General features: G+C 38.8%; 6 protein-coding genes across 24 annotated transcripts in view; 4 read left to right on the top strand and 2 right to left on the bottom strand.

The window, feature by feature from the left end:
* Positions 1 to 3,986: 3,986 nt before the first annotated feature.
* Positions 3,987 to 23,097, top strand: tulp4b (TUB like protein 4b; the record flags this gene model as incomplete). Its single annotated transcript, XM_079832333.1, has 15 exons — positions 3,987 to 4,007; positions 5,447 to 5,716; positions 6,735 to 6,863; positions 9,565 to 9,726; positions 9,886 to 10,066; positions 12,180 to 12,287; positions 12,801 to 12,967; positions 13,869 to 14,093; positions 14,177 to 14,411; positions 16,501 to 16,645; positions 16,871 to 17,012; positions 17,247 to 17,340; positions 17,446 to 17,589; positions 17,699 to 21,180; positions 21,373 to 23,097. The coding sequence occupies 15 exons, from the start codon at positions 3,987 to 3,989 to the stop codon at positions 21,487 to 21,489; spliced, it is 5,622 nt and encodes a 1,873-aa protein (XP_079688459.1). The 3' UTR covers positions 21,490 to 23,097.
* A 2,205-nt stretch (positions 23,098 to 25,302) lies between these two features.
* slc18b1 (solute carrier family 18 member B1) lies at positions 25,303 to 39,278 on the top strand. The gene is made up of 14 exons (XM_079832369.1): positions 25,303 to 25,417; positions 25,585 to 25,724; positions 25,846 to 25,941; positions 26,031 to 26,104; positions 26,233 to 26,380; positions 26,636 to 26,792; positions 26,970 to 27,106; positions 28,141 to 28,242; positions 30,830 to 30,921; positions 31,422 to 31,517; positions 37,639 to 37,713; positions 37,807 to 37,900; positions 37,982 to 38,028; positions 38,181 to 39,278. Exons 1-14 carry the CDS (start codon positions 25,396 to 25,398, stop codon positions 38,275 to 38,277), a joined length of 1,377 nt encoding a protein of 458 aa, XP_079688495.1. The 5' UTR covers positions 25,303 to 25,395; the 3' UTR covers positions 38,278 to 39,278.
* On the bottom strand, positions 39,257 to 62,917 carry ahi1 (Abelson helper integration site 1). Its single transcript, XM_079832336.1, has 27 exons — positions 62,796 to 62,917; positions 61,669 to 61,718; positions 61,440 to 61,564; positions 60,797 to 61,326; positions 58,898 to 59,013; positions 56,992 to 57,166; positions 54,890 to 55,082; positions 54,708 to 54,803; positions 54,380 to 54,565; positions 54,141 to 54,293; positions 53,495 to 53,627; positions 52,074 to 52,197; positions 51,730 to 51,959; positions 51,539 to 51,645; positions 49,713 to 49,831; positions 49,265 to 49,395; positions 48,284 to 48,424; positions 47,702 to 47,892; positions 47,558 to 47,600; positions 47,398 to 47,429; positions 44,706 to 44,820; positions 43,173 to 43,231; positions 42,327 to 42,389; positions 42,067 to 42,229; positions 40,823 to 40,911; positions 40,641 to 40,720; positions 39,257 to 39,778 (listed from the first exon to the last, which is right to left on the bottom strand). The coding sequence occupies exons 2-27, from the start codon at positions 61,676 to 61,678 to the stop codon at positions 39,616 to 39,618; spliced, it is 3,567 nt and encodes a 1,188-aa protein (XP_079688462.1). The 5' UTR covers positions 61,679 to 61,718; positions 62,796 to 62,917; the 3' UTR covers positions 39,257 to 39,615.
* Positions 62,918 to 71,455: 8,538 nt separating this feature from the next.
* Positions 71,456 to 85,862, top strand: LOC307135759 (NACHT, LRR and PYD domains-containing protein 3-like; the record flags this gene model as incomplete). Its single annotated transcript, XM_079832399.1, has 6 exons — positions 71,456 to 71,565; positions 77,999 to 79,870; positions 81,692 to 81,862; positions 84,100 to 84,261; positions 85,070 to 85,116; positions 85,327 to 85,862. The coding sequence occupies exons 1-6, from the start codon at positions 71,498 to 71,500 to the stop codon at positions 85,860 to 85,862; spliced, it is 2,856 nt and encodes a 951-aa protein (XP_079688525.1). The 5' UTR covers positions 71,456 to 71,497.
* Positions 85,863 to 111,631: 25,769 nt separating this feature from the next.
* Positions 111,632 to 113,829, bottom strand: lft2 (lefty2; the record flags this gene model as incomplete). The annotated part of the gene is made up of 4 exons (XM_079832628.1): positions 111,632 to 111,959; positions 112,070 to 112,321; positions 112,437 to 112,680; positions 113,565 to 113,829. 4 exons carry the CDS (start codon positions 113,827 to 113,829, stop codon positions 111,632 to 111,634), a joined length of 1,089 nt encoding a protein of 362 aa, XP_079688754.1.
* A 6,066-nt stretch (positions 113,830 to 119,895) lies between these two features.
* The window catches only part of cdc42bpaa (CDC42 binding protein kinase alpha (DMPK-like) a), a 104,745-nt gene continuing 102,744 nt past the window's right edge, over positions 119,896 to 121,896 (top strand). For all 19 annotated transcript variants that reach the window (XM_079832315.1, XM_079832314.1, XM_079832312.1 and 16 more), the window contains exon 1: positions 119,896 to 121,032. In XM_079832315.1, the coding sequence (XP_079688441.1) occupies positions 120,855 to 121,032 (178 nt within the window). In that variant the 5' untranslated portion in view covers positions 119,896 to 120,854. The remainder of the gene's footprint in view (positions 121,033 to 121,896) is intronic.

The following is a 121,896-nucleotide window of genomic DNA, read 5'->3' as shown; positions in this document are numbered from 1 at the left end:
CGGACATATGACCCAGAAGCGATTTGTTTACGAGCAGAGGAAGACGCGCGTGTCTAAGCTGTTGGATTCTACATTGATCGTGCTTTAGGTCTCGGCGTAATGCTCAAAATGGGGCTTAAGTGTGTATTTCATGGATTCCCGAACGCCGGCGCTACGTCATATTCTCGCGCATGCGTCGTGGAGGCACACACGGAAGTCGAGAACAAGTTGGATAAAGGTGTTATTTAGATTTTTTTTTGCGCACAAAAACTATTGTCGTCGCATCGTAAAATTATTGTAGAGCCACTGTGGTGAGATAGACTTTGTAACGACGTTTTAAGTGCCTTTCATGGATCTTGGAAGTGTCAATGTACTGAATGCCAATGGAGGCCTGTCTGAAGCCTTTCTCAGCCATCAGCTTTCAACTAAAATATCTTCATTTGTGTTCCGAATATGAACGGAGGTCTTACGGGTGTCCAACGACATGAAGGTGAGTAATTCATGACAGAATTTTCATTTTTGGGTGAACTAACCCTTTAAAGACGATTGCAGGCAGTGAAGGAGCATTTCATTGGTTGGGCTATTAAACCAATACGCCTTTTCATTGAACGATTCGATATATCTGTCTTGAAGTCAGCCTGTAGGCCTACATATTATTTGTGAACCAACTGAACATTATCACATTTTTGTTGTTGAAAACATCTTGATGATAGTCATGTCCAGAATTTGAGCATATTGAAGTCGATCTGTTGTATGCAGAGCTGCCAACTCTCACGCATTGGCCGTGAGACACACGCATTTGATTGGTTTCACACGCTCACACGCCACACCCCCCATTTCTCACGCTGAAGTGCCAACCCGGTCTGTCAAATGCCTGAAAGATGAGTTTATCTATATATCTATATCTACATGTTGAGTCGATCATGCTTTCGGTGAGGGGGTTCAAGATAAATGGGCAAATAAATACGGTGTTGCGCGACCTAAAGCTACATTCTGTTTTGGGTTCTGACGAGAACGAGCCTGTAATGAGCGAAGTGGAGCGCTGTGACGCTCAGAGGTGCGTTTCCCCAAAGTGTCGTTCGCTAACTATGGTCACAAGTTCCGTCATTATAAGCATAGTTAAACGAGTCGTGTTTCCCGAAACCATAGTTCCAACGAACGTTCGCAAACAGCATCGCAAAGTTGATTTGCATACATTTTGTTCTTGCACTGATGTTAAATTTGTAGCCATTTTGCACTTGGGCAGCCAGTTTGAGATATAGGCTATATTTGAGTATTGTGTGTAATGATTCTGACAGTTTTTTCCATTGAAATGACTGGGGAAAAGTGTCCCAATAACCCTGAATGCCTATACTCTTTGAAATTATAATTACATTGCATTATGAAGCTTGAAACCCCAAATATTATAACATTCTTCATGAACAATTATTCAGTTAGGCTATTTGTAACAATCTCATTGTAAAAAAGAAGAAGAAAAAGAAACATGGTTTCAATGTAGCCAGCTACTTTTTGATAGTAACTTAGTGTAGCTATTTTCAAAAGGGTAGCTTGAATATAACTTAACTACTCAAAGTAGTTTTTACTACAACACTGTTTTTTTAGATCAGCCACAGCAAAAAAGAACCACACAACAGACAGAAGAGCAACAGACAGGACAGACAGTTATTTTCCTTTTTCTTCCCTGTAAAAGTATGCAGTAGGTTGATGTATAATCAATTTGTTCTATTTAGACAAAACCATGCCTCTACATAGTGCTTTAAAATTGTGTGTGTGTGTGTGTGTGTGTGTGTGTGTGTGTGTGTGTGTGTGTGTGTGTGTCTATAGGATATACTGTATACAAAGCGTCATATAGATGCATTTTGTCTTAATAGAAATAATTAATTATCAACCTTATCTATCAAAGGCAAAAAAGAAATCAACAACAAAAACCAATACTACCCCATTCAAATGCTGATGCAGAGAGTGTTTTCTGTGATGTGTGTGTAGCTATTTCATTTATATATATATATATATAGCTATTATTATAATATTATTATTTATTTTATTTTTTGTTGAAATTTTTACTTTGTTCGCGGCAAAATTTTGGTTGGCCCCACCAAATCTAACTCTAAGTTTTTTTGAAAAGTTGGCAGCTCTGTGTATGTCATTTGTGCGTATTTAGGTCGTGAACGTGTCTGTGTTTTAACGAGTCGTTTGCTTAATGATTCAATGACTCGTTCAAAACACGTTTCGCCATACTGAACAAACGGGTGCTGTATCCATAGCAACTTTATTGGAGATTTTTTAAACAGGTTTTATAGAAAATGAACGAGGAACACTGGTAAAAAGAGGAGTCAGAGAGTAAAATGACCAAAATAACTTGAAAAGGGATCGCATATAATCACAGACAGCGTTTTGCAATTGTAGGCTATTCTAGTAGCGTGCTTTAATTGCAAAGTCTTTGAAATTTGTGCTTTATTTTCTCAGGGAAACTTAATATTATTCGCAAATCACTGAATGTGTATGACAGAATAAGAATGAAGATAGGTGATTTATATCAGTGTGGTTTGCTTGCGCACCACATTTGTTGTACTTTCTGGATGGGGCTGGCAGTCATGTGATGCAAAGCACCATTCCGTCAGAGCGCGGGTTGCCTTCGCACGCCGAAAAATCCCCCATTCGGGGGTTCTTTTGCACCAATGCACTGCCTCTAACTGCATGACTTTAATGTGCTTTGGGGTGAAATCCAGCATGAGCATCTGGCAACCATTTAGACGCATTGAGAGCGAGTTGGTAGAGGTGAGTTTGCTGATAGAAATGAATGCAAAATGTGTATTTTATTACTCGAATGAATTATGTTCTTTTTGGTTCACATTGTTCTCATTTGATGTCTTTGGAATGTCACAATAATAGTCAACGTTGTATCCTTGATGGTTGTGTAATTATAGCACGAGTGTAGGTGGCAACCATAGTTGATGGATTTATTCTAAACTGCACCCAGCTTAATTACCTGACACAATTCCTATATTAAACAGATGTGTGAAACTGAGCCAGTTATGATCTGAAAGCCCTATATGGTTATTTTATATATATATATTGATTCCATAGCATTTTAACAGTGAGATTATGTTGTAAACGAAATGTCATATTAATAAGCCTGGGAGAAACGCACGAGGTGAATATGAATATTTCTTTTTGAAAGGAGAATAAATGCAGTTATGAAGTCTTAGGCTGGGTGTCATTAAAATTCAGCCATCATCACATCCCTGTTGCCATGACGCCTGCGAGCTGCCTCATCCTTAGTTGTGCATGATTTTTTTGTATGTTTTTTGCGCGTTTGCTCGCCTTTTTGTACAGATGCTTCGATGCATGATTTCTGTTGCGTTTTTCTTAGTATAAAGCATGAATTGCAGGGGCTTTAAACATCCTGTGACGTAAGGGGGGACCAATGTCAACTCAAGTGTGGGTGCAGACAGAGAAATGAAATGTCTTTAAATCATTCTGCATGCAGCGCTTGTCTCATGGTCTTGCTCTTCAATCTGCAAATGATATAATCTGTTTCAGTGTGATATGCTTTATTCTTTCTCAATATATGTGTGTGTGTGTGTGTGTGTGTGTGTGTGTGTGTGTGTGTGTGTGTGTGTGTGTGTGTGTGTGTGTGTGTGTGTGTGTGTGTGTGTGTGTGTGTGTGTGTGTGTGTGTGTGTGTGTGTGTGTGTGTGTGTTTTCTCTTTGCATAGAAATCCTGGAATACCAAAGGCTGAAAACTTGTTTTGTAGCCTATAATAAAGATAAACTGCAATAGGCCTTGATGTGATTTAGTTATAATTTGCATCATTTTGTTGAGTAGAAATAGAATAAATTGGATTCCTCATGATGTGCATTAGTCACAGACTATAATGGCCTGATTTCAGTCACATTCTTTCTTAAGACACATCTGCAGTTAAGCATTCTCAGGTTGTACTGCACATTTTTTTGAATAAGCAAGCAAAATGGAGCACTCCTTCAAAGACGGAATTCGGACTAATAATGTCCAGGGACTATGAAGAGGTGAGTACTTTCAAATACAAATACAGTAGTCAGTTGTCACATTCCACCTGAAACTATATTATGAACAAAAATGTTCTTATTCTTTTAGTTATTATGTATGTTTATGCAGTTTTATTGTATTAATTGAGAACCTACATGGAATGTCTGTACCTTTAAAAATGTATTTGTCCCTCCGCTGGGTTATTTAAAGGTAAAGTGTGTCATTTCTGTGCCTTTAGTATTACTAATTTGAATAGCAAAAATTATGAAAATTATTTCCAAACTGGCTGGTAATTTTCAAATCAATCTATTAATGTCTTACATTTCTCTTTGCATGTTAAAATATTTTTTTAAGTGAACTGCAGAAACCTAAAGACCTATTTACAATGTTGACCAGTTACAGCATTTTCCCTATTTAACCTAAAATAAATATTACACACACTACCGGTCAAAAGTTATTGTTTTTGTAAGTTTCTTAATATCACCAAGACTGCATGTATTTGATAAAAAAAAATAAAAACAGTAATACTGTGAAATATTATACAACTGGTTTCAGTTTTAATTTATTGTCTTCGGTGTCACATGATCTTTCAGAAATCATTCAAAGATCATTTCTTATTATCAATGATGGAAACAGTTTTAGCTGCTTATCTTATTTTTATTTTATTTGTTTAAAATCATGATACAGTGCCATTCAAAAGTTTAAGTAAGATTTTCATAAAAGACATTTATGAAATTAATAAATATTACAAAAAAGTTATATTTATAATAAAATCTTTTACTCTTTTTACTCTATTCATCAAAGAATCCTGAAAAAAAAAATCACAGTTTCCACCAAAATATTAAGCAGCAACTGTGTTTAAAGGGATAGTTCACACATCATTTATTCACCCTCAAGTTGTTCCAAACTTGTATGAATTTCTTTGTTCTGCTGAATGCAAAGAAGATATTTGGAAGAATATGAGGAACTAAACAGTTGATGGACCCCCTTGACTTCCATAGTAGGGAAAAAAAAATATGATGTAAGGCAATGGGGTCCATCAACTGTTTGGTTACCGACATTCTTCAAAATATCTTCTTTTGTTTTCAGTTTTTTGTGAACTATCCCTTTAACGTTGTTTCTTGAGCAGCAAATCATCATATTAGAATGATTTCTGAAGGATCATGTGACACTGAAGACTGGAGTGCTGAAAATTCAGCTTTGCATCACAGGAATAAATTACGTTTTAAAATATATTACAACTGAAACCAGTTAATTTAAATTGTAATACTATTTCACAGTATTACTGTATTTTTTGAACCATAATGTTTCCAAACTTTTGACTGATACTCAATAATATTGCCTTGCTTAACAACCCATATAATGTAGTATGAGTGACCATTAAAAATGACATCTCATATTTTACAAGTGTTTTAAATAAAAGTATAAATATTAACTCCGTCTCCCTCTACACCTGTAGCCTGGTCAGTCTGTAGGGATGTTGGCTGCGGTGGAACATGGTCCGGTCCTCTGCAGTGACTCCAACATCCTCTGCCTCTCATGGAAAGGGCGAGTTCCCAAGAGTGAGAAGGAAAAGCCGGTGTGCAGGAGGCGCTACTATGAGGAGGGCTGGCTGGCTACTGGGAACGCCAGGGGTGTTGTGGGCGTGACGTTCACGTCTAGTCACTGTAGAAGGGACAGAAATACCCCACAAAGAATCAACTTCAATTTACGGGGTCATAACAGTGAGGTGGGAGTTTGCCTCTCCTGTAGATTTTTGTTTTGCCAATATCTCTCTTTTGGTTTAAATGTTTGAATTGTGAGCTTTAAAGAGTACTGTTTTTCACTTTAAACCTAAGGAAATAAAGGACAAAAATTGTGAAATTTACTGTAAACAAAAAAAAAAACGTTGCCAGAACTTTACCTTAAAAAATACGGTAGCAGCATTTTACATTTTTATTTCTTTTTTTTTTGTTGCCATAAATCTATATTTCATTAACTGAAATAGTGTTAATATATCAAATTACTAAAAATCTGTTTTTACCCTTGACAACCACCTTAAAAGCCACATGATGACACAAGTAGCTTTTCCACAAGCTGAGGTAAATACTAATGTATAGAAAGTGCACACAGTGACATGCACACAAATACAAAACACTATCGTGGTAACACCAAAATAATGCAAAAAAAAAAAAAAACATTAACCAAAACATGAGATAGAACAAACAAAATGTATGTATTAACTGATAAGAAGAAAATATCAATGTGTGCTGTCACACTTAATTCTGGGAATGTCAATTTATGTTTTTTTCCCCCCTGTAAATTATAAAACAACCTTCTTTTCCACTTCCAAAAACTGTACTCTTTACAGTATTTTACTGAAAAGTCCCAATAGATCTTTTACAGCTTTTCACCGCATAGAGTAAGGGAATCTGCATTTAAGCAATTAACAGGTAGCATTTTTACAGTCTTTTATCTTCAAAATTACGATAGTTTACAGTGTATATTTTGATAAATAAAAAATTTATGTACCCTCAAATGAGGTGAAAGATCCAGTCAAATTAGTGGACTAGAAAATATGTTTTATTTAATGAAAATTGAGCTCACTTGACCATCTGAATACTACTTATTGATCTCATTAACTATCATGCATGTTTATTCTTAAAAAATTATTTGAATAATAATAAAAACGAAATTTTCCTTCCTATGCACAAGTATCATGCTTTCTTTCTCCTAGAATTTCATTCCCATTATGCTGTTCTGTACAGGTTGTCCTTGTTAGGTGGAATGAACCGTTTCAGAAGCTTGCGACGTGTGACATGGAGGGAGGGATATTTGTGTGGATCCAGTATGAAGGAAGATGGTCTGTGGAGCTGGTGAATGACAGAGGTGCTCAGGTATGTTCGTATATATTTACTGCTTATTTTTCATCTGCATGCAGAGTGCAAATATGTTTTTTTTAGTGCTGGCCAATCGATTATTGTCACATGCCTGTCAGTTTGTGTTGTCGTTCTGTTTCCTTGTCACATGTTCCTTTGTTCCAGTTTCCCGCCACTCGTCTGTCTCCATGGTCACCGTCATTATGAGTTCAGCTGTTTCAGTTGTGTGTATTCATCTTGTTGGTGTTCCCTATTTAATTTCTCCTGTTTCCTTCAGTCTTGGTCCGGTCTCGTCTATGTATAGAGTGTGTTGCTAACTTACCTGTATTAGAATCCTTATCATTAAATTTCGTTTGAGAATTGTATCAGCCCGTCTTCGTCTTTCTGCCTGCACACACCCGTGACACATATATTATGTAAACACAAACTTTTATTTTGGATGCGATTAATCGCGATTAATGAATGTCCAGCACTGGGGTTTTTTTATGATACAAGATTTATTAACTTGCTAATATGTTTTGATTAAAAAATGCATTAATATGCACTGTAAACTCAAATAAGTTGGCTAAACGAAAATTGAGGCCTAACATTTTTTTAAGTTAAGAAATGTAAAGTTGCAGAACTTGCAGATTTTTATTAAGTAATCATACATTTTAATTGTTCCAAATTTAAAATGTATGTGTAGGTAGAAGAAAGCTCTGTCTAGGCTCTGCACCAGAACGGTTTGTGTTTGATGAAAAAGAGATTAAATGTAGCTGCAATAAACTCTATAGTAATCTGTAGAACTGTATCAATGACTATTATTCTGTTGCGCGGAGCTGAGTAAGAACTGATGACAGCACGGCTTGATCTTTGGTTGACCAATCAGCGGAAAGAGGCATTGCATTTCCGCCCCTTGCGGAGATCGAATATTCAAGCTGTTTATCCATTTTGGTTTTATAGTTTTTCCATTTGGCAGATTAGAACAAAATGTGATGAAAATTACTGAAAATTTTTTCAGTTTTGAGAACTCAAAAGAAAAAGAACGTTCTAAATACTCATAGGGCCCTTTCATACTCCCAGTGCAATGCGATGCCAGGCACAACGCAAGTGTTTTTTGCTAGTTTAAGCCCGACAGCGTTATCATTTTCATGTCCAGCGCCACGTTGTTTAAAAAGCACTCACACCCATCTGTTCGCCCCATGTTCGCTGGTCTGAAAACGAGGTGTGTTCAGGCGCATTGTTGGCGTGTTGCTATTTTGAGGCAACTGAAAACCACTGCGCCATTGACCAACAAAAACCTGGTCTTAAAGGATTAGTTCACCCAAAAATGAAAATTCTGTCATTAATTACTTACCCTCATGTCGTTCGACACCCGTAAGACCTTCGTTCATCTCTGGAACACAAATGAAGATATTTTCGTTGAAATCCGATGGCTCAGAAAGGCCTCCATTGGCAAAATGGTCTTTACACTCTCAAGACCCATAAAAGGTACTAAAGACGTCGTTACAAAGTCCATCTCACTACAGTGGTTCTACAGTAACTTTATGAAGCGACGAGAATATTTTTTGTGTGCAAAAAAAACCGAAATAACGACTTATATAGTGCTGACCAATTTCAAAACACGGCATCATGAAGCTTCGAAGCGTTATGAATCAGCGAGTCGAATCATGATTCGGATCACGTGTCAAACCGCCAAACTGCTGAATCGACTCGTTGATTCATAACGCTTCAAAGTTTTTTTTTGCGCACAAAAACTATTCTCGTCGCTTCATAAAGTTATTGTAAAACCACTGTAGTGAGATGGACTTTGTAACGTCTTTAGTACCTTTTATGGGTCTTGAGAGTGTAAAGTGCATTGTGCCAATGGAGGCCTTCCTGAGCCATCGGATTTCAACGAAAATATCTTCATTTGTGTTCCGAAGATGAACGGAGGTCTTACGGGTGTCGAACGACATGAGGGTAAGTAATTAATGACAGAATTTTCATTTTTGGGTGAACTAACTTACTGCTTATTACACACACAGGGATGCGCAGCAGCACACAAACATATACATTTTAAATATTAAAATAAAAGGATTCCTCTCTGGAGAAACGTTCAGTTTTTCCGCTCGCAAATTCAGCCATGTAAATAGCAAATCCGCCATGGTGTAAGCACAACTGGCTTTTAAAGGGAATGGGAGATGAGACTCTGATTGGTTTATAGCACAATACGCCCAAAACACACCAATAACTCGTTAAGAGACTAGGTACAACCCTTTTGGACCATGTGCATGGCGCGGCAACCGTTTTTTTCCGTTGTTAAACTTAGCAAAAGTGGATTCGGACACGCACTAAGTTCACCTGCGCCATGCGCTTCAGACCATGCGCTCAGATCGAAAAAATAGGGCCCTACTCAAATCAATTCAATATTTTGAGCGTTAGGGTTAACAGTGTGCTTGTACGTACATCAAAAGGCCAACTAAGAAACAATGTAAATGAAAAGTATGGTATAATAATTCAATTAATTGCTATTATTTTCTTATTTTCCATGCGTTTGTCTGATGTCATTCATCATTGGGGTGCAGATGTCCATAATTACTCATAGTAAATGCATAAATATATTATGTTTCAAAGGGGATTATTATATTTTGCGTCTTTAAATGAAACTCCTGCTTATTAAAAATGCTAATAATTTTGCAATAGAATAAAAAAAAAAACTAACATGAACTGTCTAATGAACTAGTGGTTTGTTGTGTAGGTGAGTGACTTCACCTGGTCACATGATGGTACACAGGCCTTAATCGCCTACAGGGATGGTTTTGTCCTGGTGGGCTCAGTGAGTGGTCAGAGACACTGGTCGTCTGAGATCAATTTGGAGAGCCAGATCACCTGTGGAATCTGGACCCCTGATGACCAGCAGGTAACTTTTTGGTTTGGCATCATCAAACTGAGGGAAAAGGTCTAAAGCGCATTTGTTGTCAACAAGTTGTTTGCGAAAGATTAAATGACTTGGACCGATTCCCTTGGACTGATGCCTGATTTCCCTAATTTGGTGTTTGCATTCATTTAATCTCCCTAGGTGCTCTTTGGAACAGCAGACGGGCAAGTCATAGTGATGGACTGCCACGGCCGTATGCTTGCCCATGTTCTGCTGCATGAGTCAGATGGCATAGTCAGCATGTCCTGGAACTGCCCGAACTTCCTGGTGGAGGACAGCACTGAGAGCGATACAGACTCTGATGACTCTACTCCAGCTCAAGGTACATTATACTCTTAAATAAAGCTTCTTCCATGTTTCTAAGATGGTATCAAGAACCATTTTCACTGTATAATGTTCATGAGTTTCTTAGAGATTACATTAGGTTTTTATATTAAAGGGTTAGTTCACCCAAAAATTCTGTCATTAATTACTTACCCTAATGTCGTTCGACACCCGTAAGACCTTTGTTCATCTTCGGAACAAAAAATGAAGATATTTTAGTTGAAATCCGATGGCTCAGAAAGTCCTCCATTGGCAGCAATGTAATTTGCACTCACAAGACCCATAAAAGGTACTAAAGACGTCGTCACAAAGTCCATCTCACTACAGTGGTTCTAAAATAATTTTATGAAGCGACGAGAATAGTTTTTGTGCGCAAAAACAAAATAACGACTTTATTCAAGTGCTTGTCTTCCGTCTAGGCCTCAGACGTGAACTCACGAAGCACCACGACGCATGCGCGAGAATAGAACTGGCGTTCAGACACATGATCCGGAAGCAAGGAGCTTTGTTTACAAGCAGAGGAAGACGCGCCGTATCTAAGCTGTTGAATTCTACATTGATCGTGCTTTAGGTCTTGGCGTAGTGCTCAAAATGGTGCTAAAGTGTGCATTTCCTGGATGCCTGAACGCCGGCGCTACGTCATATCCCCGCACATGCGTTGTGGTGCTTCGTGAGTTCACGTCTGAGGCCTAGACGGAGGACAAGCACTTGTTGTATAAAGTCGTTATTTTATTTTTTGCACACAAAAACTATTTTCGTCGCTTCATAAAATTATTGTAGAACCACTGTAGTGAGATGGACTTTGTAACGACGTCTTTAGTACCTTTTATGGGCCTTGTAAGTGCAAATTACATTGCTGCCAATGGAGGCCTTTCTGAGCCATCGGATTTCAACAAAAATATCTTAATTTGTGTTCCGAAGATCTTACGGGTGTGGAACGACATGAGGGTAAGTAATTAATGACAGAATTTTCATGTTTGGGTGAACTAACCCTTTAATGAAAGATAGTGAAGCCTTCCTTGGTTTTTCCAAATACCGTTTGGTTTTCTGAATGACCATATATTTAACATAAAATCCTACTTTCAAACATTTTAAAGGTAGGGGAGCGTGGGGCACAACCTAACGCGGGGTTACTTGTAACACCCATCGTTTAAAACTTTCCACACATGCCAGGATGACGAAACTTAGTGTATTTACTAGTTGCCGTATCAACATTATTTTGATAAAAAAATTGCGCCAAAATTAAAAAAAAAAATTCTTTGGAAGATATCACTGAACATTTATTTAACCATAGCAAAAGTAAATTTTTCATCTCTGTTTTTTTGTGTTTATTTAAAATAAGACAAATCTGATTTTATTTTAATCTTATATCTGTTGTTTAACAGTTGAGATCGTTCGTTAATACTGATCTAACCAGCAGAAGACACGATTAAATCACCGTGGTTAAATCACAGTTGAGCGGGCGGGGCATGTTGTCACACTGCGTTACAATGAGCCCCTATTAGAAATATGTTACTATATTCTATACTTTTATAAGTTATTGTGAGAAACCATGAGAAATGAGTGAATAATGACTAAAAGTCAATGTTAAGAAATTATTAATTATTATTATGTTTTTAATTATGCTGTATTTAGCGATGTGTTTGTTGTCAAAAAAATTTTTTTAAAATGCCATTATTTTATTTTAAAAAGTTAATAACTGTATTTTATTGACATAATATTTTAGTTTGTCATGGATATTTTTTGGATTATATCAGGAAACATTTTAAACTGTCATTTGGTCATGTTACAATGCGCCCCTCACATGTTACAATGTACCTCACCTATGGGGCATGTTGTCACATTTCACTTCCATTCTTTCGGGGTAAATCAAGAAAAAAGTATACGCTGTATTAATGAAACAAAACCACATAATTGTACTAGACATGTGTGCAATTAATGTGGGAAAAAATAAATACCCAAGTGGATTTACACAAATGGAGACAGTCAAAAAGCGTTAGGTTGTGCCCCACTCTCCCCTATAGAAAATGTACATTTTTAAGGATGACTGCAAGACAGTGATGTGTATTTGACTTTTTAAATGTTATTAACTGTAAACATTTCCTTTCAAGTGCAAAATCTCAAACCACTGCTCACGGTCAGCTTCATATCGGGAGACATTAGTCTGATGAACAACTATGATGACCTTTCACCTAACATTATACGCTCAGGACTGAAAGGTAAAACACTGCTGTTCTTGTTTATGAATTACTAAGTATGTGACATAATAGAACTATAACAGAATATTAAAGTTATTTTTAAACATCTATGACATTTACAGTAAATTCACCTATAATGGAGGTTTAGCAGGCGGGACGTATACAGTTAAATGCTTGCAATAACTAAAATAATAAAAATGCATAAATCATCATTTTAAAGTACAGTGTACAGTGTAATTCTACCGCTACAGTGTATTTCAGTAAAACTGACGCAAAATGGTCCTTTCAGCCATGCAATGCAGTGGTTCTCAAACCTGTCCTCGAGTACCACCAGCCCTGCACATTTTGTGTCTCCCTCACACCTGATTCAATTCATGAGCTCGTTAGCAAAGACTGCAAGACCTGAAATGGGTCAGATATAGGGAGATGTACAAAATGTGCAGGGCTGGTGGTACTCCAGGACAGGTTTGAGAACCACTGATGTAATGGCACATCATGAATGTTGATCTGACTGGACAGACGTTTGTTTTTCAGATGTGGAGGTACAGTGGTGCTCTCAGGGAGACCTGCTGGCAGTGGCCGGGATGGAGAGACACGGCCTACCCGCTGACTCAGCCTGTGCCTCCTTAATGAGGAACGCCCTTGTCAAGTTTTACAATGTCCAAGGGGAACATATATACACTTTAGAAACTCCAGCCCAAGTGAGCTGTGACCAGCCATCAGACAATTTGAGCATATATACACAACCATTCAAAAGTTTTTTTTAAGTTTCTTCTACTCACCAAGGCTGCATTTATTTGATAAAAAATACAGTAAAAACAGCAAATATTGTGTTTTACGATTCAAAGGAACGGTTTTCTATTTTAATATTTAAAATGTCATTTATTCCTGTGATGCAAAGCAGCCATTACTCCAGTTTTCAGTGTCACATGATCAGTTCACATGATCAGCTCAGTTATCATCAATTATTATTGGTACTCCATTATTAATATTGGTTATATTGGTATATTATTGGTATATTGGTAATATTATTACCAATGTTGAAAACAGTTTTTTCTTCTTAATATTTTTGTAAAATCCATGATACATTTAAAAAAAAAAGATTTTTTTGATGAATAGAAAGTTCAACAGAACAGCATTTATTTGAAATAGAAATATTTTGTTATATTTTAAATAGTCTTTAATGTCAAACTTTTGAAGGTAGTTCATCAAGATTTTCACAAAAATATTTAGCAGGAAACTGTTTTTAACATTGATATAAAACAAATATTTATTGAGCAGAATGATTTCTGAAGGATCATGTGACACTGAAGACTGGAGTAATGATGCTGAAAATTCAGCTTTACCATCACATGAATAATTGATATCTTAAAAAATTATATATTTAAGATAAAACACTTATATTCACTATTTATATGTGCCTTGTTATGTGTATATTTGTTTGTACAAACAGTATGTCAATGCATGCAGATACTTAGACAAATGGTTATCGACTGCTTTTCGCCCAACACAATTTCAAAATAATTTTTAATCTCATATTAATGTTTGCATAAATTATACAGTACATTAACTATATATAATCTAAATATCTGTTGGTTTTAGAGGCCCATCACCACTATTTGCTGGGGTCACAGAGACTCGCGGCTGTTTCTGGCCTGTGGACCAGCCCTGTATGTAGTGCGTGTTGAGCACCGAGTGGCCAGCCTGCAGCTTCTGTGTCAGCAGGGCATTGCCAGTGCTCTTAAAGAGGAGAGAGATGTGGGGAAACTGAACATGCCTTCACTCCTCTGTTCCTACGTTACCACTGCATTCATTCCAACTATAAAGGTACAGAAGCAGCAAGTGAAGTTTTCACAGTTTGATGTATGCTAAATATCTGCATTAATGCATAATGTTTTTCATATCACAAGCCCCCAATTCCTGATCCGAACAACATTAGAGACTTTGTGAGCTATCCCACAGGAGGGAATGAACGGCTGCACTGCACTATGAAACGTTCAGAGGAGAACCCAGAGGCAGGAGGCCCCTGTTACACCCTCTATCTGGAACACCTGGGAGGTCTGGTGCCTATTCTCAAGGGCCGTCGCATTAGCAAACTGCGACCAGAGTTTGTCATTATGGACCCAAAAATGGATGGTAAAGCAGGTATTTATGAACTATTGCTGATCATGTACACTTTAAAGTGCCTATATTATGCTTATTTTAAGTTCAAAATGTAATTTTTGGGGTCAGCGAGAATACATTTACATGATTTAAAGTTTAAAAAATACATTATTTTTCTCATACTGCCCACAACCCATTACATGTTGGACGAGAATTCAATTAAAACTACAAACACGAATAAAAAGTGTGAAAAAAACCAAACAAAAAAAAAAAACATGGCGGGTGTGCGAGTTCAGAAAGTTACAGTTAAGTAGAGAGGTTTAGATAAAGGGTGCAATGTAACACCCCTCACCTTAATCGGGTTTCATCTCCCAAGGCTTCATGAGCAGTTGTAAACAGTATCATATCTGTTGTAACTATGGCTTCGCTATTTGAAGTCCATACAATGGGCCCTATTTTAACGATCGAAGCAGTGGTCCAAAAGGGTTGTATCCAGTCTCTTAATGAGTCATGGGTGTGTTTTGGGAATAACGTGCACTAAACCAATCAGAGTCTCATCTCCCATTCCCTTTAAAAGCCAGTTGCACTTGTACCACGGCAGATTGCTATTTACATTGTGGAATATAGACGTCCTCAACCTGACGACTCAATTTAAATACATGTGTGGATTGCCACGATTGGTTAAATAAGTAGCCAATTTCATTCATCATTACTGCACTTAGGTAATTCTGATACATGCAACGACTATCCATTATGACAAGTAGGCATTTTTATCTTTATGTACACAATAATAATCTTTTACATTGTAATACTTTTATTTTTTATATTTGGCATGTTTGTGTGCTGCTGCGCGTCCCTGTGTGTGTAATCAGCAGATTGTACGCGCGTTGTGTACCCGCCTATAGGCGCATATTACTAACGCGTCCTTTAAAGGGTTAGTTCACCCAAAAATGAAAATTCTGTCATTAATTACTTACCCTCATGTTGTTCGACACCCGTAAGACCTCCGTTCATCTTCGGAACAGAAATGAAGATATTTTAGTGTAAATCTGATGGCTCTGAAAGGCCTCCATTGGCACAATGGCACTTTACACTCTCAAGACCCTTAAAAGGTACTAAAGACGTCGTTACAAAGTCCATCTCACTACAGTAGTTCTAAAATAACTTTATAAATCGGCGAGAATAGTTTTTGTGCGCAAAAAAACCCTACATAACGACTTACATAGTGATGACGATTTCAAAACACGGCATCATGAAGCTTCGAAGCATTATGAATCAATGAGCCGAATGATGATTCGGATCGCGTGTCAAACCGCCAAACTGCTGAAATTTGGCGATTCAAACCGCTGATTCGACTCGCTGATTCATAACGCTTCGAAGCTTCATGATGGCGTGTTTTGAAATCGTCATGACTATGTAAGTCGTTATTTAGGTTTTTTTTGCGCAAAAAAAATATTCTCGCCGATTTATAAAGTTATTTTAGAACTACTGTAGTGGGATGGACTTTGTAACGACGTCTTTAGTACCTTTTAAGGGTCTTGAGAGTGTAAAGTGCCATTGTGCCAATGGAGGCCTTTCAGAGCCATCAGATTTCAACTAAAATATCTTCATTTCTGTTCCGAAGATGAACGGAGGTCTTACAGGTGTCGAACGACATGAGGGTAAGTAATTAATGACAGAATTTTCATTTTTGGGTGAACTAACCCTTTAAGTAACACAAAACATACTGAGCTATTGACTTTGGACCAGGTTTCAGTTGGTCAATGGCACAGTCTATTTCAGTTGCCTCAAAATAGCGGCTCATTTGCTATTTAAACAACGTGGTGCAGGACGTGAAAATGATAACCGGGCTGAAACTAGCAAAACACATGCCAGGTGTATGATAGGGCCCAATGCAAGTTTTTTTTTTCTGTTGGAGAGATTAACTCCTTTGGCATGTACTTTGTGCACTGTAACTTTTCAGATTGTTTACATGCACAAACAGCTATACACATTAAAGGACAGGTCAAATAAAAAAAAAGCATAATAGGTGACCTTTAAACCCACATCCTTGTTAAGCATAAGTGTAAATGCATTTGTTTTTGTCTTGATTGTTGATTTCAGACATCTTTAATTGAATCTTGTCTTTCAGATGAGGTCTGTGTAAATGGCATGATCTCCTATATGACTGACAGCTGTAACTGCTCAGACTCCAGTGATATCGAGTTGAGCGATGAGTGGGTTGGGCGAAAGTCACCAAAACTTTCCAGGGGAAACAGGTCTCCAAAGCTTCCTAGGTACTCTAAACATATAAGGTACTGTTGAATATAAAATTCACACAATATTACAGGGTGCCTGAAACTTAACAGAAATGTTTGTTCCATCACATCCTTTACAAAACACAATACAGAACTAAACAAAACAATATTTACTAAACAAATCAACGACTTTTGACTTTATGATAAATCCAATAATATATTTGATTTAATTGTCTTTTGTTTCATATTTGTTTTTATGTCTAGAATTAATATGGAATCAAGAAAGTCTCCCAAACTTTCCCAGACATCTCAAGAAATGTCTAGGTCTCCTAGATTACCAAAGAAGCCTCCAGTTCGGTCTCCAAGTCTTACTCGAAGGGAATTTTCAGTTGATGGCTTTAGTGAGGTACTTAAGATCTTATTTTCAAGTTCATTTTGGTAATTATTTTATATTAATCTATTTGCCTAGAATTGATAGGAAAAGTGTTTGCATTTATTGCCTGTCTACTGGTCACTGCTACGCATTTGTAACATATTCAGCAACCATGACCTCAGTAGATACCTTATTTTCTAAGAAATGACAGTAAACTGACTGTGACCTTGAATATTTTCTATAACTTTCACTCAATTTGCTTTGCAGCATAATTACTTAGCCCAGGTCACCTCTAACATCTGGGGAACAAAATTTAAGATTGTGGGCCTAGCTTCCTTTTTGCCAGCTAACTTAGGAGCAGGTACGGCAGATATTTATACAAATGAAAACTTTCACATAATTATTTTAAAGAATAATCCTAATGGTTTTTTTTATATGTTTTGACTAATGATGCATGATGTCACAGTTATTTATAAAACTAGTTTGCTGCACCTACAACCTCGTCAGATGACCATCTATTTGCCGGAGGTGCGTAAAATTTCCTTGGACTTCATGAGTCTCCCAGTCTTCAATCCCAATGTGTTCAGTGAAGATGAAGATGATTTACCTGGTAAGAATCAGTGGAAATTTGTGTACATTTTATCCCTGTATAGCTTGACTAAAACAACAAGTAAATGAAATTAAGAAATTCATCTCAAGATGTTCTTGCTTATTTCTAGTCATGGGACCTTCTGGAGTGTCAGCCGACAATCCTTCTTGCACAGTTAATATTCCCATTGCTCCAATTCACAGCCCTGCGCAAGCCATGTCACCTACACAGAGTATAGGCCTTGTCCAGTCTCTCCTAGCCAATCAGAATATTCAGCTTGATGTCCTCACCAATCCCACAGCTACTGCGGCAGCGGCAGCTGCAGCCGCAGCAGCAACAGCAGCAGCAGCTAATACAACAGTGTCAGAGCATAGTCAGGACACCGTGACCGCACAGTACACTGTGCCGACCAGATACTCTAACCCTGGACAGGTGATATTCAGCGGACTGGAAATGAGTAACATCCTGAGTGGAACCCTTCCTCCTCCTCCACATCATCTGCCCCAACAACCCCACCAACAACGTCAGCAACAACAGCAACAACAAGACCATCAACCATCAAAGCATCAACAGCAATTACAACCACAGCAGCATCATCTGAAATTGCAACATCAGTCACAACAGCTGCATCAACAGTCATTGCAGCAGCAACACATGCAGAATCAGCAGCAATTGCAAACACAGCAGCATCAACAACAACTTCAACAGCAGCATCAGCAACAGTTGCAACAGCAGCATCAACAACAGCTGCAACAACAGCATCAACATCAGCTGCAACAGCAGCATCAACAACAGCTGCAACAGCAGCATCAACAACTACAACAGCAGCATCAACAGCAGTTGCAACAACATCAGCAGCAATTGCATCAGCAGCAACTGCAACAACAGCAACTGCAACAGCAGCAGCAACAAATTCAGCAGCAAGTGCAGCAGCATCAACAACAAATCCATCAACAGCATCAACAACAAATTCATCAACAGCATCAACAACAATTCCAACAGCAGCAGCACCAGTTGCAGCTGCAGCATGAGCAAATGCAACAGCAGCAACAACAGATGCAACAACAGCAGCAGCAAATTCGACAGCAAATTCTGGAGATGAGGCAGCAGCAGCAACAGCTTCAACAGCAACATCAACAAATACAGATGCAGCATCAACAAATGCAAAGACAGCATCAGCAAATGCAACAGCAACTCAAAATGCAAATGACCCTCCAGCCTCCACCTTCAGGGTATGCTACTCTGTCCCTCCATCAGTTACAGCTGATGCCTCAACTTCCTCATCCAGACCAGCCACCAGATGGACAAGTGCTTCCTCTGAAGGTTCCCTCGCGACCACAGTCATTCATTGAAACCGACACTCTTGAGATCCAGATGCGCAAGGTAAACCCTCCACCACCATACCCAGGTACAGTGGTATCTGCTGCAGCCGCCGTACCCACTACGGCGCCTCCAGGTCTTCTTGTTAGCAATGAGAATGGCACTACGCTTACAACAGATCCATGTTTAACTAAGGACGAATTCTCTCTTCATCCAATTGGGCTCCAGTATCCAACTCCATTAGGCTACGAAAGAATCACCACGTTTGACAGCAGCGGAAATGTCGAAGAGGTGTGTCGCCCAAGGAGACGCCTGTTAAGGAATCAAAATTCCTATGGGATTCAAGGAATGGGCAGCTCCGCCACATTGAAAGTAACTTCATCTGAGAACAAGAAAGTCCAGTTGCCGTACAGCTCAGCAACTCTGAGTCGCCTCTCAGTGCCTAGATATTCTATACCAAGCGGAGACCCACCACCATATCCAGACACATCCAACCAGATGAACACAATCAGAAGTCCTACACAGAGGATTGACAGCAGTTTGATTCATGCCACTTTACGTCGAGATCGAAGGGAACTGACCCTCAAGGTTTCTCAAATGGTGGACACAGTGAGGACTCTACCAACAAAATCCAAAATGAACGGTTCCCTTACTCTCTCCTATCAGCCAAGGTTACCCACGGCTTTGTATACGTGCACTCAGTGTAGCAGTAATAGCAGCAGCACTAGTGTAAGTGTCACCGGTGGTGGCACCAACAGCAGTGGAATTGCTGGAGGAACTGTGGTGAGGCAAGACTTCCCACCTGGCAAAGGGACCCAACACAGCACTATAATTGTGCACTCCAAAAGTTCTTCACCATTAGCTTCCCAGTCCTCCTATAACCTCCTGAGTCCCATTGACAACAGTAGAGACAGAACTGTCTATGTGAACTCTGCCTTTACAGAAGACGAGACACTAAGTCAGCAGTGCCATCTTGAAAAGTCAGTACGGCATTTAACACTAGGGGATGTCAATTTAACAGTCAAACGACCTCCGCCTTACCAATGGGACTCTCCTGCAGCAGAACAACTCTGGATACCTCAAGAGCAAAATTTATTGCCTGGACCTCCAGGACCACCTCATAAGCCACCACCATTTATACTTAGCCAACCACAGCACTTAGACATGACCCGGCTCCCTTTTGTCCTTTCATCAAAGCCTTCCCCCAGTCCCAGTTCTATGACCCTTCCTTCAGCCTATCAGCTATCCCTTTCACCCTTCCCAACAATGGTAGGTCATGGTGGACCTCAACTACAGCCTTTGCAGAGTCCTGCACAACCATGTGGCCCCAATGACATGGTAACATCTAGCAGCTTCAGCCAACCAGACCCAACCTTAGTCCTACCCCCAGGTTATCCCACTAATTTGACCAATCTAGGTTGTTGCACTCTGCCACCCATGTACCCCGGGACTAGCTCCTGCAACAACCTTCAACTGCATCCAATGAGCTTGCATCCTTGGAGCACATATAGCACTTGTCCTCCCATGCCAGACCATTCTGCCACACTGCCCAATAAGACCCATCAGGCCCTGGAGAAGCCGGTTCTCTCTCCGCCTCCACCACCTCCACCTCCCCCACCACCTCCTCCTCCACCTCCTCTCCCTCCCCCTCCCCCACCCGTTGAACTCCTGAACCATCAGAGCACCTCCGAGGTGGTCGCAGAATCTGGGGATAGCTTTCAGGATCAGTCCTCTCTCAATGAGAGTCCACAAGGAGCAGAGAGGTTCAGCAAAAAGGGGCGTAAGAGGCTTGACAGTAGGGCAGAAGAGGCCAATATGTCCGGAGTCTCTGAAGGGAAATCCAAAAAAGAAAGTCGCACACTCTCTGACTTCAATTCCCTGATCTCCAGCCCAAGGCTTGGCAACAGGGAAAAGAAGAAGCCTAAAGGACAGAAAGAGCCATTGAACAAAGCCAAGAAACTGAGTAGGACCTCAAATGAGTTTCAGGACAGCTCAGAGAGTGAGCCTGAACTCTTCATTAGTGGTGACGAGTTGATGAACCAAAGCCAGAGCAGCAAGAAAGGATGGAAGAGCAAACGGAACATGCGCATGGCAAATGAACTCGAGGAAATCAAGTGCAGAAAAGCTAATGAGAGAGAGGATCGTAGTCTTGGCAGCCAAGGCTTCGTTTATGTCATGGCCAACAAGCAGCCATTGTGGAACGAAGCCACCCAGGTTTACCAGCTTGACTTTGGAGGACGGGTGACACAGGAGTCAGCCAAAAACTTTCAGATTGAGCTTGATGGACGTCAGGTAAGCAATTTTATTTCTTTATTTATGGATGGGAAAACAGCATTTTTGCTCTTCTGTTTCGTGACGCTAGGGGTAAAGACATTACACACTTTAGCTTTAAAAAACAAGCTCCATACATAATAATCAATACTTTTCGAGTAACAAACATGTACCCTACATCTAATCAATTTTTTTTCTGTTAAACTGTTACAGGTAATGCAGTTTGGCAGAATCGATGGCAATGCATACATCCTGGATTTTCAGTATCCATTCTCAGCGGTACAGGCATTTGCTGTGGCCTTGGCCAATGTCACTCAGAGACTTAAATAGAAAACCTCTCCAGCAATCTTGTCCATGAGAACAGATGGACTGAAAAATAGATTATTGTTAACTGCAGATTGTGAGAAATGTTACTCTCTCTGCTGCCATGATGTCTGTGCAGTGCCGGTTAGTAGCCGAGAGATCTGGTCACTCTCAGGCAGAACGTACACGAGACGTACACAGGTGGTCTGACAATAGATTTAGTGCTGTAAAGTACCTTTTTGTTAACAGAGGTACAAGCTGATTTACGTTTCCACCTGAAAGGTGGTACACATCTGGAAAAAAAAAAGTTACGTATTTATATATTGATGGAATATTATTTCATTCATGAATTCAATTTTATTGTTTTTTTTTTTTCATGTATAATGGTGTGATTTAAATGTAAAGGTAATTACTCATATCTAAGATGGATGTTAGGTTATGGGCTTTCTTTCTTTTTTCCCTTGATATCCCCACTTCCTTTTTGTTTATTCCAGAGATTTTTTCGTGCCAAATTAATATTTCCTATATATAATCCTTGTAAAGTGATGGTTTTTAACTACTGTTTGTGGTCAGTAACTCAATGAAATATAGAGAGGATAAAAACTGTTTGAATATTCATCCCATGACTCACTTCCATGAAGTGAAAACAGAGGTAATATATATTCCAATTATAATCATATTTTCCAAGTTGTGCCATAATGAATGCATTTTTATGGTTTCACTTTGTTCTTCACAAAATGTCTTAGTTATATTGCATTATTTGCACACTGTTTTTGCAGTAATCTCAGTAATGTCCTTTTTGAAGAAATCCTTGCTTTTAAATGTTTAACAGTAAGTAACAGAAATCAAAGTTTGAACATTTTTTAATTAGTTTCAAATATATAAAATTATCATTGTCATGCAAGTGACATGACGAAAAAGTGCTGTAGTTAGATGTACTTAAAAATTTTACTTATATTGTTCATGACACTTTAGCACGAACTATATAGTATGCATTAATTTAGCCAAAAATGTCTTATATCGATATATAAATCAAATTTAAAACACTGTATATTATGCAATGAATGGAATCTAAATGAAATTGAAAGCTGATATGTAGTTTTTGCATTCCTAAGTTAAAAAGTCAACCTCAATTGCTTAGTTTGGTTTATGTGGAGGGACATCTTTTATTGTATTTAGGTTAATTGGTTTAATATTTATTTTTCTGTATTAATATTTAATATTCTGCATCCTATTTAATATTTCTTACACCAAATCAGCTAATTGGTTTGTCTGTCGTTGCTTAGTTTCTGACGTTTTCCAGTAATTTCATCCGTTTTAATGACATTTTGGTTGTAAGCCAAACAGTGGTTCAGAGTGAGGTAGTGTTGATATGGTTGACGTTTTAAGCACTTCTTGATTATTCTTGATGTTGTATGCTTTGATGATTTGCAGTTGCAGTTATTTCTAGCCACTTTGTACTGGGAGATTCAGGCCCAGTTTAAATAATGTGGAATGTGAGGCTTTAACTGTGCTTTATTGCTAAATTATACGTACATTTACAAAATGTAATTCAAGGGTGTCTTGAAAAAGCATTAGAATGTGTGTGTGCAGAGTAGGCTTTAAGTCACAAAATAAAATCAAACTAGTTTGATGAAAATTGTGTTGATTATTTATAATGTGAAATCATCTCACTTGAACATATTTGTATTAACACTTTCATTAAGAATTATGGTGCATGTTGCTGGAATTATGGTGCATGTTGGACTGCATATATTAGTATCATTTACATCCGCCAACCAAATCAAAGATTACTATAATGTTTTTATTTTGTTCAGTGTCAGTTTAGGGAGCCCTACCTATAAACGGTAAGTCAACAGCCAGGTTTGGAACTGCAGTGCAACCGGCTAAATGCTTTTTTGACCTTGTGAGTTCAGACCTAATTTCAAAGTGATAAAATTGAGACCTGGTCTCCCCTATAACAAAAATGATAGATTAATCAAACATAACCTGAAGTAAAATGTGTGAAATCATCTGATGAAAGTAGGGGAGAGTGTGGACAGTTGCAACATTGCTTATTCCTTCAATCAGAAATGATCTAGAGCAGTGGTTCTCCTAGTGGTACTCAGGCTGCCTCTAGTGGTACACAGAGGAATCACTAAATAAATTAATGTTAAAACACATACATTTTAATTTAATCTTTATTTGAGTAAAGTTTTTTTTTCACATTTAAGTACAGTACAGTTTTAATTTAACTTTACAACACATTTTAATTTAATCATTTTTTAATTATTGTATTTACCTGTAGGCTATGTAAGCACAGTGCAGTGTTAATGTACAAACTGTATTTACAATGTTAAAGTGGCTGACAACAATAACTATTCCTATTATGAATAAACTACCACGTTTTTGAACTGTGCAGAGCTGTAGCTGAATAGTTAGGCCTACTGCGCTACTGTATTTTAATGTTGGTCATTATGGTGGTACTTGGTATAAAAAGTTTGAGAACCACTGAGCTAGAGTGATGATACTCATACTAGATATGCTCATTTAGCCCCTTTACCTTTCTGGGAGAAAGCAGCCACATGTGACCATTCCTTCTGCAACAAAGTAAAACAATTCATGCTCAGTTTTTGTTATACACTGCCTAAACTGTTTGCGTGAAGCATAGCCTATACAGTTACATCATTTTAATCAGTGTTTTCTTAGCTTCTAAAAGGCATATCTACCATGTGTCAGGCTATTGTGTCAAGCTAGCATAGCAAGTTTTATCATGACGGTCAGTGCACATGCTGTTGCAACTGTCTCCTATGACAAAATTAATGTAGTTCTAAGCTATAACCAGTATTGTGTAAGTTACTCTAAAAAGTAATGAATTACTCACCACTAATTACATCTTTCTATAGTTAGAAGGTATATCCCTTTTTAAGTAGGCTAAATACTGTCAGACTAGGCCACAGTGTAGGTAATTAACCAAAACATGGTTGTCACTTGTTACTTGAAAATAGTTTTTTTTTTCACCCCTTTTAGTCATACAGTTCATTTAACTTAGTGTACAAATAATAATAAACAAATTGCAAAATGATGTTGGGTGAAATTATTTTTATTACATTTTAATGAATGTTGCAACCGTCCCCTCGTATGGGGTCGGTTGCAACATTTGACTTTGTCTATTCAAGTATTCATTTTATGTATATTATCATGTGTAGGCTACGCATGTTACAGCGGTGTGGGTGGGTGGGTAGCCGACAAGTTTGGGTTTAAAATATTTTGGCTTTCCAATAAAAACAGTCTCTGCGAAACTGAAGAAAATGATAAAAGTGTCAACAGTTTCCACGCTCCCCTACGCTTATGCAAATTATTTTACTGCACTGACCTCTAGATGGCGCAATGGATTAGATTAATGTTCGCATAGCGTCTGATTCAAGTTAGCGAATCGGTTCCTGTCAATGATGAACCAGTTCTGCAATCCGACTCACTGATTGTCCCCATTATTTGGGATTTCTTTCTCTTTTTGAAAAAAATATTTTGTTTTGTTTTCATTAATAAGATATTTAAATTATATTATGTTTATTGTTCGAATTTTGTGTATTGTTTGATTGTTATTGATGCTATAATTAAAGCTGTTGAGTCGACGACAAACGTCAAATTAGGATAATTCAGCAGAAAAAGAACGTGTATTATCATAACAAATATTTATATGGGAAATTACAGAGGACCCATGACTCTAAAAAATGTTTTATAATGTTCTTTAACGAATAATAGTGTCAATAATTTCCCATATATTGTTCCTCACCTCACAGGGATCCGCATTTGGCGAATCGGTTACACCAACTCATTGAAAAGAATCGGTTCAAAAGAACAATTCTTTTAAGAATCGGACATTATCTCTGTTGAGTTTCCCAGCTGACAGGTTGCACGCGGTAGTATTATACGATCTCAGAAACTTGGACAATGGATATCGATGAAGATAGAGGTATGTGCAGTTAATATATGTATTTGATTAATTGTTGTTGGGTGATAAAACATTTAGTGGATCTTAAAGGAATTGTTTAACTCTTTTAGCATGTTTGTTCATTACCATTCTCGTTCTCGAGCAGTTTACAGTGTTTACTGCTCAATGAATGCATGTAAACTTTATAGCTTTAGGGGATTCTTCACCACCAGAGCCTCCAGCCACTAAAATGTCCAGACAACAGATATTAACACTTATTGCAATGGCCTCCATAAACTTCAGTTCAATGATCTGCTATTCCATTCTGGGACCATTTTTCCCAAATGAGGTACATTGATTGTATTTTATATAATATGAAATTGTTTATGTACTGTGCTCAGGGCATTTAACGTTTTAAAGCATAGTATATGCTATAGTAGGATATAATGTTTGCATGTTTCATTTTCTAGGCAAAGAAGAAAGGTGTCAGTCAAGCTATGATTGGTTTAATATTCGGAATCTATGCGTTATGCACTTTGGTGGGCTCTTTGATACTTGGTAAATATGTAAGTTAATAATTATTTCAGAAGATAATATTCAACGGCTTTCCATAATGGATCACACACTATATCAGTGCATTTGACCTCTGTTTCAGATTGTCCAGATAGGAGCCAAGTTTATGATTGTGGCAGGGTTGTTCATATCGAGCGTATGTACTGTACTTTTCGGGTGAGTATATCTGTGATGCTTTTGTCTTTTTGTCCATGTCTATTAGCTTTTAGTCTTTTTAGTAGATACACATATTCAAAATACACAGTCCTCGTACTCATAGGTGTGTAAATTTGTTTGTTCTGCAGGTTTCTTGACCAAGTGTCTGATGGTACAGTTTTCATCGTGCTCTGTTTTATCACACGGTGCATAAATGCAATTGGCTTTTCTGCTGCCGTTACGTCGTCTTTTGCAGTTTCAGCAAAAGTTTTCCCCGACAACATAGCAACTGTTTTGGTGAGCTGTGGTCAGTGCTTGTTTTCTGTGCAGTAATAGTGTTTTGGAGTAAACTGACAAAGGAGGCACTATTGCTCACGTCACAAAGATGTGCTGTTCCTCAAGAGAATCATCATTAGATTCATTATTCAGTCTGGTGGTTGTTTAGATTCTCACGGTCGAGGCATATACACAATGACAATGGCATTCTTATGTTTTTAATAGATGTATTACAGTGAAGCAGAAGTTGAAATCATGAATGTCTTGTTTTCACAGGGCTTCATGGAGATTTTTACAGGGCTTGGCCTGATATTGGGCCCTCCGTTGGGTGGTTGGCTGTATCAGTCATTCGGATATGAAATCCCATTCGTTTTCATGGGATGTCTCCTGCTTGCGACAGTGCCCCTCAATATGTGGATTTTACCCAGCTTTGGTTAGTGCGGATTTCGTACTGGTTAAATATCACATGATTTTAATAATTTAATTTGAAGCCTATTCCATTTAGCGTTCTCCGACTTTTGTCACAAGGATGTGCCACGTGTCTGCTTTTGTTATTGTTTACCCTCCAGCCATAGAGATAGACATGTCTGTTTATCTCATTCTTATATAGACGCTGTTCCTTCCCAGAATTCCTTCCTCAGATTGTGTACCAGAATAAAGATCCTTCTCATCTGCTTTGTGGTGTTCACAATGAGTTCAGGACTTGGCTTCCTGGATGCAACACTGTCCATATTTGCCATTGAAAAGGTTAATCTTTAGAAAGTACATTTCTATCTATCTATCTATCTATCTATCTATCTATCTATCTATCTATCTATCTATCTATCTATCTATCTATCTATCTATCTATCTATCTATCTATCTATCTATCTATCTATCTAATCTAAATTTATCTATCCTTTATGCATTAAAGGACCTGTTCTTCGTGATCCCATTTTTCAAACTTTAGTTAGTGTGTAATGTTGCTGTTAGAGCATAAATAATACCTGTAAAATTATAAAGCTCAAAGTTCAATGCCAAGCGAGATATTTTATTTAACAGAAGTTCCCTTTCAAAGCCTACAGCGAACGGCCGGTTTGTACTACATCCCTGTACTTCCTGCTTTGATGACGTCAATTGAACAGTTTGTTGACTAACCTCCGCCCACAAGAATATGCAAAAAAGGGGGCGTGGTCTTGTTGCTCTCCCATGTGGAGAAGAGGAATTGTTGCGTTTGTAGAGTGTGTTTGTCGCCATGTCGTCGAGACGCTGTTATTTTCATCCCGGGTCTGATTCCGGCTCAAATTGATACGGTAATATAGACATGTTTACAATAACACTGAGCGCATGCATCTCCCCGTTACGGTAAGAGGCGTGACCTTTCCGGGCAACGTGCGCTAAGCTGCTGTCGAATCACAACACGGGAACCGCTGGCACAATCAGAACTCGTTACGTATTTCTGAAGGAGGGACTTCATAGAACAAGGAAATCATCAGGCCGTTCTTAGGACAGTGAATACAGCGGTATACAGATAAGTAAATTGTGTGAAAAATACTGTGTTTTTTTACACGCGAAACATGAACACGTTATATTGCACTCTGCAAACACAATCAAAGCTTCAAAAACACAGGGAAAACAGGACCTTTAACATAGTTTTTCTTGAATGTAAACTCGCCATAGTTTCAATCAGGGAAAATGTTTCAAACTTAATTAAAAAAATAATTGTAGAAATGTAATTATTCATGTAAAAAGTTGCCACATAATAATTTGAAAACATCTTTGTGAATCTTTTGTGTGAACAGCTTAATCTCAACGCTGGTTCAGTGGGGCTGCTCATGATTGGACTTTCACTGCCGTATGGGGCGGCATCACCCATCTTTGGTGTGATCAGTGATAAATATCCTGTAAGTCAACAATTATCGACCTGTTTACAGTGAAGACTTGAAAACCTTTGTTTGAAATTTCTGAAATGACATTGATGGTTTACTGTTACCTACCTTCCTACTTTTTGCTTGCTTTATTTATTTAAAGGGGTCATGAACTGCATTTTTAAAAATTGTTTTGTTTCCTGGGGTGCACTTATAATGTTAGAATGCTTTTTACATCAAAAATTGTCATAATTTATAAATAAAAGGCATTTTTCCTACCCTGATTTTAGCCTTCTGCTCTGAACGCTGTTTTAAGGGGCGTGTTCAGTGTAAACACCCACTGCTGTGATTGGCTAGCGTCTTTGCATTTGAAATAGTATTACTCTCTCTTTTAATGCGTTTTTACAATTACAGCTCTCATGGTTAACTAATCGTGAAAAGTGTTGCATTACATTTAGATCTATGGCATTATATTAAGATTGTGGCATGAAGGTTGCGGTGATGATCATTGTAGCCGATCACACAGCATGAAAGCAGTGATCTGGTCATTGCAACTCAGTTTCTGTACACTAACGAATGCTTTCATCTTCACTGACAGTGCAAACGTGATATACAGTGGGGCAAAAAAGTATTTAGTCAGCCACCAATTGTGCAAGTTCTCCCACTTAAAAAGATGAGAGGGCTGTAATTTTCATCATAGGTACACTTCAACTATGAGAGACAGATGGTCTGATTTTTAAAGAATTTATTTGCAAATTATGGTGGAAAATAAGTATTTGGTCAATAACAAAAGTTTGTGTCAATACTTTTTTATATATCCACAAGGTTTTTACACACTGTTGCTGGTAGTTTGGCCCATTCCTCCATGCAGATCTCCTCTAGAGCAGTGATGTTTTGGGGCTGTCGCTGGGCAACACGGATTTTCAACTCCCTCCAAAGATTTTCTATGCGGTTGAGATCTGGTGACTGGCTAGGCCACTCCAGGACCTTGAAATGCATCTTACGAAGCCACTCCTTCGTTGCCCGGGCGGTGTGTTTGGGATCATTGTCATGCTGAAAGACCCAGCCACTTTTCATCTTCAATGCCCTTGCTGATGGAAGGAGGTTTTTACTCAAAATCTCATGATACATGGCCCCATTCATTCTTTCCTTTACACGGATCAGTCGTCCTGGTCCCTTTGCAGAAAAACAGCCCCAAAGCATGATGTTTCCACCCCCATGCTTCACAGTAGGTATGGTGTTCTTTGTATGTAACTCAGCCTTCTTTTTCCTCCAAACACGACAAGTTGAGTTTTTTCCAAAAAGTTCTATTTTGGTTTCATCTGACCATATGACATTCTCCCAATCCTCTTTTGGATCATCCAAATGCTCTCTAGCAAACTTCAGACGGGCCCAGACATGTACTGGCTTAAGTAGGGGGACATGTCTGGCACTGCAGGATTTGAGTCCATGGCGGCGTAGTGTGTTACTGATGGTAGCCTTTGTTACTTTGGTCCCAGCTCTCTGCAGGTCATTCACTAGGTCCCCCCGTGTGGTTCTGGGATTTTTGCTCACCGTTTTTGTGGTCATTTTGACCGCACAGGGTGAGATCTTGCATGGAGCCCCAGATCGAGGGAGATTATCAGTGGTCTTGTATGTCTTCCATTTTCTAATAATTGCTCCCACAGTTGATTTATTCACACCAAGCACACCAAGGTGACCAAATACTTATTTTCCACCATAATTTGCAAATAAATTCTTAAAAAATCAGACAATGTGATTTTTTGGATTTTTTTTTCTCATTCTGTCTCTCAAAGTTGAAGTGTACCTATGATGAAAATTACAGGCCTCTCTCATCTTTTTAAGTGGGAGAACTTGCACAATTGGTGGCTGACTAAATACTTTTTTGCCCCATTGTAGTTAAGAGATTAGTTGAATAAGTCACTGATAAACTCTCCTGTTTGATTGACAGCTCCAGCGCGCGCTGCTCAAACAATTGCAAAGGGAGTTTTCTTTGATCGCTTTCTTTTATAGAATTTAATCACTGTTAAATAACAGATTATTTTCATCCTACTAAGAGAAACGATTTACTGACACACAGACAAAGAACCTCTGACTACAGGAATAATCACATTTCAGATCAGGCATTCGAATGAACACAGTTTTTTACATGTTGCATTTCTGTTGAACACAGTCACTGCACAATATTTTGTAATCCTCAATGGCATGTTTATTGCTTTGTAGCTCGATGGTTTAACACTAGGCCTATGTTACATGCACAAATCGGTGGGCGGGGTTAAACAGGCAGTGATGAAATGGCCGTTGATAATCATCTGCAGAGGCGGTGTTTCATCACACGTCAAGGTGTGGGGTGGTGGGCCTGGTGTCTATAAAACTTTTCTTTGCTTTGTTTTCAGCTCTGAAACTTACAGGATATTCTTGTATTACCATGACCTTTTATATATCAAATGCTCAAGGGAAAGTTGATTTCTCAATTCATCACCCCTTTAAATCCAAGTTCTATTTACGTTTTTGGAAATGTTTTGGTTTGAAATGGATTTTTAGGTAAATATAAGCGTAAATCAAATTTTATTAATTAAGAAATAATTTAATCTGTGGACTTGAAATTATGCTCTGTGTTCAGTCAATTAGGAAGTGGATGATGGTGATCGGAGGAATGGCCACAGCGGTAAGCTTCTGTTTCCTCGGCCCACTTCCTGTTTTTCATATTAAGAGGTAAAACACTTTCAAATTTTTTGAATGTTAATTTCTCAGCTTTTGCTTTATAGCATGTTAACTGTTGGTGTCCAGCTAGCGCTTTTTTATCACCCTTTTTCCTTATCAATTATTTTAGTAATCATACATTTATCATTAAAAGCTTAAACACTCATAAATCATCTTTTGATAAACATTTTGCAATTGGACACTGAAACGGTACATTAAAACCTCTTGGTACGCTCAATTTTTGTGACATCTTTAAATTTAGAACACAACTTGGTTAGACATGGCTTTGATTTTCTAGCAGTTTTAGAGTTAAAATTATTTTGTAAAATATAAATTTTGTATAAAATACAAAAAGTTTAGTTCAGTACATTTGCTTTACTGTAAACTCAAACTTCTAAATCTTTTTTTACACATTTTTTAAGTGTCTTTAAAAAGAGACCAACTGTTAACAGGTTAAGTTTTGTTAATGCACATATCCATCACTAATAAGTTAAATGTTTTTGTTTGTCCAGTCAGCTCTGGCTCACCGTCCTCATGCTGGTCGTGGTGGGCTTTTCTCTGTGTATGACCTGTATCCCCACCTTCGCTGAGATGATCGCTTGTGCACAGTAAGACTTTAATTCACCCAGTTACTGTATTTCAGACTAGATTCTAGGAATTAAGAAGTGCAGTTAACCCTAAAACTAGTGCTGGGCGGTATGACCAAAATCTGTATCATGGTATTTTTTAAGATTCTGGCGGTTTCACACAAGCTCTCTGGTGGCTGGCTGTATTATAAACTCTGCACTCCATGTAATCTATTGGGATGCGAGCCAAACAAAAAAATAGGTCTGGTTTTATTTAGTAATTTGATTCTATAAAAACGGGGTGTAAAGTCATGATTGGCAGCTGTGTTTGTGATTGAGTCTATGGGAGTGGGTGTATGGGCAGGATCTTGATACCGCCACTCCACCTCAGGATCACTACTACGCAGACTTGGGTGCCATTGACATAAGCATCATTTATAGCCTTTTCTCACAGCAACTGGAATAATTTAAGGTATCATTTTGATTGTAATCCAGAAAGGTCCAAATAACATCATCAGTGACAACTGGAGATTCACCTGTAGTCAAAAGCAAAAGATTAGACTTTACATAAACTGAAATCTACAGGTAACGCTAACACACACTAATTATATATGTAGTACGAGCAATCTTTGAGCAATGCTTGGGCGAGCCAGATCCTGTGAGGGCAAATAACATTCAGCAGCAAAATCGTACTATGGTGGCATGGCTTAAGAAGTCACAGCTCAGGGCTGTCTGAAAAAAAAACTGTTTGGCTGACTCATCAAGACCTAGATAAGATATTGTCATTCAAAGCACGGCCAAAGTATCAGAAGAGGACTGGGCCTGTCCCACTGACTGATCCCCCACCTGACACCCCTGCTGAAACACTGGTGAAAACATCCTGGTGTGAAGGATGTGGAGTAACATCCACAGCACCCCCATGATCCTGAAAAAATGATTCCAAAACACACGTGAAAAGTAGTGAAGAGCAAGGGGAATTAAGGGACTCTTGCCCAGCTTCCGATTCTGACCATTCTCGTCCTCCTGTGTTGTCTTCACAGGTTGAAGTGAATGAATCAAATGTTTGATCTCTGCCATCTCTGAAGAAAGCACAGTAACCATGTTAGAGAGTGAGGTTTCCTCAGAACGTGAATGTTCTTCACTTCGCATGAAGATGTGGCCCTCTTCTTAGATGAGAGGGGAGCACCAGCTGCCGCAGATGCCCGGCGTTTCTGACCTTGCGGAGGGGTTAAATCTAACTGCCCAGCTCTACACAGGTCCATGAGGGCGTCTCTCAGATGTTGAATTAGGGCTGGGCGATTTTTCCCCCTAAAAAAATCTACGATTTGCACAAATCGATTTGATTTAAAAATCGAGTTGGTAGGTCAAATCGATTCATATTTTCCAAAAATCGATTTTTTTGATTTTTTTCTCCCCCTCTGCAGTATAGCGCAATACATACATTTTGCATTCGCCAAATCTTCCTTCAATAAAAAACTCTATTTACGATTCGATTCGATTTTTTTCACCCGCCCCCCATTTAAAACAAAATAATTGCAAACTGTACATATATTTTAAAAATATAAATTTATTATATTTAATTAAAGTGCATCAATATAAAATTGCAATGGCAAACCCTTTATCTAACTGAAAAGTCACTGTGCAGTGTGCAATAAAGATTGTTAAACATCCAAATTATTTATACTGTATTTGGGTTGAGCTAATAAACAACAAAAAATCCTGAGGTAACTCTTAGTTAATTGAACATGTAAACAGTAACACCATTCGCCATAAAAAATGTAATTGCATTTTAAACATTCTTTACAAGGAAAATGAGCCTATCAACAACAGCAGGCTTGAGGCAAGCTCGGTTGTTGAAGAGTTGTTTGCTTTGCAAACGGGGTGCTAGCTAGGGTGACCACCATCAAACAAACCAAATGTGGGACGATTACTAAGTTTGTGTGGGACAATGTGGGACATGTTACCAACACTAAAACATAACCTGAAATTGTTGTATAATCTTAAATTCAACATCACTGAGCCCAAAGGCAGCAGGCATCATGCAGATAACTACTTTTGAAACAGTTCTGACCAAGTGCAACTAAAATCCAACTAAATAAATAATGAAACAAATAAAACAACATTAAATTAGTTAATCTTATATATTAATATATATATATATATATATATATATATATATATATATATATATATATATATATATATATATATATATATATATATATATATATATATAAAAATTATACAGAACTGCATTTATTTATATATATATATAATTCATTTATATACAGAACTATCCATTCGTTTTCTGACAGGGAACACATAGAACAAATCACCGCTCCACATTTTGATTGACAGCCGTCACAACCTACCAGTGACCGTGTTTACTCCTTTCTTTTCAACCATTGGATAATGGCTTTTGTATTTGTGTAAGGCGGGATGTTACTTCTGACGAAGCGCTGTTAAATATAGGTGAAAAACGATGCCGCAAAAATAATAAATAAAATGCTTTCTTAAAAAGGCAAAAGAACGCATGCATGTTTTCTCAATATGATCATTAAAAATCAATAGACTGGTGAAAATGCGGGACATTTTCTCAATATGCGACATGCGGGACAAGGGGTGAAAATGCTGTGCGGTACAACGCAAAGCGGGACAGGTGGTCACCCTAGTGCTAGCACTAACGCCACTAGAGTGGTTTTCTTTTCGAAGAAGGCAACACTTAACCCACTCAGCCGCATGTCTTCGCTTTAAATGCTGAAACAGATTTGTCGTACTGCTGCAAGCAACAACAGCCTTAAAACATAGTTTGCATCGAGGTGTTGTCTGTTCCTCATCAGATGCCGTAAATCCAAACCAATTCCACACGACTAAAGTCGAAGAACATTTTTTTGGAAGGAGCTGCTCTCTTTTGCCGGCTGTTTCTGCCATATTGTTTGTGTGTGCATGCGCTGCCCTTGAGAGAGGGGAGGGGCAGAGGGCTGCGCCGCCCGTTGAGTGTGCTACGGAAACCCTGAAGGAAGATTTGGCGAATGCAAAATGTATGTATTGCGCTATACTGCAGAGGGGGAGAAAAAAATCAAAAAAATCGATTTTTGGAAAATATGAATCGATTTGACCTACCAACTCGATTTTTAAATCAAATCGATTTTTTTCCCAGCCCTATGTTGAATACCCAAACACGACGGACAAGTATCATGAGATCATCCAGGAGAAGATTATTAGGGCACAGCTTACAAGTCAGTGGGAAACCAATGGCAATCGAGCTGTGAGCCATAGTCACTCATAAACAACCCTTTGGATAGTGGCGTAAGATTTTAAGTCAAGTGGAGTGATGGTAATGAAGCAAGAAAATAAATCATTACTTTCTCCGGGTAGAACCGACAGGCAATTCCAACAAAAACCTCACAAATGCCCTTTTTGCTGCCAAACAGCCCTGGACTCCACTAGACCCCTGAAGGTGTGCTGTGGTAACTGGCACCAAGATGTTAGCAGCAGGTCCTTTAAGTCCTGTAAGTTGCGAGGTGGCCGACATGGATCGGACTTGTTTGTTCAGCACATTCCACAGATGCTCGATTGGATTGAGATCTGGGGAATTTGGAGGCCAAGTCAACACCTCAAACCATTCCTGAACCATTTTTGCTGTGTGGCAGGGCGCTTTATCCTGCTGAAAGAGCCACAGCCATCAGGGAATACCGTTTCCATGAAAGGGTGTACATGGTCTGCAACAATGCTTAGGTAGGTGATCCATGAGATGTAAAAGAAAACGTGATTCATTAGACCAGGCCACCTTCCATTGCTCTGTGGTCCAGTTCTGATGCTCACTTGGGTAAGCATGGGCACCCTGACTGGTCTGCAGCTATGTAGCCCCATACGTAACAAACTGAGATGCACTGCGTATTCTGACACCTTTCTATCAGAACCAGCATTAACTTCTTGAGCAATTTGAGCTACAGTAGCTCATCTGTTTGATCGGACCACACGGGACAGCCTTCGCTCCCCATGTGCATCAATGAGCCTTGGCCGCCCATGACCCTGTCGCCGATTCACCACTGTTCCTTCCTTGGACCCCTTTTGATAGATACTGACCACTGCAGACCAGGAACACCCCACAAGAGCTGCAGTTTTGGAGATGCTCTGACCCAATTGTCTAGCCATCACAATTTGGCCCTTGTCAAACTCGCTCAAATACCTACCCTTGCCCATTTTTTCTGCTTCTAACACATCAACTTTGAGAACAAAATTTTAACTTGCTGCCTATCCCACCCACTAACAGGTGCCGTGATGATGTGTTATTCACTTCACCTGTCATAATGTTATGCCTGATCGGTGTATATCTACAATGGGCGATGGTTTGAACCAAGAGGCACAAAGTATAATATAGGAACTCCCCAAATGCTGGCGAAATATTCCTAATCCACTGAAAATGGCTTAGAAGCACGCTGTCACAGCTTGTGAGGACGATATCTTGCTGCTTTTGTAAGCTGCACTTGACAGGTTGTTAAAGGGTTAGTTCACCCAAAAATGAAAATTCTGTCGTTAATTACTTACCCTCATGTCGCTCGACACCCGTCAGACCTCCGTTCATCTTCGGAACAGAAATGAAGATATTTTAGTTGAAATCTGATGGCTCTGAAAGGCCTCCATTGGCTCAATGGCACATTACACTCTCAAGACCCTTAAAAGGTACTAAAGACGTCGTTACAAAGTCCATCTCACTACAGTGGTTCTAAAATAACTTTATGAATCGGCGACAATAGTTTTTGTGCGCAAAAAAACCCTAAATACCGACTTAAATAGTGATGACGATTTCAAAACAAGGCATCATGAAGCTTCGAAGCGTTATGAATCAGTGAGTCGATTCATCGGTTTGAATCGCCAAATTTCAGCAGTTTGGCGGTTTGACACGCGATCCGAATCATCATTCGGCTCACTGATTCATAACGCTTCGAAGCTTCATGATGCCTTGTTTTGAAATCGTCATCACTATGTAAGTACAAAAAACGCACAAAAACTATTGTCGCCGATTCATAAAGTTATTTTAGAACCACTGTAGTGAGATGGACTTTGTAACGACGTCTTTAGTACCTTTTAACAGGGTCTTGAGAGTGTAAAGTGCCATTGTGCCAATGGAGGCCTTTCAGAGCCATCAGATTTCAACTAAAATATCTTCATTTCTGTTCCGAAGATGAACGGAGGTCTGACGGGTGTCGAACGACGTAATTAATGACAGAATTTTCATTTTTGGGTGAACTAACCCTTTAAGTGATATTATTCACGCTATTTCAACCAGGCTAGAAAGAGAAAGAGGCCGAATGCTGAGCTACTGTGTCTTATAACCCCCCCAGGACTCATCACAGGACAGCATACATCACTACGGTATATTCTTTTGAACTATCTGGCTGATGCTGCAATAAACAAAACCACTGGTGTTACACTGCCTCTGGTGGTCAGGAGGAAAGAAACAGAACTGCTTCAAGATTTCAAAAGCATTTTTTGAGTCACATACACTAGTCTATAATGAAATTTGATTCATTGTACAGCCCTACTTTTGTTTTATTCATCCAAAAATTCTGTGACATTCCGCTTTATACAGTATATTCCATTTGGGACTGGATTCCGCGATTCCATCTTCGTTTTGAAATCATTGAGCTTTACACTGGGTAGAACAAGTATTTGATACACTGCTGATTTTGTAGGTTTTCCTACTTACAAAGCATGTAGAAGTCTTTTATCATAGGTACTCTTCAACTGTGAGTGACGGAATCTAAGACAAAAATCCAGAATTTCACATTGTATGATTTTTAAATAATTAATTGGCATTTTATTGTATGACATAAGTATTTGATCACCTACCAACCAGTAAGAATTCCGGCTCTCACAGACCTGTTAGTTTTTCTTTAAGAAGCACACATTACCAGTATTAACTGCACCTGTTTGAACTGGTTACCTGTATAAAAGACACCTGTCCACACACTCAATCAAACAGACTCCAACCTCTGCACAATGGCCAAGACCAAGAGCTGTGTAAGGACATCAGGGATAAAATTGTAGACCGGATTAAATGGTATACTTCCCAGCACTACCTGAAGAAAATACTACAATACAAACCTGTAATATGTTAAAATGACATGTTTTGATGCTCACATTCCTGTTGTTGCAGTGAAAATGGCTTTGAGGAGAGCTTGAGTACACTGGGATTGGTGTCTGGGTTGTTCTCTGCAGTGTGGTCTGCCGGGTGTGTATTGAATTAAAGTTAACACGTGTTACTCGAGTATAGTTTTTATAATTTCCCAGTCATTAAACCTAAATTATTTTCTTCATGTTGAAGCATGTTCTTTGGGCCGACCATCGGAGGATACATCGCACAAACACTGAACTTTGAATGGAGCGCAGGAGTTCAAGGCGCACTCACTTTTCTCGCTGTAAGAACAAAAGATATGCAAACAAATGTATGCATTTTTATGCATATTGTTGGTTAATATGTTTACCCTGACTTTCTTTAGGCCCTACTTCAACTAATATATTTCACAATAGAGGACATACAAAATAAGTATGTATATTTTTTATTCGCTTTATTCTGCAAATATTATTAAAATAATTAAATATTAAATTAATTTTAAATATTCACATAATTTCTTACGTTGGTACAAAATTGTATGCTCCGAGAACATCGATTATGCATAATCATATTTTGAGTTGCAGGTCACAAAAGGCCAAAAAGATTGACATGTCATCATCTCAAGGAGAAAAATCCCCTCTTCTCCCCAAGATGGATAATCTCAGAGTTGACATCAGCTGAAATAAGCTGCTAAAATCTTTTAAATGGAAGAACAAACTTAATCATATTGCTGCTAAATACAGAAGATGGCGGGTGGCAAATGAAGAACGCAGAAAAGGTCAACACCTGTATTATTTTGAGAGGGACACCGTTCCACATCAAGTGAAACTTTACACAGGATATCTGTCAACATTTACAAAAGTAAATGTTAAAAGCCCTGTAAAATTGAATTAAGAGAGGATGTGATATGGATTAATGTATGACAGAATGACATCTACACTAAATAGAGCTGAGATGTGCCTTGTGACAAAACATTTACAAGTGTCTTTATCGTTTACCCTGTTTATAGGATTATTCTAGGGTACTACTTACACTTGTACTTATTCCCTCACTAGAAAATGTTGCCCTTCAATTTAACCATCTTGCATCTCAAACGCTGCTTAAGGACATTTTACACACTAAAGTGAAACAGTGAATCATATTTTGGCTTATTGTATTTAGTAACAATGATTAACATGAGATCTATCCATTCTGAACAAAGGTGTACATTTGTTTGTGTAAATTAAAACCTTTTGTATATAATTATTTATATACTTTGAGTACAGTACAATGTATTAATTCTGAAGTCTTAAGGTTTCAGAAATCTTTTGGGACTAGTGCAAGAATGTGGGATTTGTGTTTTTATGTTACTTAACAGATTACCCGTCTAACCTTAGTTTGTGACTGACCCCATTTCAACTGCTTTTACGGATTAAAAAACAAACATATTGCCATATTCCTGATGAAAACTTCTACAAATGTACAATTTTACAAAATACATTAAACAATGTGCATTACAGTATTTTCATAGCATTAGGATCACTGGGTTCTTTGGAGCTGTAGCACAAATATGGATCTATTACTCTTTTACTTTACATGTGCAATAGTTGTACAATTTTGCATGGATTTGTCATACAGAAATGTAAAAATATATTTAGTCAATTGTATTTGTTACCGCAAGTGCTAAATAAATGGCATAGTTTATTCCCTTCTGTGATATGTGGAAAAATGCATGTATAATTAGAAAGATCATTATGATTACTGCTAGAGTTGTTGTGGTTACATTCAAGATTAAATTTAAATAAAATATTAAGTTATGACATTAACAACAAAATAAAAACAGTATATACATAAACACAATACAAAACAATCCTGTAAAACTACATATTACAAATGCCAGTATCAAAATTACGAAATATATATTTTAAAATAAGGCCAACTACAAAAGATAGATCCACATAAACACTTTTGGGAACACGTTATTGTGCTCCTATGTGTTTCTTAATAACAGGTAAGTCTTAGAAATTAGATCAGGTGACGTCAGTTCGGTCCTTCAGCTTCAAACGCACCATTGGCCTGGCCTAGTCTAGGGAGGGGTCTCCTTCTAGATGACATGGAAGACATTTCATGACCTGAGGATGGGACCTGAGGCAGAACAGAGGGAACTTCACTCCGCTTCACCTTTTTCTTCTTCTTTTTTGTCCTGTAAAGAAAATGAGTGAAAAATATGATCAATATGCATAAGAGAAATAAATTGCACAATTTTTTTTTTTTACATTTTCACCTTGCATTAATGTGTAATGTTTGAGCATAAAAAAATGACTGCAATGTCACTTCATAGGGAGTTATTCTATATATTGCACTGTTTCTGTTTCTGAAGAGCAGTTTTGAAGTGTAAAGTAGGGACGAGCTGGTCGTTGGCATCGTGTCATCGCGCGTCACTCCCGGATAACAGAAAATGGGCAAAGAGGCGGGACGTGGCTGGAGCTGAGGTGACGGGATGACTAACAGACAGCAGATAAATGGCTATCCACCTGTCACTCAAAGTGGCCACGCCCTTCATTATGCAGAACTTTAAGGCTTTATATAATGTAAACGAATGAGTTACAAAAAAATTCACCCCCTCACAGTTGTCATGAAGGGCAAAATTAGCCTTATAGACCAAAACCGCAATTTGTACCAGGCTGTAAACGTTTTCTTATGCTGTAAAGTTGGGCATTTTAACATGGAACTCAATGAGATTCTGCTCCCTTCTAGAGCCTGTCTCTAGCGACCAGTCGATGAATTGCAGGTTAAGTCACTTCCGTATTGGCTTCAAGAGAAACTGCGGGAGCTTGCCGCTTGTCCGAAACACGCTCAAAGCGGTTGACCAATCACAACACACTGGTCCAGCCAACCAATCAGGACACATTGCGCTTTTCGGAAGGAGGGGCTTCATAGAGACCGGAACTAAACCGAGCGTTACTGACAAGCATGAGTTTCTTGAACATTCAAGCATGAGAACCTAGTATACCCCAAAATCAAGACTTTGTAAAAGGGAATAATAGGACCCCTTTAATTCATACTTGGTGGAGGATGCTTCAGGGTCAGTATCCAGCTCTGAGATGATCTTCAGCTCTCCAGAGGCACTGATGGCTGCAGACATCTGCAGGAGGAACATCAGGGACAAAGTATATCATCATAATTAGCGATTTTAAGAATTTCTTCATCTGTGTGATGGGAGGGATAAATGATAATTTGTCATTACCTGGACTGGTGTTGCACTCTCAACTCCATGTTGATCTAACAGTGATGGCTGTGCTTGTAAAGCTCTTGAAAGCTCCTCATCAAAACTCCCTATGGGAGATACATTTGGATGTTAGGCTATTACTTTAAGACCGAATGCACAGATCCAATAAACTGATACACATGAATTTTCTTTCTGAACCGTTTACGTTCTCTTAAGACACAACCAACTGTTTACTAGGATATTCAATAAAGACGGGCATTTAGATGTTATTTTGTTTGTATTTGTCTGTTCAAGCACAAAAGAAGAGAAAGAGAACTCACTCTCTGTGCTCGCTATGGATGTGTGCACAGAATTTCTCACACAAAGATTGAGTACCGAAATGATTTCTCTTTTGCGTCTTTATGTGCTTAAATTGGCAAGGCATAAAACATGCAACTGATAAGAGTTTTGTGACAATTCAGCACTGCCCCGAACGGGACAGTGGCAATATAGTCTTTCATGGTAGGGGTGTAACCGTGATACACCACCCATGATATGTATTGTGATATTCTCATGGCGTACCGAACGCACACCGCCCCCTGGTGCCCCGGCCCAGCCCTGGCCCATTGTTGAGGTTGACCTCACTTTACTTTATGTCACAAAACTAATTTTTTATATTATCTCATAATTTGGCAGCAAGTATTAGGCTGCTGTCACTTTAAGACCTGATGCACGGATGCATTATACTGTTACACGTGCCTTTTGCACGCACTTTGGGTGTGAGCACAAAATCTGCGGGAATGAGTAAACTTATGCGCAATCCCACAATGAAATTCAAGCTCTGTAACACCAATATTATTCATCTGGAGCCAATGAAACGGAGGGTTTGTGTGTCAACTCACTGTAAGGAGATGAGAGTGAGAAAGCCCAGCTGGTAGTATCTATTCTGCTGTTTGGAAGCATTTCAGTTTTGATATGTATCGTTATTTTTGGACAATACTACATTGCACTTTATTATTTCAGATGCCTTTTGAAAAGACTGCAATTAAAAAAAATATATACATTACATCAACTTGCCAAAGTGGCTAGTGGGAATGACTGCATTACACACCACTGCTGTAATCCATCCACATTTGGTGGGTGTTTATATAGGTATCGATTTTTTTACACATTGCATCGATACATCGCTATTAATTTGCTTGATATATTGTTACACCCCTAATGGATTTAGACAAGATAATATCATACATGTGCTTTTGGTAATCAAACCCCCATTCACGTACCTTCATCAGCTACATAGGATGCTGGGAAATATCCCTCCTGCCCACTGACCAGTCGCCCAAACCACCAGCTTTCGTTGTCTTTGTACAGTACATGGATCACGTCACCGCGACGTATGGACAGCTCATCCGATCGATTGGCTCTGTACTCATACAACGACACAACCTAGAGAAGATTTCATACAAGAGATAATAAACAACTACATTTATAAAGTAACTCCCCATATATAGTAATAGAAATAATACAACTAATTCAAGTTTACCGTTTGGTAGATTTGCCCAAACTCTGACTCTTCTTGTTGAGAGAATTCATAATCCAGTAAACTCTGTGGACATCAACACAATATTCATTTAAAAGAGTAGGACCTTCCATACTTTATAAGCTAAATAGGATTGTGTTTTTCAGTGCTAAATAAATATATCTTTTATACTAACTGAAACTGCTAAAAAAAACAATAAAAAAATATATTAAAACCCCCCAAATAATAATATATATATACACACACACACACACACACACACACACACACACACACACACACACACACACACACACACACACACACACACACACACACACACACACACACACACACACACACACACACACACACTACCTTTCAAAAGTTTGCAGATTTTTTATGTTTTTGATAGAAAGTGTATTATGCTCACCAAGTATTTATTTGACATGATGATCTTAAATAACTGTGTTCTATTTTAATAAATGTTAAAGTGTAATTTATTCCTGCCGTGGCAAAGCTGAATTTTTCAGCATCATTACTCCAGACTTCAGTGTCACATGATCCTTGAGAAATCATTCAAATATACAGATTTACTGCTCAAGAAACATTTCTTATTATTATCATCAATGTTGAAAACATTTTTGTTTTTGTCCATTTTTTATTTCTGTGGAAACCCTGATACATTTTTTAAGGATTCTTTGATGAATAGAAGGTTCAATAGAACATTATTTATTTGAAATAGAAATATTTTGTAACATTATAAATGTCTTTACTGTCACTTCTGATCAATTTCCTTCGTGAATAAAAGTATTCATTTGAAAACTTTTGAATGGTAGTGTAATACAAAAACTGATCGCAGTGTCTTACTTTTTGTTGTTTGAGGGATGGCGCTCTTCTAATGGGCTGCCCAGCGGGACTGTAACCACCTGTGAGAGGAGAGGACGACTTGAAACCCTTATGACATGTCATTTCATGAGGTTTTAAAGGATTATTTCACCCCAAAATGAAAATTTCCTGATAATTTACTCACCCCAATTCTATCCAAGACGTCTTGTTTTTCTTCAGTCGAAAAGAAATTAAGTATTTTGAAGAAAACGTTCCAGGGTGTTTCATCATATAATAGTTTTCAGTTATTGAAAATGCTGAAGGTCCAAATCAATGCAGTTTCAAAGCACTTTGATGGGCTTCAGAGGCTCTGCGTGATCCCATATGAGGAATAGGGTCTTATCTAGCAAAACCATCGGTCATTTAAATAAATAAAAAAATTAAATGAATATACTTTTTAACCTAAATTGTTCATCTTGCGCAGCTCTGCGAGGTGCTAAGGATGACGTAATCACGTCGGAACGGTCGCGCTAGAAGAGGCAGAAGTACCGCCCCCGTGTTTACAAACCGCTCGTGAAGACTAACACAAACGCCCTTTAGCAAAAAAAGGGTAAAACAACGATATATCCCTAATTTTGAAGTTGAAAATTGAGTGTTTTTGGTAAAGGCCGTTTGATCACGCAGAGCCTCTGCAGCCCACCGAAGCACTTTGAAACTGCATTGATTTGGACCTTCAGCATTTTGGTTGCAACTATAAACTATTATATGATGAAAAACCCTGGAACGTTTTCTTCAAAATACTTAATTTCTTTTCGACTGAAGAAAGAAAGACATGAACATCTTGGCATTGGGGTGAGTAAATTATCAGGAAATGTTCATTTTGGGGTGAACTTGAGGGGGAAAAAAACTACAATATAAAACAAAAATATATATATATATAAAAAAAAGAAAAAAGTCATAGACTACTGACCACTGCATTGTGTGAGAATTTTATACATCTGGGTACAACCATTTCTCAAAAGACATATAACATGGAAAAGTATTAAAAGAAAAACAAATATTACACTTTCCTTCAATACACAATTATTAATAGCACTACATGACATATTAACTTAATTTCAGCAACAATTGTAGCAAGTCAAGAGTAATAAACTTCATAAATGACAGTTTCCTTCCCTTTCCCATCATACTTGGTATCTTACACCACTATGATGCAACACAGCAAAGGTATAAAAGGCATGATAAAAGTCCTTTCAGATCTTTTACTCAGTTCAAGATGGCCGCCATCATGTATGCTGATCCAGGTAATTGTCAAGAGTTTATGAGCAAAGCTTACATGTCCACTGGTTTAGTGCTCAGGTGGCCAGTCTGAGACACCACAGTCTAGTTGTAGGCATGAGTTTGTGTGTGTGTGGACGGCATCTCTCTACCTCACTGACACTTCAAGGTAAATAAAGAGTTTTTAAAAACCCAAGTATGTGCTCCTGTCTTTATATCAAGGGGCTAAGAAAGGGAACATGGGGAACAGAGGGCAGCTCCGTGACAATGATATAAAGGATAATGTAGAGAACATACTGTTGTGTGAGGTGAGTGTTGCCTGTGGAATGAGTTGAGCGCTGAGTGACGTGGACATCTGGAGTTTGGAGTGAGGGGACAGTAGAGATGGAGGAGGAAGATATGAGTTCAGGCCCTGAAAAAAACACACAAAAACAAGAACATATCACTGAGGACCATCATCAAAGGGCACAGGATGGTATGGTGTACATTTTGATAACCTTATTTTATTGTCAATCCCATTGAAAATATTTTGTAATCATTGAATAAGAGATTAACAAAACATGCCCAATGCAATAAATGTGTTTTGGCTCATGTTACTAAAGCAAAAACTAGTACTGTTTATGTCTTTAAAAGGGGGGTGAAATGCTGTTTCATGCATACTGAGCTTTTTACACTGTTAAAGACCTGGATTCCCATGCTAAACATGGACAAAGATTTTTTTTTTTTTTTTTAAAGTTGGACGTTTGATGGAGTATTTCTGTGCCAAATATACTCCTTCCGGTTTCTCATAAGTTTCGGAAAGAGTATTGGCCAAAGTGACGTCAACAAGGGCGGAATGTCCTTGTACAGGCCGTACGGGCTCTTCTACCGGAAGGGCGCACGCGCGGCTAGAGCAAGAGAGCAAATGCACGCCCATTAACGCGCTGTGCTTGGCTTTAGGGAAGTCATCGGCTGTGCGCTGCAGTCACAGGACTTCACGAAATCAACAATGTCACCAAAGAACTGTGTTTTTGGTTGTCAGGGCAAGACAACCCTGCACAGCTTCCCAAAGAACCCAGCGTTAATGGGACAGTGGATGGAGTTTGTTTTTTCGGAGCAGCAACAGAGTTGTGCAAGTGTTTTTGTTTGCTCCCTGAATTTCGGCGACGATGGTTTATAAACAAGGTACAGTTCAACTCCAGATTTGTAGCTCGTCTAAAGCTGAAAGATGGAGCGGTCCCAGCGATTAGGGTTCACGGTCGTGTGTTGGAAGCAGGCGGTGAGTAAAACTGCTTCAAATGTCTTTGTGTTGTTAGCTATCGACTCGTTCATTCAAATGCGCTACTATTCCATTGTTTTTCTATGTAAACACGCACTAGTCTGACGTGCAAAACCGTTCCGCTTGGTACTGCTAACATTAAATCGCATACAATAGTCCATAAACCAAATTGTCCTCATTAACCATGAGTAAACACACAAATTTTGTAAAACTCGTGCATGACAAGCCTCTAAGCAAGTATATAAGTTACAGTTACAGTACATACCATTGAGACGTCCTGCTTTAGTCGTCGTTGCTGCTTCTCCTGTTCAATTTCAGCCTCTAGATCTGATTCTGGATCGTATATGTATGGCTAAATCTGATTGATCTCAATGGTTTATTTAGGATAACCTTTTTTCCACGTTTAAGGATGTCACAGCTTCCAGACGCTCTCAACGCAATAGCTGCGCGCGCTCTTGATTCTTTAACTCGGCCCACACGATACGCCCCCAGCCGCTCGTTTGTATCTTTCTTTTATAAATATAATAAAACTAAAGACTTTTCGGAGATATGAAGGATGCAATACTACTCTATAGGTACTCAAGATTGACATGAGATTGACTGAAACTGAGTGTTTCACCCCCCATTTATATGTAACTTTAAAAGCTATGTTGCTAGTATAACTTTTATAGCCAAGTGCAAAAAATACGGACCCACTTTATATTAGGTGGCCTTAAAGGTGAACTATGTAGGATTTTTGCAGTAAAATATCCAAAAACCACTAGGCCAGTGTTATATATTTTGTTCAGTTGAGAACTTAGAATATCCCAAATGTTTTCAACTACTTGTAAATCGTGAGAAAATTGCTATTTTAACCAAGGAGCCGGGACGTGTGAGCTATGCGTGTGAGGGAGTCGCCTGTCGATTGCGTCATATCTGCGTCACCATCGGTTTCCGGTTTTATTCAGTGAAACACTTTACTCTCACTGCAGTGTGAACAAGTGTCATAGCAGCCGCCGAGCGAACGTCATAACTTCCTTTCAACACACTCAGATATATCTAATACGATAAACAGAGTTCCGTTACCTCAAACTCATGACTGGAAAAGAGGAAGTGGCGCCTGCAACCGTGTCATAATAAAAGTCCCGCCAGCGACTATGCCATAATAACAGTCCCGCTCTTCAATCGCTCCTGCGGCCTTGCTCAGCTCCACAACACTCGGTCCTGCTCTGCTTCACTACAGTAATGTTAATAATCGCATGAACCATGAACATGATTTCTGCCTTCGAGTCCTATCCTGACTGTTTCCCACCGGCTGTGAGGTGAAGACCACGTCCCGAGAATCTGCGCTCAAACGTTGCGTCATCAAACTACGCCTTTGTTTTGAACAGGCGACCTCTAGTGGACGGAAAAGTTACATAGTGTAGCTTTAACTACTATGTACTAACATTTAAATTAATAATTTGATTCAATGCACTTATTATGTACATACATGTTTTTACATTGTACTTACATTTAAAAAAATACCTGCATGTAATTACATCTGTAATTAATTTCTGTATTTATAATTACACCTCAAACTTACCCATACCACCACACTTGTCCATAACTTTACCCGTATCCCCTCAGTATCAGCAAAAGTGTTTTGCAAAACAATATGAACACAATAAGTACATTGTACTTATTTTTGATGTAAGTACATAGTAGTTAAAGCCACTTAATATAAAGTGGGACCAAAAATACAAATTTCACCTCTAGGCTTCTTCCCAAGTGAGACATGCCACCTTTAAAAAAGAAAAAAAAGATAAAGATAAAAACATATGTTATTTTACAACATCATTCTTTCCACATGCGTAAAAAATACAGCTCATTTTCTTAATGTCAAATAAACATTATCATGAATATCACTTGCCTTGTTCATACATATCCACACCAGGGGAACTACGATGGGGCTCCTGCAAGAAAATGGTTTGAAGTTTTACTGATTGATTATTGACTAAATTATAATGCTGATAATAATCAATTATTAATTAAATATAATCATTAACATTTTTACCAGTACAGAGTCTAGTTTCTGTTTGACCCGCTGCATCTTTAGGGACACACGAGCTGTGCTGGCGAATCTGTCCATGCCGGTGGCAGAGGGGTTCTGAAAGGCCGTGACCTCCGATGAATTCCTGCCGGTCTTACTGTCCAGATTCTCTGAACGACTCAACCCTCTCAAACTCTCCACCTCCATCTGAGCCACTACGTACAAGCACGAAAAACACTTACACTCAATGAACTTTACACAGACAATGATCATGTGAATTTTGTGTTTTAAAACACCAGCTATGCTTTCATCCACCTATTTTTAAACGCATTTTGGGATATCTCATGAAAAACGAAATGCCAAGATGCACATAAATTCAAAAAATGTGCATAAAAACGTTTCCGAACACAAGATAACATGACCGTGTTTCGTCTGCGCAAGTAATTTATGTTAAAAAGGATTTTGTTCTCTTCGTCTCGCTCGATGGAAAATTTATTTACAAATGTTTAACATGATAGTCCAATTTTGCACATAAATAAACTGGATGGAAACATAGCTACTGTTGAATCTGAATCGGTGGTTTTCTGAGTTATATGGAGGACTCACCCTTCCGGTCATACAGATAGAGATGGATGAGCTGGTTTTGCCCAAAGGAACAGAAGGCCACCATGTTCTCATGAGGGTGGAAAGCAACAGCTCGAATTGCAGATGTATAACACAACTCAGAGTAAACGGCGACCTGGTCACCTGAACAAGAGATGAATCAAATTCAACAACCACTTGGATTTTTCTTTGTATTCATACTAAATAGGCTTTATGCTGAATGACACATAAACACATGAAAACAGGTCTCATCGCATCTGATTGTCGGTAAGTGTTAAGAGCAGTATGAACTGATGGCAATATCTATGGACTTTCAAGGTAATCAGCAAACCTAGTGTAACCCCTACGGTTCTACTCGCACAGCTCTGAGCGGGATTCGAACCTGCCGTTAACGGCAGGGGAGGCAGCCACGCTAACAAAGACGCTAACAAAGACGCTAAAGACTGCAGCCTCTAGCGTCCATCGCTAGTGCACGTCTTGAGGCCAGGGCAGTGAGGTTTACTCACACAGCTCTTAGTATAGCTGATTTTAAGTCGATTTTTTATGCCCTCCCCATTGCTGACTTCTCTCGGTCTCGTTCACTCTGATGTACATCACTGCACAAGAGTTACTGGTGAAACTCTTGCATTGGGTTTAAATGGATGCCCTAAGCCCTTGATCAATTGGAATCTGCTATGAAGCTGATTTATTATTTATAGATTTTTTTCCCTTATGAATCTGTTTTACACACCATTCTCTAGGCCTGTATGTTGGAGAAACGCTCTTACTAGCTGGTGCTCGTTACACTAGCTAGTTATTTTTATTGTCATCAATCTCCATGCGATGGACATTGGTTATACTCTTCGGTAGCTCCTTTGAAGGCAAAGAGCTCTATATGAAGTGAAGCACATACAAAAGACCTTAACCGAAAGCGACATGACCTGTTTTACAGAATACAGAAGTTTGTTGCGCATTACCCATATTGCCTCAAAACAATCTCCAAACCTGTCTCAGAGTTCCACACATACGCCAATCCATCTTCACTGCCCGAAAAGATGAAGCTTCCACATGGAGTGAACGTGCTGTTGATTCTCTCCCTGTAGTTGGTGGCACCTATGTATTTCTTCACTGCAAGACTGTAACAGGCAAAACAATAGTGCACTTTGTTACTTTTATAGCTTCCTGTCAGAGTGGTACCAACAACATCATGAACTATTAGCATGTGGATTGGCTTGACTTGGCTTAGTCACATTTAAAGTCAACATAAAATTAAAATTGACCCCATTTACTCTTAATACACATATAGTCTTACTCTGCGCAATGCATCTGTGCACACTATCAATTCTGAATTTAAAATATTATCTAAATTAAATGGATTTTTAACAGAATGTAATAATATTACCTTATAGTATTAAATAAATACTCAAATATTAGTACAAAGATAGATACTTACATTCTCAAATCCATGACCCTTAAAACGCTGTCTTTGGCATGAATTAAAAGTCGTCTTCCATTTGGATGCACCTCTAATGAGTTGATGGATATTCCATTCAGATCTGCCTCTTTAATTTCCTGTTGAGAAATACTGAATTGGCATTCCCTTAAGGCTGGAATATACTACTCAACATTTGCCTGATTTCCAGTCTGAAGGAGTCTATGCTAGTTGTCGAAATGTAGTGTATGGACACAGACTCAAATTTTCTTAGCTTCAGACTATAAATCCACCCAGTTGGAGGATATCAAACATGTTTGATAATTTGAGCTGATTTTAGCACATATAGGGACAGATTTACTAAACAGGGCAAGAGCACAGTTCTAAAAATAGAGCCGATGAGAGTGGAAAGTTCTGCGCGCGATCAACTGACGTGCAAATTAAAGAACACAGACGCAGCCGGATCATTTCCATAATGACCAACGCATTATACCAAGAGCCGTGCAAATTAGCGTCTGGTTTAAGACTTGCGTTTTTTGGGCGCTAAATTATGCCGCATATACCAGTAAATTGACTTTGCGCAAACGTTAGTACATTTTTGTTTATTTGGATAGGGACAGATACAAAAGACATAGATAAACTTGAACATTCATCTGATGTATGCATCATAGTGTTTTTAGCTAAAGCTAATTCACAACACTTGTCCCTAGTGGGGCTTTTAAAAAATACAGACTAACATTATTAAAAATGAAATAAAGATAAAACTAGATGCAATACAATAAAAAAGGAAAAAAAGAAAAAAACTGCACGTGAGCAGTATTGTTCTTGAATTAACCACAATTTGTTTTGTTTTTTGTGAAAACGAGTAATGTTGGGATGCATTTCAAGTGGTCTGGTAGAGAATTTCATAATTTCGCCCCTTTTACTGAAAAGGCAGTTTGGGCAAATGATGTTCTACAAAAAGGAATATTACAATTACCTTTTAACGCTGAACGGGTGATGGATCTAGTACCACTTTGCTGTCTTGTTATTATTTTGCAAAGGGGTAAGGGAGCAGCATTATTTAGGCATTTGAAGACCAATTTAACAAAGTGCAGGGAGATAAAATTAGCAAAACTTAAAATCTTATATTTGCTTAGAATTTGGCAATGATGATAACTTATTATCTTCTTGTTCAGGATTTTCAAGGCTCGGTTATAAAGACTCTATAGACTTAACTGATGACTGGGGACCATGTGGTTAAGCCATACGATATGTGTGAGAAAACCATAGAATTTATACAAATAAATGCACAGTCAAGAGTCAAACAGTTTCTTATCATCCTCAAACAGCCCAAGTTGGCCTTAATGGTTTTATTGATTTTCTTGATATTACTTTTAAAGTTCAACTGATAGTCTATAATTATTCCCAGATACTTTACTTCTTACTACTTTAAATCACCTTGCATGATTCATTTAAATACTTTCCTCCCATAAATGCATATGCAATAAGGTCAGCCGCAAAAATAACCCTGTCCACGCCTTTTGAGCACTAATTTTTCACTGCATGTTGTTAGTAAATCCTGACAGTAGTTTTTTAATGCCAAGAGGGTTTGCGCTAGCACAAGCTGTTAGTAAATCTGGTCCATAATGTTTTAATTTGTCGTATCAGTTTGTTGGGATCGTAGCGACTTGAAAGTCTGCTAGTGTGTATGATCCCAGTTTTTCTCCATTACCAAATCGACAAGCGCATGATGCTTAGTGTTTTCTGTTTAGTTTTTAAAAGTCGTGTAGTGCATTTCAAACTTTAGTAGTTTGTGATTGTGATTTATAAACGCTCTTCCAGGCAGTATTTTTTAATTCTGTTACCCTCTCAATGCTCCATTGACTGGTCATTCCACTGCGAGACCCAGGCCCAAGCTTGGTTCCCCACACAATAATGATGCCGGAATTGTCTGCAGAAAACATTCTGCTCCCTGTGAGAAAACCAACACATCACTGATGTCTCAAAATGATGTCTTTTAAATGTCACATCCAGACTGTTATAATTTCCTCTGTACCTTCTGGGTCAAAACACAGTGCATTGATGAAAGTCTTGTGTCCGTCAAACTCTTGCAGAAGTTGCCCATTCACCTCCTGTATGTCCATGTTCCACACCCGCAGCACCCCATCGTAACCCCCCGTCACCACCAGACTTTGGGCTTGTGGGTGGAACTGGGCGCAGTAGACGAATGAAGGGTGAGGAAGAGTTTTATGAGCAAAACTCTGCAATCGTTCAACATTCCACATTCTGAAAGATGAAACCAAAGCATTATGGTCCACACTTTCCCTCATATTTGTGGCATAGTTATGGGCTGCTTAATATTATAAGTTAACTATGTATATGCAAAAAAGCGATATTTACCTTACTGTTCCATCAGAGGATGCGGTTAATAAATCTTTATCATCTCTGGACCAGCAGAGATCATACACCACACTCAGGTGGCCATTAAAGGACGCCAGAACTTTCCCAGATGGAATATCATATACTAAAAATAAGACACAGAGAATCATTGTGAAATGTAAATGATTACTTGAGGTATGACATAAGCCTTTTACATTAAGAATACAATACAATTGGGAAGAAGAATACAATAAACTTAGTTAAGAAAGTTTTATAGTAGTATGCAAAAAAGGCATAGAAAAACAAAAAGCTCAAAGGAAATAAATAATATATATTCTACGATGTAATCACTTTTCAAAGGCTTCAAGATTAGGAGACTAAGGCGGCCACTTTAAGACTTCAAAATGCTGAGCATGAGCACTTTTATTGCGTGAAACTTTGTTGCATGTGCTGTGTTTTTGGGATTGTTATCGCTTAATGGTGCCACGTATGCATTTGGTATTAAAACACTACTGTCGTCTCCTACGAACGGCTCCAGTCTTCCATGCTCCAGTGACAGTCCATTTTGGCAAATGCAAGGTGTTTATTGGAAGTAGATAAAACTAATAAATGGTTTCTTTACTGATACACAACTTCTCAATCCAGCTTCTTATAGCCGTTGGCTTATAGTTCAAGGTGATATTGGAGGTCTCATCCAGGTCTTTAGAAGCTGTTTTGAGGTGGTCACACAATCAGGGTGTTTTTCATCCTCCTGTCAAAATGCTGACTAGTCTTCCTTGACCAGCAACAACACTTAACATTCTGCATGCTAGTGGTCTCACTGCGTTTTTAAAATAATTCTGTGGACATTGTGACCATTTACATCCAGCATATGAGGAATATCCAAAACCAATTCACCACCTTTAGCCATTTTTACTGTATCCTCATTGGTTGCAGGGGACAGCTTCTTCCATCTGGTCATTTTCACTAAAACCCACAAAATAATATCTAATAATATAGCTAATAATTGCCACATAGTGATATATAGGATGTTATTAGGATGGGAATAATGAGTGCAAGATTGGTATGATCACTTGGCCAGAACACATACATTCGTAAAAGTTTTTAAAAAATGTGCGAAGAAGCCTATTTTCCCAAGTTGGCCATCACTTTTAGTCACTACTGTATATGCATGCATATATATTGGTTTTTCACAAAGTTTTTTGCCTCAACAAATGAACTAGTGTGACATACAAATTTTTTATCAAATAGTCTGTGTATTCTCTTAATTAATATGTGATCAAAACTAAATTAATATATAAATTAATTAGCAAAATTCTGTTTCAATTACATAAAGTCACAATTTCAAAACTAACTACCCAAATTGTACAGGTTTTTGTGAGAAAATGTAAGTAAAAATAAAAATACAGTACAGACAGAAATAACAGAAAGAAATGACTTACTAATTATAGGAAATGAATCTCTATCTGCACAAGCAGCTGCTAGCGCACGTCCATCATGGGAGAAACGCAGAGTAAAACAGCCCATCTGACCTCCACGAAAGGACTGCATTGGCTTATTTGGGATGCGACACACCTGTTTAAACAATCAATAAGAAAAAAAATTAGGCCACTTAAAAGAATTACTGGCTACGTCCAAAAAATTTTCGATTGTACAACCGATGTACATTCAATAGTTAGAGAATACACATGAATTTGCACGTCTCAAGTCTCGACATACGATGGCACCCGCAACTGAATAATCCATCTATCCATTTTCCAAACCACTGATCTAATGTGGCTATGTGTAATATCATACAGGTATAAATTCCATTTTAATTATTAAATGGTTTATACATAGTTTCCTAGACCACGTTCAAAATAAATCTTTTCATTTCTACCGGAGCCACCATTAAACAGCAAGCACAAACTATGCAAAAGCTACCACCCTTCCAGCGCACTCAGTGTTCGAATTCGCTCTCTCGTTTTCATTCACTCCTTCAAGTAGACTATATTAGTGGGCTAATGTAGGTAATAGTCAATGAGGGTAGATTTCAAACACAGCTAAAGACTTCCCATCTTTAACGCCAATAAAGCAAATCACTAAAACCTGTCCAGGCATGCGGCTCCACTTCATGGTTTCCGATTTGCTCTCCAGTATCTGGGTGCTGGTTTTATTGGTCATCTCAGTATTGAGCTCACTGTAGGAGGTGCTGCCCCGCTCCTGCTGTAGAGCCATCATGGAGCGGATACTGGGGTCCACCTGTGTAACAAATCCAAATCACAACAAACTTCTTGCCGACCAATTTTTTGTATATTTATAAAAAAAAAAAGAAGAGGTAAACCTACATTTTCTGGTGGTTTGAGGCCTTTCACTGTGACGTAGAGGGTTGAGGCATATTTGTTCCTTGGGTACTTTGACCACCACTGAAACACTTCAACTGTTTGTGGCAGTTTCTTTGCCCGTGGAGGAGGGCAGTAAAGTTGTAGACGCAGTTTGGTGTCAACATTTAAAACACCATTGGTTCCTACAAGCTTGAGGAAATATTTAAAGAGCTTGATTTCAGTGGAATGAAGGATACAGTTACATAAAATAAACAAAACAGATGGAGCTAACAAACAAATTAACCAAATATACCAAAGGCAATGGAGACTGCATTAAAATCAAAGCTGGTACCTTCAAAAAAGCCCATGCAATCTTCCGGAAACCCCGCTCATGGCGGTCAACGGAGATGTTTGTTCGTGCTTCCTCCATACTGATGAAATCCAGAATCTGTAACACCACATTAAGTGTTTTAGTTATTCCTTTCTTTGCTCAGAGAATGACAAAATACTTTAAACTTATTCAAGTGAACAAACCTCAAAAAACAGTATCACGTGCGGACTCTCATCATCGTCTTGTAGGAAATATCCGAAGCGCTCATTGAAGATGATCTGTTCATCCCACTCTGGAACTGTTGTTTTGTGTTTCTTGAAGTCAAAGGGTTGGGTTATGATGGGCAGGATGTGGTCAATATTTTCTTGCTCATAAAAGGATGAAACATGGCGATGACTGTGAATAGAATAAAACACTGGGAATAAATCTACTACATTTGGTATGAAGACTATGACATGGTCATGACATGGGAGAGGATTTATGAATGGCAGTGAATCGATGCAACAGATGACGTAGGTGACATCACAGTGACAAAATGTATACTATATAGAACATACTTTTTTTAACGGTCACGAAATATGTTTTAAACCAAATTTAGTACCTTCTTACTGACTTGATTTCGCTCTGCAGCTCAGGCTGGAAACGTGTAAATTTTTCTATCCTGCTTCAGTTACAAATTTGCGGGGACCAGTCACAAACTGGCTTATCCACCTGGTGCGCTATTGGCGGGTTTAACTAGACTGGGTAAACCCAGCCCGATATGCTGGAAATTTGATTTCGCCCTGCAGCTTTACGTCACCTGGATCGTTGGTCTGATTGGTTGAAGGACTATCCAATTGCATACAGAGTCATTTGAACTATGCCCGTTGATTACCTCCTCTTGTGCAGTAGAAAATACAGAGCAGACTCCCCAGACTAATGTTCAATCTTAAAAGATTGAGCTTGGTCTGGTGATAGCCAGACAAGTACCAACTATACACTCACCTAAACGATTATTAGGAACACCATACTAATACTGTGTTTGACCCCCTTTCGCCTTCAGAACTGCCTTAATTCTACGTGGCATTGATTCAACAAAGTGCTGAAAGCATTCTTTAGAAATGTTGGCCCATATTGATAGGATAGCATCTTGCAGTTGATGGAGATTTGTGGGATGCACATCCAGGGCACGAAGCTCCCGTTCCACCACATCCCAAAGATGCTCTATTGGGTTGAGATCTGGTGACTGTGGGGGCCATTTTAGTACAGTGAACTCATTGTCATGTTCAAGAAACCAATTTGAAATGATTCGAGCTTTGTGACATGGTGCATTATCCTGCTGGAAGTAGCCATCAGAGGATGGGTACATGGTGGTCATAAAGGGATGGACATGGTCAGAAACAATGCTCAGGTAGGCCGTGGCATTTAAACGATGCCCAATTGGCACTAAGGGGCCTAAAGTGTGCCAAGAAAACATCCCCCACACAATTACACCACCATCACCAGCCTGCACAGTGGTAACAAGGCATGATGGATCCATGTTCTCATTCTGTTTACGCCAAATTCTGACTCTACCATCTGAATGTCTCAACTGGAATCGAGACTCATCAGACCAGGCAACATTTTTCTAGTCTTCAACTGTCCAATTTTGGTGAGCTCGTGCAAATTGTAGCCTCTTTTTCCTATTTGTAGTGGAGATAAGTGGTACCCGGTGGGGTCTTCTGCTGTTGTAGCCCATCCGCCTCAAGGTTGTGCGTGTTGTGGCTTCACAAATGCTTTGCTGCATACCTCGGTTGTAACGAGTGGTTATTTCAGTCAAAGTTGCTCTTCTATCAGCTTGAATCAGTCGACCCATTCTCCTCTGACCTCTAGCATCAACAAGGAATTTTCGCCCACAGGACTGCCGCATACTGGATGTTTTTCCCTTTTCACACCATTCTTTGTAAACCTTAGAAATGGTTGTGCGTGAAAATCCCAGTAACTGAGCAGATTGTGAAATACTCAGACCGGCCCGTCTGGCACCAACAACCATGCCACGCTCAAAATTGCTTAAATCACCTTTCTTTCCCATTTTGACATTCAGTTTGGAGTTCAGGAGATTGTCTTGACCAGGACCACACCCCTAAATGCATTGAAGCAACTGCCATGTGATTGGTTGATTAGATAATTGCATTAATGAGAAATTGAACAGGTGTTCCTAATAATCCTTTAGGTGAGTGTATATACAGTATGCGATTTCGGACACAGCAAATGAGCATAATCATCCAAATGACTTCTAGCAGGTTTTGGTTTTAGATTAAAAAAACTAAACAAGTGAAATACAAACCTGTCCTCCTTCTTGACATACTGTCCATTGACCTCATCAACCACGTGAACTTTGACCATGGGGTGAGACACCATCAGGTCTGTCTTCAGCTTGTCTGTCCTGTGGATATAAACTCCCAGCACTAAACTGTCATCAAAGGCTTGTTTCTCTTCTGCCTGTTCCTCCTCAACATTCACTACAACCAGAAATGAACAACCACAATCAACCCCACATATCACACATGTAAATAACAATTAAATAAACACAATACACACACATATTAAGAGTTACTGGGTTTCCATGGTGGTGACAAAAAAAGTATACATGGATACTGCAGTTATATTAGATGTGAATTCAGAAAAATTATGGAAATATTTAATTAATATCATGTATTTTTAGATATTTGTTTAACTCTAATCTGATGTTTATAATGATTTTAAAGGGATAGTTTTTGTCATCAGTTACTCAGTTAGTTCCATTTTTATTGATCTTCAGAACACAATTGAAATTTAATGAAATCTGAAAGATTCATGTCCCTCCATTAACAATCTACACAACTACCACTTTGACGGTTCACAAAGTTAATAAAAAGATTGTAAAAACGAATCCATATGAATTAGAAAAAAAAAATTATGAAGAGATTCAATCGTTTTATGATGAACAGATTTAATTTAGATTTAATTTTTTATTCACATATAAACATTGATCAGCGAACATTCACAGAAGCTCAACTGAACCTGAAGCTCAAACGTGCTGCATAACACAAAAATTAACCTCATTGGTTCTTGTGGAAGCTCAAACGTGCTGCATAACAAATATGAACCTCATTGGTTCTTGTGGAAGCTCAAACGTACTGCATAACACATGAGAATGAACCTCATTGGTTCTTGTGGAATCTCAAACGTGCTGCGTAACACATGAGAATGAACCTCATTGGTTCTTGTGGAATCTCAAACGTGCTGCGTAACACATGAGAATGAACCTCATTGGTTCTTGTGTAATCTCAAATGTGCTGCGTAACACATGAGAATGAACCTCATTGGTTCTTGTGTAATCTCAAACGTGCTGCGTAACACATGAGAATGAACCTCATTGGTTCTTGTGTAATCTCAAACGTGCTGCGTAACACGAGAATGAACCTCATTGGTTCTTGTGGAAGCTCAAATGTGCTGCGTAACACGAGAATGAACCTCATTGGTTCTTGTGGAAGCTCAAATGTGCTGCGTAACACGAGAATGAACCCAATTGGTTCTTGTGGAATCTCAAATGTGCTGCGTAACCCGAGAATGAACCTCATTGGTTCTTGTGGAAGCTCAAATGTGCTGCGTAACCCGAGAATGAACCTCATTGGTTCTTGTGGAAGCTCAAATGTGCTGCGTAACACAAAAATGAACCTCATTGGTTCTTTTGAAAGATCAAACGTGATGCGTAACATGGGAATGAACTTCATTGGTTCTTGAGAAAGCTCAAACGTGCTGCGTAATACATGAGAATGAACCTCATTGGTTCTCACACGTCAAGCGAACATGCTTGAGCTTCCATTACATTTGATGAATGTTCATATGTGAATATAAAGCGATTGAGTCTCTTCAGAAAATTTGGACTGAACCACTCAATTCATTTGGATTCTCTTTATGAACTTTTTGAAACGTCAAAGTGGTCGTTGCGTAGCTGTCAATGGAGGGACAGAAATTTCTCTTAATTTGTGTTCCGAAGATAAAGAAAAGTCTTACGGGTTTGGAATGATATGATAGATTTTGAATGATTTTGTTAGGGTGAGTATATGATGAAAACAACTTTCATGTTTGGGTGAACTAACTCTTTAAATTGAAGAGAGTAGATACTCTATGCAAAATGACTGAACAAAAATGAATGAGTGAGTGTTTGAACAAAAAGGTTTTTATGGTGATGACGGAGCATACCATACCTTCTTTTTGTTTCTTTTTCTTCTTCACTTTGGGCTTGACTGTGTCTTCCTTGAACTCCTCCACAACATCATCCAGGATGTTTTCTGTCTGATTATCCACTGGAACTTCAGTCTGACTGCAGACAAAAAGGCAAACCAAATTAAGAAGAAAAAAGGCATCATGCATATTTTCATTACAAATGTTTAGAAAAAAGCCATTTTATATAAGTGGCATCTCCCACTATGCTTAAAGGTAGGGTAGGTAGGATTTGGTTAAAAAACTTTTTTCCAAATTTGTTTAAACTTTACATTTACATTTACATTTATGCATTTAGCAGACACTTTTATCCAAAGCGACTTACAACTTGGGGGTACAATAAGCGATTGGTCGTGAAGAGTCGAGTGAGCGCAACAAGTTTAACAAATAAACTTTCTTTATATATCAATACATAATTAAAATGTAAGTACTCTGAAAAGGAAAGTATGAAAATTGAGTGTCTGTAGACCTCTCACGACTGTTTTAAAGACAGCTCATTATTTCCATTCACTCCACCTTCTCCCTTCTGGGCTCTTTCCAAAGCCACGCCCCCAAAACACATGAACGCGCCACGCCGACCGCTCAGCTGAAAGACGCATTATTTACCTGAGGCGAGCGGAGAAGAGTGCATGTAGTGACATCATGTCAGAATCACATGTAATAAAAAATCTAACTTTATCATTATGAATATAAACAAATAAGATGTCTTTTAGTACTCACTATCAAGCTAGAATACCGATACTGGTAAAGTTTAAAATACACACACAACACAGTGTCTACGACACACACAGTTACAAGATAAAAGCATCAGTAAACATAGGTAGAGAATATAAAAACAAACCGCGGAAATAAACGTGCAGGTAAAGTTCCCGGTGAACATGGTAAAAGAGTTTAGACAGAGGGTAGTAGCTAAAGCTAACTTGGTTCTAAAAAAAAGTTCCTGGATGCGGTGTACTCAACACGACAGCGATCAACTTGAGCTAAGCATATTGACTATTTATCATCTCTACTAATGGCTCGCTTAGTGAATAATATTGTAACTTTATGCTAAGTAATGTTATGTTAGCTATATTAGGCAGCTACGTGTGCTAGTGAGACATGCTTCATGAAAACATAAACCAAAAAAATGAATAATCAAAATGAAAGATTACCTGTCCAGCAGAAATACAGCCTCGTGAACTCCTCAAAATCAAACGGGTGCGCCAGGGTTGCCAGGTTTTCACAACAAAATCTGCCCAATTGCAAAACTAGCCCAAAACAAGCCCAATCGTGTTTCTCCGGAAAAAATCGCATTTGGGGGGTAAAATATGTGCCTTTTTTGGTAGGGCTGCCTGCTAAAATTCGCAAATCCCGGGGCAAAATATCACATAATTGTGGTCACTTCAACCCGCGGACATGAAAAACCGCCCGCGGCAACAGTGTTTGAAGTAGCCCGACTTGGCAACACTGGGGTGTGCGCATGTGGGCAGATCCTGTAGCAAAAGCGGTGGTAGCCATGGTAGCGAGAGAGAGTGACAGTCGCCCAAGCCAATCACTTGTTTCGACCCGAACGAAAATAATGAGCGGTGTTTATTGCAGATTAAAAAGTCTAGAGTCACTCGATTTTTATACTCTCTTTTTCAGAGTACTTACATTTTAATTATGTATTGACATATAAAGAAAGTTTAAACAAATTTGGACAAAAGTGTTTTAGATCATTCTTACCTACCCTACCTTTAACTCCCTGGTTAATGCTAATTAAAGCTGAAGTGTGTCATTTCTACAGCTCTCGCAGCGCCAAACATAAATGCAAAAAGAAAAGTCCAACATTGTGAAGTAAATAATCTGGAACATACAGTAATTCCTCCAAGAAGAGCTTTAACGGTGATCTTTGAATCTTTTACCTTCTATCACCATCATGTTTGCTTGATTTCACTTTCTTCTTTTTCTTCTCCAGCTCATTGTTTAGCATCTGACTCTCCGTAAACGTTTCCACAGCTTTTTTCCGTGCCGACTTCTTTCCAGAAGTCTCTTCCTCCTGTGAGATCTGATGTTGGTACGCCTGCAGATAGTCATCTTCCGTCTCTGTCTCTTCTTTCTGTCGAATTACATCCTTTCCACTTTTATCCTTCGCTTTCCTAGTCTGCCTAATAGGTTTTCTGTCAGTTTCTGAATCAGTTCTCCTGTCGTTTTCTTCTTCATCTTGAACAGGTGGTGGTGGTTGAGGGAGCCTCCTTTTGCTTTTCTTTTTCCCGCTGGTCAGTGGTGGCTCCTCCTCGTTGTTTATGTTGGTCTTTTCAGATGCTTCTCTCTCTCTTCGCCTGTTTTTGGTGTATCTAGGACTGCCCTGAGCTGGATCATACGTGTTATGGAGGATGGCTTCATCATCTTCAATGTCTTTACTCAAATCTAGGTTCTTCTTCAAGGTCTGAAGCTGCAAGAAAACAGGGTGGAGTTCAAATAACAGATAATGGGGTACACAGCAAAATATCTTCTATCAATGAGATTTTTCTTGGTTAAATAAAGATTACTTTCACTATTACTAACCACAATAACTTCCTGAGACTGGTCGGCAATTTGTTTGGCTTTCTTTTTCTCAGAGGGAGGGTTCGTGTATCTTTTCAACACCTCGTCAAAGCGAGCTTTCGTCTTTGCTCTCACATCACTTTGACCTGTCAAACAGAGATTTACAGACAAATCTGCATGTAAGAGCATCTATGATCACCAGTGAAAGAGAAAAGAGTTGTTCCATCAAGTATGAGTGATCTTTACTGACCTGCTGGCATTCTGATGAACTATGGACAAATTCATTCTGGAACAACAATCCTAAAACAGAGAAAATCGTACATTACACAGAACAACTGGTCTTTATTTACTTATGTAGGTACAATCACAGATGAACGGTTTAGTTTAGTTACTCTTACTAGATTATTTATTTAAAGGGATAGTTCACCCAAAAATAAAAATTACCCCATGATTTACTCACCCTCAAGCCATCCTAGGTGTATATGACATTCTTCTTTCAGACGAATACAATCGGAGTTATATTAAAAATGTCCTGGCTCTTCCAAGCTTTATAATGGCTGTTTCTGTATAAAAATATCCATATTTAAAACTTTACAAACTGTAATCTCTAACTTCCGCTAACTGTCATATGCGCTTGCCAGCGAGCAAAACAAAACTTGGTTCTCGCAAGAACTAGCATATTCTCAACGGAGCGTCCTACGTCATGCGCTGGAACGTCAGTCTCTCGGTGAACGTGCGACAGTTAGCGGAAGTTAGAGATTACAGTTTGTAAAGTTTTAAATATGGACATTTTTCTTACACAAATGCCAGAAGGCCTTTATTAACCCCCCGGAGCCGTATGGATTACTTTTTTGATGGATAGATCATAGATGACCTTTTGTGGACTTCAAAACAGAAACAGCCATTCACTGCCATTATAAAGCTTGGAAAAGCCAGGACATTTTGATTGTATTCGTCTGAAAGAACAAAGTCATATACACCTAGGATGACTTTAGGGTGAGTAACGTAAATCATTTAAATTTTTGGGTGAACTATCCCTTTAACATGACCGCAACACAGAAACACCTCTAAAAAATACCGCTATTCGACGCTAACGTTACATAAAGGACTAAGTTACGTTGCTGGTATAAAAGCTAATGAAACTACTTTGATTTCATCAGCTTTTTAATTCGATTCTGAAAATGCCCAAATGAGTACGTTTGTATCAGTGATTGTTGATGTTGTAGCTTCGCTTATATCTCACGCGCTAGCTGAAAACAATGCAAACAAATCACTGCTAGCGCACAGCACTGATATTCTCGCCGCAAAAATTCAGCGAATCTATTTAATTGTACATGTGCTACTGCTAAGTGTAGGGTGTCTGTGAAATAAACGTACATTATATGCCGTGACTGTGACGACGAAGTCACATCATGTCTGCTGCAGAGGATCCATGAATGATTTCAGTGAGCAGCCATTGCTGGCGCGACCGTTTCCAACAGCAACAACAACAAAAAGATTATCCCCGCCTCCTGGCTGGTTTTGGTCGGCGTCGTGTCATAGCTGGGGGCGGAGTCGGCGTGGGGGAAAACAGTCAATGTAAACAATGTAAATGGATGGGGTTAACCCAGTATAGCCTGTGTAGAATCTGCTCGACAGAGCAAGTTATATAGAAAAACTGAGCCATATTGGGTCAGTTTGTCCGTACAGTATCTGTGACTGATAAACGACCCAACGGTATCAATGGCCAGAGGTGTCATTTTCTCATCAAAATACAGGTGCTGGTCATATAATTAGAATATCATCCAAAAGTTTATTTATTTCACTAATTCCATTCAAAAAGTGAAACTTGTATATTATATTAATTCATTAAACATACTGATATATTTCAAATGTTTATTTCTTTTAATTTTGATGATTATAACTGACAACTAAGGAAAATCCCAAATTCATTATCTCAGAAAATTAGAATATTTAAGACCAAAACAAAGAAAGGATTTTTAGAAATCTTGGCCAACTGAAAAGTATGAACATGAAAAGTATGAGCATGTACAGCACTCAAAACTTAGTTGGGGCTCCTTTTTCCTGAATTACTGCAGCAATGCGGCGTGGCATGGAGTCGATCAGTCTGTGGCACTGCTCAGGTGTTATGAGAGCCCAGGTTGCTCTGAAAGTGGCCTTCAGATCTTCTGCATTGTTGGGTCTGGCATATCGCATCTTCCTCTTCACAATACCCCATAGATTTTCTATGTGGTTAAGGTCAGGCGAGTTTGCTGGCCAATTAAGAACAGGGATACCATGGTCCTTAAACCAGGTATTGGTTGTTTTGGCACTGTGTGCAGGTGCCAAGTCCTGTTGGAAAATGAAATCTGCATGTCCATAAAGTTGGTCAGCAGCAGGAAGCATGAGGTGCTCTAAAACTTCCTGGTATACGGCTGCGTTGACCTTGGACCTCAGAAAACACAGTGGACCAACACCAGCAGATGACATGGCACCCCAAACCATCACTGACTGTGGAAACCTTACACTGGACCTCAAGCAACGTGGATTGTGTGTCTCTCCTCTCTTCCTCCAGACTCTGGGACCCTGATTTCCAAAGGAAATGCCAAATTTACTTTCATCAGAGAACATAACTTTGGACCACTCTGCAGCAGTCCAGTCCTTTTTGTCTGTAGCACAGGCGAGACGCTTCTGACACTATCTGTTGTTCAAGAGTGGCTTGACACAAGGAATGCGACAGCTGAAACCCATGTCTTGCATACGTCTGTGCATAGTGGTTCTTGAAGCACTGACTCCAGCTGCAGTCCACTTTTTGTGAATCTCCCCCACATTTTTGAATAGGTTTTGTTTCACAATCCTCTCCAGGGTGCGGTTATCCCTATTGCTTGTACACTTTTTTTACCACATCTTTTCCTTCCCTTCGCTAGGGATGGCAGACGCGAAACAGACGTTTCGGGGCTTTGCCGAGATCCCGAAGCGCAGATGTTTCGAAACACTGCTCCGAACTGTGATTCGAAACACCCATGTCACGTGACTATGGCTAAATGAAGCTTCAAAGTGTTTCATCAGGTGGCGCCTTCCGAAACTGCGTTGATTAAAGGGGGCGGGAACAAGCCACACAGTCACACATCTGTATAAACCTAATTCACCACAGTTTAAAAGTGAAGTAAATCCATCTTCACCTCATGGGTTTTTGTGAGAGGAGAGTGATTTTGTGATAGCAGTGATTTTGTGATAGCAGTGAGATTTATTGTGCGCTTTGGTTAGTTATATTTAGGCTAGATTTAAATTAGATATATTGACTGATAGGTATAGACAGTGACATATAGTTAGGATAGATATAGTGACACATTCATATAGGCTAAGTTAGATAGTGACAGATAGATAGCACAGCATAAGTTAGATATATAGAATTATATAGATATAGATTCATAGGTGATATATAGATAGATATATTAATAGAATATATAAAAATGGAGGCTGCACGCAAGAGATGCCGTACATCTGTGGTGTGGGAGCATTTCCATTTGGAAGCACCAAATAAAGTGAGATGTGTGTATTGTGATAGGCAGCTAGCCTTCTGCAACAATACATCATCCATGTATTTACATCATCCAAAAATATTTGTGCATGCCAGCAACAAGTGTCCCTTGTGAGAGGATTTTTTCAAAGGCTGGAGAAATTATATGTAAAAAAAGAAGTCAGGTGAGTCCTTCAACAGCAGAGCAATTCATATTTTTGAATAAAAATGTTTTGTGACAAATGTGACACATTGTGGCTTTATTTATTTTATTAATGTTCATTTTGTATAACAAACAAAATATATATAGTTCTTTACAATGACGAGGCTAGAGGTTACAAAACCAAGATCATGTAGTTGTCAGACAGATGTTAAATTTTTTTTTTTTTACATGGATAATTGTCAAGGTATTTCAGATCAACACATGGAAATGACCACTAGATGGCGCCGTAGAGACGGGTGTCAGATTGATTCGAAGCTTCGAAACAATATGACACATTTGCTTCAACTGCTTCAGTGCTTCACGAAGCCTCGGTCTGCCCATCACTACCCTTCGCCTCTCTATTAATGTGCTTGGACACAGAGCTCTGTGATCAGCCAGCCTCTTTTGCAATGACCTTTCGTGTCTTGCCCTCCTTGTGCAAGGTGTCAATGGTCGTCTTTTGGACAACTGTCAAGTCAGCAGTCTTCCCCATGATTGTGTAGCCTACAGAACTAGACTGAGAGACCATTTAAAGGCCTTTGCAGGTGTTTTGATTTAATTAGCTGATTAGAGTGTGGCACCAGGTGTCTTCAATATTGAAGCTTTTCACAATATTCTAATTTTCTGAGATACTGAATTTGGAATTTTCCTTAGTAGTGTCAGTTATAATCATCAAAATTAAAAGAAATAAACATTTGAAATATATCAGTCTGTGTGTAATGAATGAATATAAAAGTTTCACTTTTTGAATGGAATTAGTGAAATAAATCAACTTTTTGATGATATTCTAATTATGTGATCTGGAGATGGTGGTCCAGTGGGTTAAACCACTTAACTGATATGCAGAAGGTTACTGGTTCAATCCCAGCGGGCACCACTAGTGTGTCCTTGAGCAAGGCACTTTACTCCACGTTGCTCCAGGGGGATTGTCCCAGTAATAAGTGCACTGTAAGTCACTTTGGATAAAAGCGTCTGCAAATGCATAAATGTAATGTAAAATGAACAGCACCTGTACATGCAGCTCTGCCAACCCATAGGTGACATGCCTACTTCATAAATCACCCAGTCTTTCGATGAAGACGTTAATTCAGTGTTATTGAATTTAATGGATTAAAAGTATGTATTACATTTAACGTTTTAAAAAGACCATAAACGTGTCATGTGCTGTGAAATTGATATGTGGAGTTGACAATATGTTTTCAGTGTCACAATATTATTAGAATTACTGACAATAGTGACGTTTTTTTATTTACTTTTTTTATAGCAACCGTCTTCATCAAAAGACTGGGTGATTTATGAAGTAGCCTAGCTATTATGTCGTGTAATATTTGTTGGAGCAGCTGCATTTTGACGAGAACATTTACAAGTGTCGTACATTTGACATCATGAAACACCTTCCCATCATGAAATAAAGAAGACTTTTGAATGTTTTGTACATTAATAACCTTGCGCATTATGTGGGTATGTAATCGCTCATCGTGAGGGACTTGTTGGTGTGACAGCCCTCTTCAGGGATGTGAACATCTTGATCATAATTTAAAGGGCAATTCCTCTCTGTTCCCTCTGCAGATTCAGCATAAAATATCAGTGGCCAAATTAGGTAGCCTACTTCACTTTTTTTCACTTAATTTCCATAGTGATTTCCAAAATGTCATAGTCCAGACATGACTAATTAATCATCAAATTCATTGACTGTTTTCATTAATACATTTTATTATTAGCTTGTTGTACCCCCAGTGCACATTCAAATCTGCTCCATTAAAATGTGTTGCAACCATAGACTGTAAAAAGGTTGCAACAGGTTTTTTGTTGATTCATCACACATGCAGCCAATAAAAAAGCTCTTTTGAAAAAGATGTACTCTCTCCAACCATCCAAGAATAGATTAAGTTAGTAGCTGAAACCCTGTGCAGCACTTCTTTTATATACTATGACTGTAGTTTATGGTAGGCCTACTTTCTACTTACTGTAACAATGTAATTAAATATGCGTATTTAATTTGGAAAAATTATGTATAGTGAAGGACATTTTTATTATTTCTCATTATGATTCAAAATATTAACCGTTTTTTTATTATGCATTAAAGATACAAAGTATTAATGATAGTTTTATTATGCATTAAAATTGCTATAGATGTTGTTTGCTATGAATTGAATTACTGATGATGTTGATCTCTATATTTTACTTTACATAGGAGGTGTGAAAGATTGTGGTTGATATGTGTTGATGGTTTTATATGTCTGGTTATGGTACGGGGTGAAGTTGAGGTGAAACTGCTGGGGTGGGGGATTTCTAGGAAACTGCATAGCCACTTCTGAAGGAACTGAGAATGAACAAACAAAGATATAAAATGATATGTCTTATGATATGGAAAAATACCAGAGCTATGCTGTCTTTTGTGCATGTTTTATCCTTTTGATAAAGAATGCTACCTAGAGACTGGTGACGCTGTAAAACCCCCATTGGAGGAGACGATGCATGGGGATGGAAGATCAAGAATATAAATATGCATGAAAAAGTTGTGAAGGCATTCTGAACGGCCGAGATGCTGATCTTTGCTGTTCTGAATCCTGAGCTCAGATAACCTTTTTTACTCGTTGTTGTTATTCATAATAAATTAATACTTTTAATTGATAATTCGACTCCTGGCCGATCATTGAACTTGGGGTGGACTTTGGGGAGAAAATAAAAAAAGTCCAACAATAGTTGTGGCCAAAAGTATTAGCAGAGACATAAAGTTTGTGTTTTGCAATGTTTTCTGCTTCAGTTTTTTTAGATCCCAGAGAGACCAGTTGTATAGGTGTGTACTATGTATGAAACAACTTCACACACATTCCTTTCAACCACATAAGCCTCTGTATGGATGGTGTTCTCAACGCGTAGCAGAAAGATCCTAAGTACAGGCATTAGCTCTCTTTGGGTGGTGTTCCCGTTTATTATATAGGTATAAAAGGCATTCACATAAAATACTTCACACAGTGATAATTAATAAAGTGTTTTGTTGTGTTGTGCTTTCGGTGGAGTGGGGACTCACAGCTACGGTAAGAACCGTGTGTTCCCCGCCATCCACACCTTCCGTCACTGATAGCCACACCTGTAAATATACCTAACTCCCAGTGAAGTGCCACACCTAGTGCAATACTCCCCCAAGTGGCTAAAATAATCTAAAAAGTGACTATAAATGGCTCCTATACAGTATCATCATTTCTGATTGGAAGCACTTCTTCCCTCTTTTATAGCAATCAGTCTAACTAGTACTTTTTCACACTTTCCCATGACAGTTAGGAGACGTTAGAGATTACAGTTTGTAAAGTTTTAAATATGTGTATTTTTCTTACACAAACGCATCACTTCGCTTCAGAACGCCTTTATTAACCTCCTGGAGCCGTGTGGAGCACTTTTATGATAGATGCACTTTTATGGACTTCAAAACAGAAACAGCCATTCACTGCCATTATAAAGCTCGGAAGAGCCAGGGCATTTTTTAATATAACTCCGATTGTATTTGTCTGAAAGAAGAATGTCATATACACATAGGATGACATGAGGGCGAGTAAATAATGGGCTAATTTAAAATTTTGGGTAAACTATCCCTTAAGTTAGGGCAGTACTGGGTAACAGTGGGTGTAATCATACCTTCCCAGAAAGGTATCTGTTACAAGAGTTTGATGGAGGTAATAAATATACAAACTTTTTTTTGTCAAAGTAAATCAGTGGGCTAGGAAGATGGGCATAGAATAGAGCACCCAAGATGGCTATGCACTATTGGGTGCTGTCTTAACTAAATATTGAGCTTGATTTTCTTAAGGAAAAATATAAGTGGGAGGTGACATCAAGAATAGTGGAATATCTTACTTCAATGAGAGTATTATGATTGTTTTTATAGACGGATCTAGAGATCCAGTTAGTGGAAGAGCTGGATTTTGGGTGTATGTGGAGCAGCTAGGGTTGAAGATTGGCAGAAGCATTTCTAATGGAAGCTCTGTTCTTACTACTGAGTTAATGGCATGTCAATATAACTGTCAAAAGTACGGGCATGTGGCTATGGTGTGTCTAAGAAAAGATGCGCAAGATTTGGTGGGGGAGCATGATTATGGCAAATGTGGAGGAGATCACAGTGTTGCGTTTGGAGGATGTGCAGTTAGGAAAAAAGCTATCAAAGTGCAGAATGAGAGAGCTAAGAAAAACATATGCAGAACAGAGGCCGTTAAAGCGGCTGATGCAAACAATAAAGAGAAAGATGTACTTCTGAAGCACATTCGCTTATGGTTTCATTCTCACCTGTCATTCATACATATCACTTTACTGCAGAGCTTTTTGACATTTTCTGTAAACGATAGATATAGTGTTCATGTATTTTCAACTTCTTGTTGTCATCTTAAAGTGAAGGTAAAGTGAGGGCTGTAAAACACTTTTGTTTGTATTTGGATTGTATCTGAATGTGGGCATATTCAGAAACTGCCACACCTGTGTAAATACTAACCAACATTGTTTTCCTCTCTACATGCAAAAATTAAACGTGTTGAACCGGTTTATGTCAAAAGTGAAACTAAAGTGAGACTCCATTTTGTGAGACGAAACATTTAAACATCAGGAGATGAAAAAATGTTTATGAATAATGTTAATTCGTTTGAGAACAGATCAGTTTAATGCTGCTATAGAGACAGAATGGATTTATGAACTGAATGAAGTTTGTGTTTGCTGTTCTTCATTGTTGAGACAGAGGTAGGTTTGAACCAACACATTTCTGGATTCATTCTTATGCATTGGTAATTCAATATAAATTTGCATGTGTAAAAATGTATATTTCTGTCCTACTCTAATGTAAGAGTATACTTTCTTTTTTCTTACCTTTCTTGGTAGCCTTACTTGCTTATCAAATTCAGACTAGCTTTTGCAGTCACACAGAAATACAGTAACAAACACAGAACTACCCTGTGACAGTGTGTCTGTATTATCGATCATTTAGTGAATTCAAAAGTCCTACAGTAATTGTTGTAAATGTGAAGAGTGATTTCTCAGAGATAAAATGAGCATGTCAGCAGCTCTATTGACTGTGAATTTCAGTTGACCAAGGTTGTATTGAGGAATCAGGGAGTGAAAAGCTGAAAAGAGTTTAATTTTAAAAGATCACAATCCTGACACTCATGAATGATCTATACACTCTGATTGATTCTAGGAAGTTTCTGAAAATATTGAACTGGGAGTTGAGATGAAAATCGTTTGAAGGGTGATTATTCATCCAGAGCTATGTGACTCAGAGTGTGAATATATTAACGAGTCTGTCAGGAAGGTATAATCTTTTGTGTTAGGAATTCACAGAGGTCATTTTTTCATTATTCCTTTTATGTCCACAAAAAGTATATCTGTTTCTACAGCATTTCTACAACATGAGTTTTTATGAAAAGAGAGAGGAGGAGGATATTCACTCACATAAACAACCCAGCTGTGTGTCTATGAAGAGTAACAGATCTTTGCTTTCTCCTCCTGAGTTCAGTGATAGAGCAGTGACCTCTGACCTTGAGTGAGTATAAATGTGATTATTCTCAGTTGTTTAGGTGTGTATTGTGTTTTTTTTTTTGTTTTTTTTTGTATTTGTATTGTTTCAATGTATCACAGTGTTTACATTTACATTTACATTTATGCATTTGGCAGACGCTTTTATCCAAAGCGACTTACAGTGCACTTATTACAGGGACAATCCCCCTGGAGCAATGTGGAGTAAAGTGCCTTGCTCAAGGACACACTGGTGGTGACCGCTGGGATAGAACCAGCAACCTTCTGTGTATCAGTTCAGTGGTTTAACCCACTGGACCACCATCTCCAGTTTAGGAATTAAAAAGTTTAGGAATTAAAAGTTTAGGAATTAAAAAAGCTGTCAATTTGGACATCTCTCACTTCTAGTTGTAGACCAGCGGTCTATGTAAACAAAAGCAAACAGCACAACCATGTTCTTTGTTGCCAATAAAGTGGATGCATTTGAAACACTGCTGCTTCTAAATGAAGTCTGATATGATGAACAAGTAATGTGCATTTATAATTAATTCCTCCAGAAATCTGTATGGTTTTTTTAATCCATTTTAGTGCAATAAAGATCTAGTTTCTTTAATATAATTAACATCACAATGTATCACGCTGTCGTGGTTCACTCGTGTTTTACAAACAGTCATTTTTTTTCTTCTATAGCTGTTGGAAGGATAATCTAGTTAAAACTGACACTGTCTTAGCAGATTCCATTGTAAATCTAGAGTTAGTTAAGTTAACTATATTTACTATTCTTACAGCGCTGCCTGTAAAATGAGTGTCTATGAGAAGAGAGAGGAGGATGAAGATGTCCACACACATAGAGCAGCCTCTCCAGAACCCAGCTGTGTGTCTATGAAGAGTGACAGATCTTTGCTTTCTCCTCCTGAATTCAGTGATAGAGCAGTGACCCCTGACCTTGAGTGAGTATAAACATGATGAACATTAGGCAATATGACCAAAATCTTATCAGATATTGCTTAAATTTTGTTTAATTTTAAGTTTAATTTTTTTTTAAGAAAATGCAGACGTTATTGTATGCCAGCTAGATGGCCCCGCTGTCGCCAATTCGAAATCTGATTGGCTGATTAAATAGGAGTGATTATCTGATTGGTTAAAGTGCAAAGTTTAATTGCCATTCATTTTAAGCTAGCGGCGCCCGCAATATTGATTCTGAAGGCCTCAAGGTAGATTTCTTTGACCTGGCAACACAAGATGGCTGAAATATGATTGGATAAAAGCTCTACCATAAACAAACACTAGCAGCTCAACCAAGAGAAAAGCTATGAAGTTAAGAAAATAGACTATTGGGAATAATTTAACACACATTCATGGATAAAATATATAAAAATTTAACTCTGATAGTGATTAGGCCAGCAGAGAAGGCCTTGCTGGCCCTGACGGCCCACAACTGATATATATAAAAATAACAACAGCAGGTAAATGCTGTCACTTTAAGACCGACTGCAATGATCCATTATACTTGCTCATTCACTCAACATTCACTCAGTACCCCACTATGGGAACACCTCTGGCGTGGCAGATCCTAGAAGCATCAATTACACCATGTCTATCAGTTGACAGACCAGGTGAAATCGCAGGAGAAAGTCTTGAAAGTTCGATCCAATGGCATTGAAGGGGCAATCGATTTCTTCTGCGTCGACTGAAGAAGAAATGATGAGCTTGCATGGTTATTTCGACTCTGTTGAGGTAGTTGCGCATGGCTTGAGGTGTTGGGCCTGCTGGCTCACTGGCCATGTGGTGGCATTGGGTTTCCTGTCCCACACACACACATGGCTTGATGTGTGTGTAGGCCTTATCAGCCTGGCCTACTTGGCCGGCTGAGAGACAGCCAAGGTTTACGCGTCACAACCTGAGAACTTCCAGAGCTGTGGTTGCAGCATGGGTAGCATGGGCCTGGCAGTGGTGGGCGAGTGAGCTCTCTGGCTGGGGCTGTCAGAGCTGTCAGACAGAGAGAATTCTTGGATGCTCCAGTTGAGCCCAAAGCCCTTTTCGGGATGAGCAACAGCACTTACAGAGTATCTGTTGTTATCCTCCCTCAAAGCGAGTCATATTCTTATATTCTCCCCCTCCCGACAAGACAAGGGGTTGGACATGGGAATTGTGAATTTCTAAGTAAATCATACACTTTAAAAGTGTGGTTATATAAGGAAACTTCAACTAAGTAGAAATTACTCAACCTTTTACTGGCCAAGTTAAAGTTAATTATTTTCTTTGTTAATTTTACTTGTGAAATTGACTTAAATCTGCATGCAAAAACTTGCAAAAGAAAAATTAACACATTGCACATGGTTACAACAGAGGGCAGTTTTCAAAAGGACTTGTGTGGTGTGAAAATAATTCAAGTCAAGTCACCTTTATTTATATAGCGCTTTTTACAATGCTGATTGTTTCAAAGCAGCTTCACAGTGTTAAACAGGAAAATAATGCAACACAATTTGATTCGACTGTACAGCCGCTCTGGAGAAAACGGTGATGCTATCCAGCTCATTTCAATTATCATATAGTGACATTGCGGGCAGATCTGTAATTTAGTTGAAAATGTATTTGAATATTTAGTTGAAAATATAGTGTCCCAAACTGAGCAAACCAAAACAAAGGCGACAAAGGCGGAAATGGCCCATCTAGCTATAGAACGCACACATAAACTTCCTGGAACTGTTAACAGCATTAAGAACATTTTGTGCAGTTCCTAAGGAACCACCATGTTTTGATCAGACAGCACAACAGTGGTGGCATACATAAATCGCCAGGGAGGCACACATTTTCATCAGCTTCACAGCCTGGCATGGAAACTGATCGTGTGGGGCATGAAGCATTTTCATTTATTATGGGCAATGCATGTCCCTGGAATAATGAACGTGTGGGTCGATCTCCTGTCCAGAATAAATCCTCTGTATGGGGAATGGACTCTCCATTCTCAGGTAGTGAGCTAGTTGTGGGGGAGGTTTGGCTGAGCTGCCATAGATCTCTACGACTCGCACAAAAACACTCATTGCCCTCTATTCTTCTCTCTAGCGAGAAACGGTGCACCAATGGGTGTGGATGCTCTGGCACACCTGTGGCCAAATGCACTACTGTACGTGTTTCCTCCACTGAGTCTGATCATGCTAACTTTAAGAAAAGTACAGTCACTCAGTAATACTGATTGCCCCAAACTGGCCAGGGAAGTTGTGGCTGACCGAGACAATTCAACTCCTATGCAACCAGCCTTGGCTTCTCCCATTGCGCAGGGACCTTTCACCCCGAGTCGGACAAAGTAGCTCTCTGGGCCTGGTCCGTGAGAGGTTAAACTTGAGTTTTACAGGTTTACCTCTGAGGCTGATTGAAACTGTAGGGTTGAAAATAATCAAAGATATTTGACATTTGCTTTACTGTTTCATCACCCTCTTTCTTACCACAAGGGCCATTTGGAATTCCTAAAGACAAAGAGGTGTTGATAAGCCTGTAGGTCAAGATGTGTGTACATCAGGGGTCTACGGATTGTCACACCTTTAGTACTGTGGGGGAAGTTGTAATTATTTGATTGGTCAGTTTGAATGTCTCACTTTGGGTTTCAGTCACATGGTCAAAGAAGGGATAGAAGATTGAACTGTTGCTCTTGGCTTTTTCTTCTTTTCTCTCTTCAGGTAAAATTCTACAAATATGCTGGGTACAATTAATGGTATAGGTTTTTATCATCTCATACATATAATTTAAAACTATTTTAAGTGTAACCATAACTATATTGTCATTAAACCCTTTTAATTACAAATGAGGTGCTAACTAGCTTTAAAGCTACACTATGTAGTTTTTCGACCACTAGAGGTCGCCTATTCAAAACAAAGGCATAGCTTGATGATGCAGAGATTGAGCGTGGATTCATTCATGATAGATGTTGTCTTCACCTCACAGCCAGTGAAAAAGAATCGTAATTGGCAGAAATCATGTTCATGTATGAGATTACTAACATTACTGTAGTATGAAGCAGAGCAGGGCCGAGTACTGTGGATCTGAAGGAGGTGGCTAATGAGAGACGAAAAACACACGGCGACAGCAGCAGAGCTTTTATTATGCCACAGTTGCCTCTTCCGCTTCTTCGGGTCAAGCCTATGTGGGGGAACGCAGCGCTGTTTTATCATATTAGACACATTTTAGCATGTTGAAAATTATGTTATTACGTTACTCTGTGCGTTCACTTGGCGGCTATTATGAGACACTTGTTGCACACTACAGTAAGCTAGATCAATATTAGAATATCATTTTAATAAATGCTGGATGGCTTGTGTTGCTAAATGGCATGCAATTAATTTTAAAACACATTGTATGATGGAGAAAATGCTGTAATACTGTTACTTCGTTTTCTGTCGAGGAATGTATCCAAACAGTTGCTCACTTGTCTAATAAAAGATGTTATATATTAAAACATCTTTGGTGTTTCCATGGTTTCTACAAAAATAAAATGGAAAGCGAGGGTAACACAGGTATGATGTCATTGATAGGCGACACACGGACACGATCACATGCACACCATTTTCTGTGTTATGCTTTCCGCTGGAGTTTTTAGACAAGAGCAGATCCTTTTCTACAATAAAGGTATATCTTGGCGCAATTTCTGCGTGACGTGGGGATTGACAGAAATACTACAGGTCAACACCCTCTTGTATGCACGTTTAAGAGTGACTCTAATAATAATAACTAATTAACCAGCTTAGAAAAGCGCCACGTTTTATTTTCTGTCACCATACTTGGTCATTCAACTATTCGTGTAACTGTATTTAAATAGGGAAAACGTGGAGGTGTTTGGTCGCTTCTAACTTGATCTCTGTTTGGTACCTAATGAATGAACTGGGCTTAGTGGGCTAAGCTAAGTGCTATCAAAATGTCACCGCGTGTCAGAGCGATTAAGTGCATGCACTGAGAAGAGAGAGGTATGTATCAACTCGTCTTAGTTAAGGGAATAACATAGTTTAATATGAAAAAACGGTGGAGTATCCCTTTAAAGGAAGCATGGCGTTCATGTGTTTCTTTTAATGACAGCAGTCAATATAACTGAACAATTATTTGATCTGTACATTGAACTAAACATCGGAACATTTCTTTTTATGACTATTATCCACAAAGTGTGCAGCTTTTGTCACTGCAGTGTATCTTTCTGGGCTTCTGGAAGAACATTTCCAGATCCTCTTGATATGGGAAGTCAGAAACGTATTTTCTGTACTTGGACTCGGAGCAGGAGAGCTACTCCGGCAGCTACTCGCAGCGAGTGTTAACATCTTCACCACCCTGGGAGCGTTTAAAAAATGCAGATATTTTATTCTGCTTTTCAGGTGGTTGATGCGACATATAATGACGCCCCCCTAATATAATGGCAGGGGAAACACTGACCCCGATTCTTTGATAACATGAGGGAGGTATCTCACCACACTTCCCTCTTCGCAGTTGCACAGAGAAGAGATATGCTGAGAATGAAGTAGAGACCACTGACAGCTGTATTTACATATGGGAGGCGGGACTCCAGCATCACTGTTGTGATTGGTCTGTCAACTGTAGGGTTGGGTACCGAACTCGGTACTTTTAAAGGCACCGACCGAATTCCGTCGGTACTACCGAGTACCAATTCACGTTAAATCAATCGGTACCAAATTTCGGTACCTGGTGAGAATCTGGTGAGATAGACTAGTGTCTGTGAATATTAAACCGCAAAAAGACTATTTAAATACGAATCGTGCGTGTCTCTGTGCAAATGAATGCCGTAGGCGCTCGGTTTACCTCACACACACACACACACTCACTCACTCATTCAGAATTGCACGTGAGGTCGCATGTTTCCATCTCTGCTGTCTCATACAAGGACATGAACGTCATCTCCAGAGCCACTGAGATTCACTTTATGAGCATTTTACCGTTTCATTTGAGAAAAACTACCGTCATGTCATAAACACAGAAACTCAAAGGTCTTCACGGCACCCGTCAAAATAAAAGTTTGGCTTAACTTGACAAATACATTACTGTTGTAGAGTAGAATTTAGATACGTCTCAGTGTAATAATAATAGTAACATGATTGTAATAATAAATGATCAAAACTTTATTTTTTAAGTAATAAATTAAATTTTTTATTGATGTTTAAATTTTAACCATATAAAGCTCAGTTGTGCAGCACTTTGTTTTAGAAAAAAAATTTCATTAAATTAAAAGATACATTAAATTAATGTCTTATGTCTTCATTTGATTATCAGAAAAAAACATAACTCATAATTTGTGGGAAATCTTTTGATAGAAATTAAATTAAAAATGAATAATAATAATATGGTTGTTTTTATGAATTAAATTAAGTACCTAGTAGCCTACTATTTACTAGTAAATATTACACTATACAAACATCACAGACCATGGAAGACAGAGAGCAAGGCAGCTCCGGCATAATGTCAATAACACTTCTATAAATGACTTGCAGGTTCTTTACAGTTATTGATGTAAGCATCCTTAAAGTACCGAAAAAATGTACTGTTGGGTACCGGGACCAAATTTCAGGTTAAAATGTGAACGGTACCCAACCTTAGTCAACTGACCAACTCATAACTCTCTTTATGAGCAGCGGCTTCATGTCGCATATTTCTCAGACAGTGCTGAGAAACTCTGAAAGCACACGCATATAGCGAAATTAGTTCTCTTTCGCTGCTTACTGCGCTTCAATGGTTTAAAATCACTTGTTTTTAATCCGCAAGACTTAATACATGCAAACGTGTAACCGCGATAGAGACAATAGTCCAAAATCTCTACCGGTTGACACATTTCTACTGGTTAATTGTGTCTCCCGGTCTATCGTCCACCCCTAATGAACATGAGAAACATAGATGTTGACACTGGAACACATTTGTGTAAACCATGTTCTGCATTATATGGCCATTACCATATTATCTGTCCCTCAAGGTGATGATACACGGGGCAACTTTTTGAGCAATGTTGCCGGGCAATGTTGCTGAGCGATGTTGCTTGGGCACTTTCTCATTGAGAATGGGCAACATATTTTTATTTGGATACTTTAGATCGGTCGTGGGCAACTTTTTGAGATCCTCCAAGATGTCAGATGTCTGCAGTGTTCACTATATGAAGTAAATGAGTGAACAACTGACCGATCTCAGATACGGCCTTAGCATCCTTCTAGCGTTTTAGTGCTTCAGACATAATGTTCATTAGAAACAAAATCGAATAAGACTGAAGTGCAACGTTTTTGATCTGTATTGATGGAAGTGATACTATAAATGTAATTTATGTATTCATGTCCAGTTTAAGAATTTTTATTTTAATGCTTTTTCACAGTTTTGATCTGTTCATCCTCACTGTTTCTGCAGAGTGAAGAGACATTTTGAGATCAGTTCAGGGACGCCCCATCTGACCTTCACTGACTCTGACCGTCAGACCCTCATCAGACAGAGAGTCAAAGATCAACACAAAATCAGCATGAAGAACAAGTATGAGAGCTTATTTGAGGGAATCAAACTAGAAGAGAATCAAATCCTCCTGAACAGGATCTACACACAACTCTACATCATTGAGGGAGAGAGTGAAGGGGTGAATGAAGAACATGAGGTTTTAAAGATGGAGAAAACAGCCAGAACACAAGACACCCCAATCTACTGCAATGACATCTTTAAACCCTTACAAGAACCAGGATGTGAGGAGAAAGACAAAATCAAGACTGTTCTTACTAAAGGCATTGCTGGAATTGGAAAAACCATCTCTGTGCAGAAGTTCATTCTGGACTGGACTGATGGAAAAGCCAATCAGGATGTAGATTTCATGTTTGTGCTTCCATTTCGAGAGCTGAACTTGATTAAAGATCACCAGTACAGTCTTCACCGACTTCTGCTGGACTTTCATCCTGAACTTCAAAATCTGGACTCAAAGATTTATGAGGAGTGTAAAGTTGTGTTCATCTTTGATGGTCTGGATGAAAGCAAATTTACAATGTTTTCAGACATTGAGAAAGTTTATGATGTGATTGAGTCTTCATCAGTGGGTGTGTTGATGTCAAACCTCATCAGAGGAGACCTGCTTCCCTCTGCTCTCATCTGGATCACCTCCAGACCAGCAGCAGCCAATCAGATCCCCTCAAAATATATCAGCCGTGTGACAGAAATTCAGGGATTCAATGATCCTCAGAAGGTGGAATATTTCAGGAAGAGAATCAGTGATGAGAATCAAGCCAGCAAAATCATCTCAGTCATTAGAAGATCAAGAAGCCTCCACATCATGTGTCGCATACCCGTCTTCTGCTGGATCTCAGCCACTGTGCTTCAAAACCTCCTGAAACAAGATGACAGGGCAGAAATCCCTCAAACTCTGACTGAAATGTACATCCACTTCCTGCTGAATCTGATCAACATGAGAAATCAGAAGTATAATGACGGAGATCGAGAGAAACCCCTTCAGTCCAACAGAAATGTGATTTTGAAACTTGCTGAACTGGCTTTCAATCAGCTGATGAAGGGCAATGTGATATTCTATGAGGAGGACCTGATTGAGAGCGGCATAGACGTCACTGACGCCTCAGTGTATTCTGGGATTTGCACTGAGATATTTAGGGAAGAATCTGTTATTCAACAGATGAAAGTCTACTCCTTTATACATCTGAGCTTTCAAGAATTTCTAGCTGCTTTCTATGTGTTTTACTCTTATGTAGTCAGGAATTTGGAATTACTGAAGTCATTTCTGAAAGGATATAAATGGTACAGTCGAGAAATCTCTCTGTTTGATCTACTAGAAGCCACAGTTGATAAATCCTGCCAGAGTGGAAATGGACACCTTGATCTTTTCCTGCGGTTTCTGCTGGGCATCTCTTTAGATTTCAATCAGAGACTCTTACAGGATCTACTGACACACACAGTGAACAGCTCATCAAGAGAAGAGAGCATCAAAAGAATCAACCGGTACATTAAAGATAAAATCACGGGTGATGAACATCTCTCAGCTGACAGATGTATCAATCTGTTCCTCTGTCTGCTGGAAATGAACGATCAGACTCTGTACAGAGAGATTCAGAAGTTTGTGAAATCAGAGAATCACTCAAAGAAAAAACTATCGCCGTCTCACTGCTCAACAATCGCCTACATGCTTCAGATATCAGAGAAGGTGATGAATGAGTTTGATCTGAAGAAATACAACACATCAGATGAGGGTAGAAGGAGACTGATACCGGCTGTGGTGAACTGCAGAAAAGCTCTGTGAGTATTAATTTATGTGATTGCAGATTTGCCTGATGTCCTGATGTCTACTTTTACTTTGTACAAAGTACAAAGGAAAAGTATAAGGAAAGTGTTTCCTTGTTGAAGTACAAGGAAAGTGCACAATTATAATCATCTCGGCAATTTCAGCAGATTTACAACTTCAATTCAAATTTACAACTTCAATTTACTTTTCCATGACCATTACTATTTGTAACGAGGAATCCATTTGTAGTTTATTAGAATAAAACAATATCACAGTACAAACAGACTTAAGTCGAATCACCAGGGAGAACAGCAGTGTCAGAGACCAGGCAGATAGCGTGGTCATAACAGGCAGAAGGTCAGGGCAGGCAGTGTTGGGGAAAGTTACTTTGAAAAGTAATGCATTACAATATTGCGTTACTCCCTTAAAAAGTAACTAATTGAGTTACTTAGTTACTTTTTAAGAAAAGTAATGCGTTACTTTACTTTTGCGTTACTTTTTCTCACCTGGGCTGGGCTTGTTTTTGTTTTTAACAAAAAAGTTATATTTTTGTGCAACGGTAAAGACCTCTTCATACCAAAATTGAAATAATAAGCCCCAGGCTGAGGTAAAAATGCAGATTCCCTCATGAACAGTAGAGGGCGCAGCTCTGGATAATGGTAGAATAGGATAAGGGAGAAAAAAGTTTTACCAATAAAAACAAAAAATCTAGTAATTTTCATCATCAAAGGTCAGCAGCAAGACATTGGTAAATTAAATATAAAGGTAGATTATGCATAAAAATAGTTTTTTATTTAACATTTAATTATTGGAGGTTTGCATAGTACTCTGATTTTGCATTTGACTGATTTTATTCATTTTGAGGAGTACAGAATCTTTATTGTGCAAGTGAGATAAATAAATGCTCACATTTAGTCTAGAACTACAATAACCCTCATGTTCACACACGCCTCTGCACTTATTTTTCTCAACATGGGGGCAGGAGAGCTGTCAGTCAAATTAATGTGAAAAAGTAACTTGCGTTACTTTTTTGAAAAAGTAACTCAGATATTTTGTTGTAAATTTGAAAAGTAATGCGTTACTTTACTAGTTACTTGGAAAAAGTCATATTATTACGTAACTCAAGTTACTTGTAATGCGTTACCCCCAACACTGAGGGCAGGCGGCAAACAATCAGTGTCCAGGCAAACAGTAAACAAGAGGCAGGCAGCACAGGATCGTATTAATCGAGAGACATTGCAGGGTCAGAACACAGGCAAAGGGAACACAGGGAAATAATGCTCAGAAATGCAGCCGGGGCAAACAAGACTTCGCAATGAGTGACTGAGCAACCAGGGTTTAAATAGTCTGAGTGATGATGAACAGGTGTGTGGTAATCAGTCCCGGAATGTGGGTGCATGGTAAATGAAGTCCGGATGAGTTTAGTACTCCGGAGAGTGAGACCTCCGGTGGCTGCTGGTGGAAACTTCACCGCCGTTTGTGACACTATTAAACACACACAGACAGTATTTATTTTTATTTATTTATTTTTTTTGCTGCTGTGCTGCACAGGCAGTTAAAGTCAAACTGAAATGATCAGGGATCTTGTTAAGAATAAAGTTCAGACACTTTCAGAATGATCTGCAGAGACACTTGTGTGATCCCACAGCCAGGAACAACATAACACTTAGTTTTAAACCTATTTGAAATTACAGTCAAATTAAATTATAGTCAAAGCCAAATTTCAGAGTTCCCTCAATGATAAAGCAGAATATTAGTCATGTGATCAGTATGTGATCAAAACAGAACACAATATGTTAACCCACCATCTCTGTATTGAACCATATTTCATATAGACTTGATGGCTGTAATCTCACTGATCAGTGCTGTGAAAGTTTGTCTTCATCTCTACAATCATCAAACTCACTGAGAGAGCTGGACCTGAGTCACAATAACCTGCAGGATTCAGGAGTAAAGCTTCTCTCTGATGGACTGAAGAGTTCCAACTGTCAACTCAACATACTAAGGTAAAAAAACAGATAAAGATTCACTTGGTTATGAAATTAAAGATGCCCTCTACACTATAGTCCTGGGGCTGTATTCACAAAATGTTATCTTAACACTAAGAGTTCTCCTAAATAGCAGTAAAAATCCTTAAGTATGAGTCTCCTCTTAAAACCTATTCACAAAGATGCTGAGACCAGCCTTTACTAAGGAACAGAGGGAACATAAGAGAACAGGCGTCTATAAGAGACAGGCCTTTAATTTAGTGTTGAGATGTTCAAGCATGACGGTAGGGGGTTACCACATTATATTACGTTTTATTTATAATTAATTCGAATGTGTTTAACAAATCATTTAATGTAAGAAATGTCTTAGATTATTGGCAGCACAAAAAACGAAACGATGTGACAGCAATGGGCAGAACAATATAAGTTACCGCTAAAATCCATTGAGCGTATGAACTTGTTGCCCGAAACACATCAACAAGAAAGAATGAAGGCTACCCTGTAAAACAACTGCAATCATGTGATAGAAAATTACTATATTCATCACTATCATCATCCCCGCGATTCTCAATTACAAGTTCATGGGCGAATTCCTCCTCCTCGTCGCTTTCCTCCACTTCTCCCTCTCCAGCCTCCGCTAACTCTGCCTGCCTTGCTCGCACTAACAGATCCCGCCCAGATGCGTACGGCTCTCCCTCTTTGAAACAATGGATAAGGTGATCCTCGCTTCCATCAGAAGCTACTGTCAGGCCACATACCTAAGGATAACATCCCGAAGTTAATGAAATATATCTCCTCCTTCTCCCTCGCACACACAAACACACGCGCACATCTGCGCGCAAGCATTAAAGGAATTTTTCAGCCGCTCCATATCCAGCTTTACCCACTCTTGAAATTTGACAACTGTCAGCTTAAATGTCACATTATACTTTTCTCCATGGTGGTATTGAGAGAATTAAGAAAAACTGAAGACTGAAAGTTCGTTAACCTCTTTGTTATGCTGCCATAGTGATGAGTCGTTCATGAACGGTTCCGTCTGTCACGTGAAATCTTATCAAAACATAGAACAGACGATCTGACGGGTTTGAGAAGATCAAATACAGCCCGATACTAAAAAACAGACCCGGCGTCTATTTGAGACCGGCCTTTATTTACCCAAACCTGTCGTCATACCACGCGTTTAAAAGAGACAGGCGTCTATTTGGGACTCGGCTATTATTTGAAGTTTTACGGTAATTAAAGATTTTAAAATAAAAAGTTGCCATTTTCTAACAAAGGTTTTAAAATAAAAATGTTGCCATATTCAAATAATGATTTTAAAATGTAGGCTAAGTGTCACTATTTAAACAAGTACTGTATTTGTATATATAATTGTCAGCCTCTTACATGTCTGCATCTTGAGAGAATGCAGAATTCAGGCAAGAATTCACTCTTTTAATCTATTCAATCATTTGTAAGTGTGAACTTGTGAAGAAAACTGCCACAGGTCAATGGACACTATTTTCTTTTTAATTCATTAATTTATTAAATATTTATTTTTGGTGTTTTTGCCTTTTTATTATGATAGGACAGTGAGTAGACAGGAAGCAAAGTTTGGGAAAGGTCCATGATTCGGAACTTTAACTCGGATCACCCAAGCTGTCCATCATTAATGCCAACAATAGGACATTATTTTCAACTTCAATGCAATGTTTTATTCTCCATCATTCAATGCATTTTATCTGTACATAAATTAACCTTTATGTTATGTCATCGCAGATTAAAATCTATAAATCAATATTATTGATATTAATCAATCTTTATTGCATTTTGAGGGGAGAAGGCTCAGCACCCAAGGCTCTATCGCCTATTGCCTCAATGGTCTACAGTGTCCTTGGGCGGTTTGCCAGCAACAGCCATTTTAGGATTGTTTGTGATTTGGTTTTAGTGACTTGGTCCAGCCGTTGTTTTTGAAAAAAAAAAAATGTATTTAGTAAAATGTCACAAATATGAGGAGTGGAGAAGAACAGAAACTTTTAATGAGATCAATTATGTTCCATCAACACTGTGACACTCAGTAAAACACTGAACCCAGAGTTACTGCAGCTGAACTGAATCCGTATTCTGTGAATAAAAACTGCATTGAATCAGTGAATCATTTGATTTAAAGAAAAGTTACAGGAATCTAAACACTGTGTGTGAATCAGTTTAAGATGATCTCCAGCCAAAGATAATGTGATGTGTTTGTGTATGTGTATGTGTATGTGTGTTTGTAGATTATCTGGCTGTATGGTGACAGAAGAAGGCTGTTGTTATCTGGCTTCAGCTCTGAGTTCAAACCCCTCACACCTGAGAGAGCTGGATCTGAGCTACAATCACCCAGGACAATCATTAGACCAGCTTGTCTCTGATCAAAACTACAGACTGGACAAACTCAAGTATGTTCAACACTTACAATCATCCTGTCATGTGTTTGGACATGTATGCGCTATAAAATACATCTGTGCGCTATTCAACACTGCATTTTATATTACATAATTACAAGTTGTTCTCCCAATGGCAGTAAATTATTCAGAATTCATTGATTCTACTTATTGATATTTAAAAAATGTCCTTTCTATACTGCTTATGTGTTCAGAATGTCGTCTAGGTTTGTGGGATTGCACCCTAGTCAGCCACTAGTCTATCACCCAAAACTGAAACCCACACAGCATTTGATCTCTGGATTTACACAAATCATTTCACTTTTAAATGGATAGTTCACCCAAAAATGAAAATGATCCCATAATTTACTCACCCTCAAGTCATCCTAGGTGTATATGACATTTTTTTCCCAGCCCACCACAATCAGAGTTATTAAAAAATATCCTCTTCCAAGCTTTATAATGGGAGTGAATAGAGCCAGATATTTTTGAAGCTCCAAAAAGCGCATCCATCCATCATAAAAGTAATCCATACGACTCCAGTGGGTTAATAAAGGCCTTCTGAAGCAAAACAATGTGTTTTGTAAGAACAAAACCCATATTTATAACATTATAAACTATAAATGTAACTTTGTAAACTATAATCACTGGCTTCCGGTAACGGCCGTACATGAGTCAAGTTCTGGTGGAAGAGTGACCTCTGAGTGTGTGTGATTTTTATAATCATTATTGTTATTTCATACCGATGGGTAGGGTTTCTTTTAATTGTGTATATTTAAATGGTTTTCTTTTTTGTCATTATATGTTAAATTTGTTTTAATAGTGTGGATCATGCAGGAGAGTTCAGGATTAGAACAGGACCACAGAAATGTAAGTTTATACACACATTCTGTTTTTGAGTGATCAATACTCCAACCCTACAACAGACCCTCACAGAAACTTTTTTTGCACATTTAGATTTCATTTAAATCATTAAGATGCTGTTTACATTGCATTTCATGGACAGGTGGGAAGTTAGGTCAAATATAGGTAAATTAAAACAGATTTTAATCAGTATTTCATTGTTGTTCTTATGTGTAGATGTCTGTGATCTTACACTGGATTTAAACACAACACACACCTGTCTCGCTCTGTCTGAGAAGAACCGAAAGCTGACACTTGTGACAGAAAAGCAGCCGTATCCGGATCGTCCAGAGAGATTTGAAGAGGGTCATCAGGTTCTGTGCAGAGAGAGTCTGACTGGATGCTGTTACTGGGAGGCTGAATGGAGCGGTGAGGGGGTTAATATAGCAGTGACGTATAAAGAAATCCGGAGGAAAGAATGGAGTGAAGACTGTTGGTTTGGATACAATAAAAAGTCCTGGAGTCTGATTTGTTTTAATAACAGTTTCACTGCCAAACACAATAATAAGATCACTAGCATACCTGTTTCTTCACATCCCTCATACAGAGTAGGAGTGTATCTGAACTGGTCAGCCGGCAGCCTGTCCTTCTACAGCGTCTCTGACACACACACACTCACACACTTACACACATTCAACACCACATTCACCGAACCACTCTATGCTGGATTTGGGCTTTATTATGATAGTTCAGTGTCTCTGTGTGAGATTTAATAGGTCCCTGTTAGAAACAACTGTGACATTATCAGAGAGGATAGAGGGCACAACTCGTCATACTGACAGGTTTATTGCCCTTTAAGCCACGCCCCTTTTGACCGTGGGAATTTTCCCACGTTAGCTCCTCCCCCTTATGGGTGGTGTATGTACACCATGGGAAAATTGGACATGTGTAACGCCCCTTATGTTTTGAACATCTGAAGCGTGGGAATTTTCCCACGCTAGCTCCTCCCCTTATGGATGATGTATGTACACCATGGGAAAATTGGACATGTGTAACGCCCCTTATGGTTTGAACATCTGAAGCGTGGGAAAATTTCCCCAACGCACAGAAGTTCTAAGTGATGTTAACTTTTTTAAAGAAATGTATAATAAAGACAGAGTCAGAGATGATATCAGTGTTTTTTATTTTATTAAAGAAGACGTAATTTTATTACATATGAAATCTTTTATCACTTTTAAAACGTTAAAGCATGTTTAAATTGCATTTTTCTCTAAAAGTTGTCCAAAAAAGAGCTAGTGTTATTTTAAGATGTCAAGACATTTTAAAGATGTAAAGAAATCAATAATTTACACAAAACCAAATGTGTGCATTCAGATTTGGAAAAAAAAACTATTGCATTTACATAAAACACAAAATAAGTTTCAAACTGTTACATCAAACTACAAACAACTTGTTAAAAAGACTAAGGTTTTGTGTAAATTATTGATTTCTTTACATCTTTAAAATGTCTTGACATCTTAAAATAACACTAGCTCTTTTTTGGACAACTTTTAGAGAAAAATGCAATTTAAACATGCTTTAACGTTTTAAAAGTGATAATGTAATAAAATTACGTCTTCTTTAATAAAATAAAAAACACTGATATCATCTCTGACTCTGTCTTTATTATACATTTCTTTAAAAAAGTTAACATCACTTAGAACTTCTGTGCGTTGGGGAAATTTTCCCACGCTTCAGATGTTCAAACCATAAGGGGCGTTACACATGTCCAATTTTCCCATGGTGTACATACATCATCCATAAGGGGAGGAGCTAGCGTGGGAAAATTCCCACGCTTCAGATGTTCAAAACATAAGGGGCGTTACACATGTCCAATTTTCCCATGGTGTACATACACCACCCATAAGGGGGAGGAGCTAACGTGGGAAAATTCCCACGGTTAAAAGGGGCGTGGCTTAAAGGGCAATAAACCTGTCAGTATGACGAGTTGTGCCCTCTATCCTCTCTATTATCTCTGTCTTTAACTCACACAGTTGTAAACTCTTTCTCTCTCTTTCTGTCACACCCCCCTATCTCATGGAACTCCTCACCACACAAGCATCCACACCTAACCTCCGTTCTGATCCTGCATACCTTCTAAAAACCCCCAGGACCAAACTCTGTACTATGGGAGATCGGGTTTTCTGCTCAGCAGCCCCCAGTCTGTGGAGTGCTCTTCCTGACCACTTACGGATCCCACAGACTATAGATGCTTTTAAAAGTGGTCTTAAAACCCACCCTTTTAGCAGAGCTTTTGGTTGATTTGTCTCTTCTTGTTTTATATAGTCTCTTAAGTTTTAAATCTGTGGCACTTTGAGATTTTGTTTAATATAAAGTGCGTTACAAATAAAATGTATTATTATTATTACTTACTTTGCAAGGGCTAAAAAAATTTGTTTCTATATTGTATGAGTGTAATCCAGACGTTAATTTGCCATGTTGTCATTATCACATGACCTACCAGTTGCGTCGCTTCACTGCCTTTCATAAATCCTCTCCTGTGGCCTCATGGGAAAGTAAAGTGTCCATCGTATGCGCACTTCAGAATCTCGCCGGAAGTAGTAGTCATCCGGGTACTTTTTGCCTACTCTTTTATGACTACTGTGAATTAGGACATACTACTTTTGTCAAATACTGTTTTTTGCTTACTATATACTATAAGTATGCAATTTTGAACATAGTCTGAGTTTCTTGCTCACAGGAAACAGTTCTTAGCAACTGCTTACTCTGTTACTATGGTAACTGAGGGACGGTCAGAGCACTGTTCTACTAAACACACTTCATTACAAATGTTAAAGGCTGTGGAGCTCTATGCCCTATGTGGAAGGTTGATGTCTCTATTCCTGATCACACATTCTCACAATCACAGTCAAACTGCCATGTCAGATGTAATCTTTGTGGGAATCAATGATCAGAGAAACTCTCTGATCTCAGCTTGAATACATTCAATGATCAGCTTGTGTCTTGAGCTCAATATTATTACAGTATGGGCTGATATTTTATCCTCAAATTATATATTTAATCCTGTTGCTTCTAAATACACAGTAATTGAATAAGATGTTATGATTATCATTCACATTGTTTTAGACAATAACCAATAAAAATATTTTTTCTCACAAAAGGTTTTTCATTGGTCTATCACTATATATAGCTCAACACTGTCAGATACAAAAAAGTGTCCAATATTTATTATAAATATTTACAGGTCTAGCATCAAGCTGTGTTGCTGTTTGCAGGGAAAGTTGTGGCACATTTTGTCTCATGTCTAAAACGAACACTCAAACTGCAAACTGTAATTGCTTACACACTAAAAGTGGAACTTACCAAAACCATTCACTCATGTGTACCTAATCTTTAGACCAAGTCTGCAAAACTATAAGCACATTACATGCTTTTAACTCAGTTTGCCATTGTAAAACAAACATTTTACAAAACTCTAAACACAGTTCTCTACATTAGACACATCACTCAAAACTAAAAGCTCTTGTGTTTTATTTGTGCTCATTGTATTAGGATATACAATGGTTGCTTAAGTGCAGGACATGGATATGTACTGAATATATATAAATATATACATAGAGAGATGGTTATTACTATAAACAGAATTTACAGGTGAATATGTACAGTGAATAAATATTAAATATATAATATAGATAAATAAATATATTGTCGCAATCGTGTTTGTTGTCACGTTTCATCAGTCATAGCGATTATTTTTTGTAAAGTACTTCAATAACTGGAGGAGACAATCGTAACTTGGACTCTTTACTGAGGTTATTCAACAGCTTGGAACGTACAACTTTACTCGGCTAGCGCCAGTATCACTCTGCCACAAAACACATGTTAACTCTAGTCTTTTTGCCTCTTAAAGGAGCCTACTATTTCAATAGTCAGTCAATACATTACATTTTTATTCATTTTTATTCAGCTGCTGCTACATCTTGGCAGCGCGTCATTTGCCCATTTTCTGTCACTCCCGGATAACAGAAAATGGGCAAAGAGGCGGGACGTAGGCGGAGCTTAAGTAACGCGATGACTAACAGACAGCAGATAAATGGCTATCCACCTGTCACTCGAAGTGGCCACGCCCTCACAGTTGTCATGAAGGGCAAAATTAGCCGAATAGACCAAAACCACAATTTGTACCAGGCTGTAAACATGTTTTATTCTGCTGTAAAGTTGGCCATTTTAACATGGGGCTCAATGAGATTCTGCTCCCTTCTGGAGCCTGTCCCTAGCGGCCAGTCGATGAATTGCAGTTTAAGGCACTTCCATATTGGCTTCAAGAGAAACAGCGGGAGGTTGCCGCTTGTTTGGAATGTGACAAGGTTTTACTTCTACGAATCAGTTTTGTTCTGTCTTTGAGAGAGCGCCCTCCGGCTTCGAGTATGAATTGTAATGTTGGATGAGAGTGTTAGCACTCCATAGTGTTCAGATCGCCTCATTTTTGGATACGAATAAAATGACAGGTCATGTATAGATTATTTTGTGTCTTTAAATTGAAATCTAGATTTATTCACATTGACTTCTACGTAAACGCACTGTGTAACAGACGTAGGCCAGTAAGAGTGGTGCGACTAGACGCCGGTTCGAATCCCGCACGGAGCGTGTCGACTAGGACCGATGCGACCCGGTAAAAGTGCGGGGGACAAATGTACGTTTTATTAAAAGTGCGGGGAACACGTCCCCCCCGTCCCCCGCGTAATCTACCCCTATGATTCAGGTGTTCCAATCACTTCCATGGCCACAGGTGTATAAAATCAAGCACCTAGGCATACAGACGCTTCTACAAACATTTGTGAAAGAATGGGTCTCTCAGGAGCTCAGGGAATTCAAGCGTGGCACCGTGATAGGTTGCCATTTGTTCATAAATCCATTCATGAAATTTCCTCACTACTAAATATTCCACTGTCAACTGATAGTGGTATTATAACAAAGTGGAAGCAATTGGGAACAACAGCAACTCATCCAAAAAGTGGTAGGCCACGTAAAAATCACAGAGCGGGGTCAGCACATGCTGAGGTGCACATTGGGCAGAAGTCGCCAACTTTCTGCAGAGCCAATAGCTACAGACCTCCAAACTTTGTGTGGCCTTCAGATTAGCTCAAGAACAGTGCATAGAGAGCTTCATGAAATGGGTTTCCATGGCCGAGCAGCTGCGTCCAAGCCTTTCATCACAAAGTGTCGGATGCAGTGGTGTAAAGCACGCCGCCACTGGACTCTAGACTAGTGGAGATGGGTTCTCTGGAGTGACGAATCACGCTTCTCTGTCTGGCAATCCGATGGACAAGTCTGGGTTTTAGGGTTGCCAGGAGAACGGTACTTAACTGACTGCATTGTGCCAAGTGTAAAGTTTGGTAGAGGGGGGATTATTGAGTGGGGTTGTTTTTCAGGGGCTGGACTTGGCCCCTTAGTTCCAGTGAAAGGAACTCTTAATGCTTCAGAATACCAAGACATTTTAGACAATTTCATACTCCCAACTTCTTGGGAACAGTTTGGGGATGGCCCCTTCCTGTTCCAACATGACTGCACACCAGTGCACAAAGCAAGGTCCATAAAGACATGGATGAGCAAGTTTGGTGTGGAGGAACTTGACTGGCCTGCACAGAGTCCTGACCTTGACCCAATAGAACACCTTTGGGATGAATTAGAGCGGAGACTGCTCGGGGGGAAACCCCTGAATACCCTGGCTCATTCAGACATCTACATTTGAGCAGATTACCTACCCCTCGTTGGTTTCATATGGATAACAATTTCAATTTGCATCGATTCATTTAGGCACATATACACTAAGTTTCGGTTCATTTTTGTGATGCGTTCCAGAAAAGAGATGGAGACAGCAGAAAGCTGTTTGTTTTGTTGAAATGGAACAGAAAAAAAAAAAGACAAGACTCGTTTTTATTCATTTGAAGCCGTTTCTATGACGATATTTTAATAACAGATGTCTGTCATTATTGTAATGTGAGAGAGTGCATTCATGTAACAAATCTCTCTGCTCACAGGCGGATTTCTTTAACTCTTGCACAAAACTGCACACGCCCCTTTCAAATTTACATTGGTTTCATGTCTCTGCTCTCACTCAGATTTTACGTGCAATTGCCAGTCTGGCAACACTGCGTGCGCGATCAAACTTTGTCCTCTGCACTTGTGAATCTCTACTTGCTCTTTCTCTAATGTTGCCAGAAGCTTTCAACCACCACTTTTATGATTGACTGAAGAAATAATTTTATTATTGTCAGCGAAGTCCACTTCAACTGATATACCGTGCTCAGGGAGTAGGGAGCAGTGAACAGTGCATAGGGACCCTGTCGAATGGAATGCACCCTATGGCTCTGAGCCAAGCCTGTAGTGCTCCAGTCAGAAATTGAAGCTTTCGCGCCTCGATCGCCCCCCCGGTGGCCGGTCCCAGTACAGCTCCTAAACCCCGCCTCTCCATGTATTTGAATGGGCGCGAGACACACTAAACAATTTAATTACACTTCAAATAATTGTCTCCTAAAGATGGTTTCTGTCATTTTAGGCAGTTTTTATTACAATAATTTCATTTCAAGTGTTCGTTTTTTAAATAAGTTTAGTTTTAGTGAGTTATTTGATGCTATAAAAACGGGGGGTGTGACGTCATGATTGACAGCTGAGATTGACGGCTTCTCTGAGTGAAGTTGTCACTGAGGCACTAACTGTCAGGGTTGCTGAATGACACAAACAGGTAAGTTGAAAGGATATTTATTTAACACAAACATATAATGGTCACGGCAGACAGGAAGAAGTGATGAGAACTTGAGCGGTAACTGATGAAGTGTTCTGAATGAGTCTCTTATCTGATACAGGATGGAAGGCGGGATGGTGAAAGTTCAAGGCTGGTGATCTGAAGAAGGCAGGCTGGTTGAGGAAGGATCGTCGGATGAAGGAACACAGGTAAGTCTTCTGAAGGTAAGGATCGAGTGAGTGAGTCAGTATGGCGATGTAGAATCGACGAGACCTGACAATGACTGAAGGAACTGAAGGTGCTTATAACAGGAAGTGCAGTGATGGGGAATTAGGGACAGGTGATGAACACAGGTGCGATGAATCAGAACTCGGGTGAAGCGGAGCGGATGGGCGGAGTGTAGAGGTCTGACGCTGATGTATCTGTGACAGTACCCCCTCCTCCACGGCCAGCTCCTGAGGGCCGAAAGACCCGACGACGGGGCCGACCTCGACCTCTCGGCGCCGGACGATTGGGATGAGATGAGTGAAAGTCCTGTAGGAGCATAGGGTCTAGTATGTCATCACGATGAACCCAGCATCTCTCCTCAGGTCCAAAACCCTCCCAGTCCACGAGGTACTCCAGTTGATTGCCCCGTCGTCGGGAATCGAGAATGCCCTGGACCTGGTAGATGTTCTCGTCAGCGGGGTCCACGGGAGGAGGAGGTACCTCATCAGCGCCAGACTCTGAGGAGTGAGGAAACAAAGGATCAGTATAGGGTTTGTGCAGGGAGACATGAAATGAAGGTGAGATGCGGTAGTGTGCAGGGAGTGATAACCGGTAGGTGACGTCGTTGATCTGCCTCTGTATTGCGAATGGACCTATATATCAGAGACTCAGCTTACGACAGGGCTGACGGGGACGGATGTCCCGGGTGGAGAGCCAGACCTTTTGCCCTGGTTGATACCTCGGAGTCGCAGATCTTCTAGCGTCGGCCTGACTCTTGTGTCTCCGAACAGCCCTCTGGAGATGAACATGAGCTGAGTCCCAGACCCTCTCGCTCTCCTGGAACCAATGATGGACTGCTGGAACATCTGAAGGCTCACCTGACCAGGGAAACAGGGGCGGCTGGAAGCCGAGTATGCACTGAAACGGCGTGAGACCAGTAGTAGACTGTTGAAGGGAATTCTGTGCATACTCGGCCCAGGGTAGATACCTGCTCCAGCAGTCTTGATGGTCATGGCAGTAGGATCGAAGATACCGTCCGACCTCTTGTATCTTCCGCTCAGTCTGGCCATTGGACTGGGGATGGTATCCTGACGTCAAGCTGACTGTGACTCCCAGAAGGTTGAAGAAGGCTCTCCATACCCTGGATATAAACTGAGGTCCGCGATCGGAGACGATATCTTCTGGTAACCCAAAGTGACGAAAGACTTGGTTAAATAATGCTTCTGCCGTTTCGAAGGCAGTGGGTAGACCTGGCAGAGGGATGAGTTTACAGGCCTTCGAGAAACGGTCAACAACCACCAGTATACATGTTTGAGATTGAGAAGAAGGGAGATCGGTAACAAAGTCTATCCCCAGATGGGACCACGGCCTGGTTGGAATAGGCAAGGGTACTAATTTACCTTCTGGGAGCCGACGAGGGACCTTGGCCATGGCACAGACTGAGCAGCCCTTAACGTACTGGGACACATCCTGGCTCATACTGGGCCACCAGTACCGACGTTGAAGGAGCGAGAGGGTCTGTTGACTGCCTGGGTGTCCAGAGCCCAGCGAAGTATGGACCGAGTCCATGAGGGACGGACGTAGACGCGTGGGAACATAAGTCCGTCCCACTGGCCCTCCCGGCGGAGCAGGTTCGGTTCGGGTGGCGTCGGCTATATGGTCATCTATACCCCACTGGATGGGACTAACAATCAAGGCTGGAGGGAGGACAGGTTCAGGTTCTGGAGTGAAGGTATCGGGTTGATGTATACGAGATAATGAATCAGCCTTGACATTTTTGTCCCCTGGACGGTATGTTACCTTGAAGTTGAATCTTGTAAAGAAAAGGGACCAGCGAGCTTGACGAGTGTTGAGTCTTTTGGCCTCTCGAAGGTATTCCAGATTTCGGTGGTCTGTGATGACTATAAAGGGATATTTCGCTCCCTCCAGCCAGTGTCTCCATTCCTCCAGAGCTAGCTTGATAGCCAGCAGTTCCCGGTTGCCGATATCATAATTCTGCTCCGCCGGGGACATCTTCTTGGAGAAGAAGGCACATGGATGGAGTCGAGGAGGCTTCCCCTGCTGTTGAGAGAGGATCGCTCCTACCCCAGTGTTGGACGCATCCACTTCGACGGTGAAAGGAAGATGTGGATTGGGATGCACAAGGGTAGGAGCGGAACTGAATGATTGCTTCAACACATCAAACGCTTGGGTGGCTTCAGAGGTCCAGGACAGAGACTTGGCCCCTTTTTTCAGGAGTGAGGTGATAGGAGCACTGATTTGACTGTAACCTTGAATGAATCTACGGTAGAAGTTTGCGAAGCCCAGGAATCGTTGCAGCTCTTTGATGGTGATGGGTAATGGCCAGTTGGCAACGGCATCCACCTTCCTCTGGTCCATGGTGACTCCCTGAGGAGTGATCACATACCCTAGGAAGTGGAGGGTTTCTTGATGGAACTCACACTTCTCAAGTTTTAGATACAGCTGATGATCCCGAAGACGTTGGAGAACTGACTTGACATGATGGTGGTGCTCAGACAGGCAGGTAGAATATATAAGGACATCATCGATGTAGATTATAACGAACTGGTTCAGATAATCTTTAAATATCTCATTCATAAACCCCTGGAAGACCGCTGGAGCACTGGACAGCCCGAAGGGCATGACGCGGTACTCATAGTGGCCTGCAGGAGTGATGAATCCGGTCTTCCACTCATCTCCCTTTCTAATTCTAATTAAATTATAAGCACTACGGAGATCAAGTTTAGTGAATACCTTTGCACCACGAAGCTGTTCCAAGGCGGCTGGGACCAGAGGAAGAGGATACCTATACTTGACGGTGGAATTGTTGAGGGTCCGGTAATCTATACAGGGGCGCAAGCCTCCGTCCTTCTTACCGACGAAAAAGAAGCTTGAAGCAGCAGGGGAAGTAGAAGGTCGGATGTATCCTTGGTGAAGTGCCTCCTCGATGTACTCCTCCATGGCCTTCTGTTCTGGGATGGACAGTGGGTAGATTTTACCACGCGGTAGGACCGCCCCAGGCAGTAGGTCAATCGCACAGTCCCATGGCCGATGTGGTGGAAGTTTCGTGGCCAGCTGCTTATCGAAGACATCCTGGAACGCCCGGTAACTGTGAGGAATCTCAGGATGGTCGTTAATAGCTGGGCTTTCAATGGAGGTGGTACACATGGAAATCTTTTGGACGGGTAATGAATGATGATGAGACACCTTTTTAACCTGAGATAAACAGCGTGAAAAGCAGTTACTTCCCCATTGACGAACCTCTCCCGTAGACCAGTTGATATCTGGAGAATGAAGTTCCAACCACGGCCTTCCCAGGATGATATCTGCCGTAGAACCCTCCAACACCAGAAAAGACAATTTCTCTTGATGAAGACAACCAACTTTCATTGTTACAGAGGGGCTGCGGTGACATATCCTCCCACGACCGAGCGGTCTGCCGAGGATGGAATGCACTTGAAGAGACTGCGGGATGGATTCATGGTGGACTTGTAGCTTTTGAAGAGTGGAACGGGAGATAAAGTTACCAGCGGACCCAGAGTCGATTAGCGCTTGTGCTGGAAGAGAGTGCTGACGATGTGAGATCTGAACAGTAGTGTATTTCAGTTGAGAAATGGGTGATGGAAGATGTACTGTACTCACCGCCGGTCGTGGGGGACGAACTGGACAAGAGACTAGCAGGTGGCCAGCGGATCCACAGTATAGACACAGGTTGTTAGAAATACGTCTCTGGCGTTCAACTGCTGATAAATGTGCAGAACTGAGGTCCATGGGTTCTGGTGTTAGAGGGTTGACTGTGGTGGAAGGACGAGGAGGAGGCAGTGCAGGTTGAGCGAGCAGACAGGCAGTGCGGCGTTGGTCCACTCTGATGGAACGCTGAATGAGACTTTCCAAACCAATGGCATCATCATGAATGGTGAGTTGTAACCGGATCTCATGATCTAACCCTTGCCGGTAGGCGGTGATTAAAGCCGGCTCATTCCATCCACTAGAGGCTGCTAGGGTTCGAAACTGAAGGGCATATGAAGAAACAGATGACTTGCCTTGTCGTAGATTAAATAATTGATCATGAACTGATAAAGCATTAGCGACTGGAGAAAATACAACCCGGAAGTGACTAATAAAGTTGTTCAGGGTCTCAGTCACAGCTCCTTTCGCTTCCCAAAGCGATTGTGCCCAAAGCAATGCTCTTCCAGTGAGAAGGGAAATGAAGAAAGCTACCTTAGATCTCTCGGAGGCGAATTGTGATGCGTTCATTTCCATGAACAGCTCGCACTGCAGGAGAAATCCGCTGCACTCCCCCTCCTCGCCAGAGAAGGGCGCTGGCCGGGCCATGGGACTGACAGAGGCAGACGAAGAAGAATTGATGGCGGGTGATGAAGTGACAGGTGAGGATCCAATGGTGAAGATCGGCGTGGAAGCTTCTCCGTCGCCGTGACCAGATGGTTCGTGCATGTTTGGTCAGGTCTTCTGTCAGGGTTGCTGAATGACACAAACAGGTAAGTTGAAAGGATATTTATTTAACACAAACATATAATGGTCACGGCAGACAGGAAGAAGTGATGAGATAACTTGAGCGGTAACTGATGAAGTGTTCTGAATGAGTCTCTTATCTGATACAGGATGGAAGTCGGGATGGTGAAAGTTCAAGGCTGGTGATCTGAAGAAGGCAGGCTGGTTGAGGAAGGATCGTCGGATGAAGGAACACAGGTAAGTCTTCTGAAGGTAAGGATCGAGTGAGTGAGTCAGTATGGCGATGTAGAATCGACGAGACCTGACAATGACTGAAGGAACTGAAGGTGCTTATAACAGGAAGTGCAGTGATGGGGAATTAGGGACAGGTGATGAACACAGGTGCGATGAATCAGAACTCGGGTGAAGCGGAGCGGATGGGCGGAGTGTAGAGGTCTGACGCTGATGTATCTGTGACACTAACAGACTTTTTTCTGGATTTTTGGGAGGAGATTGGAGCTTTAGCTTTAATTTCTACATTTCCATAACTGTTTATTTCACACCAACATAATTAATTGTTCTGCATCTGCGAGAGTGTGGGCGGGCTTTTGATAATCGCGCCTCTACTTCAAGTGCACGTCAGCCTCATTACGTCAGTGAAAAGGTCCGTTAGCCATCAATAACGTCATTTGTATACGGTTGTAATTTGTACTGGCATTTACAAGTTAAACTTTACTTATATTTGCTACGGTTATAACAAATGTTTGGTAACGTAAATACTTACACTTGAAAGCATATTGCCCCGTTAACGCTCCGACTCTGCCAACGTCCGATAATTTGTATTTTTTGAACAAGATAGCAAAGCTGCGCGCATAGGATTGTGGGTGATTTGAGAACGCTAAGTGCGCGAAGTCTACTCGTATGCATCCTTTCTTGTATATGGCATATTTTTCGAACGAAGGACTCAGACCTTGGTTGAAATTCCGAGGATCCTCGACATTGGAACAGTCCTTCGACGGACGTCGATGACGTAGCATCCTCGGAATTCTGGCTTCCGAGGATCCTTCCTTGACATTGAAGGTGTTTCTCAATGTCAAGGATCCTTCCTCTGCAGGACTGATCCTTCCAAGTCACTTCCTTCAGAGGCTAGGCGAGGCTCCTCTTAAGCATTCGGAGAACAGGCAAATGGAACAGGCTATCAAGTGCGCGTCAGCCTCATTACGTCAGTGAAAAGGTCCGTTAGCGTCCGTTATCAATAACGTCATTTGTATACGGTTGTAATTTGTACTGGCATTTACAAGTTAAACTTTACTTATATTTACTACGGTTATAACAAATGTTTGGTTACGTAAATACTTACACTTGAAAGCATATTGCCCCGTTAACGCTCCGACTCTGCCAACGTCCGATAATTTGTATTTTTTGAACAAGATAGCAAAGCTGCGCGCATAGGATTGTGGGTGATTTGAGAACGCTAAGTGCGCGAAGTCTACTCGTATGCATCCTTTCCTGTATATGGCATATTTTTCGAACGAAGGACTCAGACCTTGGTTGAAATTCCGAGGATCCTCCACATTGGAACAGTCCTTCGATGGACGTCGATGACGTAGCATCCTCGGAATTCTGGCTTCCGGGGATCCTTCCTTGACATTGAGAAACGCCTTGAGAAACGCCTACGGTCTATGCTCTGAGCACACCATGGTCGCGGATCAACGTCATCATCAAGCTTCCTCAAACTTTATTTAAAAGCACGCTCGCTCATTATGATCTGCGCTGTGTATGAACACTTATCCACTTTTTCATGAGAAATATTGCCCATTCATTTTTTCCAAAAATGTTAGAAACTAATTTTGTTTATGCGTGCCTCTCTGAGATTTATCTTTTGTTAATGTTTTTTCAGACAATATGATTATCACTGTGATAACATTAAATGACATGAAACACAACCCAGTCTCTTTTTGTTAAATCAAGTTTATGTATGATCAATAATACAAAACGTATAATAAGCTACACATGAAATAAAGCAAACAATTCAGTCAAACATTCAAAGTCAGTGCTAGTCGGCTAACTTACAACGGTAACGTACAGTTATAGCCTAAAAATAAACAAGTAATGAAACTTATCTTTGCACTCAGCCTAAACGATTTGCCAGGGAACAAATTATAGATCCATGAGAGCAAATATGGGCCGTTAAATCTCCACAAGACTAATTATGGCTGGAGACGCCACAGAGACATCAGAGCCAGCGGCAGACGTCAGAAGGACTGGCTGAGGAAAGTCAACTCTCGCCGGCTAAACAAGCGCTGACCGCCGCTGACTCACTGGAGCTCACAACTCCGATAACACCAGATAAAATGTTTAAATAGGCACTCTTCTTATAAATAAAACACAGATTTGAGCTTTAAACAACTACATTATCGACTGAAAAAGTCTTAAAACTAAGTTGTCACACATTAACAGTAGATTTTAACACAAAAAGACGTGTAAACACAGCCCATGTCAGCCATTTCTCAACGAGACGAACATGTGAAGAGAGTAAACTCCAAATGTTCAAGCATCCAACTTTGCGCGAATAGCGCGATTTATTCACGCCACATAAGTTCTTCATTCTTAGCCAGTGAGAGATTGCCTGTTTGTCACGATGACGTCTAAAGTCCCCGCCAAAGGATGTAGTCCCTTTTAGCAACTTGTTAGCAACCATCGTTTTTAAGACACAATAAAGTCTTAAAAAATCACAAGCAGGTTATAACTAGTGTGTTTTATGTCATAGATTAAAACGTGAAAATATATAGAGGCTTTGTTAACCACAGACCTTATTTCAGGCAATTTAGCAAAAACCCATTCAAAAAACCCATAGACTTTAGGGCGAGGGAACCCATAGGGCTAAAATGCTAACTCACTTCCGCGTTTTGGCCTACAAAGTGACGTCATTACTTCGGCCCTCTCGGGTTTATTTCGTTTTTTCTTTTTATTCAAAATATTCACAAACTTCTTAACTGTGTCACGAACTATCTGATGTTCAAATGTGTGAGTGAATGTGTCTTAGTTGATCTATAAAGCGCAATGGACGACGCCATGTTAGTTTGCGCCTCAGAATCGGAACTGTCGGATTTACAACACTTGAGTTCATTTTCGTCTTACAAAATACATGAAAGTAAGTGACCAGTGAACTGGAAGAAGAATAGAGTAAACTATATAGTTACTATATAATGTGCATTTATCTGATGTGAATAAAACACGTAACGTTAGTAAAATTATAACCGTCTGAAAGGATTGTCATTGCCGCTTCCATAGACATCAGTGTGTGTTTTTTGCTAGTGCTTATGAGCATTAAATGTCTAAAACCTGAAATAAACATGATGTGGTTGAAAACACTAGTTGTCATGAGTTGTGATGTGGCCTGCGCTGAGCGTCTATCTCTGGCTCGGTGCCAGCCAAAGCGCGAAAGCACGTTTGAATTTTGGCACCGAAATGAGGAACCGAAATCTGCGTTCTGATTCGGTCCGGTACACAGAGTCCTTGGCCACCAGGGCCCCCCGAGAGCACATTAAAATACTTATTGCTGTAAGCTATATATGTTATTGTATGATGCTTGAAATCGCGAAATGGCCTTAAACAATTACTAAATAAACTGCAAAAAGTTACGTTTCCTAATATATGCACGGATTGATTCTGACAGCATTGCACGAGCTCACAGCGCCATCGGCCGGTTCGCTCCAGGGTTCAAAGTCCAAAGTGCGAGAAAATATGCGCCCTAAAACGTACTCGTCAGTTGCCCGGTAACCATTTTATGAATGGATGGATTTGAGAATGCACTATGGTGTGAATATCTTGTCTGACGTGCTGCATGTTTTGGACGGAGTACAGCATAGCTTCCAGTTTCTCAGTAAATGTTTCTTCTGCAAGTGCTATATCGTCCCCTTGGAATTATAAGTTGTGATGTATTTAAAAAATTAAAAGTTTCTTTCTACACAGTCGAATTGAATGCAAAAAAATTACATTTTATTTCCGCCAAAATAAAAGCTCTGTTTAATGTTTGAAGTAAATCAACATTTCTTGTTTTTAAAAGAAGTCTCTTCTGCTCACCAAGGATGCATTTATTTGTATACTGTATAAATACAGTAAAAACAGTAATATTGTGAAATAATATTATAATGTAAAACAGCTGTTTTCTATGTGAATATATAGTAAAGTGTAATTTATTCCTGTGATCAAAGCTGAATTTATCATCATTACTCCAGTCTTCAGTGTCACATGATCCTTCACTAATCATTCTCATATGATGATTTGATGCATAACAAACATGTTTGAGCATCACTGTGAAAAACAGTTGTGTACAATATTTTTAGGATTTTTTGAAAGCTTTCTATTTCAGAGAAATGCTGTTCTTTTGAACCTTCTATTCATCAAAGAATCCTGGGGAAAAGTGAGAATATTCAGCATAAGAGACTAAAAGAATACAAATAAAGAAAAAATAAATAAAAACATTAATATCCCAGTCTGAACTGTAGTATTATAAGGATTTGAATATTAACATCTGACCACTCTTGTGGGTTTGCTACTGTCACAATTAAAAACCGTATAAGGGTAAAAACATGACAGGCAGACATGATGTAAGCAACAACAACTACTAACATTGATGTGCGAATGATCAAGAATTGACAACAGTTGTATTGGTGGCGCCGAGGGGCCCACAAATAAAATTCTGCTTAGGGCCCCATAAGGGCTTGGGCCGGCCCTGAGTCCACTGATATAGTCCACTTCGAAAACGAGTGAGTGATTTCGGTAAGTGCGCCAGAAAGGCTGCCGTTTTTGCAGTTTGTGCTTGCTGTTTGGCAGCTCCAGTAATAATGAAAAGATTTTTCTTGAACTCTGCCACGGAAACTAGCATACCCTTAATCAAACAATATAATAATAATTTTAAAAAGGATAATTTATACCTGTATGCATGATATTGCGCTGGACCAGTGCGGTTTGGAAGATGGATGATTGATTCAGCTGTGGGCACTATTTGAGGGTACAGCCATTTAGTGGTGTCCGAAACCATAGTGGACGTTATTAAGTGCACTCATTCAATCCCACAATGCACTACAATAACGAGTTTACAACTTTTACGTCTATGGTTTACAACTGATGTATGCTCGCGGCTCATATACCCATAATGCACTGTGAGAGTCGCGCCATGCATTGAATGAATTCCCGCCGCCGCGTTTCGCCAGGAGATGGCATCGACCCACACACTTTTTAAAGGTCCTGTTCTTCGTGATCCCATTTTGCAAACTTTAGTTAGTGTGTAATGTTTCTGTTAGAGCATAAATAATACCTGTAAAATTATAAAGCTCAAAGTTCAATGCCAAGCAAGATATTTTATTTAACAGAAGTTCCCTTTCAAAGCCTACAGCGAACGGCCGGTTTGGACTACATCCCTGTATTTCCTGCTTTAATTACGTCAGTAGAACAGTTTGTCGACTAACCTCCGCCCACAAGAATACGCAAAAAAGGGGGCGTGGTCTTGTTGCTCCCTCGTGGAGAGGAGGAAGTGTTGCGTTCGGTTCGGTTCGGTTCGGTTCGGTTCGGTTGCGTTTGTCGCCATGTCGTTCAGACGCTGTTATTTTCATCACGGAGTCAAATCACCTTTGTTTGGCCTTCAGGGGCTGTAGTTTGAGCGCGTTCATCTCCCCGTTATGGTGAGAGGCGTGACCTTTCCGGGCAACGTGCCCTAAGCTGCTGTCGAATCACAACACGGGAACCGCTGGCACAATCAGAACACGTTACGTATAAGGAGGGACTTCATAGAACAGGGAAATCTTTCAAGCCGTTTTGAGGACAGTGAAAACAGCGGTATACAGATAAGTAAATTGTGTGAAAAATACTGTGTTTTATTACACATGAAACATGAACACATGTTATATTGCACACTGTAAACACAATCAAAGCTTCAAAAAAACACGAAAAACGGGACCTTTAAGACCAATAATATTGGACCCACTCACTTTTATCGTCTCTAATTGAGCACGTCTGTTTACATACCCTGATAAACACTGATTAAACGCGATATTTCATTGAAAATAAATGCCTTTCCGATCTGATATGTGATGGGAAAAAGGATCCGAGCGAGTTTGACAAAAGGCAGATTCGAACCTCTGATCAATTTGCATCAAATCTTGACATGCATCTTACCCCTACACTATTGCTGCTGATGAGAAATAGAGTTTCCCATAGTTTTGTGTGCCTCAACCAGACGTTTAAACAAGCCGATTTATTTAAATATATTTATTGTAAATTGCATCTACTCCAGTAAAATGTTTCTGTTAAAGGACCCACCCACATTTTTTTGCTTCTGACGCCCATACAATATAGTATATAGTAGCCTACTATATAGTATGAAATATATACTATACTATTATATATATATATATATATATATATATATATATATATATATATATATATATATATATATATATATATATATATATATATATATATATATATATATTATACTATACAATTTGTACATCAAAATATTAAGTCTTTCTTTTTTTTAATTAAATGCTTATTAGTTTATTATTATGTTCACTCAAATAGTGCCCTATTTAAGGGTATAGGGGGCAAATTCGAACACAGCCACTGATTTGCTGGTTCAGGTTCTAAACTCTGCAGGACCGAGTTTGGAGACCCCTGCACTAAATTAACGGAAAAAACGAAGTGCTGAATGTTTTGCACTTCATGTACTCAACTGTCCCAGCTTTAATTACGTAGTGGAGGGGCAGGCACAAACAGATTCCGATGTTGAATGACAAAATAACCATGTAAAGTTCATACACTACACGGTTGAGTACATAGTGCATAAGTAGCCTACATAGTGTATGTGCGTCATTTGGGACACAGCTCAACTCTTTAACAGTGTAATTAAAACCCTTTAACTGCCTGCTCGACCAAATGGTTGAACACATTTTGAGTCACTTACTATATTTTATTGAGAGGAGTACCTAACTTAACTCAAGCTGATTGAGCCACTTCTACCATCCGGTTGAGGTATGTTATGCCAAAATAATCCAATAGATGTCACCGTGTCAATCAACAGCACTTGTCACAACACTAATTTGTGAAATTTTGCAAGGTAAGCATATTTATATATATATATATATATATATATATATATATATATATATATATTACACTGTAAGAGCCCTAACTTTACAAAAAAAAGTTACTTGGTGCCATTAAATAATTTTAATATGTTTGTAATAATTTTTCAAAAACTTGCTCAACACAATTTGTCACATTATGGTAAACGTAGAAAAGCTAAGCTAATGTTTTCAGATCATCCATTTCTGCTGTCAGAATGCACTATTTGCAGAGAAATATAAACAACTAATCATTCATAGCTATGAATAAGACACAGCTATTGCTATTTCTTCATGAATATACTGAGATACTTTCTTAAAGGGTTAGTTCACCCAAAAATGAAAATTCTGTCATTAATTACTCACCCTTATGTCGTTCGAGACCCGTAAGACCTCCGTTCATATTCGGAACACAAATGAAGATATTTTTGTTGAAAGCTGATGGCTGAGAAAGGCTTCAGATAGGCCTCCATTGGCATTCAGTACATTAATACTCCCAAGACCGATAAAAGGCACTTAAAATGTCGTTACAAAGTCCATCTCACCACAGTGACTCTACAATAATCTTACGATGCGACGACAATAGTTTTTGTGCGCAAAAAAAAATCAAAATAACACCTTTATCCAGCTTGTTATTGCCTTCCGCGTGTGCCTCCACGACGCATGCGCGAGAATATGACGTAGCGCCGGGGTTCGGGAATCCATGAAATGCACACTTTAACCCCATTTTGAGCACTACGCCGAGACCTAAAGCACCATCAAAGTAGAATCCAACAGCTTAGACACGCGCGTCTTCCTCTGATTGTAAACAAATCACTTCTGGGTCATCTGTCCGAACGCCGGATCTGCGTCATATTCTCGCGCATGCGTCGTGGAGGCACACACGGAAGGCAGTAACAAGTTGGAAAAAGGTGTTATTTTGATTTTTTTTGCGCACAAAAACTATTGTCGTCGCATCGTAAGATTATTGTAGAGTCACTGTGGTGAGATGGACTTTGTAACGATGTTTTGAGTGCCTTTTATCCGTCTTGGGAGTATTAATGTACTGAATGCCAATGGAGGCCTATCTGAAGCCTTTCTCAGCCATCAGCTTTCAACAAAAATATCTTCATTTGTGTTCCGAATATGAACGGAGGTCTTACGGGTCTCGAACGACGTGAGGGTGAGTAATTAATGACAGAATTTTCATTTTTGGGTGAACTAACCCTTTAAGCATACATTTTTTGCCACTTTTGGATAGTAAATATGAATATATAAATATATATTTTTATTTTTTGTTTACAATTACTAGATGATGTCAACAGTTTCTATGGTACATGAACGCACACTCTTCAGGCCCTTGTACCAGAAAATCCCCAAGACTCTAATGCTGATATCAGCGACGTTGATGACCCAATAGACCCAAATGTTTATTGTTAAAAACCAAAAAAACATATAATTTCCTGTGTTAAAATGAAAACCTGAAATATTAAAGGAGCTGTATGTTGGACTGTGGCCAAAACTGGTACTGCAATCACTTTCAAATTACTGTAGAGCGGTGTATCCCTCTCCCCCTCCCCCCAACATTATGAAGCTGCAGACTCGGAGCCTGCTGCATCTACAGTCCCGCACGCAATATTTTTTTTCCCAGGATGGTAGGGGAAGGTACCGCCTTTTTCGTCTATGATTGGCTAGAAGGGCTCTCCTCCGATTGGTTATATATATCACGTTCATGGCAGGCTGTCAGCTAGTCTGTTTTGATCGTCGTTAAACGAAGTCAATCCAACATAGCCTAATAAGAAAAGCGCTATATGTGCGTGTCTTCAGATTTATATTTCAAGTTCACAATTGCATAGCCTGTTTAGATTAGTCTTAGCTGTTTCCTAACCCTAACCTCTCAATACCTGCGCCAAAACCATTTATTACTGGAGCTGTTCTCCCTGTCCGTTGATTTATACCTAATCCTAACCTCAAGATGATCCGGTATGATGTTCTCCAAGTTCTCCTTTGCACAAATATGACACCAGCGACACTTAACTTTCATGGCTACACACATACACACATGGGCGTCGGAACCATTGTATGTGGGTGGGACAAGACCCACCCACTTTTTACGATCAATGATATTGGACCCACTCACTTTTATCGTCTCTAACATTCAGCACATGTCTGTTTACCTACCCCTAATCGATAAACACTTATTATTAAACACATATTAGACGCTTTATTTCCACTTTTCTAATATTTTCTTAATTTGTATTGAAAATAAATGCCTTTCCGATTTGATATGTGATGGGAGAACGGAGAAGATTGATTTCGGCGAAAGCCGGACCCGGACTCGATTTGTTCGGACTCGAACAAATCGAACCGGTCGATTTGTGTCAAAACTAGATGCCGTGCGTCTTACCCCTACACTACTGCCGTTCTCAATGATTTGGCGATTTACGTAATTTTGTCTTTTTTTTGCTTCCGACGCCTATACACACACACACACACACACACACACACACACAATAATTACTGGTAATGTTTAACATAGTTAAAGCTACACTGTGTAACTTTTTTAGTCTATTCTTAGCTAAAAACACTTAGTTCTTTCAAAAATATATGTGCTCATTAATGTATATTTACTTCTTTCAAGTAATAAAGTATTCTCGTAAGTTTATAATATGCCATTGAAAATACATAAGGTAATGGGATCTAACGGTGGTCGCCATGTTGCCCCTCCATCTTGAAAGTACATTAGCCAAAGAGGGACATACCCGTAAATTCAAGCTTCGCCTTTGGCGTTTTAACCGGTTTTAACACTGTGCGCGTCAACTTGTTCAGACTTGTCTGGTGCATGCGCAGAGAGTTTTCATCTCAGCAGCTCCAGTAACAGAGTTATACAGAGTTTTCCTGGCTTGTTTATTCCTCAAAAGTCTGTTTTTCCTTGTGTGGTATTTCTGTGCGTTAATAACTCCGTAAGTAATAATAGTTATTGTCATTGTGGATGTGTTTCAGAGTGTGTCATCATGTAATTCAGTTGATGTTACCTCAGAAGTATTTTTGTGTCAACATACAATAGCGTAATGCTCACCTATATTTGAATAGTCATTCAGTTATTAACAATGTTTATTCGTTTATAGAAAATATTTGCTTGTAATGTATGTTGATGGAAATATGTATCAGGTCTGATCGGCATATTAACACGTGTTATACAGAGCGCACTGCAGTGCTAAACCTGCGCACACACTTTTGTAACCGGACACCGCTTGTTAGCAGCGGCAGCTCCGCTCCTTTTAATGCAGCTGCATTTAGCGCCTATATGTGGTACAATAAGCTCTGGTTTACGGTTACATTATACAAATGTAACTTATAAGTATAGTTATACAGTTCTTAACTTTGTATATTCTGTCATGTCATTATCATGTATATTTACCATCCTAATTTGTTCTCTCACAGAAACCACATTTATGTACATATCCATGCAAACCTGTTTATGCCTTGCAATTGGATGACTGAATAAACATTACTATCATCAAAGTTCACTCTGGATTAGCTGCAGTTCTTTCTAGCCGAATAATTAGGCCAGTTGAGTTCCAACCATCCCACTGCGCACAGAATATCCCACAGGCACCGTGTCGAATGTGGACGAGGTCGAACTTGGACTAAATCGGCCACCGTAGGAGTTAAAACGAAATCGGAATTGAACAGAACAGAAACTAAAATTCACTGGATGGTCATATACAAGTTCACCACTAGATGGGGGAAAATATCACACAGTGTAGCTTTAATGTTGATGCACTAATATTGTGTAATCATTACCTTGAAATGGCTAACAAATGTTATTTGTTTTGGAAAGAGATTGTTTCTATAGAAGATGGGACGAATCAGTACATTAGCATGACAAAAAACTCTGCTAGCTATAGAAGAAGATGGGACGAATCAGCACATTTCTGTGTGGCTTTAAAGTTACTGTACAGTCGAATTACCCATAGTGTTTGCCTCAACTAGATACACCATGTGAACTTGGAATATAATTCTGACGGCACGCACACGACAGCCTGGCCTGCCATGAACGTGAGATGACGTTGCACGGCCAAATCAAATAACCAATCGGAGGAGAGCCCTTCTAGCCAATCATAGACGAAAAAGGCGGTACCTTCCCCTACCATCCTGGGAAAAAAAATATTGCGTCCCGCACCCAGAGTCCCGCATTCTCAGGCCCCTCGTTTTTCGAGACAGCGCCTCCTGCTGTTCTGAAGATCGTATAACACCTGCACACAGAGTCCCGCATTCTCAGACTCCGGATGCAATATTACGGTCTCGCTTCTTTTAAAGTTTTCCAAATAAATTCACACAAAATAATAACAAAATAACATATTTGCGTTCCCTGCTCAGTGCATGTGCCAAAAAACACACTGTGTTCTCTGACTAACAAATTACCCATTAGTTATTTTTTGAGTGTGGGTGGTAGGCTAGCCTAATTGAAAGAAAATTACTGATGGAAGAGATACAATTACAGATTGAACTATCTTATTATTAATATTAATATTGTGTGATTATTATATTGCCTCAATGTTTTTTTAATTCAAATTCCAATGTTTCTTTCAGTTCAACCTATGCTAATGGTCTAATTAACATACCATGCTAACATTACAAACCCTGTTTTTTTTATATTTTGAATGCAATGCAAAGCTTAACTCAAATAAGAATAGACAAAACACCAATAATAAACAATTCTGTACTTTATTTAACGATCACCTAAACACCATGTTGCTGTAAAAAGGACAAAGAAAACAAAAAAGTAAGAAAGAATTTTGTTAGTGACTTTACTTTTCATCTTCAATTGCATAAGGTAAAATAATAACTTTACTTTCTGGTAGGTGACTGTTTTTTCATTCGTTTGGCAATCGCTCAGTCAAATTCCTCGACTTCACTAAAATAATTGCCATTGTCAAAAATATTGTGTAATAATAAATTATATTTTTTTTGCAAATGCAAATTACAAGCATACCTAGGGTGATAAGTAAGCCCACTGAGGAACACCTCCTCAGCTCCTGCCAGGACAATGCCTGCATCTCACATAGGCCATGAATGATGGCCTGTCCATATCAATAAATAAATGAATGGCAATAATAGAAACAATTCAATTGACAAACATGTTTGGGCCCACCTCAGGAAAAGAAAACTACAAATTAACTCCACTTCATCTGTGAAGTTCAGTTGAGTTTTAGACTTATCCAGCAGAGCTTTGAGGTGTTCAAAAAGAATGGCTGCTGTTGCTTATTGTCCATGTAGACTGGCACACGTGGCTTTGGGGGAACCACTTTGGTTTCCCATTGAGAACATCCTGTGGGCCAAACAAAAATTATTGTTATTGTTAGTGTTATTTTATATACATTATTTCTTATTCATATTATAAGTTATTTCACCATTTGCAGGATCCTTCATATCAACAACTTCATATCACAGTTTAATTAACATGGATTAATTTTAATATGTAAGTTTTATAAGTAGGCTACTCATTTAAGTAGGCTACATAAATTATATAAAGTAAAATAATTACTCCATCTGACATCAATTGATTCAATTTATAGTTTTAAGATAAAAGGTCATTTAAAAAAAAGGTCAAACTGTAAATCTGATTAAAAAATTAATGATGATTCTTTGATATTAACACACTCGATGTATTTAATTGGTCTACCTTAATTTTAATCGGATTTTACCATGGCTTGTCTACAAAAAGTCCAAGGTTAAAGGCTAGCTAAGCTATACAAATATTTTCGGGAAAAAACTATCTTTACAAATATTAAATGATCTATTCATGTTGGTGTATCGATCAGCTATAAAGTGGTTTGATTAAGACATAAATGTGTTAAATAAAATTGATGATACTCACGTTTCGGCCTGAATCCTTCACATTGCAATTGCATTGTTTACCCGATCCAATTTGATAGAAGGCGCTGTCTCGAAAAATGAGGGGCCTGAGAATGCGGGACTCTGGGTGCGGGACTGTAGATGCAGCAGGCTCCGAGTCTGCAGCTTCATACTACTCCCTCCCCCTGACTCGAGGTTGCCAGATAGGCTGCAGGATCCAGCAGGAACGTAGGCTGCTACACGGAGCTTTCAATGGCAAGTGACGAGTCGTACACAGTTTTTTTTCTTTCTGTTAATTATGTTTATGCTTCAAGAGCGATGTTTTGTGAAGTAATTATGAATCGCAAAAATGTACTAAGGGCGATTAGCCAAATATAATCGTAAATATGAACGCTCGTATGTGACAGTACATTCCCACATGAAAAAATACTATAGTAAAATTACAGCAAAGCTAAATAACATTAGCAATGGTCATACAGGTCAACTTGCAGCATATTTTGTCCACTATATATGCGAAGAACGAATGAGGAATAATTTTTACTGAGGTAACGTTAGGCTACTGTCTCAAATACGTTTAAAGGAACTGTATGTAAGAAATGTATTTCAATTAATCATAAAATGGCCCTGATATGTCACTAGACATTAAGAAATCATGTTAATTTCAAATACTTATATCACTGACAACGGTTGTCCAGCCAAGATATTGTCATTTTAAAAGTGAAGTTGCAGCCCTCAACTGATGTTGATGTTGACATGTTGTGTTTTGGCCTGAAGCGCCACCCTCTACCTGTCTACCAATCATAAAGTCAGTAGTGTTTCTGCATTCGGGTTGCCCGCTCTGCTCTAGTTACCACAGCTGCAGCTACAAACTTTTTGGATAAACAATGTCTAACTTTACGAAACCTAAACGACCTCGTTATGAATCAGAAAAACGTTGTGACAGTGTCCGAAATAAAACAAGGATTTGAGATGCCTTTGAAAGATAGAGACGGCTGAAAACGGAGAATAATTTGAAGACTGATGCCAACGTTGCTAATTTTCTCCTGGACAGGTAAGGTTCATCTATGTTTGGCTAACTTGTACTTAATGTAAATGGACATTTCAAATATTCATGACAGTCGAACAAAGATATGCATGTTCGTGCAAAGTAACGTTAGGTTAGCGCAGATGGAGGAGGTCATTGAATTGAAAAGGTAACGTTAAGGAATTGTTTGGTAAATAAAAACGGCGAGTCGTCATTGCTAACATTAGTAATCCATTATCAGAGCCCGTTTCTCTGTCATTATGCTGGGACGCTGAGGAAAACAACATTATCACACGTCTATTAGCACTGTAAACGTATTTGAGACAGTAGCCTAACGTTACCTCAGTAAAAATGATTCCTCATTCGTTCTTCGCATATATAGTGGACAAAACATGCTGCAAGTTGACCTGTATGACCATTGCTAATGTTATTTAGCTTTGCTGTAATTTTACTATAGTATTTTTTCATGTGGGAATGTACTGTCACATACGAGCGTTCATTTACGATTATATTTGGCAAATGGCCATTAGTACATTTTTGCGATTCATAATTACTTCACAAAACATCGCTCTTGAAGCATAAACATAATTAACAGAAAGAAAAAAAACTTACTGTGTACGACTCGTCACTTGCCATTGAAAGCTTCTTGTAGCAGCCTACCTTCCTGCTGGATCCTGCAGCCTATCTGGCAACCTCGAGTCAGGGGAGGGGGAGAGGGGATACACCGCTCAACAGTAATTTGAAAGTGATTGCAGTACCAGTTTTGGCCACAGTCCTACATACAGCTCCTTTAATGAATTTTATATTTATTTTAAGTAGTTTTTTGGGGTGTTTTAAATGATAATAAATAATTGAATGTATTGTCATATAATAGTGAAAAAATATGACTAATTTGAAACATGAAAAAAGAAGAAAACATGACTGATGGATAAAAATGTACTTATTTTATTTTTTTAAAGAAAACACATCACTCAACAGGCCATTTCTGATACATCACATAAACTAATAATCCATAAATTATTTTATTTTCAAGTGCTCAGTGGGGATTTGCAACATGTGAATCTCAGTTCAGTAACTCTGAGACATTTCATTTGGATTACAACACCATCACCTCTCATTTGAGAGCAAACCAGACAAACAGTCTCAGACAGGAGGGATTTTGTCCATGGAGCAGCCACACTTCTCAACAATCATATTCGGGAATTCAGCCACCTCGATTTCAGTGTAATCTCCCTTTTTCACCAGGTACATCATGGGCAGCGGCGCGCTCTCCATCACCGCGCAGGTCCTCTGCCCGTATCCGTAGTAACCGCGCTTGGGCTGCTTGCATCCTCCTGCGCATCTGAAGGCCTGGTACCCGGCCGGCTCAATGATCCAGTACTGAGTCCAGGTCAGCTCACGGAAGTTGATGAAGTGCTCCTCCCGGCAACACTTGCTGCTGTTCGGGCTGGAGTTACAGTTCCCCTGGGATCTGTTAACATGGAAATTAATGATTTTAGTTAATGAGTGTATGATTGAGGTTGAGTTGAATGTTCAAGTGTTGCAATATAAGCAAGCTCCAGTTTAAATAACAGTACTCACCCATATTCATCCAGGTTTAAGGTGTAGAACACAAGTTCAGGTGCACCCATATCCTTCTCCAAGGTGTTTTCTTTTGGGTCCTGTGTGGCAAAGCGCACTCTTTTGGCCATCTCAGCTGCGTAACTACCAGGTCTCTCTCCCTCAGTCCACACCTCCAGATGCAGAGGTGTCTTCTTCTGGGATTTAGTCCAGTAAAGAATGGCCTGAGTCACGTCAAAGCTCCTCCAGCCAGTCTCATGGATGGGAACCAATCTATTAAAATGGTAAAAATGTACACATTAGTTTGCAATTCACGCATTACAAAATTAAAGACTGTTATTATTTGTGCATTGATTTCTTATATATATATTTGGGGCATGTGACATACCTCGAGTCTACGAGTGATGTTCTGTTGGATCCGTTTCCCAGCACTTCCACCCAGTAGATGCTCACTCTGGCGTTGTTAATGGGTCTGTGGTTCCTCCGCTCGGGTTTGGCTGGATTCTGTACAGCTGTTTGGAAAAGTTTTAACTCGGCCATAGTGACCTCAGTGTTTTCTTGCAGCCTGGCCTCCATGTCAAACACAAGGCGCTGACGGGTTGTGTCCGAGTACTTGATTTCTCCTGTGATATCTGTGAAAAGCAGAGGATACGTTAGATCACTGTTTATGACTATAATATTATATATGTAAAATGAAATGAATGAGAATAAGTTTCTAAAATATATCTGCCTTGATCAGTAAGTAAATTCAAAATAGTAAAAAAAAAGTTATAAATCATAACATTGTCAAATTTTCAAGGCATAACGCAATTAATAAAATATATATATATATATATATATATATATATATATATATATATATATATATATATATATATATATATATATATATATATATTTGCAATAAAGTTAATTAGTTAATGCAATAGTTAATATAAACTCAGTTTATACTTTTCAATCATTTATTCATTTTGGTTAATGTTCATTTTGAAAGTAATACATTTTTATCTTTAAAAGTTTTACACATAAATGCTGCAACAATAATATATTCATAAATTAACATCATTGCATGGTTTATGGTCTATAGTGCAGTTATTTGTTGCATTATTATTGTTCATTGTTAGTTCATGATAACAAATACATTAACTATTATTACAATTAGAATATAATTTGTTACTGTTTTAACAGTTCAGTTTCATTTAGCAAATGTACTTTATGTATTTATCTGTGTATTTAATTATTTATCAATTGAATCTATTTAAAATGATTTTGCATTATTTATGATTGCATTTTCAATTGTATTATTTCTAAAGCATAAATAAATGATTTTGCGAATAACTTTTTCCCTTTATTTATTTAGTATGCAACTAATTTGTATTATTTAAAAATGTAATTAGTACATGGTCCAGTTATTTGTTGCATTTATCATTGTTTGTTCATGATACCAAATACATGAACTAGTATTAAAATATAGAATTAAATGTACACATTTTTTCATTTTGCAAATGTAACCCACCTGCATTCCCGTGGATGCCTCTTAGAATTCCTGCCAGGCTTGGCACAGATCTCCTCTTACGCTTGTTATGAAGTTTCAGCATGGACAGATATTTGTTCTTGATGTGAGCCGGGACGACTAGATTTTCCAAATCTCTCTTCTGAATCCTGGGGAGTTCGGTTAGTCCGAGTTTTTGGAGCATTGCCTGCTTCATATCCTCATGGTCGAAGCCCACAGTGAATGAGATCACTGCGGCACAAATGAGCAGCTGGATGAGCAGAGCCATGCTTGATCTAGTGATGCCAGTGTCGTTCTCCTGATTGAATGAGTCCCTTGGGGTTTATATACAGTTGACCCCCCACCCCACCTCCCACCCTGTCTGGCTTTTCACACCTCCACAAAGGGGAGGCAACCTAAAAAAGACACCCTTCAAAGCCATGTCCCATTTAGGCCAACTATTGTTATATATATATATATATATATATTTTTTTTTTTTTCATAGCCTATATTATATGTGTATATTTAGTATATATAACTATAAATAAGTATTTACACTATATCTATGTTTCTATTGATTTATTAGTTTAATCTAGAATAAATCACTTTTTACATTATTTATGATTGCTTTTATATTTTATGAATTTATTGTTAATACATTATCTAGTGAGGAACATTTTTCCTCATATATATGTTTAGTGCATATTTTTATATCTATTCATACATTTAAAAAAAAGTCAGTTCATGTATTTATATTTATGTACTCATACATTTAATGTTTAAAATTTAATATGATGGATTTTTTATTTTATTAACTATTTCTAAAGCGCATTTATATATATATATATATATATATATATATATATATATATATATATATATATATATATATATATATATATATATATATATATATATATATATATATATAATTATATTTATATGTTAAACATTTATATTGAATTTATATGAATGCAGGGTTTTTTTTCATCAGTCACTTTGTGTATTCATATTTATGAATTAATACATTTATTTAACCTATTTCAAAGCATTTCTACAATATGATTGTTTTTTATTTCATCAATTTATTATTTCTAAAGCGTAAATGTGTTTTTATGAAGAAAATGTTGCCTTTATTTACTTATAATGCAACTAATACAACATTTAAATTCTGTAAATGTATGTAGTGCATGGTTCAGTTATTTGTTGCATCCATTTACATTCTTTCTGCCTGTATTTCAGTACATTCCCTTCTACTTCCCAACTTTAACCATCTTTGGTAAAAGCAGCAGCGTATTTGGAAGGGCAGAGGCGAGAGGGAAGTGTATTGAGAAATGCCCACCCCTGCTGTCCTATGAGGGAGAGTCATTATTCCACAAACACAGGCAGTAAATCCAGGAGTGTGCTGAGGGGATGTGGATTGGAGGGAGTTTTCTCAAGGGGGTGATTATCCTGTTACTATTGCAGGACTGCTCAGACCTCTTCTGTCCTGCCAACAGAAGGGACTAAACTTACCCCAGTCTGTGTATTGTGTATTGGGGCCACAGGTTGTCCTGGGATGTCAGACAATGATGGCACAGGAACGGCTGATGACGACGGATCACGTCACGTCAGACAGCTAAGCAAATTTACTTGCTACGCAGCCATGTTTTCATGGTAATCGTGTTATTATCTGACGCTGTTTGTCAGGATGGGCAAGACAAGTACAATCCAATGTTTACAATCAACATGGCTATTATTATTCCAAATGAAGTCAATAGCACTACAGATAAGGCACATTTTCCCTAACATACATTTAAGAGCTAAAATTCATACAGAACTAAAAAATGACCTTTGAAACAGTTATATTTTATTAATTTTTGTGCATAATATAAAATGGAAACTGAAAAAAAAAAAATTCACACCAGCTGGTGTGTTAGTATTTTGAAGCATAATGTAAAAAATGTAAAAAGTGATAATCTACAGAGCTCAGAAAGACTTGTGAAAATGCGAAATGAATGTGTTTACTCAACTGCATCTCTGTCAAATCTTTCACCTGCATTGCACTGAAACTGCATTGATTAAAGACTGAGGCAGTTTGACTTCAAATGAATAAAGACTGAACGATGGAAGTTTTCTATTCATGTAGAAGAATACAAATGTATTTAATGCTGTACATTAAGAAAGAAAAAGTTCTTGTGAATTTGAAATGTTTTGAATATCAAAAACTATTCTTTTAAGAAGTTTTGATTTCTGAAAAACGTGACCCCCCCCCCCCTCCCCAGTTTCACAACGTACACCATTATAGTTATTTTTAACTGTAGTCTCAGTATTAAACATATTACATTATATTTTAAAATACTTAATGTCAGTGGTAAATTCTAAACTTTCTGTCACTGTAAGATATTTTATGAGACGTTGAAAGTTTTGAATACACAGCAGCATCATAACAAAAGATCTTAGGCCTGAGACTTTCAATGACTCATTAAACGAAACTATTATTTATGCCTATAGACGGTTGTTTTGAAGGGTGTGTGTGTGAGAGTTTCTTTGATTTCTCCATGCTGCAAATTCTAGCACATCAATTAATTAGATGATCTAGACTGAAAGTGGTGTTTCTCATTTTCTAATTGCATATGAAAAGGGATCAGAAGGATTAAACCAACAATAACACTGTCCTGTATTTTACCCCTTTTAATCAAGAGCCCCAATAAACACAAAAGGTGTTAATGATGATCATTATAGACCCAGTTCATTGAAACCAGCCCAACTACACAGCTCAGATGTCCTTAATGTTTACTGCTATGATGGAGGGCTTTATTTGATCCACTATCAAGACTAATAGAAATGAAATTAAGCTATTCAGACAGACTAACTGTTAATAGACAGTCTGGTTTGGCTTTCTTTGCTTGAGAATGCCAAGAGTTTATTCTGAATCACAGTTTGCCTACATTCCATAAATGACATTCCTTCATTCACATCCCAACTGTAACCTTTTATTTCCCTGAATGCCATGCAAGCAATTAGAAAAGTAGTAAATTAGTCATTTAGACGACCAGTAGGTGACGCTGCTTTACCAAGTTTTGCATGGAACTATCACCAAAATGTCTGGAGATACGCAGTGGATTGTTTTAGTCCCCAGGGGGAGCTCTTGGATTTGCAGACTTGATCGAAATGCTACCTTCACGTGCTATCAGTCAGAAATGTCCTACTTCCCACTTCTGAAGTCGTGATTACGAGCTCGTCGCATTCAAATTGACTTGTGAAGGCGTTCGTGTCCTATTTTTTTAAAAATAGGACACTAGTATTTACGAAAATTCCGTGAACGTGAAGGCCGCAATAGTAAATAGGCCCTACATCAATTTACAGTTCTTCTCAGTCGTTTTGGTGCATTTCTCAGATCACAACTAAAATTAAAACTACTATTTTTCAACCTCCACATCATCTAGTCACTTGTACACACCATAAAAGCAATTTCTCATTCTTTTAACAGATTTGCAAATGCTGTTTCCTACATTATCAGTTGCTTATGTCATGTTGCTCAAAATGTATTATACTGAATAGTCTTCCTCAAAACATAGGCGTCAGCTCCTTGTCATAAATTATTGTCAAGCATATTTTCTATACATTTCTATTGGACTTTTATTTTGTAAATGTGTCCTGAATTGATGAATTGAGGAGGTGGATTTTGAATTTCACTAATGAAGGGAATGTAAAGGGTGAGATCAACCAGTTCTCTAAAAGAGCTAAGAGGTGAAGATCTCATGAAGATTCAATTGGCAAGCATATAGACAGACGAAAACACAGACAAAACACACATTCTGACAATGGAAGAACAAGGAAACAAACAGGGTCAACAGCCAGTAAGAAGAAGAGGTGTAAAGATGTGTGGTTGAAGGGTACGGAGGCAAAACAGTGGAAGAGGTAGAAGAGGCCAAGATTTTAGACATGTTTCTGAATATTGTTGACCATGTTCTCAATCATTCATGACCTCATGGCCGAGGCGGGTCAAAAGTCACAGCCGCATGTTGGGAGATGTCCACAACCGTGTCCTCAATCATCCAAATGTTTCTTGACGTTTGATATATATTTAATTAAAGTGAATGTGAATGAACAATATTCACAGTTACACTTTTACTGTTGGTCTGACAACAAATTCACATTCAATTGAATTCAATTCACAATAATTTGTATAGCGCTTTTCAAAATATTGTTTCAAGTTTTGAGTCTACATTACAATTTAGAGTGACCTGTTATCAGAGGTGACTCTGTCCAAGTTATGGATTTCAGAAATGTAATCACGCAGTTAGCTAACAATGTATTAATTTAAGACAGAAACAATGGGCTCATTGAAGTAATGAATACATGTTAACAAATGATTAGGATATATAGAAAAATATATAGCATTAGTGCATGTTGATTCAGAGTTTGTGTCATCTGAAGTAATTTCTTCACAAGTGTTGAGTTATCTGAAGTCTTCATATGAGTCTGGATCCAGACTGGCGCTGACGGACTCAGTTACCTCGGGATGGGCATCCGGAGATAAAACAGAAAAGCAAATGGAGAATAATTAGCGTAGCTGATTTTCATAACATGTGCATTTGATCTGATTGATCTGATTTGGAGTACAAGGTTATGAGATGCATTATGTGAGTGCTTGGCTAAAGAGATGCGTCTTTAATCTAGATTTAAACTGGTAGAGTGAGTCTGAACCCCGAACATTATCAGAAAGGCTATTCCAGAGTTTAGGAGCCAAAAATTAAAACACTCTTTCTCCTTTAGTGGACTTAGATATCCTACAAGAAGCCCAGAGTTTTGTGATCTTAAAGGGAGTGATGGATTGTAGGACGATAGAAGATCAGGACCATTTAGGGCCTTATAGCTCAGTAGCAATTTGTAATCAATACAGAACTTAACCAGTGTAGAGATTATAAAATTGGTGTTATATGATCCAATTTTCTTGACCAAGTAAAAACTCTAGCAGCTGCATTTTGGACTAATGGTAAATTTGTACTATTGAAATGTATATATGCCTACACATAGAGTGCAGTCTTTTCAATCATTGTCATCAAAACCGTATAGTTGCATCTGAAAATACTGACAGAAAACACTGTTATATTGACAACGTGGCTAAGCATTTTGACTATCTTGTTTGTGAACAATGATACAAGGACTTCTCATTCTCATAGCACTGTTCATTGACATAAATACTTTATGAGAGATCAACTACGTAAGCATTTTGAGCAAGGTACAGGCTTTTGTTTGGGGCTGTATGAATTGTTTTGAGAAATGCACTTACTGGTTTGCAAATCTTAAGGATGATTCAAGAAATGCACCAAAGCGATCGAGAAAAACTATACCACAAGAATGCTCTTACCTTCTAACTGATGTAAATAAATAAATAAGTAATAAATAATAAATAAGATAGATAGATAGATAGATAGATAGATAGATAGATAGATAGATAGATAGATAGATAGATAGATAGATAGATAGATAGATAGATAGATAGATAGATAGATAGATAGATAGATAGATAGATAGATAGATAGATAGATAGATAGATAGATAGATAGATAGATAGATAGATAGATAGATAGATAGATAGATAGAGATGGATGGATGGATGGATGGATGGATGGATAGATAGATAGATAGATAGATAGATAGATAGATAGATAGATAGATAGATAGAAAGAGAGAGAGAGAGATAGAAAAATAGAGAGAGATACACTCACAAATTATCATAAAAATGAAAGTGTGAACACATGTGACCCCAACCTGCCCCACCCCCTCCCTAAATTCTCTGGTTAAGCAAAACAGCTGTTATAGACATTTTTCTGACAATTTATAGACAATTTATTTTCTGTATTTTCTGTATACTTGTATATTTAGGCCTGCATATTTATGTTTATGTACGTGTTTATATTTGTGTCTATACTTTTGTGTAGTGTGTCCATATAGGCTGTGTTTGTATATTATGTAGCCTACGTGTGTTTATTTATGCATATAGTGTAATTTATATTTATTTTTATATATAGTATTTCTTTAGAGCATCTGAGAGGTTGCATGTAAATACAATTTAACACATTAAATGTGTTCTAGGTATGTGATTGTGTCCCTGTATGAGTATTGTTTATGTAAATGCATGTATGTTTATGTGCATGTAGTCTGTGTATGTTTATTTTTATGTGTGTGTGTCTGAATGTGAGTGAGCGCGTGTGTGTGTGTGTGTGTGTGTGTGTGTGTGTGTGTGTGTGAGAGAGAGAGAGAGAGAGAGAGAGAGAGAGAGAGAGAGAGAGAGAGAGAGAGAGAGAGAGAGAGAGAGAGAGAGAGAGAGAGAGAGAGTTTAGTCGCCATGTTTCTCCTCATCATTATTCCTGAAACACACTCAGCGGCGGCGGGCAGATGAGAGAGAATCTCCCCGTCACCCCGCATCCACACTCACCGCCACCATCCTCCTCCTCTTCATCCTCACCCCACCACCACCACCACCATCATCATCATCTGACGGACTTCATCCCGCTGCCAGGACTTACTTTTTTTTTTAGGAATTATTCATGGGAAGAGGACTGAGGAAAACTAAGTGACACTCAATCGGTGCCTTTGGAGAACTTCGCTAAACTCACTTTTTGCGGATATAAACACATTTTATCCACATTTTCCACACACGCAATGCCTAAATATCAGATTTGGGGGGCGTGTCATGTTATTTCGGTTGGTTTTGAGGAGAATTCTCTTTGAGGACGAGCTAAAATCTGTTAGCCTGCTAGCCGAACGTCTTTATTAGCCGGATCATTAGCATCAGTTATTTTAACCCGTTAAAGTTGAACAAACTGGGGGGTTTAAAAACTTTATATACTTGACATGGTTTGACACTAGCATTTGTTGATATTAATACACAATTTTTGTATTTACACGAGAAAAAAACAGTTACGATACATTGTGTCGGGAGAATGTTGTTAGCTGGTTAGCTTTAGTAGCTACAGAAAAGGCACTTAAATATCTGTAAATTTATATTAACAAAACGCAAGATATAAATGACTGTTTTACACACAAGTGCAAGGCCTTTATTAATATAAACACTTAAATTGTATTTTCCTTTCTTATTTGCTGGTTTGTTGATCCCCCACTGAGTACATTAAAATATGTAGTGAGAAGTTTTATTTGTGTATGACATTAAAATTAGTTTGGAGTTTACTGCAGTTTTGTAACTGCATTCGACTGTGATGATGGGTGGGTTATATTTATAGCTATTTACATATACCATCCAAAGATTGCATCGATTTTAATAACATTACACTACATTTTTTGGACTGACACTCGTTTTGAACCATGTCTGGAGAAGTGCGTTTGAAAAAGTTGGAAAAACTGATCCTGGATGGTCCTGTCCAGTCTAATAGACAGTGTTTTAGTGTGGAAACTCTCCTGGATGTTCTCATCTGCCTTTATGATGAGTGCACCAATTCCCCACTCAGAAGAGAGAAGAACATTGCTGAGTTTTTGGAATGGGGTGAGTATGGTGCTTTAATGACATTTATGCTTCTTAAAATCATTGCATTTCACACCTAGACCATTTGTAAACAATGCGTTTAATCTTTAACCCATATTAAATAAATGCATTTCATTTTCAAACCATCTTAAACCCATGCATTTTAAGATTAAAGCATCTCATGTCATTGCATTTAGTAATTAAATCATCTTATTGTAGTACCAAACTTAAGTTCAGTAGATGTTTGGATTTTAAAGTAATCATAAATAAGTTCACGCAACAAATATCTTTAAGCCACATTTGGCAGCACTGAATCATAGTGTGTGTGTGTGTGTGTGTGTGTGTACAGCCCTGGAAAAGTCAAGTAGCAACATGCTGTTAAATTCTGAGCCATCATACCAGCATGCTGAGCAGTATATCATAAGGATTCATGGATTGAAATTAACCTCAGAAACGTATTTAAACTGTTGCAAATGATTTATTTTTAAAAGTGTGTGTGCTATTTAAATTCTTAAAGGGCTTGTTGAAAAGCTATGAAAGAAATCGACTTCTGCTTGTGGCAAAGTGTTCTGACACTGAAGGATATGCTATTCACTGTCATAGTGATTGATCAAACTGGTTCCCTTTCCCTATAGGAAAGACTATAGCTGTTGGGATTGTGCATGAATAAGGTAGAAAAAGTGCCCTGGGCCATACGGCGTCATTCTCTTCAATAACACTGCTGATGTATGAAATATGAAATCTCCTTCTTTTGTGTTTATACAAAGCATTTCTCCAAGCATGGAATATGACAAGGGCTTATGTGGTGGTAAAGTTGTAAAAACGTTAACTGAATTCAAGTAGACCTTGCTGGGAAGATTTAAGTGGCCAGTCATGTGACTAAAC

This window comes from Gobio gobio (genome assembly GCF_949357685.1).
Source record: "Gobio gobio genome assembly, chromosome: 13".
Lineage (NCBI taxonomy): Eukaryota > Metazoa > Chordata > Actinopteri > Cypriniformes > Gobionidae > Gobio > Gobio gobio.
Note: the sequence above shows the minus strand (reverse complement) of the source record. Positions and strands in the feature narration are given on the sequence as shown.

Excerpts from the sequence above, each read along its gene's own strand:
- ahi1 (XM_079832336.1), bottom strand. Across the intron at positions 49,832-51,538 it reads GTCAATGGAGCATTGAGAGG|GAAATTAAAGAGGCAGATCT; the intron begins GTAACAGAATTA and ends ATTTCTCAACAG. Across the intron at positions 40,721-40,822 it reads AGAGTGCAACACCAGTCCAG|ATGTCTGCAGCCATCAGTGC; the intron begins GTAATGACAAAT and ends TTCCTCCTGCAG.
- slc18b1 (XM_079832369.1), top strand. The coding sequence starts at position 25,396 with ATGGATATCGATGAAGATAGAG. Across the intron at positions 25,942-26,030 it reads CTTTGATACTTGGTAAATAT|ATTGTCCAGATAGGAGCCAA; the intron begins GTAAGTTAATAA and ends CCTCTGTTTCAG. Across the intron at positions 27,107-28,140 it reads CCATATTTGCCATTGAAAAG|CTTAATCTCAACGCTGGTTC; the intron begins GTTAATCTTTAG and ends TTGTGTGAACAG.